The sequence below is a fragment of the Rosa rugosa genome, chromosome 3 (assembly GCF_958449725.1).
Source record: "Rosa rugosa chromosome 3, drRosRugo1.1, whole genome shotgun sequence".
NCBI classification, from domain to species: domain Eukaryota; kingdom Viridiplantae; phylum Streptophyta; class Magnoliopsida; order Rosales; family Rosaceae; genus Rosa; species Rosa rugosa.
The window spans coordinates 55,334,180-55,443,083 of record NC_084822.1 but is presented as its reverse complement, the minus strand read 5'-3'; the positions used below and the strand labels follow the sequence as shown (position 1 = coordinate 55,443,083).

The 108,904-nt window shown below is 38.9% G+C and overlaps 9 protein-coding genes, 2 long non-coding RNA genes and 3 pseudogenes across 24 annotated transcripts; 8 read left to right on the top strand and 6 right to left on the bottom strand.

The window, feature by feature from the left end:
* Window positions 1-5,801: 5,801 nt before the first annotated feature.
* On the bottom strand, window positions 5,802-8,585 carry LOC133736726 (serine carboxypeptidase 1-like). Its single transcript, XM_062164323.1, has 7 exons — window positions 7,588-8,585; window positions 7,321-7,428; window positions 6,961-7,235; window positions 6,597-6,854; window positions 6,381-6,487; window positions 6,181-6,267; window positions 5,802-6,070 (listed from the first exon to the last, which is right to left on the bottom strand). Exons 1-7 carry the CDS (start codon window positions 7,985-7,987, stop codon window positions 5,806-5,808), a joined length of 1,500 nt encoding a protein of 499 aa, XP_062020307.1. The 5' UTR covers window positions 7,988-8,585; the 3' UTR covers window positions 5,802-5,805.
* A 175-nt stretch (window positions 8,586-8,760) lies between these two features.
* On the bottom strand, window positions 8,761-12,221 carry LOC133736724 (serine carboxypeptidase 1-like). 6 transcript variants are annotated; one of them, XM_062164319.1, is made up of 8 exons: window positions 11,610-12,221; window positions 10,519-10,626; window positions 10,151-10,425; window positions 9,784-10,047; window positions 9,592-9,698; window positions 9,416-9,502; window positions 9,183-9,288; window positions 8,763-9,079 (listed from the first exon to the last, which is right to left on the bottom strand). In XM_062164319.1, exons 1-8 carry the CDS (start codon window positions 11,992-11,994, stop codon window positions 8,927-8,929), a joined length of 1,485 nt encoding a protein of 494 aa, XP_062020303.1. In that variant the 5' UTR covers window positions 11,995-12,221; the 3' UTR covers window positions 8,763-8,926. The 6 variants fall into 6 exon arrangements, 4 of the variants coding, with proteins under 4 accessions (XP_062020305.1, XP_062020303.1, XP_062020306.1 ...); XM_062164320.1 differs by having other exon boundaries at window positions 8,766-9,073; XR_009859680.1 differs by having other exon boundaries at window positions 9,041-9,073; window positions 9,416-9,485.
* Window positions 12,222-13,105: 884 nt separating this feature from the next.
* Window positions 13,106-15,746, bottom strand: LOC133736728 (uncharacterized). Its single transcript, XR_009859689.1, has 3 exons — window positions 15,660-15,746; window positions 15,466-15,577; window positions 13,106-14,972 (listed from the first exon to the last, which is right to left on the bottom strand). It is a non-coding gene; the product is annotated as an uncharacterized LOC133736728 (long non-coding RNA).
* Window positions 15,747-17,384: 1,638 nt separating this feature from the next.
* On the bottom strand, window positions 17,385-36,418 carry LOC133736725 (serine carboxypeptidase 1-like; annotated as a pseudogene).
* A 5,966-nt stretch (window positions 36,419-42,384) lies between these two features.
* Window positions 42,385-46,578, bottom strand: LOC133736727 (uncharacterized). Of its 6 annotated transcripts, none has more exons than XR_009859685.1 (10): window positions 46,490-46,571; window positions 45,671-45,904; window positions 45,436-45,585; window positions 45,148-45,350; window positions 44,058-44,277; window positions 43,737-43,812; window positions 43,569-43,637; window positions 43,137-43,447; window positions 42,965-43,032; window positions 42,385-42,890 (listed from the first exon to the last, which is right to left on the bottom strand). It is a non-coding gene; the product is annotated as an uncharacterized LOC133736727 (long non-coding RNA). The 6 variants fall into 6 exon arrangements; XR_009859686.1 differs by lacking the exon at window positions 46,490-46,571 and adding an exon at window positions 46,468-46,486; XR_009859687.1 differs by having other exon boundaries at window positions 44,058-44,292; window positions 45,671-46,578.
* A 6,487-nt stretch (window positions 46,579-53,065) lies between these two features.
* On the top strand, window positions 53,066-57,051 carry LOC133739585 (uncharacterized). 3 transcript variants are annotated; one of them, XM_062167371.1, is made up of 12 exons: window positions 53,066-53,476; window positions 53,594-53,665; window positions 54,175-54,282; window positions 54,371-54,487; window positions 54,658-54,892; window positions 55,014-55,171; window positions 55,260-55,612; window positions 55,695-55,794; window positions 55,992-56,051; window positions 56,185-56,268; window positions 56,362-56,478; window positions 56,589-57,051. In XM_062167371.1, exons 2-12 carry the CDS (start codon window positions 53,615-53,617, stop codon window positions 56,886-56,888), a joined length of 1,683 nt encoding a protein of 560 aa, XP_062023355.1. In that variant the 5' UTR covers window positions 53,066-53,476; window positions 53,594-53,614; the 3' UTR covers window positions 56,889-57,051. The 3 variants fall into 3 exon arrangements, with proteins under 3 accessions (XP_062023355.1, XP_062023354.1, XP_062023356.1); XM_062167370.1 differs by having other exon boundaries at window positions 53,594-53,677; XM_062167372.1 differs by lacking the exons at window positions 53,066-53,476; window positions 53,594-53,665 and adding an exon at window positions 53,744-54,065.
* Window positions 57,052-65,805: 8,754 nt separating this feature from the next.
* On the top strand, window positions 65,806-67,201 carry LOC133738226 (uncharacterized). Its single transcript, XM_062165690.1, has one exon. It carries the CDS (start codon window positions 65,952-65,954, stop codon window positions 66,999-67,001), a length of 1,050 nt encoding a protein of 349 aa, XP_062021674.1. The 5' UTR covers window positions 65,806-65,951; the 3' UTR covers window positions 67,002-67,201.
* An 8,927-nt stretch (window positions 67,202-76,128) lies between these two features.
* Window positions 76,129-82,319, bottom strand: LOC133739125 (uncharacterized). Of its 2 annotated transcripts, XM_062166850.1 has the most exons (19): window positions 81,714-82,319; window positions 81,062-81,539; window positions 80,788-80,975; window positions 80,592-80,696; window positions 80,410-80,481; window positions 80,139-80,286; window positions 79,961-80,043; window positions 79,453-79,508; window positions 79,118-79,254; window positions 78,929-79,019; window positions 78,765-78,830; window positions 78,431-78,653; window positions 77,989-78,090; window positions 77,719-77,804; window positions 77,488-77,610; window positions 77,083-77,152; window positions 76,903-76,994; window positions 76,637-76,741; window positions 76,129-76,558 (listed from the first exon to the last, which is right to left on the bottom strand). In XM_062166850.1, exons 2-19 carry the CDS (start codon window positions 81,385-81,387, stop codon window positions 76,445-76,447), a joined length of 2,187 nt encoding a protein of 728 aa, XP_062022834.1. In that variant the 5' UTR covers window positions 81,388-81,539; window positions 81,714-82,319; the 3' UTR covers window positions 76,129-76,444. The 2 variants fall into 2 exon arrangements, with proteins under 2 accessions (XP_062022834.1, XP_062022833.1); XM_062166849.1 differs by having other exon boundaries at window positions 81,062-82,319.
* Window positions 82,320-86,042: 3,723 nt separating this feature from the next.
* On the top strand, window positions 86,043-86,983 carry LOC133738304 (protein MIZU-KUSSEI 1). Its single transcript, XM_062165819.1, has one exon. It carries the CDS (start codon window positions 86,127-86,129, stop codon window positions 86,844-86,846), a length of 720 nt encoding a protein of 239 aa, XP_062021803.1. The 5' UTR covers window positions 86,043-86,126; the 3' UTR covers window positions 86,847-86,983.
* Window positions 86,984-87,305: 322 nt separating this feature from the next.
* Window positions 87,306-89,169, top strand: LOC133737971 (uncharacterized protein At5g39865-like; annotated as a pseudogene).
* Window positions 89,170-91,699: 2,530 nt separating this feature from the next.
* Window positions 91,700-92,777, top strand: LOC133737970 (F-box/LRR-repeat protein 3-like). The gene is made up of 2 exons (XM_062165422.1): window positions 91,700-92,378; window positions 92,461-92,777. The coding sequence occupies exons 1-2, from the start codon at window positions 91,700-91,702 to the stop codon at window positions 92,775-92,777; spliced, it is 996 nt and encodes a 331-aa protein (XP_062021406.1).
* Window positions 92,778-93,910: 1,133 nt separating this feature from the next.
* LOC133737969 (F-box/LRR-repeat protein 3-like) lies at window positions 93,911-95,014 on the top strand. Its single transcript, XM_062165420.1, has one exon. It carries the CDS (start codon window positions 93,911-93,913, stop codon window positions 95,012-95,014), a length of 1,104 nt encoding a protein of 367 aa, XP_062021404.1.
* A 1,239-nt stretch (window positions 95,015-96,253) lies between these two features.
* LOC133737968 (uncharacterized) lies at window positions 96,254-97,324 on the top strand. Its single transcript, XM_062165419.1, has one exon. The coding sequence runs from the start codon at window positions 96,254-96,256 to the stop codon at window positions 97,322-97,324; it is 1,071 nt and encodes a 356-aa protein (XP_062021403.1).
* A 1,116-nt stretch (window positions 97,325-98,440) lies between these two features.
* Window positions 98,441-105,877, top strand: LOC133737967 (uncharacterized; annotated as a pseudogene).
* The last annotated feature ends 3,027 nt before the right edge of the window (window positions 105,878-108,904 follow it).

The window sequence follows — 108,904 nt, the reverse complement described above, 5'->3', positions numbered from 1 at the left end:
TCCCCCTGATGTCAATATCTCCCCCTGATTGCTACAATCATGGGAGTTCGGATAACTTCCTTAATCCGATGCTCTTCACATGTTTCTCGAAGGTGGATTTTGGTAACGACTTAGTAAATAAGTCTGCTACATTATCCTCAGATCGGATTTGGTTCACTTCAATATTTAGAAGTGCCTGTTGTCATTTTGATGGAGGGGAGGAGGAGCACAGAAGGTGGCATTTTGCCTTGTGGGGTCCGATCCCACACTTCCGTTATCTCTTTTCTCTGTAGGGATAGAACAAGCCCATATCAATCGTACCTCTCAAATATCGAAAGATTGTCTTTATACCAATCTAAATGGTGTTGCGTTGGCACGGGGCTATATCTAGCCAACAAGTTCATAACAATTGAGGTGTCCGGTCTTGTATTGTGCTAAGTACAATAATGCGCCTATTGTACATAAGTAAGCACTTCTGTTATTAACACGTCTTCGTCATCATCCCTGGGACGAAACGGATCCCTTTTAGGGCCAAGACTACGGACGACCATGGGAGTGCATCTTTGACTTTATCAAAATACCTATTGACACGGTATACAAGTTCTGAATCTAGACAAAACCGTGTTCTCCCAAGGTCCTTCCTCTCAAACTTGGATTTCAGGTGTTCAGCGGTTTCCCTTAACTCTCAAGGGTTCCAATTATGTTTATCAACATAAACCGCGACAATTGCAAATCCGGAACTTGTCATGGAAACGCGTGGGCATAGTTCATCATATCCCTTCCCAATCAAGTAGTCACTTTAGTGAGCATTTCAACCTCGTTGCAAATGCGCTCCGTGGTCTAAAGCCACTTGACTTGGGTAAATGAAGTCCACAAGAACCTTCATTATATTCCGTATCTAGATCCTCATAAAGATACGTAGTGACCACATTCGTAAGCTGCATGTTCAGTTATTTGGAAGCTACCAAACTGACAAGGTAGTGGAGTGCAATGACATCCATTACGAGAGAATATGTCTTCTCGTAGTCGATTCCAGGGCGTTGTGAGAAACCTTGCGCCATAAGGTGAGATTGCCATCTCTTTTCCTCATCACGCTATCTAACGAAGACCTGTTAATGTCAATAGGTTTGATATTAGGAGGTGTTGGCATCTCAGGCCCGAAATCCTTCCTCTTCGTTAGTGAATCCAATTCAACCTGGATCGCATCTTTCCATTTAGGCCAAGTTTCTCTACGTTGGCATTCTTCAACGGAGTAAGGTTCAATGTCATTGGTCTCAATAATTCCACGTCCTCGATCATGTACACTAGTGTAGTTCGTAGAGATCTCTATATTATCAGGAATTGGTTCTAACATTGAGGCGTCCCCCAATGATGTCTCTTGGACATAACCACAATCCAAAATATTCTCATGAGACGGATTTTGAGTATCAATGATCAATGGATCAAGTTGTGCCAAACTCGCTCTCTTCTTAGGGCGAGAATCCATCGAACCTATGGGTCTCCTACGCTCTCTAGCGGAACCCATGGCCTATGACGCCATTATGCCACCTTGTGGCGTCACCATACCACCATCCATGGTGGTGGTGCCGTACCCATCTTCTCTGGGTGACACCATGTCCTCTTATGGGGACATCAATCCTTGCAGGCATGTTTGCAGCAGGTATATGTGATCTCGTCACTTTTAGGGGATCAAGATGAGACATAGTGGGGACAGACCACGACAATTCCTGTCTTTCCTGTTGAACATTGACGTTCTAATCTCCCCCTAACGACGGGAAGACTGTCTCATCAAAGTGACAATTCGCAAATCCAGCGAAATAGAGATCGCCTGTCAAGGGTTCTACGTAGCGGACTTATATATATATGCATTCGTTGCAATGACTCATGTTGATGCGCTGTGGCGGCGCAATTGGCACATGAACCGCACACTCAAATATGCATAAATACGAGATATTAGACTTGAACCCAGTCACTAGCTGTAACGCAAATAAAAGTTGAGTGGCTGCTATGAGTCGTAGACGAATTAGCATAGCTGCATGCGATATTGCATAACCCAAGCGGAAATATTGGTGCGCATTACCAATGTCCGGGCTACCATCGTAGTCGTTTAATGGTGGCTTTTCCGCGAGACCAATTGGGTGTGTACATGGGAATATGATACTTGATATCAATATCCAATGATATGCAATAGTCATCGAAAATTGTCGATGTAAACTCTCTAGCATTATCAAGTCAAATTGACTGAATGAGATGATCTGGGTAGTGAGCCCGTAGCCATATGTTATGTGCTAGGAGTGCAGTATAAGCAGCATTACGAGTGGATAATGGCACAACACGTGACCAGCGTGTTTGCGTATCAACCAACACCATAAAACATCTATATGGTCCGCAAGTTGGTTGATCAAATCCATAGAATTCCCTTAGATTCTTTGTGAGAATGGAATTATTTCCTCAATCTCCTTTGCATAGGATGGTCTCAATCCTAAATAACAGGCTTTACAGAACGAAACATGGGCTTTATAATCAACCAATAAAGGTTTTGGTGAAGCCATAGTGTCACAATAGACTTGAGAAGTAGATAGAAGAGTTTATGGCGTCAATGCCATGTATTTGCCGCAGGGGGTGGGCGGCACTGGCCATGTATGGCCTATCTTTGCACAATCATGGCGCTATGAGGCGCATGTGCAGCTCCTCGAACCAATTCTTGGTTCTTACTTTTCTTCGTTCTGAAAATGGATGTTCGTGTAAAGTCTTTAATACACGGATCATCATGTCAAAGCCTATATGTGTCAAAATCCCATAAGTCGTCTCTCATGACATAGATGGATTCAATAACTCAAATAGTGGTTGCATACAACCCACTAGAGCGACACATAAGTTTCTCTAATACTCGTTTATGTCCGTAGTCATTAGAGGTGATGCAAAGGAACTCTGTCCATTCTCATAATGTGTTTCCACATGAAAATCATTGGCTCTTATATAATAAAGTTCGAATTAAGGTATGTCCAAGACATTAAGTAAAAGAATTGACACTTTATTAATAGCCAATGATTACATCAAAGTTTCCAAAGTCTAATCCAAAATAAAATCAAAGTAAGACACATTGTAGTCACTCTATCCGTTTGGTAACTCCAATCAAATATGACCAGGAAAGTAGAGAGAGATGTTGGTGGAGCGAGGCTCTCTTAAGTACCAAGAATCTCAATGACTTTCCTAGACATCACATTTTATTGGGTCTGCCACATAAGAAAGAGTTAATACAATTGTCATTTATTGACTAAGGCAAATTGCCATTACAAAAGTTCTTGGAAAAATAAAAAGGACTAATCTAATCAAAGTCTGTTGCATCCATGTGCACTTCATCTTCAGCTTTGAAGTCCTCTATGGTGAGATTGACATCTCCACCATCTTCTTCTTCTTCTGCAAGGTACACTTCTTGCTCTCTCATGTCTCTATATGCCCTGTAGCTTACAGCTAGTTCCTCACTTGCCTTGCATTGCTTGAACCAATGCTCAATTGATCCACATCGATGACACTCATCATTGCGGTTGCCTCCCTTTAATTGAGGTGCACGTTGTGCACGTTGCGGGCGTTCCCTAGGAGGGTTGGTGCCACCACCACGACCCATTGAGCCATCATTACGACTAGGGATACCACGACCCCCTCTCCCACGTGTGGCATTACCACCACGTGTATCCGCACCAAACTTGCGGTTTCCTTCCTGGTTAGGGCGGTTATATGGGCCCATACGTCCCTCTTGTCCCCCATTCTTAGGGTACCGCTCCTTGCGCCCTCCTTTGGGTTCATTATAATTTGCCTCATGAACGCTCTTAGTTCAAATGGGCCTTGAATTATAATTCCTCACGAGTATGTTATCATGTTTCTCAGCTACAGATATAATATTGATAAGCTGATGAAACCTCGTGATCTGTCCAGCATTGACTTCAGTACGGTATTGCTTTGATACCATAATGGCTGAAACGGGGAAGGTGGAGAGAGTCTTCTCAATTAGCTCTTGCTCTGTGACAGGTTGCCCACAAAATCTCAACATGGATTGTAAGCGAAGAGCCTCTGAATTATATTCAGCAACAGACTTGAAGTCAGCAAAGCGCAGATTGTTCCATTGAACCTTCAAGTCAGGGAGGAGGGAATCTTGGACATTGCCAAAACGCTCTTCTAGCGCTACCCATAGCTCTCTTGCATCCTTGATCGACATATACTCCAATCTGAGTGCTTTGTCCATATGACGTCGCATCAAGATGACTGCTTGAGCATGTTTTGCAAGTGTTGGGATGAACACAAGATCCGGGTTAGGTGCCTGGATTATGGGCAATATTCCCTTTGAAGTGAGATGGTTCTCAACATCGGTTACCCAGCTATGGTACTCCGAGCTTGTTGAGTCAAGCATGGGAAAGTCGAGTCTAGGTTCATTCGACATCCTGAAAATAAGAAGAGAAGATATATTAGTTTCGGAGCTAAACTTCCACGAAAACTAAAATAATAAGATTTCCGAGCTATGCTACCAAGAAATCAATTTCCAAGAATCTCTTTTGGATTAGACCAAACCATGATGTTTTAATATGGTCACAATTTGATGCTTACGGACGCTCTTAGTCCAAGCATTGTGAACGCTCTTAGTTCACACGAACACTCTTAGTTCGTTTAATTATGAACACTCTTAGTTCATACGAACACTCTTAGTTCGTTAAGCGTGAATCCCCACAATTCCGCTTTGTTAAATACTCAAAACCATTTGGCAGCATATATTCTAATATTTGCAGAAAATAAAAGGAATTTAAATACAAGAAAGCAGCAACCTTAATTATAAAAACTTACGTGATTGTTCTTGGCTTAAGGACACGCGCGTGTTTTTTTTTTTTTTTCTTGGGCTTTCCTCCCCTTTTTTTTTTCTTTCTGGCCGGCCGGGTCCCCTCCTTTCCTTTTCCCCTTTTTTTTCTTTTCGGGTCGGGTCCCTTCTTTTTCTGTTTTTTTTTTTCGGTCTTCCTCCCTCCCCCTTTTTTTTTTCGCGACTTTTCTTCCTCTGGTTCTTCTCCCTGCAGTTCGCCGTTGTGCAGATCGGAGGAGGGCTGGGCTGTTGCAGATCACGGCCTGGGCTGCTGGGCAGGGCAGAGGGCTGCTGGGCTATGCGGAGGAGGGCTGCTGCAGTGGGCTTGCTGCTGCAGTTTCGCCGGTGGTATGGGTGCAGGGAAGCAGGCGGTGTGCTGATCGGAGGAGGGCTGGGGCAGCAGTGGTGCGCGGGTTGCAGGATGCGCGGGTTGCAGAATTGTCGTGCTGATAACATGTTGTAGGATGCAGGGAGGCTGCGCAGGAGGCTGGGCTGCTGGTGTAGTTCGACGTGGGCACGGGGGCGCTGCTGTTAGTCTGCCTCTCCTCCTTTTTTTTTTTGCTTTTTTTTTTTTTTTTTTTTTGGGTTGGCGGCAGTGAAGAAGTTCTAGGGTTTTTTCTTCTGAAGTTAGGGTTAGAACTCGTGCTGATAACGTGTTGTAGGAGAATAGAATTGTTTATTATTGATAATAGGAGCCCTTTATATAGGGAGTTTACAGAGTACACAAAAGGTAACAGAATCGAAATACAATTAGTATACCTAGGGTACTTTCCTATTACAACTCTAACCCTAGTTTGTAGAGGCACACATTATGTCGATATCCTTCAACAAAAGGCGATTTTATTAATTGTAGCTGAGCCCTCTTAAACATTTGGGTCTAAATGTTTTTCTTCTTGAGCTTCAATGTTCATTATTCAAATAGGTTTTACACATGAAGTGCTGCTGAACATGTGCGTAAACTAGTTGAATATTCAGTATTACTATTGGGATTTGGCTGGGAAGGCAGGAGGAAGCGTCCCTTGAAGAAATGATGAGATCAAGGTGAGTGCTCGCTGTGGTTGGTAGCTGGGAACCATATGGCCAGCTCCCCTTACCGTAGCAAATGTTAACCCCCTGTAGCCAATCACATATCCTCCAACCTCTCCATTAGCGTTCCATGGCCGCCATGGCTTCTCAATCGGTAGCTTGAGCCTGTTTATGGAGTATCTAGAGGACGTGCCTGGCACACTTGCATCGGTGTCTCCACTGCAGGGAGCATTCAACATAATTCCGAATCCCAGGGGCTAAATCAGTATCAGTAACATATATCATGTATATATTCTAGTCAATATGTCCAAGTCTAGTCTGGTTCTGACCTGTATATCCATAAACTCATCCCACTTGCTATAAGCTGCTTTATTCTGGGTAGAATGGTTGTTGGGCCGTCTGTCCATCCTATACCACTGGAAACAAAAACAATGCAGACATTTGGTACTTTGGCGAATCGTATTTAGCATGTGTGTGTGTGTGGTGATTGGTGAACCTTATATATGTTATTATGTTCCCAGGTGCGTACCTGCAAGCTGTCCAGTTTGTGGGTTTAACATGAAGAGCTGCTTTCACCTCGGCGAGGTTTAGATAGTCCTCCACATATTTATCAGAGCATGGATCAAAACTATTAACCTGATCAGAATGTAAGATGCATCAGATTAAGTTGCCATATTCGGCTTAATTACAAGATCAGTTGGTCTGTCATTACTGGTAAGCTAGCTTTGGTTAATCAGAGGCTTACAGAAGGAGCTTCTGAGACATATTTGGATCCAGATGATATGTTGCACTGTGGAGCGTAGATGTCGTAAATATCAATGTCTCCAAGCTCGTCGGCTGATTTGTTCATATAGATAATACACGTCTGCGATATATTACCCGAGGCAAAGTCACAATATTTTTGTATTCCGGCATGAGTTTCGTCCGAGTTCAAATCATGTGTCCACAAATAATCATAACCACCTAGTGTGCCATCCTTGTCATCGATCCAAGGATTCCCAATCTGGATATTGATAACAATTAAGCTCAAACCTAATTAGTCTTAATTGTAGACCTTAGGTCCCTAGTGTCATAGTGTGTGCGTAATGGGGGAAGACTCCAGAACTCACCGCAATGCCTTTGAGATTGATTTTTGTTTGCTTTGTGGCGTTGTTCTTTGAGAGAATGGTGTGAGCAAGTTGAGGTGCGTAATGACCAGCGTAGCTCTCTCCAATTATGAAGAAATCTCTACTCTTGTATTGAGGAAATCTCTCTAGCCAGTTTACAAGAAATGTGTACGAGTCTTTCGCCGTTCTCTTGTCACCAACGTTTTCGTAGTCCGATTTGTTGTTTGAATAAGAGAACCCAACCCCTGCCGGAGACTCCAAGAACAGTACATTCGCCACTGTGTAGTATCATTAATTTTTGCTGCTTAATGTTCTGGATAAAGAATAATCTTGTAAAGACTTAAGAATTTAGAGTTGCAATACCATTGTTCCAAGCATGATCGTTCCGGAATAATGTCTTTCCATCACTGTTAACTCTGAAAGCTCCCAATTCTTCCATGGCTCCATACCCAAAAGATGAACATCCTGGTCCTGTACCTCAACATCAGTATATGGATCGATCATTAATTATCTTATACACTCGAAGCAAATACAAATGAATCTATCCTGCTCTTACATCATTATCGTTTAGGGGTATACTACCATTTACGAAGCATGCAAGAAGTAATTAGTAATAATATGTCTAATTACCTCCATTTAACCATAACACTAGAGGTTTAGTTGAAGAATTTTGAGGTGACTCTACAAAGTAGTAGAACAGTGCTCTCCCAGCTATAGGATCCACTGTAACATAGCCTGCATATTGATTAAATTTTTCTCCGGGACTAAGATTAGGTTGTCCTGGCAAAGCATCAATCTTATCAGCTTCCTTCAACCCATCTTGGGGTCCAACATAAACTGGAGAAGAAAATTCGTGATCCTCGACATCCGAAACAACGAAGGATTGCGAATGAGGAGGACGATTAGTTCTAAATCTGCGAGATTTGATCAACCTGTTGAGGTTGTCAATTTGGTTGGCGTTGCATGGTAAAAGAAAGGTCAATTGGTAGCTACACAGGAGGAGCAAACATGTAAACTCTGATAGCTTCATGATCTTCTTGCCATGGCACTGAAAGTGCTTTCAGTATTTATTGACCTAATTAGGTGAGTACTACAACCTTGATTGAGACGAGAATACATAATACATCAATGCGTGCATTTAGACGATCTTTGGATTCATAGACTTGCCAAATATAAAAGGATTCTTCACAACGGTTGGTACAATTTTGTTCTTTTTTATGGAATATACAGCTATATCAGTAACGGTTGGTTCAATTTTGTTCTATTTTTATGGAATACATAAGTTCATTTGAATTACTCGATCTGGGTTGAAACTGCTATTCAAGCCAAATTTGGGTTGAATGGTATGTCAACTTTGAATTATTATTATTATTTTTTTCTAGTTTAATAAGGTTTACTAATGGTTCCTACTTTTCTAATTTGATCAGGTCTCGTAGCCTTCGTTTGATGTTTTGACCTAATTTGGTTACTGTTCATGACGTCTAGCTATAAAATACATGCGGTAGGTATTCGCAGATGGAGATCAGAATAAGATTAAGGATCGAGGTGCAGGGATAAACAAAGTACGAGAAGTGCCAGGAGGAGAAGGGATAGGCACTCTTACTAGCTACTCTTATATATGCTGAAACCGAAAATGAGAGGAGAGGCTGTGTCATAACAGAATAAAGAGCAGACACTACTATCCTAGCCCTCTGCTCTGCTGCAAAAGTGTAGATGATCGATGATGCACACGGTACGTACGTAATGTATTTCTTAATATGATGATGACTTGAATTTTGAAAATTACAATACTGAATTATAAATTATCAGAGTTTTAGTTGCTGAATGTTAAGTAATACTTGATACAGTAGTCCATATCTTGATGACATGGAATGGAACTCTGAATCAAAGATTGTTTTTATGCACCAATGAAAGTGATTACTATCGAATAAGATATTTAAAATATGAATGTGATTAGATTACTTAATAGTTATGAAGAAGGAGGAAGCTTTCCCTGAAGGAAAGATGAGATCAAGGTGAGTGCTCGCTTTGGTTGATAGCTAGGAACCATGTGACCAGCTCCTCTTATAGTAGCAAATGTCAACCCCCCTTTGTACCCAGTAACATATCCTCCAACCTGCACCTTACATCATCAGCATCATTAATTAGGAAAACCCAGAAACCCCTAGTTTTTGTTTTGAACTTTTGATACTTAGTCAACCAAGGATGTCATATATACGCTTTACCTCTTTATCTGAATACCACGGCCTCCATGCAGCCTCAATGGGTAAGCTTAGGTTGTGTAATGAATATCGAGATGATGTCACTGGTACTCTTCCATCATTGTCTCCACTGCAGAATGAAATTTAACATAAAATATCTAAGCCATATATGAATGCATTTTTATTATATATAACATCCGACAGAAAATACTGCTAGATCAAAAAATCTCATTCACTTGAAGGATAGTTCATCACACCTATATATCCATACTGTTATCCCACTTTCTAAGAGATGCTTTATTGTGGGTAGGATTGTTGGTGGGCTGTCTGTCCATCCAACACCACTATCAGAAAAAGAAAAAGCGAAGTAAAGTGAATATTATAAGAAAGTGAGGTGAGAAGAAATTGATTAAAATGTCTATTTATGTATTACCTGCAAGCTGACCAATTTGTCGGTTTTACATGAAGAGCAGCTTGGACCTCCTTAAGATTTAGGTAGGCATCTACATAATAGTCTGAGCATGGATCAAATCCATTAACCTACGTTCATGATGACATTCAATCATTTATACACAAAAGTTACAGGTTTGTTTACCAGAATTATACATGTTTTAGAGAGACTTACTGCAGAACCAACTGAGATGTATATGGTATCTGATGAGGATGACAGATTGCAAAGTGGAGCGTAGATGTTGTAAATATCAACGTCTCCAAGCTCATGGCTTGCTTGAATTTGATATTTTGTGCACTTGCTCGAGAAATTATCAGATCCAAAGTCACAATATCTGTGTATGCCTTCATAGGTTTCATCAGAGTTCAAAGCATGTGTCCACAAATATTCATAAATACCCATTTCACCATGATTATCATCGATCCAAGCATTTCCAATCTGCACATTGTTTCCAAAATAAGTAGCATATATATGTGTGTGTGTGCGCGCGCGCGCATATATTGCGTATGAAATAGTACTAGTACATCATTTATAAGCTCACCGCAATTCCTTTAAGATTGATTTTTGTTTGGTTTGTGACTTTGTTCTTTGTCACTATGGTGTAAGCAAGTTGAGGTACATAGTGACCGGCATAGCTTTCTCCGGCAATGAAGAAATCCCTGGTTTTGTATTGGGGAAATCTCTCTAGCCAATTCACAAGAAAAGTGTATGAGTCTAGAGCTGTTCTCTTGTCACCCACATTTTCGTAGTCGGACTTTGTGTTTGAGTATGAGAACCCCACTCCTGCCGGGGACTCCAAAAACAGTATATTTGCCACTGCATCCACAAATGCAAACAACAATTTTCCATGCATCATTATTAGTCTAAAGTACTACTCTATTATATTCATGCTAATCAAGTATTATCTACCGTTGTTCCATGCGTAGTCATTAGGAAACAGTGTCTTTCCATCATTAATGACTCTAAACGGTCCTAATTCTTCCATGGCTCCATATCCAAAAGATGAGCATCCTGGTCCTGTACAAATAATAAAAGTGGAAGTACTCTATGAGACAAATTAAAGTTAATTGGAACGTATTGAACTGAGAATAGGATCAAAATCCAGCTACTAAATAAATAAAGCGAATTCCACGGGAGCCAAATTCTAGGATGCTGCAGATGAAATAGAATTGCCCACTCACTAGAAAGTGGGTAATGATCATACACATTAACACATATAATGGCTGAAAACGAATGAACACTTATTTTCAACCCTGTGTTATAACTTTTATCTGGATATAACGTCTTTATCAGTGGTGGACCTTCAACTCTTTTTGAATCCTAGCTAATTTTACAGAACATCCCATGATTCAGCTAAAGAATTACGAGCACCCAATATAGACACCTGGGCTGCCCACATAATTGGCACTTGGCAGGGTTGTACTAGGACTAATTTTGTAGTAAACACTAAATTCGATCGGCCATTATCTGTTCTCTCCTAATCATTTTAATAAATGCATGTTAATTAAAAACAAGACAAGTAGAATACCTCATCGCATTCATCATAAACTTTGTTTTCTGGGCCCTTATCGTTCACGACAGCTAGCTAACCAACAGAGGTACAAATCGAATATCTTGATTATCTTCTAGGAAAGGTCTACTACTTAATACACATCTGGCTGTTTTCCAATGTTCTATTTTCCATGGTGTCATTGTAGAACAAAGAAAATGACTACTGCAACAAATTACTGAAATTGATGATGCTATGATTTATTTATTAATTTTCCTACATTTCCTTCTCAGATAATTTACATTTACACACATACATGTTCATGGCCTATTACATGCATCCTGTTCGTTTATGTGAGCACTTCTCGATCTATTGGATAGGTCTACATGCACGATAGAAGATTAATTACCACTGGTCTTAGCATTGTCGAATTTATAGAAGATATATATGGCTCTGGATGGATGCAATTAAAGAATGACCGTTGATATTGATTTGTATATATAAGATTTACCTCCATTTAACCAAAGCACTAGAGGTTTGGTTGAAGAATTGTGGGGTGACTCTACAAAGTAGTAGAATAATTCTCTCCCAGCTTTCCGGTCCACTGAAATATAGCCTGCATATTGATTAAAACCCACTCCTCCAGGTTGTCCCGGCAAAGCATCAATCTCATCAGCTTCCATCAAACCAGCTTGGGATCCAACATAAACAGGAGAAAAGTGGTCATCTGCTAAGATGTCGTTGTCCCAAGATAATTGAGCATGAGGAGAATTTCCAGATTTGCGAGACTTGATCAGCTTGTTGAGGTTGTCGATTTGGTTGGCGTTGCATGATCTTAGAAAGGCTAATCGGCAGATAGAGATGAGTAGAAAACATGTATACACTGAAAGCTTCATCTCTTGTTGTTTCAGAGCATGTGTGAAACGCTAGCTTTGTAATTGCTAGTATTTATAGACCTGAAGTACTCAAGTATTAATACAGTGAAAACTGAAAGAGTAAAAGGCTTTAGCTTTACTTTAAGTTGTGCACTTGAGCTCGTGCATAGAGGGTTTGCGCTCTAGAAGGCTAAAAGCAAAAACCTTGCCATCTACCTATGGGCTGGCCGTGCTTGCCTTTGGATAACAATTGTAAGAATGGGAGTGTGTGTTCATCTTAGAAAAAGGGAAATTTTATAATTGTGTTTATAAAGGTTAATTTAATTCTCTTCAGTCATTGTCAATAAATTTCAATCTAGCATGCATGGCATATAATGAAATATTCATTCCATCACCATAGGATATATGTGTGTGTGGGCCCTTCTAGTGAGGGATTTTTTTTTAACTATTTTAAGGGATCTTTTATTAGACCCACTTTTCAATCACATATTCACATCTCAACCGTTCAGTTTTTAGGTGTATATGAGTAGATCATCTCTGCAAATTTTCAGCAAAATTGATAATCGTTAAGACATTCATAACTGCGATTTACAGTTATAAACATGAATGGTTCAAGTTAGACAGATTCGATTCGTCTATTGATTTAGTCTAGCTCAATACCTTAATGATCATCTACTTAGCTGAAAATTTGCATAAGTGATCTATACATTAAGACAAAAAAAAACTGAACGGTCGAGAGGCTCAAATGTGATAAAAAAAGTGGGTCCCACAAAAAATATCTTAAAATGACCAAAAAATGGATCCCTTAATAGAAGGGTCCTCTATATATATGTGTGTGTGTGTGTATTAGGTCATTCATGAAAAATATGTATCATATGAAAAATTTGAACCAATCAAGAAAAGAAAAATCACAAAATATAATCACTTTGACCAATTATTTAGTTTTTTTTTTTAATTTATTTATTTTTATCACATCACAAGACAACAACTTAAAATTACAACTAGTCTTTTCTAACCTGTCACTTATGAATGAGAGGTTGATGCCACTAAACCAAATGGTATTGCGCACAAATTATTCATTGATCGATAGATATTTTACAACACTACTAGAATTTTGTTCATAGACATCGGTTCTGGACCGATGTTAAACTAATTTTCGACCGATGTCTTAGTGGGTGTAGAGAAAAGTATAGACATCAGTATAAGCGCGTTTTCAACCGATGTCCCAGACAACAACCAACATCGATTCTAAAAAACAAATCGATGTATAATCGTTATAATCATCATATTTTTGTATGTTAGGTATGTCTAATTCTTCATATTTTCACATTTTATGCTTAATAAAGTATATGTCGAACAATACCTACGTGAACATTTGCATCGATTTCTATTCCAGAAGCGATGTCCAGTACACTTGTAGACATCAGTTCCCATGAGTATTGTTTGTTCGTGGCCATTTTTACATGTAGGTTGCCACATTATTTTCTTAGGAACGATGTCTGTATCTTTATTCTACATCGTTTTTTTATTCAGAAATGATGTTCACCTTTTGACCACACATCAGTTTGCTCCATGGTAGGTGATTTGTATGTTCATAATAGATTACGGTTTGGTGATTAGAAATCGATGTGCAGTAGTTTTGATTACATCGGTTTTGAGTTACAATTCGATATATTGATAATCATAGCACATCGATTTCATTTTTGATATTGATTTCTAATCTCTCAACTGACTTCGTTTTCCTTGGCATTACTGTTTTATTATACTTTAATATACTTCACTTTATTTTGACAAGCATGATGTGAAAAGTTTGCATTTAGCTATTGCTGGGAAAAAAATTGCATTTCTCATCATCCAAAATAAGGGGCTTTCCCATTAATTTTCTTTCCAAATTTCATGATTCAACATAATTCACAAAATAAACCCCTAAACTTACAAAAGCTAGCTTGGAAACATATGAGCAACAATGTACAAAAGCTCCACACCAAGCTTTGCTTCAAAGCCAAAACTAGCTAGCCTTACTCAAAAAACATCTTGGCAGTCACATTTCTACATCAAACTCTGTATATAATCAGCCACTTCAATGCGCACCTCGTCAATTTGATCAGGGGATGTGACACCATTGATAGGGTCAGAAAACTCTGCTACAAGTTCATCTGCAACCTGGAATACAGTTTAGTCACTTTCCTGTTATATGGAAGATGCTACAGTTTAGCAAAACCCTCATTAACCAAGTGGGAATGCAATGGTGTGGTGCATATACCAGCTCTGCCTGGACCACTGTGACAATAACCAAAGGAGAAACAGACAAAAACATTACAAATTTCCCTTCTAGATATCTATTCCAACTTTACATGATAACACAGAAGCAATGCAAATTTTCTCTTAAAAAGATAAGAACAAAGGTTTTTGAGATTTGTTCAAGACAAGCTAGAGAAACAATTGGAGAAGTGAAGCAGGTTGAAAGATTCAGAATAAAGCAAATCCAAGGTAGGGAGGTTCAAAATGAATAACATTAACATATATATGGTACAATGGTAGTACAGCAACGCATTTCAAATCCTCCATGACAGGACCTACATTGATTCAAGAAAATGGATGCTTTACATTAATGTGATTCCGACTACATTGATTTCATCATCCGCCACCTACTTATGACCAGATAGATGAGTAGGTTTTCTTTTGAACATATAATTGATGGAAGTTGAGCTAGTTAGGAAAGGAACCAAAGTAAAGAATGAATACTGCCTCAGCTTGATCAACAAATGGGCATCAAAATTAGGAACTGGATGATAGGAATCAGTTTACCTAACTAACTACATGAATTGAATGTATGAGACTCTTGATTACCTATAGTTTTTTGTTGTAATCCTTCAAAACATTCCATATAGCTTTAGCAAAACTCTGCATAATCTGATGGTTTCTCTCTCCATCTGCAGTGTCAACATTACACGGTTTTGAACCACTACTTAATTCCACCTTGTAGATTCTTTGTGCCGCTATAACAAAACAAGCAAGTATTAGACATTGCCAAAAGATAATTAGGAAATAAGGCTATGCAGTAAAAAGAAGAAAACAATAAGGTAAACCAATATATGAAAATAAAATTTTCTTTAACTTAAAAGAACATATTCATGCCCTGGAATTCATGTAAAGATTTCAACAGAAGCTTGGGAAATGCGTGCACGTATATACACATACCAAGGAGTTAAATAACCAAGTCAATAAGGAAATATCAACCCTGAAGAAATCATTTTAGGTCATCATCAGGAGCCATATGTATCCTTCAGAGTTACATTAATGCAGTCAAAATAATTTAATAAGGATCCAGAGTTTACTTGCAGGGAAAAAAAAAGGGAGTGAAATAACCTTACGTCAATCATTTAAAGAAGCATAATGGAACAAAAAAAGTCTAAAGCTGCCAGTTAAATTATGACACAGAGATGTAATTACATGATATAAATAAGTGAACAACTCAAAAACAAGACATACCACGCAAGACTCAGAACCGGTTAATTTCATTCTTTTGCGCTGCTCAGTTCTAGACAAAGACTGGATTTGCCTTTTGTTCGGAATATTTGAAGGGTCTTCAGCATTATTAAACCTGCACATATAGTATAAAAACTCTTAACAACTCATGTGAAAAATAAATTGAAGGACAACATTAAGGTGTTGTAAAGTTGTACTTGATTTCCATATAAGGTGAGGCCTGTCTTAGCAGGTGAGATGTATCACGATAATCTTCTTCTCCTGATTTTACTGTTAAAATCTGTAATAGTAACGAATCAATCACATGAATAATTTCAAAGAAACTTGATACACAATAAAATGCAAACTGATTTTCAATAGTACTCATCAGAGGTTTCTGAAAAAATTTAACGAGTTAAACAATTTGGAAGGGAAAAAAAAAATTACCAGTGACATCTCCTTCTTGCCTTCCAAATAGTCTCTCAAGTACTTGGTCAACTGTCCAAAGATCATTGCATCAGTAACAATAGTCCTAAGCAATTGTAACAGATATTATAGGGACTCGAAAGACCATGTCTAGCCCTATTTCAGATTTTCAGTATCAATTGGTATATTAATCATTTAAGCATATATGGCTACAACTAAAAGCACACAATGAGTTAGGTACACATGTCATCCATATCTAATCTGAATGTGTGTGTGGTGTCACCAAGGATGAAAGAGAAGAAAAGTTAGAGCCAATGAAGACTACATATAAGTAATATAGAACCAGTAAGGTCAACAATACTCAGGACGACTTCATTTGCTTTATTGTTATCCTCTCCATCAAACTTGTCGGCAACACCTCGAATGTTAATAATACACTGTGACCGACTAGTAGAATGGAAAGAAAATAAGAAATAAACCAATATAATGTGATAATATGTAGTACACCGTGTTTGGACACTGCTGCAGGATTGTAGGCTCCTCCATAATCTGTTTGGCGCCGATACCGAACCCCAATCGTCGTTGACCACACATCACCCACCACCACAAACACAAAGCTCGCATGCCCAATTCCATGAAGAAGATCAACACCCGAGCCTATATTCCCACCGTCTCCATCCCCAAACCCAGAGGGTCAACAACCCTACTGCCGGATCCGAATCCCCGACCGTCGCCACACACCCAGTCACCACCATCTTCCGCTCACCCAGTCTCCGTGCAGCCACCGTCATCAAATAAAAACCAAACAGATCGAAATCCCAACGCCCCAGTCTCCGATCTCCATCCCAATCACCTCCGACAGCAACCTGTCCGGTCACACTAGACGCACACCTGCGAGGCCAGAGGCCTGCTCCAATCTACACAAAAACCAAGCAAAAAGAGGTTGAGAACTGACCCAAGACGCGAACTCTCCGTCAGCAGAGAAGAGAAAGCATCCGAGTTGAATCGAAATTGCGCTCGGACAGAACGAAACTCGCACGAATGACCTCGCCATTGAATTGAAAGCATCTGAGTTGAATGACCTCGCACGAGAGAGGAAGAGGAACGACTGGAAAGAGCCAAATTGAAATACCCAAAAAGAATAAGCCCATAAGTCCTGTATCTAGATCAACACAGTGGCCACCAAGCCCTGGATTTAATAGTGGTGATGTCTAATGACATAATTCTAGTAGTGCAAAGGTGACGTTTTCCTAGTTTATTCAACTACCATCTTCCAAAGTCCATGTTCCATGACCTCCTATGAAGGAGGAGCCGGAGGAAGTGTCCCCTGGAGGAACGATAAGATGAAGATGAGCGATTGCTACGGTTTGTACTCATTTACGAGGGGGAGACAAATGCCACTACTCTTTATGTCATTGGACACCAATTATTCATTTAAATAGATAGGTATTTTACATAGGTGACGTTTTGCTAATTTATTCAACCACCACCTTCCAAAATGCATGTTCCATGACCTCCTATGAAGGAGGAGCCGGAGGAAGTGTCCCCTGAAGGAACGATGAGATTAAGACGAGTGATCGCTGCGGTTGATAGCTCGGAACCATATGGCCAGCTCCTCTTTACTGTTACAAATGTCAACCCCTTGGAACCAACCACATATCCTCCAACCAGCAAATATTCCAACCAACATCATGAGAAAATGTACTGATGGGGCATCAAATATAAAAGAATCATATAGCACAGATGCATTTTTGTTCAATTTGCTCCAATAGGGACAGATAGATATCTGTGTCTATAGGTCTCAAAGGGCACAGATAGCCTCAGTCCCTACGAGCTGTTTTTGTACAGACAGTATAGTAGTGAATGTTGAGAATGTGTATAAATATAACTCCCACATTGGAAAAATATAACTTTGCTTATGGGTTTATAAGAATTTGGGCCGCTCCATCCATTGCCAATTGGTTTTGGATGTGAACCTCATATTACTTTATCATGGTATCATAGCGGGTTACCCACGTGTTTGGTTTCAGCGATGGCCACACGTGCTCACCGTCACCCAATATAACTTGTCCATGTGTATGGCTTGAGAAATCGCCACACGTGCGGGGGCGTGTTGAGAATGTGTATAACTATAACTCCCACATTGGAAAAATATAACTTTGCTTATGGGTTTATAAGAGTTTGGGCCACTCCATCCATTGCCAATTGATTTTGGATATGAACCCCAGATACTTTATCAGTGAACAGATACCAAGTTACGTACCTCCTCAGTGTTAGCAGTGAACAGATAACAGTGTTAAAGTTCCACGGCCTCCATGGAGTCTCAACTGGTAAGCTTAGTGTGTTTATGGAGTACGTATCTAGAAGCCGTGACTGGCCGGTACTCGAGCATCAGTGTCTCCACTGCAGGTTCGGGTTTTGCATTTAGCATTTAGCGTATATATATACAATTAACCTTGGTGGTCTGAACGAAAGTAACTGATTTGTTGATTTGCATTGGGGGCGTACCTGTATAACCATAAACTCATCCCACTTTCTATGAGCGATTGTATTGTGGGCAGAATGGTTTCTGGGCTGTCCGTCCACCGAACACCTCTAGAGACCAAAATAATTAATATAAATTAATTACTGTTAGTGAAGAGAATACACACAGACACACACAATCAAGATAACTGGCAAAAAATGTCATGATGCACTACAAAATATTCACACTACCGACGTTGTGTAGTGCATAAATACAAATACTAGCTCTCATCTTCTCCCTTTTGCGAAGATTGGATATTTGTATTTATATTTAATACTTCTTTATGCACTACAAATTACATGCATAAATCCTATGTTGGCCACCATAAAACAAACACATGCAAAAGTTTTCAATCAATCAGAAATAAACAACCAATTCACACCAAAGATCAAGAAACTAGATTTAAAACAAAACATATGTTCTATATAATTGGGGCTTCAAACCTCGCCCCTAACAAAAAGTAACTAGCCACACATCGTCTTAAATTCAACAAATAAAAACATAAGTATTGGATTATTGAATTTGTTGAATTTAAGACGATGTGTGGCTAGTTAAATTCAACAAATATAAATACAAATATCCAATACTTATGTTTTTATTTGTTGAATTTAAGACGATGTGTGGCTAGTTACTTTTTGTTAGGGGCGAGGTTTGAAGCCCCAATTATATAGAACATATGTTTTGTTTTAAATCTAGTTTCTTGATCTTTGGTGTGAATTGGTTGTTTATTTCTGATTGATTGAAAACTTTTGCATGTGTTTGTTTTATGGTGGCCAACATAGGATTTATGCATGTAATTGGAGCTAAGTTTAGAAAATAATTCACCTAATCGTCTTGTTTTCTAATCCACAAGTATGCAAGGCTTTGGACAAAAGCTGATGTTTTAAACAACTAAAAGAGCATGCTAGGTAGGCGTTCCACAGTAGACTGCAACTCTATAATCAATCGTTTCTATGAGATCTTAATGCTTCAAATATGTTGACACTATATGTGTTGTTGATAGGATAACGTTCTATACCTTGATTGCATGTTTAATAGGCTTAGCTATTGTGCGTTCACGTAGACTAAGTACTTAATTAAGGAAACAATAAAAAGGGACATGATCTGCTCCGACTTGTTTCTTGGTTGGTTTCTGTTCACACCTTAGTAATTGAAACTAGGTTAACTTAACATTGTTCGAAAGTAATTGGTGGTGGATTTCCGAGTCTCTAACGCTTTCTCCATCTTATTTTCTCAAAACCAAAAATCAAAATTGTTTTCCTTTTGTTTTCTTTTTTATTTTCGTTAAAAACCAAAAACCCCAAATCTGTTTCAACTTAGGATTGCAACACACTCTTCTATATATCCCCTTCTATTTCTCTCTTTTCTAATGTTTGACGTTTTTGTTTAGTGTAGTTTCAGATTTTGTTATTTGTTTTGTGTGTTAATTAGCTTAGTTTTATTTTGTGTGATTAATTTGTTACCCTCAATCTCTGGCATCGAACGATCCTTGCTTACTCTATATTGCTAACGACTACATTTTGCAGGGTTAAGTTGAACGCTTGATTTTAGCGTATCAAAGGTAGACTAGTTCGATAAAGAAGTAGAATAATCCAAGACTAATCTATCAATGCATGAAGTCGGTTTACCTCTGTATCAACTAAGTCTGTATGACATATTGATACATTGATGTATTGTAGAATTTCTCCAACCTTAAAAGTTAAAACTGGGAAAAAGAAAAACTTTCTTGCAATTGTTGCATCAGTCTCACTGGAACCTTAGAATGATTGCCCATTTCTAAATTAATTGTTGAGTTTAAAAGTTTAGCATTTTGAAAATTCAAGTGCTTTTTCAGCTATTGCAGGAACTCCAATCCTCAACTAATTGTAGTACTTTACATGTCAAAGAAGAGCTTTTCATGTATAACATGTATGGTAAAGCATCTGGAGAACATAGGTTAGATTCCAAGTACATACCAGTGAGTAGTAATTTTTGTTCGACTTTTATTGAAAAACGAGGTTCTTAATTAATACTATCTATAATTCTATAAAAGATGTCTCAATTAATGTCGAAAATTTACATTTTTTTTTCTCTGAAGTACTTATTTTAATAAGGTACAGCTCAAGAATTGAAATCAGTTTTCGTGAGTGCACAAGGGCATTGGCTGGATAATTGAAACAAAAACCTTGCTCAAGGGACCCCCTTTATAATCACTTTTTATGTTTCAAAACATGTATCATGGTGTCAAAAAAAAAACCATGTATCATGGTGTCAATAGGAAATTGATTTGGGAAAAATTCACCAACGGTGTCTGGATACTTAGGGGGCTTTTAGAATGATACATGAACTTATAAAGTTATCAATGTGATACTTGGACTCATTATTTCGTATCAACGTCATACCTACGACCAATTTCCGTTATGGAGCCGTTAAATTTTGCACGTACAATACACGTGAGTCACTTAATGAAGGCAAAAAGACCGATTTACCCTCAAAAGTTTTTTTTTTTTTTTTTTCCTTTCTTTCTTTCGTTCTATCTTTCTTTCTTTATTTCTTCTTCTTCTTCCTCTGATTTAAATCATCAAGATTCAAATCATCTCAGTAGCGGGCCATTCCGTCTTTGTCATGGCCTTAAAGAACACCGGCGCCGCCTTAAGCAATTACGGCCACGGAGAATCATAGCAGGCACAAGAAGAGCTACTCCTCCATCATGACCAGCGACCATTGGACTCCACCGCCACTGAGCAACCGCCTCTTCCTCGATTTGTAAGTGGTAACTCTAGGTCTAGAGGGTTCTAACTCTGCTGCGACTCTCATTTTTTCCCTTTTGTTTTTCTATTTTCTCTCCTTTCTCCATAATGTCTTTGATCTTTCTTCTCTCGACGGATCGATCTACCAGAAACCCATCACGCGAAGCTCATCGCTGACCACCGCTTCTCTCTCGCCTCGCCCATCTTCTATTCTCGGTTAGAACACCGTTGACGATTAGATTAATCTCTTCTTCTTTCCTCTCCGGTATCTTCTCAGTTCTCTTCTCTCATTTTCATTTTTCCAGTTTCTGTGTTTGAATCAAGTTGAAACGTTAAAATCCATTTGGGGATTTCTGATTTCATAGTTTAGGGCTTTCTGATCTCAAGGTTTAGGCTTTCTGATTTCATAGTTGCAACTGCCTCCTCCTCCTCCGTCGCTCGAACACCTGCCTCCGCCTCTGCCGACCTTCACTTCCAGCCCGCCGATCAAGCGCGCCACCAGCCTGCCGACGGAGGTCCAGAAAACGAGGATGCAGGGGGTTAGGTTTCCCATTGCTGAAGAGGACGAGGATGAAGAAGAAGAGGACCATGAGGAAGAAAAAGGGTTTCGTCGGAGATCGAGAAAGGAAATGGGCTCGATGGACGCGGGTGGGAGTTTATGGGTTTCTTGAACTGATCGATTGGTGTGGTCTGGTGTTGGTTGCGGTGGTGTTGGCGAGGAGAAAAGGAGAGAATAAAAGATAGGGTTAAGAGAAGAGAGAGAAGAAATAAGAAATTTCTTTAGTTTTTTTTTTCTTCACATGGGGGGGGGAGAGAGAGAGAGAGAGAGAGAGAGAGAGAGAGAGAGAGAGAGAGAGAGAGAGAGAGCAGAGAGCAGAGAGAGAAGCAAAAAAAAAAAAAAAAAAAAAGAGAAAAAGAAAAGAGAGAAAAAAAATATAAAAAAAGGATCTTGGGGGTATTATAGTCATTTTAGACCTTTTTTGGACCTGTTGTGTGAGAATTAGAGAGAATAAGGACTATCCAGTTTAATTTGAAAGGCGAGGGACTAAACTGTTTTTCAGGCAAAAGTTTGAGGAGTAACAAGTATTTAATCCTTTAATAAAAAAGTGTAATAAGACAATTTTATCCTTGAAAATCAAGTCACATGGGTGACATATGTTTCATTTTAACGGCTCCGTAACGGAAATTGGTCGTAGGTACGACGTTGATAGGAAATAATGAGTCCAGGTATCACATTGATAACTTTGTAAGTTCAGATATCATTCTGAAAGTCCCCTATGTGTCCAGACACTGTTGGTGAATTTTTTTCCAATTGATTTATATGGAAATAACCAACCAAAGAAATAAAAAATCCCAAAGGTGTAAACCTTTCAATAGGATTGTCTATAATTAATTATGAGTAGTATATTAAACAAGTATTACATATCAACCATTGGGGAAATTATAACATGGTTTCGGACCATAGTACATGTGGTGGTCTGAGGTAATATTATTGGCCCATATGACTTGTAATTATTTCTGATTAGTCTCTTAATAATTAAATTTTTTTTTCATCCCCTGCATGGTCCTCACCATATTCGAGTAATATTATTAGTTGGAACCACCACATGGCAGTGCCACGTGGTACTCTGGGACCACAGAATAATTTCGTGAGCTGGATTGCCATACTTATTTACCAACTGTTGAAGGAAATCGACTATTGTGTGCCTTATCAAACTAGGATTAGTTTTATGATTGTAATAGAAGAGAAGGTTCTAGAATTCCTAGTCCTATTTGAAATAGTTTTCCTTGTATCATTAGAACATGTACTTTGTAATCCCTACATGTAGGGATTCTATTCTCAATAATGGAACACACAATTCTTTTATCAATCTCTCTTAATTCTCTCATTTTTAAACACGTTATCAGCACGATCCCTAACCACAAAAACCAAACCTTCCACCGTGAACTTTGCTTGCACCTAGCCCGCGCTAGCCGCACCTCCTCCGCCTCACCTACCGTGAGTCCGCTGCCCCTGCAGCACATCTCGGCCGATACCAGCCGAGCAGCTAGCCAAATCGACCAACCGGCAACATCCTCTTGGCCAAACCCCACCGCCGCACGCATCCTCCAAGTCAAGCATCACCGAGCAACCTAAGGATCCCCGTCAACCCGACCTACATCGTCTCCAAACTTCAAGAATTCAAGAACTCAAGTTTTCAAGCTACAAAAATAACAAGTAAGGATTTAAATTAAAGTTCCTGCTTTGTGCAATTTAAATTTCTTCTTCTTTTTCTTGGGGACTTGCAACCTCCTTTCTTCTACATCCTATCTTTCTGTAACGTGGGTTCGATTATTTAAAAAGAGGAATCGTGGGAATTCACGATATACGAACTAAGAGCGTTCGTAAACCACGAACTAAGAGTGTTCGTGAGCATCGAAATATTACGGACTAAGAGTGTTCGTAAGCTTCGGACTAAGAGCGTCTGTAAGCATCGATTTATGACCATATAAACATCATTGTTTCGGTCTAATCCAAAAATTCTTGGAAATCGATTTCTTGGTAGCATAGCTTGAAAATCTTATTATTTATTAGTTATCGTGGAAGTTTTGATTCCGAAACTAATCTACTTCTTCTTCTTGCTTTCAGGATGTCGAAACCGAAGCTCGACTTTCCTATGCTTGATTCAACTGGCTCGGAATACCACATTTGGGTCACAGATGTTGAGAATCATCTCACTTCGAAAGGGATCCTACCCATAATTCAGGCACCAAACCCTGAGCTCATATTTGAACGTATGGCTACAAATAATGCCACTGCCCTTATCATGATGAGATGCCACATGGATAAATCACTCTGATTAGAATACATGGCGATCAAGGATGCTAGAGAATTATGGGTTGCGCTAGAAGAGCGTTTTTGTAATGTCAAAGATTCCCTCCTCCTCGACTTGAAGGTTCAATGGAGCAATCTATGATTCGCCGACTTCAAGTCTGTCTCTGAATACAATTCAGAAGCTCTACGCCTCAAAACTATGTTGGAGTTTTGTGGACAGCCTGTCATAGAGCAAGAGCTAATTGAGAAAACTCTCTCCACCTTCCCTGTCTCATCGATTTTGGTATCAAAGCAATACATAGGTGAGTACAATGCTGAACGGATCACGAGGTTTCATCAGCTAATTAATGTCATGTCTATAGCTGAGAAACATGATAATATCCTCTTGAAGAATTATAATTCAAGGCCTGTCGGAACTAAGAGCGTTCAAGAGGCAAATTATAATAATGCACCCAAAGGAGGGTGCAAAGAGCGGAACCCTAAAATTAAGGGATAAAACGGACATTTTGGTCCATATAACCGCCCTACAAAGGAAGGTAACCGCCAAAATGGAGCGGGAACACGTGGCAACAAAAGCCAACGTGGGAGAGGAGGACACAAATTAAGCTGCCGGCCATAGAGGTGGTGCCATCGTCCAACATGGACGCCAATCCCGTCCTCGTGCGCAAGAAGCACCTCAATTGAAGGGAGGAAATCACAATGATGCATGCCATAGATGTGGATCTATTGAACATTGGTTCAAACAATGCAATGCAAGCAACAAATTGGCAGCACATTATAAAGCATATAGAGAAGCAAGAGGCATACTTTGCCGAAGAAGAAGAAGATAATGGTGATGATGCCAACGTTAATCTCACCATAGTGGACTTCAAATCTGACAAAGTAGTTCACAAGGATGCCGTCGATTTTGATTAGTGTAGTCCTTTATTTTTCCAAGAATTATGTAATGGCAATTATGCCTTAATCAATAAAATGACTTTTTGTATTAACTATTTCTCAGTAGGCTCATCCAAGAGTAACTGTGATGTCTAGGAAAGGTTTGAACTGAGAGAACGGTTTTAAAAGTTTGATTGAATGACTACAATTTGTCTAAAGTTTGATTTTTATTTTGGATTAGATTTTGGTCAAGAAACTTTGATGTAATCATTGACTATTATTAATAAAGTCTCGATTTATTTCATTCAATGTCTTGGACATATTTTAATTTCGAACTTTATTATTTTTCAGTATGTTTCCCGGAGAGCTAGAATGCCTTGTGGATAGTGCAACTACACATACAATCCTTCCAAATAGGCAATTATTCCTATGGATGACGCCTACTCGATCTTCTGTGACTACAATGGCTGGATCATCTCAATTGATTCATGGTAGAGGACCAGCCCAATTTATGTTGCCAAATGGCACAAATATAAATGTCACCGAAGCTCTTTATGCTTCTAGGGCTAGAAGAACCCTATTGAGCTTCAAAGATATAAGAGCCAATGGTTTTCATGTGGAAACACATTGTGAGAATGGACAAGAGTTCCTTTGCATCACCTCTAATGGCTACGAACATAAACGAGTCTTAGGGAAACTTATGTGTCGATCTAGTGGGTTGTATGCAACCACTATTCGAATCATTGAATCCAATCATGTTATGAGAGATGATTTATGGGATTCTGACACATATAGGCTTTGACATGACCGTTTGGAACATCCAAGTCATGATATGATGATCCGTATATTAACGACTTCACACGGACATCCATTCTTTAGAACGAAAAGAAGTAAAACTCGAATTTTGGACCAAGGAGGGATACCTGCGCCTCATGGCGCCGTCCCTATGCAAGTCTAGCCACCAAAGGCCGGCGTCGCCTTCCCCCTGCGGCAACAAAGTGGCATTGACGCCACATGTACCCCCTTGACTCCAAATTCTACTTCTAAAGTCAATTGTGACTTCATGGCTCAACCAAAATCCTCATTGGTTGTTTCTAACGCCTATCATTCGTTCTGCAAAGCCTGCTCTTTAGCAAAATTAGGATCGAGACCATCCTATGCAAAGGACACTAAAGAAAACATACCATTCTTGCAAAGAATCCAAGGTGATATTTGTAGACCTATTCAATCACCTTGCGGACCATTTAGATATTTTATGGTGTTGGTTGATGCATCGACACGCTGGTCACATGTCATGCTTTTGTCCACCAGGAACGCTGCATTTGCTAAACTCCTAGCTCAAATTATTAAGTTAAGGGCTCACCACCCTGATCATCCTATTAAGTCTATAAGACTAGACAATGCTGGGGAGTTTACATCAAATTTTTTTGATGATTATTGCATGTCCATTGGGATTAACGTTGAACATCCAGTTCCTCATGTTCACACCCAAAATGGTCTCGCAGAATCTGCCATTAAACTACTACAAATGGTTGCTAGAGCATTGGTTATGCGCACCAATCTCCCTATTTCTGTTTGGGGCTATGCAATATTGCATGCAGCTGTGCTTATTCGTCTGAGGCCCACTACCACTCAACCCTTTTCTGTGTCCCAGATGGTGACTGGGTATGAGCCTAATATCTCACACTCACGCATATTTGGGTGTGCAATTTATTAGGCCTGGGACTTTAGACCCGAAAAACCGTGGAACCGTCCCGAACCGAACCGGAACCGACGGTTTGGTGCGGTTCTTAAAAAAAAAAAGAGTTGTTTTCTGTTAAAACGGAACCGAGCTATTTTTTACGGTTCGGTTTCGGTTCTTGTCATTCAAAACAAAAAAAACCCGAACCGGACACTTGTCCTATTACTATTGGCTTATGAGTTATGAGTCATCAGTTTAACGCGTTTAGCCTCAGTTCCCCTCATCAGTTCTTCTTCTTCCCCTCTTCAGTTCGTCCGACGTCGATCCAATTCATCAGTTGATTGACTGATTCACCCTAAAAATTCTTACCCAATTGATCAGTTCCTCATTTCATAAACCCTATCCTCAATTCTTACCCAATCAAATAAACTTGTGTTTGAAAACCCTAATTTCTCCGAAAACCCCAAATCCCCAATTGGAGAAATGGAATCCGATTCTACTCATTCTACTAATTCTAGTCATTCAACTCATTCTCCGGAAGCCAGCAATGAGATTGTGGCTGCTGAAGCATCTGAACAACCTGGAGTTGATGAACACACTGGTGAAGCACCATCTCCCAGTCTGACGGCGACGGCGGCAACTCGTTCTTCGAAACATAAAGGGAAGAAGAAGGTTGTGAGCATTGTGAAGAGAAAGAGGGAGAAAAAATGAAGGCAGAGAGATCATCTGTTTGGGAGCACTTCACCAAATTAATTCGACCAACCATTAGTGGAGATTGTTGACGGAAAGGAGACAGTAGTCGGCAATACGAAGCGAGCTCAATGTAAGTACTGCCCGACTCATTTGGCTTGTGATTCTAGGGAAAATGGTACTAGTTCGCTTAGGAAGAATATGGAGCTGGTTTGCAAAGGGTACCCTGGTAGGAATAACCTAGAAGAGAGTCAACAAATCTTAAGTAGTGATGTGTTCGATCAAAAATCTACTTTAGTTTCAAGGCAATGGTTAGAAGAAGCATGTCTAGATGCTGCTTGTGTGATGATTGTATTGGATGAGTTGCCTTTTAGTGCTATTGAAAGGCCAGGATTTAGGCATTTATGTAAAGTGGCAGTACCAAGATGGGATGTACCTTGTAGGAAGGTGGTGGCCGGTTAAGAACTTTTTGCAAATGTATGATGCAAAAAAGGAGACACTTAAGAGAGAGTTGAGAGGACATTCTGTCTGTTTGACAACAGACATATGGACCTCATGTCAGAACATAAATTATATGGTAGTCACTGCCCATTTCATAGATTCTGGGTGGAATATGCACAAAAGAGTGCTCAATTTTTGTGTTGTTCCAAACCACACAGGCATTACCATAGGAAAAATCCTTGAAAGTTGCTTGATTCAGTGGATGGAACTTAGATAGGGTTTTGACTATATCGATCGACAATGCTTCAGCGAACAAGGTTGCCATAGAGTACTTTCAGAAAAAAATGAGTGGATGGCCAAGGAAACCACTATTTGATGGGAAGTTTATGCATGTGAGATGCTTAGCTCACATTGTAAATATTATTGTGAGGTCTGGTCTACATATAATGGATAGGTCAGTGGCTAGCATTAGAAATGTTGTTCGATATGTGAGGAGTTCAGGGCAAAGACTTGATGTATTCAAACTATGTGCTGAAAAAGAGATATTAGATTGTAGCAAAGTCTGTGTTTTAGATGTGCCAACAAGGTGGAATTCCACCTTCATCATGTTGGACGCAGCTTTAGAATTGAAGAAGGCTTTTGACAGAATGGCAGATAAGGAGGATGCAAAATATAGGTCATATTTTGATGAAGAGGACGATTTAGATGAAGAACTTGATGAATCACCAAATATTAGGGCAGCAAGACACTCTAGGAAGAGGGTAGGGCCCCCCGTTGAATCTGATTGGGAGAAAGCTGCAGTTTTTGTAAAGTTTTTGAAGGTGTTCTATGATGTCACAGTTGAAGTGAGTGCACAACTCAAGCCTACAGCACACAAAGCCTTCCACGACATAGTTACAATCAGGGAAGAGTTGGATCAGCTGTTTCACAAGCCCATTGACAATCAATCAACTGAGTTTGACAAGATTTTGTTTGGAATGGCTAATAAAATGAGGAACAAGTTCAAAAAATACTTTGGCTCCATAGAAGACATCAATCAGCTTTTTTTGGTTGCACTTGTGTTGGATCCAAGGTACAAGTTGAAGAATGTTGAGAGAGTGTGTGAAATGTACCTTGCCATGGACTCGGTTGAGATTAAGAAGAAATCAGATGCATTGAAGCAGCTTGTGGTCAATATGTGTGACATTTATGCAGGTTCTAGTGGTGGTAACAGTGCAGTGGGAGCACAAAGCACTGCACAAAAGAAGAAACAGGGCAGCAGCAACGCAACTGCTACACCAAGACCAAAAGGTCACAAAGGAGGAGTGAGGGCTGCAATGCTAGCAGATTGGAACAAGCAGCTTGAAGGTGAAGCAGTGGTGGTTGGAGGAGAGGTTGATTGATACTTGCTAGATCCTATTGAGAAGCCTGGAGATGATGAAAATTGGAAGATTTTGGATTGGTGGAAATTGAATGGTGATAAATATCCTAACTTGCAAGCTGTGGCAAAGGATGTTTTAGCAATCCAAGTCTCCACAGTAGCTAGTGAGAGTAGTTTCAGCACAGGGAAGAGGGTGATTGATCCACATAGGAGTTCTTTAACTCCTAGAACAGTAGAAGCCCTCATCTGCCTCCAAAACTGGCTCAAGTCTGATGCAATTATGGGATTGGAATATATTCCAACCATTGAGGAAATGACTTTCTTTGAAGAGGTTGAAAAAGGTATACTTGCTGTTGTTATTGGCTTATTGGCTCTCTTCATTTTTTTTTTCCAGCTTTCATTATGTGTAAAACTTGTGTTTATCTATTTCTAATTTTCTATTTTCTGTGCAGAACAAGCAGATGAAGATAGAAAAGCAAAGGAGCAAGCAGCTGCATTGGCTGAACAGACTGCTACCACTCAACAAAGCAAGAAGGCTACAAAGGTTTCCAAAGTTTCAAAGGCTAGTGATGCTTCAAAAAGTTCAAAGACTGGAAACACTAACAAAAAGAAATGACCTTAGATTTGTTTTTGTCGTTTAAGTCTTTAACTTAAATTTGATTGATTTGTCATTTGTGTTGTTGGAATTTGGAAGTTGGAACAAGTTGTGGTCGTTTGTAGTTTTTGAGTTTTTGACTGTTTTTGTGTTTGATGAATTTGGGGAAATGAAAATTGGATTCTCGCATTTTGCACAAATGTGATTTTGTGCTTTTTTTGGTTTTTTATGCAGGTTTGATCTTTCATAAATATGCCATGTGATTATGGTCTGCAGCTATGGTGCTTTGAAGTTTGAAGTTTGAAGAATGCAGCTGGTTTATATATATATATATATATATATATATATATATATATATATATATATATATATATATATTTTTCTTGCCAGTTTGGACTTCGACAGTTTCAGTTTGGTAATTGGATGATGTGATTGAGTCTTTGACAGTTTCATAATTTGGTCATTGGTACTTTTTCAGTTTTTTTTTAGACAGTTTGAATGTTTGATCACTTGATGATTTTGATAATTTCATATTTTCATTCATTTGGCACTTTGAAAGTTTCAGACTTTCAGTTTGGTAATTGGAATATTGGATGATGTGATTGAGTCTTTGACAGTTTCATAATTTGGTCATTGGTACTTCTTCAGTTTTTTTTTAAGACAGTTTGATCACTTGATGAGTTGATGACTTTGAAAGTTTGAATCTTTGATCATTTGATAATTTCATATTTTCATTCATTTGATTCTCAGATTGATTGGATGCTTCTCAATTCTCATTTGATCTTTTGTAATTGTATCTCATTTGCTGTACTTGAAAGTTGAAATGGTCATAACACATTTCTAGGTTTCTCATTTCCTGTACCTGATTGGATGCTTCTCATAATTTTGTTTATGGAAATTTGATAACAGCTCAAAAGAATGTAGGTTGAGCTTTTGTTTCGGAACCGAGGAACCGGCATAACCGAACTGAAAGAATACGGTTCGGTTTCATGTCTGTTCTAGCTTACAGAAATGCAGAATCCAAACTGATAAGTATAGGTGCGGTTCGGTTTCGGTTCTTAAAGTTTTTTTTTTAAACCCGAACCGTCCCAGGCTACAATTTATGTGCCAATTACGCCGCCACAGCGCACCAAAATGGGTCCTTAAAGACGATTAGGCATTTATGTTTGATATAATTCTCACTGTTATTCGCTACTTAGAACCCTTGACATGCGATCTCTTCACCGCTAGATTTGCGGATTGTCACTTTGATGAGACAGTCTTCCCGTCGTTAGGGGGAGATAACAACATAAATGTTCAACAGGAACGACAGGAATTGTCGTGGTCTGTCCCCACTTTGTCTCATCTTGATCCCCGAACCGTACAGTCTGAAATTGAAGTGCGGAGAATTCTCGGTCTTCAAAACGTAGCAGAATTGATGCCTGATGCGTTTTCTGATATCGCTAAAGTGACGAGATCACACATACCTGCTTCAAATGTGCCTGCAAGGATTGATGTCCCTAAAATTAGAGGACATGATGTCGTACCCAAAGGAAGTGAGCACGGCGTCGTCGTCCCCTATATAGGTGACGCAGTGGCTCAGGCCGGGCTCCCTGCCAGGAAGTGCGGGAGGCCCAAAGGTTGGATGGATTCTCGCCCAAGAAAGAAAGCGAGTTTGGCACAAAATAATCCATTAGTCATCGATGTGAATAATCCATCTCATGAGAATATTCTGGATTATGGTTATGTCTAAGAGACATAATTGGGGGACGCTCCAATGTCAGAACCAATTCCAGAGAATAGGGAGATCTCCATGAATTACACTAGTGTACATGAGATGATGGATAGAAATTCTATTGTTATTGATGATGCATTTGCATATCATGTTGCAAAAGGAATCATAGAATATGATGATATCGAACCTCGCTTTGTCGAAGAATGTCAACGAAGAGCGGATTGGCCTAAATGGAAAGATGCGATCTAGGCTGAATTAGATTCACTAGCAAAGAGACAGGTATTTGGGTCTATAATGCAGACACCCCCGGATGTAAAGCCTGTTGGCCATAAATGGGTCTTGTTAGAAAGCGTAATGAGGTAGTTAGATATAAAGCCCGCCTTGTGGAGCAAGGTTTCTTACAATGCCCTGGAATCGACTACGAGGAGACATATTATCCCGTAATGGACGTCATAACGTTCCACTACCTTGTTAGTTTGGTAATTTTCAAAAAACTTGACATGCAGCTTATGGATGTGGTTACAGCATATCTCTATGGGGATCTAGATTCAGAGATATATATGAAGGTTCCAGATGGACTTCAATTACCCAAATCAAGTGGGTCTAAACCACGAAGCGCGTTTTCAATAAGATTAAAACGCTCATTATATGGATTGAAACAATCCGGACGGATGTGGTATAACTGTCTAAGTGACTACTTGATTGGGAAGGGATATATTAACAATGAAATATGCCCATGCGTGTTCATTAAAAGAACAAGTTCCGGATTTGCAATTGTAGCAGTTTATGTCGATGACATGAACCTAATTGGAACTCTAGATGAGTTAAAGGAAACTGCTAAGTACTTGAAATCCGAATTTGAGATGAAAGATCTTGGGAAAACACGGTTTTGTCTCGGTTTAGAACTCGAGCACCGTAGTGATGGGATTTTGATCCATCAATCTGCATATACTCAGAAAATTCTAAGGCGATTTAATGAAGATAAAGCAAAGCCTGTGAGTACTCCCATGATTGGCCGTAGTCTTGAGCCTAAAAAAGATCTGTTTCGTCCAAAGGATGAGGACGAAGAGTTATTAGAGGCCGAAGTGCCCTATTTAAGTGCAGTTGGCGCATTATTGTACTTAGCTCAATGCACGAGACCTGACATCTCATTCGCAGTGAACTTGTTAGCTCGACATAGCTCTGCGCCAACACGCCGCCATTAGATTGGTGTAAAGACAGTCTTTCGATACCTGAAAGGTACGATTGATATGGGCCTATTTTATCCCTATAGAGAGAAGAGGAATGACGTAAAATTGGGATCCGACCCCAAGAGGCAAGTCGCAGCCGTCATCCTCCTCCTCCTCTTCTCCATCAAAATGACAATGATGTTTTGATGGGTTTTTCTGATGTAAGGTACCTCTCTGACCCTCACAAAGGTCGCTCCCAAACGGGTTATGTCTTTACCATGGGAAGCGCTGCGATATCTTGGAGGTCTACAAAACAGACCCTTGTTGCTACTTCCTCAAATCATGCAGAGATTATTGCTCTACATGAAGCTGTGCGTGAATGTATATGGCTAAAGTCTATAATTAGACATATTCAAGGAACTTGTGGTTTGAAGTCTACCACAGATGAACCTACATGCATTTATGAGGATAGTGCAGCTTGTATTGAGCAAATGAAGTTAGGTTTCATCAAGGGCGACAACACCAAGCATATATCGCCTAAATTATTTTATAATCAGCAACAACAATCACTTCTAAAGATTGAAGTTAATCAAATCCGATCAGAGAATAATGTAGCGGACTTATTCACTAAGTCGTTACCTAAAGCCACCTTCGAGAAACATGTGAAGAGCATCAGATTGAGAAAATTATCCGAACTCCCATGATTGTAGTAATCAGGGGGAGATATCGACATCAGGGGGAGGAATGATGTCTACATGTTCGATCTTGAAGAGTGAAGGACGTGTTGTACTCTTTTCCTTCTCCTCGAGCTTGTTTTTTCCCACAGGGTTTTTCACTCGAGCAAGGTTTTTAACGAGGCAACGGATGAAGCGTCACCACCAAGTTTGAGCGGCACAAGGGGGAGTGTTGAAGGAAATCGCTATTGTGTGCCTTATCAAACTAGGATTAGTTCTATGATTGTAATAGGAGAGAAGGTTCTAGAATTTCTAGTCTTATTTGGAATAGTTTTCCTTGTATCATTAGAACATGTACTTTGTAATCCCTATATATAGGGATTCTATTCTCAATAATGGAACACACAATTCTCTTATCAATCTCTCTTAATTCTCTCCTTCTTAAACACCAACCACCAATATCCTTAATAGCTTAACTGTCAAAAGCTTTGGTTGCAAAGAATAACTATGGTGTTGGCATTATGGGGAAAGGATCGATTTTCTCTTTGAAGTGATTAGGAGGAAGCATTCCTTGAAGAAAAGATGAGAACTGATAAAGTAATCTGGGATTTGTTGAGAATATTTACATCCCACATGGGGAAAATGGGACCTTGCCTATGTTCACATCCAAAACCAATTGGCAATGGATGGACTGGCCCAAACCCTTATAAACTCATAAGCAAAGTTATATTTTTCCAATGTGGGAGTTATATTTATACACATTCTCAACACGGCCCCGCACGTGTAGCGATTTTTCAAGCCATACACGTGGACAAGTTATATTGGGTGACGGTGAGCACGTGTGGCCATCTCTGAAACCAAACACGTGGGTAACCCGCTCTGATACCATGATAAAGTAATCTGAGGTTCACATCCAAAACCAATTGGCAATGGATGGAGTGGCCCAAACCCTTATAAACCCATAAGCAAAGTTATATTTTTCCAATGTGGGAGTTATATTTATACACATTCTCAACAAGAACAAGGTGAGTGATCGCTGTGGTTGGTAGCTGGGAACCTCATGGCCAGCTCCTCTTACCGTCGCAAATTTCAGCCCTATGTATCCAACCACATATCCTCCAACCTCTTCATCATCAGAGTACCATGGCCTCCATGCAGTCTCAATTGATAAGTAGAGGGTGTTTATGGCGTACCCGGTAGCTGTCACTGATACTACCGAATCAATGTCTCCACTGTACATAGAATACCATTAATTGCAATGTTCAGCTTAACTTCAACATCAGCAGGCTAGGTTCAATATTTATTTGTGAATGAAATAGACGATCAATGGGATCATATAAACTTAAAATCAAATTAATACTCTCACGTACCTGTAGAGCCACAAGCTTATCCCACTTCCTATGAGCTCTTATATTGTAGGGAGGACAGTCATTGGGCTGTCCATCCATTCGGTTTTACCACTAGAGACCAAAACAAATTCAGGATTACAATTTGTAGTAATTAATTGAGTGATAAAGAAGATACATGATTAGCAAGTTTTTGTGCATGTATGTTTACCTGCAAGCTAACCATACTGTAGGGTTTACATGAAGAGCTGCTTGCACCTCCTTAAGATTTAGATAGGTCTGGACATAGTTGTTTGAGCATGGATCAAAATCATTAACCTGCATCATCATTAATAAATGTCGTGATATATTATTCTTCATTCTCGGATATACAACATAATTATTATTCACTAATTTTTTAAAAATTGATCTTACTAGCTACAGACTTACTGAACCAGTTGAGGCCGCGGCTGACGATTTGTTGCAAAAAGGAGCATAGATGTTATATCGATCAATGTAACCATACTCATTGTCTGACAGAACTCTATATTTACCACAATTATCGTCATCTACGGTAAAGTTACAGTATTGGTGTATTCCGGCATTTGTTTCGTACTTTCGTCAGAGTTCAGAGCATGTCTCCACAAATAATCAAACCAACCCAAGCTCCCAGTAATATAATCGATCCAAGCATTCCCAATCTGCATAGTCAACATCAATTAATTAACTTAGACATGAAGAGAAGAAACTTTGTCCTTAGCTAGCTAGTAGTGTAAATATTGCAATGAGATCGAGAAGAAACTTAATTTGAACTCACTGCAATTCCTTTGAGGTTGATTTTTGTTTCGTTTGTGACTTTGTTCTGAGAAAGAATGGTGGAAGCGAGTTGGGGTACGTAATTAATGACCGGCATAACTCTCTCCGGTGATGAAGAAATTGCTGAGCAATTTTATACTGGAAATCTCTCTAACCAGTTTACAAGAAATGTATAAGAGTCCCAAGCCGTTTTGTTGTCACCCACTTTATAGTCAGTTATGAGAAGCCAACTCCTGCCGGAGACTCCAAGAAGAGCACATTCGCCTCTGCATTATGTATTTTGCAAAATTACTATTCCCTCAAACAAATTAAGAACAAATATGTACTTGCTTAATTGTTGTTGTTCCAAGAACAAAAACAAAAAATTGTGTTTACCATTATTCCAAGCAAAGTCATTTTGGAAGAGTGTCTTTCCATCACTGTTGACCCTGGAAGGTCCTATCTCTTCCATGGCTCCATACCCAAGAGATGAGCATCCTGGTCCTGTAACATACACATATAATTAATGTTACAGTTAACGGACAAGGTGATAATACAAATATAATTAATGTTACAGTCAATAAATATGGTGACAATGTCACATTAATCAATCATATATAAAATGCATGTGTGCGGACATTTGGTCAACAAATTTGATAAATATAGCCTTATTTATTTAAAAAATTGAATGATCATATGTAAAAGAGCTAGGATTGTGATAGTAAGTTTGAAAGATTATTTACCTCCATTTAACCACAACACCAAAGGTTTGGTTGAAGAATTTTGGGGTGACTCCACAAAATAGTAGTAGAACAATGCTCTCCCAGCGCTAGGATCAACTGTAACATAGGCACATAGCTCCCATGCATACTGATTAAAATCAACACCTTCAGCTGGTTGTCCGGGCAATGCATCAATCTTATCAGCTTCCATTGACTCCTCTTGGGGTCCAATGTACACCGAAGAATTAAGTATCATCGATCAACAATGGCATCGATGCCAGTATCTAAGACTTCAGCATAATTAGGACGATCAACTCCAGATTTCTGTGACTTAATCAACTTTTTGAGGTTGCCGACTTGATTGGCATGGCAGGATGCGATTAGAAAGGCCAAATTGTAGCTGGAGAGTAGCAGCAAGCATGTGAGCAGTGAAAGCTTCATCTTCGTTCCTTATAGCTAATGTCCTTTACTTGTTGGATCGAGTATCAATTGTGCTTAGATCTGGTATTCATATGTTAGGAATTTGACCTAAAATTCCTCTTGCGGAAGCAGACAAGTGCAAAACAATATAGATAAACGATCGAGAAAACAAACACGAACTTGTTAACGAGGTTCAGCAAAGAACTTTGCCTACGTCCCCGGGCTGCTTGGGTTTCACTATAGAAGAAGAAGAATACACGAACAAGAATACAAGGATCTCTCACAAGAAGTTCTCACCAACTCTCAAGACCTCACTTGCTCTCTCTGTTTAATGCTTCAAAGACTTGATCTACTACTACAATCTATGCCCCTATTTATAGATATCTAACTAGACCCTATAAGACATTGGAAACCTATTCCCAATAGACATAGAAACCATTACCAAGTAGGATTATGTAAGCAGGTAGGAAACAATCAAAACTCCTCTTTGATCAAGGATTAACAAATCCTTATCCTATGTGGAATCGGATCCACACACCCAACAATCTTCCACTTGGAGCCGATTACGCTAGTAGCTAACATTCTTCAATACTCTTCAATCATAGCCAACACAAAACCCATTATCACAGCCAACATCTCCTTCTTCAAACTTGGAGACCAACTGAAGCTAAGCATAGCTTCAGTTTACTTATTGACACAAACTTAGTCAACATATCAGCAGGATTCTCACTTCCTTGAATCTTCAACAATTGCAGCACTTCATTCTCCACGAGTTCTCGTATGTAGTGATACTTCATAGGAATGTGTTTAGTCCTTGAATGAAAAGCAGGGTTCTTTGCCAAGTGAATTGCACTTTGACTATCACTGTACAATGCACAATTCTCTTGCTTTTTACCCAATTCCTCCAACAGACCCTTTAGCCACACCATCTCCTTACCAGCCTCTGAGACTGCTACATACTCGGACTCCGTTGTAGACAGGGCCACTTGCCCTTGCAAATTTGAGACCCAAGATACTGCAGCACCACCCACAGTGTACACATAACCAGTAGTACTCCGACAAGTATCATGATCTCCTGCCAAGTCTGCATCAACATATCCTTGTAGTTCAGCACTACCTCTCTTGAAACAAAGAGACATATCAGTAGTACCCCGAAGATACCTTATGATCCACTTCACAGCCTCCTAATGTTGCTTTCCTGGATTACTCGTGTACCTACTCACAACTCCAACTGCATGAGCAATATTGGGTCTAGTACACACCATAGCATACATTAAGCATCCAACTGCCGATGCATAAGGTACATTCTTCATATATTCTTTTCTCTTTTTCGCTCTTGGGTGATTGTTCATTGGACAATTTAAAGTGAGCCGCCAACGGTGTTCCTACAGCCTTTGATTCATCCATATTGAATCGCTTAAGCACCTTCTCAACATACTCCGCTTGTGAAAGCTTCAGAGTACCAGCCACTTTATCACGGATAATCTTTATACCTAAGATTTTCTTCGTCTCACCCAAATCCTTCATCGCGAACTGGTTTGACATCTCTTTCTTCAACTTCTCAATATCATTGAAGTCTTCCCCAGCTATCAACATATCATCCACATACAGTAAAAGAATGATATAAGATTTGTCAAACCTCTTGAAGTAACAACAGTGATCGGATTGACATCTTGTGTAGCCACTCCCACACATGAAAGCATCAAACTTCTTATACCACTGTCTTGGGGCTTGTTTCAAGCCATAAAGGCTCTTTTGCAGTTTGCATACCAAGTCCTCCTTACCAGGTGCTAGCTATAAAACCTTGTGGTTGCTTCATGTATATGACCTCCTTCAAATCACCATGAAAAAAAGCAGTCTTGACGTCTAGCTGCTCCAAATACAGACCTTCAGCTTCCACTAAACCAAGCACCACCCGGATTGTGGTATGTTTCACAACCGGCGAAAAGATCTCATCAAAATCAATTCCCTCCCTTTACTGAAAACCTTTCACAACCAACCTTGCCTTGTAACGTTTGCTCCCATCAACTTCTTGCTTAATTTTGTAAATCCACTTATTATGCAATGCTTTCTTACCTGTTGGTAACTTAGCTAACTCCCAAGTATTGTTGGACATGAGAAAGTCCATCTCATCTTGCATGGTACCCTTCCACTTAGCAGAATCTTTATGTTGCATTGCCTCATCATAACTCACGGGTTCACCACAGTCAGTTAACAGCAAATAGTTAGCATAAGGCGAGTATTTATCAGCTAGTATTCCTTTAGTACTTCTTGACGATACTCTTGGCACAAAAGGAGGTGTCACTGGCTCATCACTAGGAACTTGTTCTTCAGGTTGTGCAACCTCAGGAGCTTCTTGTTGTTGTCGTTCCTCCCCATGATTTTCCTTAGACACATCTTCATTGGACAATTCTTCCAACCTTGCAAACTGCCGATCTTTTCTTACAGGACTTTTAGGCTCTGCTGCTTGCCTATTCCTGTACATCACTTCTTCATTAAAGATGACATTCCTGCTCCTTACAACTTTCTTATTCTGCATATCCCAAAACCTATAGCCAAGCTCGTCACCGCCATAGCCTATGAATATGCACTTTTGAGACTTGGGATCCAACTTGCTTCTCGCACCGGACTCAATGTGAACATATGCCACGCAACCAAACACTCTTAAATGCGATAGGCCTATCTCTTTTCCACTCCATTTTTCCTCAGGTAGGAGATGATTCAATGGTACTGATGGTCCACGGTTAATTAATTAAGCAGCAGTACGTATTAACCGCATCAGCCCAAAACATGTCTGGCAATCCTGCGTGTATCCTCATACTCCTTGCGCGCTCATTCAGAGTCCTATTCATGCGTTCAGCCACTCCATTCTGCTGTGGAGTTCCGAGAATTGTCTTCTCCATCCTAATCCCATTCTCTGCACAATACTCTTTGAAATCATTACCACAGTATTCACCTCCATTATCCGACCTCAGACATTTGATCTTCGACCTGGTCTCATTCTCTACGATCGCCTTCCACTTCTTGAAAGTACCAAATACTTCCCATTTATTTTTCAAGAAATAAATCCATACTTTCCTTGTGGAGTCATCAATATAAGTCACATAGTACTTTGAGCCACCTAACGAAAGCTCCGGTGCAGGTCCCCACACGTCAGTATGAACCAACTCTAGTTTTGTATCTTTTGGTGCCTTGCCACCCTTTGAGAAATTAACAACCTTTTGCTTCCCAAATATGCAGTCTTCACAAAGCCCAATCTTCACTGAGTCCACACCATGTAGTTTACCCTTCGACTGAAGTACACCCATACCTTTCTCACTGATGTGCCCAAGTCTACGATGCCATAAGTATGCATCTTCATTTTTCTCAACGATCGCAGTGCCTTCATTGTTCTCAACAATAGCAACAATATTCAAGGTCGTATAAAGTGTTCCTGTCTTGATTCCACGAGCTAACACCATAGCTCCTTTACACACCTTCCACGTACCTTTCTCAAAGGTAGTGCGACATCCTTCATCATCCAACTGACCCACAGAGATCAAATTCCTCTTTAACCGCAGTATGTGTCTAACATTGGTCAAGGTCCATGTTCCACCATTTGTCAGCAAAATCTTCACATCACCCCTTCCCACAATCTCCAAGGCTCCACCATCAGCAAGAAACACTTTGCCAAAATTACCACGTCAGTAATTCACCATGAGCTCTTGTTGTGAAGTTGAGTGAAATGACGCTCCAGAGTCTACGATCCATGACTCCAATGGTGCTTCAGTAACGCTTAGTACAAGTGCATCCGAATCACACTCAGTTGTGTTTGCCATCTTCATTGTCTCCTTCCACTGGTTACAGTCTCTCTTGACATGTCCAGATTTCCCACAATGCCAACACCCATCGGACCACTTTCCTGACTTGGACACGCTTCGGCCTTTTCCAGGTACCCTAGACTTGGACCTTCCACGATTGTTGTTTGAGTTCTTGTTGAACGTTCTACCTCTATTTTCTATAGAGAGCGCAGAACTTGAAGGATCTTCAAGGTTATTTTGTCTTCGCGTCTCTTCATTCAGAAGAATGTCACGCACATCATTAAACTTCAGCTTCTTCATAGTCCCAGCTCCACTACAAATCGAGTTCACAGTCACATCCCAATCCGAAGGCATGGAAGTCAACAACACCAAAGCTTTGATGTGTTCGTCGAATTTAACATCCACCGATGCTAGTTGCTCGATAATATCACCAACTATCCCAACTTGCTGGCGAACAGATATACCCTTACCCATCTTCAAAGTGAACAGCCGCCTCATCAAGTACAACTGTTGAACGACATTTGGCTTCTCATACATGTTGGACAAACTATCCATCACAGCCTCCTCATCAAGTACAATTGTTGAACGGCATTTGGCTTCTCATACATGTTGGACAAACTATCCATCATCCCCTTCAACGTAGTCTCCTTGATAACAAATCGCCGTACATCATTTGAAAGCGATAGTCGAACGGCTCCAAGGGCCATCCTATCCATCTCGACAAATTCTTCCTCTTTCATATCTTTTGGGAGCTTGCCCTCTAAAGTCTTAGCAAGTTTCTTTATATTCAAGTAGTCCTCGATTTCTGACCTCCATAGGCTAAAGTCATTACCGTCGAACTTATCAACCCTCTTCTCAACGTCTTCTATGCTCATTGTTTCCACTCTAGAGCCTAAACTCTGATACCACTCTGTTAGGAATTTGACCTAAAATTCCTCTTGCGGAAGCAGACAAGTGCAAAACAATATAGATAAACGATCGAGAAAACAAACACGAACTTGTTAACGAAGTTCAGCAAAGAACTTTGCCTACGTCCCCGGGCTGCTTGGGTTTCACTATAGAAGAAGAAGAATACACGAACAAGAATACAAGGATCTCTCACAAGAAGTTCTCACCAACTCTCAAGACCTCACTTGCTCTCTCTGTTTAATGCTTCAAAGACTTGATCTACTACTACAATCTATGCCCCTATTTATAGATATCTAACTAGACCCTATAAGACATTGGAAACCTATTCCCAATAGACATAGAAACTATTACCAAGTAGGATTATGTAAGCAGGTTGGAAACAATCAAAACTCCTCTTTGATCAAGGATTAACAAATCCTTATCCTATGTGGAATCGGATCCACACACCCAACATCATAGACCTAAAGGCAAGGTACTGATCGAAATGGATCTAATTGAGACGAGAATCCTGAGGCGTTGTCGAGTTAGCTTGTCATTAAGGGCCAGTGAAAACAGCATATGTATAATTCGTACAGCATGCTTTCCTATCACAAGGTTGAGATTTTTTTGACTCTTCGGATTGGGTATGTGCAGAAACCAGCTAGCTGACCGAGATTAGAGATGCATAGTTAATTACGGGTAACAATCTTCGGCCTTTATTTCTGGACTGGAGTAATTTGTTTTCGCAGATTCCATTATTAATTCCAACGACTATACATTAATATAAGTATGTAACCTAACCTTCTTGTGAACTTCTCGAGAAAATATGTTGCATAGGAGGCCAAAAAATCTCATAGATGATGCAGTCCAAAAGCAACTAAGAAGTGAAAAGTGAAAAGCAAAAAACTGAAAATCAAATGTTTTATACAACTATACTCTAATATCATATTAAATAATCACTAAACTTACAAAATTAAAAGTAAATTTTATTTTATTTATTTTATCATCAAAATGAATTTATTTGGAATTTCATTTGCACTTGGAATTCAAGATTCGATTAAACCAGTATAGTAAATTTATACTTCTATGAAGCTAAACGAGGAGGGAGCTTTTGATAAAAGTAGGTTTCAATTTATGTCTCCATGCCATCACTAGCGTTTCAACCGCTCTAGAAAAGAAAGGAAAACAACTTCGGACTCAAAAAGGTCGACTGAAGAAGTGGCCGACCCATACATTGTAGCCCAATTAGCCTGCTCCGAAGTTTAACCAGGCCGGACCTTGTTTTAGACTTTCACTAGCAACAGCACCCGCGCCTTGCCGCGGAATTTGTTGTTGTTAACAAATCACAATCATGAAAAACATAATTGAAAATCTGAAAGTGACTTCATTCTTGATAGAAGTGAGATAAAGAAAGACAAAGCGCTTTGCCGCGGAATTTGTTGCTAACAAATCACAACCATGAAAAACGTAATTGAAAATCTGAAAGTGACCTCATTTTGTATGGAAGTGAGAAATAAAGAAAGACAAAGCTCGCTATTCTAAAAAAATCACTGAAGGTTACTAATATATAATGCAGGCTTGGTTCAAAGCACTGTTGAAATTGAACTGAAAACAAAAGGAAAGAATGGTATTGAGGCTGTTGAAAACTAATTACAACCTCTTAGATGAGTTTATAATTCTGTTCTTTTTGTTAGCATTCACCTTGGCTGCTGCAGCTTCTTTATCTTTAGCTACGGCTTTTCTCTTTATTTTCATAGACTCCGCTCCATGGCTCTCATCAATGGATCAACTTTTTTCATCAGCATCTGGAAAAGTCATAATATGTATAAGTACATTTAGAGAGACAGACAAATACTGTATTAAGAGAGTAGCAACATACCTTTGTTTCTGCATGACTGAAAGATGCTTCAACACCAAATCACAGCATTGCTCAATCCAGCTTAGGAACTGATAGTATTAAGCCAACTATAGTTAATATTAACACAATCTATAGATATTCCGTACTTCCAATTTCCAAGTACTAATTAAAATGCTAATTGAACATTGCTCACCATTTGTAAGGTGCCAAATTGATTCAAAATTAGTAAAACCCCAAAATCAGCATCATTTCTTAAACACCAGTTGGTGACTTCAGGTATTAATTATTAAGTTTGTAAAATACATAATCAAAGGAAATACAAAGATCTGTCGACGTCAACTCAAAATAATCACAGCTTAGTTCCCAATTAATTGCACAAACAAATAGAGGTAATTTAAACTCACACATTTCCTCTAAAATGCTAGAAAACTTGAAATTAAAGTAAACAATTTGAGAACACATCAGCAACTTCAGCTCCACTTCATAGTTATCATCTTCTTCCTCCTACCACAATATCCATTCATGAACGTAAATTACAAACAGTGTACAGTAGTACAAATTACAGTAAACAAAACTTTGAAAAAAGAAAGAGAAGAGAAAAAAAAACAAAACAAAAAAATATTACCTCTTTAAGAGCTTCTTGATTCCAGAACATCTCATCCTCTTCAATTTCTTCATCTAGTACTTTGTCCTCCTGAAATTATCAAAAAAGTTACATTCTTGAACTTACTCTTGACATTTCGATGCTTGAACCAAAGAGAACTCATAATCTCAGAGAATAATTATCAATTACCTCTTCCCGCTGGTGGTGCGATTTTATCTCTGCTGAAATACCCCTAATCTCTCCGTTACGCCTATAAACTTAATATCTGCTGAAATAGAAATTTCTTGAAAAAGTAAGAATTTCAATTTCTTAGTTATTTCTTTTGCTGCATACGAAAAAAATTGTGTCTAAAAACTGTTATGTACTTAAGTTCAAGGTTTTATCCCTAACTCATGGTAGCACATATCAAAATGGCCTAAGATTTCAGTATATGGGACAACCAAAAGACATCAAGCATAACAGAAAAGTACCGCCTGAAGACACTATCACTTATGATAACCAACATCTAACCTTGAAAAGTAAAGCACGATGTCGAGAACGTTGGCAGATGGGTCTGAAGTAGCTTTCAAAAGTTCAAGAACTTGTCTGCTGCCAGGGATCTAATGTATCAATTAAATATGATCAACTTGTTGATGCTTCTTATTGAGCTCTTCAGCCTTCAATATAGTGGTTTCCTTTTCCATAATGCATGTGTTTCTTCTGCTGTCGTTGCTCTTTTTCCTTATATTTCCTGCAAATACTGGTTCTGTAAGTATGTTAAAAACTTCAATATGTTCTGTTCTTGCAGCGGTCACATGCTCTTCTGTTGTGCTTTATGCTAGTTGATTCAACATTTTGTAGCGAAAGGATGCCATTGATCTAAAATCCGAAATCATCAATTGAATGTCATAATTGAAGCATGCAGATACAGAAAATTAGAAGTGGCTGAGTGAGTGAAGAAGACCCGAGTACTTTTTAATGGCTCATCGGAATATGACACTATGACAGGGAGGGTGAGGCCGCGCTGGGACCGCATGCAGAGTTTAGACTACCCTTTTCCATTTGAAACCTAAAAAACCTAGAAAGCAGAAGGTAACCCCAAAGTTCTAAACTTTCCTACCCATTCCGGCCATTTCAATTCAAAATCTAAAAACCCCATAAAACCCAGAAACCATACACTTAAAAGATCCAAACTTTAATATCGAGACTACCTTTTGAATGCTATAGAACTTCATTGGTTTATAGGCTACATTGCTATCTAAACCAAAAAGTGTATTTGCTTGATCTAACTTTTAGAATCTATTGAACTTCATTCTGAGCTTTTTTTTTTTTTTTTTCTTTTCACCTTTTGACATATATATAGGCTTAATATTCCTTCACCATAAGTTGTTCATCAGCAGTGTTCTGATTTGGAAATGCCTTTCAGTAATAATGCTAAACAACCCACAGGTTCTTATTCCATGTAATAAACTAACAATTATGAAACAGAAATAACATGCACTATACAATCTGAAACATCAGAAAGCAATTGTACTACAGGACTGTTTAAGATATTAGAAAGATCAAGTGTGCTTATTATGGCATGCGGAACTGAATAGGAGCATGCTTTCTGAGGACTTACCATCACATAACAAATTCATGACAGCAACATGTGTAGCTACGTTAGCATTGATTTATATGGATTTCTTCTGGGATTTGAGTCACCCATGAGAGATAATCATGGACACTCACCAGTCCAACCATGCCTGGCATTGGAGCTGCTCGATCTCCAATGCCTGTTCCAACAGTAATGTTAGATAATCCAAATGTTCCTACTGCTGAGACCTGCATATTAATGAAGCAGACACACATTGTGAATATCACCAAAGAAAGCTAACGAATCTGAAGATATGCCAAAATGAAACTTTACCTTCACAACAGCCACATAAGCAGCTCTAGAAGCATCCACTGTTCTCAGTAACCTAATTCCATCTGAATTTGCTAGAATTTTAATACCATTGTCATTTGTTGAGACAGCTAACAATATTTCTTCTTTGTTAAATCTAATAGGAGGAGAAGCCTGCAGAATTTTAAGACCATGATGATTAGTTGGAAAGAATGATTTCATTAAAAAAATAAATAAATAAACATGATGTAATGCCTACCAGCAGTCCACCATCTGCATCTGTACTTGTCAAAAGGTTAACATTGTCCATGTCCCAGAATTTAACCATGAACTCGTTGCCAGTAGCCAAGAATCAATTCTTGGCGGTATCAAACTGCACAACCCCAACAGTCCACTTCCCAAGACCATGATAGGTACGCTTTACAGCTCCTTCGCTTTCATTCCATTCTACCAAGTATGAATCCCCTTCTTTATTTGTCCCACATGAAATAGCCTGTGATGTACAGAGATTAGACGTCCATCAGAATTTTATACATAAGAAAACCAAACATGGCATCACTAATGGAAGAAAAAACTTTGTAAAGCAATCAGATACTATGCCTACCTTTTAGCTTAGATATTACCCGAGTATCTACCTTTTAGCTTAGTTTCAACAGAACTAAGTATGGTATGGTAAAAGGATGAGTTAATGATAGAGATCTTAGTTGATAACAATCAAAATGTAGTTCACACAATATAACACCTATATTCATGTATTGACTTTACTGAAAAGTTTTTCATTGACACAATATAACAATCAAAATACTGTAATTTTCGTTTGGCTTGTGGAATCTGAAGCAGATTTGATTCCCATCAGGACAAACCAGGGTACAACAGCACATCAAATCCACTCCAACCAAATCCTACATAATATGCACAGAAAATCCTAATATTCTAATATCCAGCCACATCACAGATACTCACAATCAAAATAAATAAGATAGATACTCTAAATTTCTAATATTTGAACTTAAAATTCACTGACAGCAAATCACAACTGTGAATATAAACTCTAACTCTAAAAAGGTCTGTCAAGAACCCTTTTGTCACTGTTCTTGTTCTTGATCTTGATCACCAACTTTGAGGTCAGTTAACAGTGAACCTTGATTTGGATGGAGGCTTCCCGAAGAGTACAGATCAGCTTTGTTGTTAATATATATATTTTGTCTTTCTAAGCCCCACAACGTCTTCAACTCCGCAAAGACACATATGCCCAGCCGACGTCGTGCCAAACACCAAGAACAACCTGAAATTGCAGAAGAAAAGGCAGGACAAAAAGGTCCTTTCGTCCCCTTCCATTGCCGAAAGACAGATATGCCCACCCAACATAGTATGAGACACGAAGACAAACTTCCAATTAGAAGAGAAAATCAAGGGCAGAAGCGCCATTTCTCCTTCCGAGTGAACAATTGAAAACAGTTAACTCAGCTTTAGATATATGTAGATATATGTATAATATCTCTCAAATGGTGAAATGTGAATGCAAATCATTGCACTCCTTGCTCTTGTTGGACAATGATAATAACTTGATTACTAAGCGTTGAAACCAATTGATGTGAACCGACGCAAGTTAGATCGACGCAAGTTAAATGCCAAGAGAAAAAATGTTGCTATCCAGTAGAAGCAAGGCAAGAAGCCAAGAACCATTTCCTGAAGAGCTGTACGCCAAAACCAAAAAAGAAAAACATACAAGAGTTGGCTGATGAAACTGACTGGTCCATGACCTAGCCTATCAATCTTTCTCACTGTTTTACATGCAGCTTTGTCTCATTACTTCTCTCTCTCTCTCTCTCGCTCTGAAATTTTGGACCCTTCCTCATCTGTAATCCACCACTACTAGTAGTATATACCATGCTCTGTTCAGTCATTGGAAGACATGCAAAGTCCAACCAGTACGTCAATGCAAAAACAAGGAGTGCCAATATGGTGGGTGAATATAGCTAGCTGGCAAAGCTTTTGTGCCGCGAGACATATAGATCTATGAACAGTAGCGGACATGGGGATATGTTTTCCCCAGTAGTGAATCTCTCACTTTATTTAATTGTACTACGAGTTTCCTTTTGGTACACAGAAACTAAAAGCACAAGCTGCTGTTAAAATGTTAAATCCTGAAGCTTTGCAAATCAATAATGGAGATTTGTTGGTGTCATTTCGGCTCTTTTTGAGCTATAGACAGTGGACCCTTAGAGCAAGTTCACCCGTTGGGTCAACAGGTCACCTACTATTTACTGTTTTTTAGTGTTAATTTCTACCCTCTAGGTCACGGGCACAGTTTTCATGGTGACCTGGGTCACCAGGTCACTTTGTAGGTCACGATGGTGACCCAAAAAGTGACTCCGAGTGACCCAGAGCACGAAATACACTGTGGCCGTGACCCAGATGGTAAAATTAACACTAAAAAATAGTGAATAGTGAGTGACCTGGTGACCCAACGGGTGAAGTTGCTCTTAAAGGGATGACAGCCAAACATCAATTGACCTTAAATGAAAAACAAGGATGGAGATGTACGTAGCCCCAGCCGGCCAGCCCCAAGCCAAAGTATAGCTAGCTAGCTAGCTTCGCTATGGTGGACCAAAAAGAGAGACTTTTAAGCATCGACGTACGTAGTAGCTTCTTTTTCATCTCTTTCATCAAAAGTACTGCAACAAAGAATAGCTTCAACATCTCCCGTTCTATTTGGCCAGACCTGCACCATATTATTAATTATAATTAAGGACATGCATCCTGAAACCCATGCATAGAGTAGTCATCGATTATCTTAAATTTAAGATGGTAGGACTGTAGGACCCTAAGTATATCACTCAAGCCTACACCACCTTTGGACCAACATTCCATAACTAAATGCATGCCATGTATTCACTAGATTTCCTCAACCATCATTTCCTCAATAATGGTTTGCTGCTCTTCCCTTAAATTCCCGTTCGCTGGGTATCCTCCCCCTAGAACAATAGTTTATATATAGATAGATCAATTGATTTCATAAATTTGATAAAAATAAAAAATAAAAAAATTAAAGAATATATCTCACAAGCGAATATCGCAATTTAAAGATATATATTATTTTAAGATGAAACTAAGCGCCGTCTCTTATTTTGCGACGCCGTAAAGCTCTAATTTGTAGCAATCATTCTCTAGCCATGTTACAGGGTACCATCTTAGTGTAAAATTGTCGAGAGATAGTAAATTTCGAAACACAAAATGCTCTGATAGACATCGTTAGTTTCAATAATGAAAGGTTAACCATAAATAGTAGAACTAATATATATAATTGCATGGTAAATACAGGGATTAATCTTTATTCCGACCTAAAAGAAAAGGAACAGTAATTGAACTAGTAAACAAGATGAAAAGGAAGATTGCAGAGATCTGGATCCACAAGCCTAAAATGAAATGATTCTAGTGGTATGATGACCCTCAACTTCAGATCATCATGATCAAAGTCCCCACACTGAAAAGCTTAATTTCAAAGTCCTTCTATAAAATGAGCACTTTATAGATTAGACATGGCTGAGTAGATCAGCTTTTTACTTTGCATTTTGCAAGAACTGACTCTCTTTTTTTTTTTTTTTTTGAGAATTGCAAGAACTGACTCGTGGGTTATATAATAAGGGGTCTCATTTCATAGGGCCACCACCACCACCACCACCATCAATATCAATATATATGAGGTTATGAACTATTTTGGCATATGTTTGCTGAAAATGACTTTGCCCTTTTCACTCACTCTAACAAATTAGGCTAATGCATCATGTCCATTATAAAATAGCAATAATCATTTTTTACTTGGTGAATTAGATCTTCAAGATTGAAACTTCTTTTTTTTTTTTTTTTGAATTGCAAGATTGAAACTTCTTATGCCAGAGAGAACGGTCGGTTGAGACATAAACTTAGGGTATATATTAAGCAACTGTTTGATATGTTTCCGTGTGTCTGATCCACCCTACGATTCTAAATTTTGGCCACTTACTAGCGGGCAAGAATCTAATGCCCCAGCAATTAATTAGTTGTCATATTTCCCTCCATGCGCAATTTCTCATTTTGTTTATGGTTGGTCAAACCCAAAAATTAATATATAAAATTGGATTAACGTGCATGTAATTAATTAGAATATGATCGAGGAGCAAAACTATTTCTACACATCCTAGCTAATAATTGTACGTAATCAATCAATTTGATCATTTTCAGCTATTTACAATGTATGGCTCAACATCATCAACCAAAAATGCAAGTTTTTGACTTTAGCACATATAGTTGCATCACACTGCAAACATGTTGATCAAGATATATGGTTCAATTATTGAGACATCTTGACAATATTCGATGGCATGATAAAGACTGTTTAACGCAAATTAATGAAATGCATTTTTATTAGACATAATTTATACATTATTTTTCTAATAATTATTATGAGATATTCAATATACAGTATATAATTGATGTGATGTATCATCTCACTCATATATGATTAAATTTAGTATAAATAAACAATAGGATGTTTTGATATGTGGTTAGTGTTGTTGAAATTCATGTCACAATTTATATTGCAGTAAATTAATGTCTGATTTCATTTCTATTTTCATGCACACAAAGAGCATATGGTATATATGTATTCTAGTTTCTACGACTGTAGAAGTGTAGATTATGATTGGTTGTCATGAAAGGTACAAAATATTTTGAAGAGAAGAAAATGGAAGAACTTTTCTTGGATGTGTTTGGTTTACAAGAAAAGAATCTTGAAATATCTCAAGTACTTGATAATTTTGGTAGCAGGAAGGTTGGTTAGTATCAAATCTACATTCCAATCCATACCAACTTTCAGCTAAAAAGGAAAGGTTTCCCCTAAACAAAATATTTGCAGTCAGAAATTTCAGATAGTAACTAAAGTAGTCACAATCTAGTAATAAACCCTAATAATTTCAATGTGCAGGAACAGCTACCTGATGTCTCATAATAAAAGAACGAAACTGCCCTCAATACTTGATTACTTCCAGCTCTGGCAAAGCACATTAGTTGCCTTCATAAGGGGCAAAGTAGTAAGGTCACTTCACAAGTTCCCAATCAACAACTACATAATTAGTTGATAATTAACAACTAATCTAATTAATTAAGCATGAAAATAGGTCTCATCCTCATGCCATGTTGTGCTTGGAAGTCATTCTCACGTGGTTGTGGGTGCCGTGTCCATATCTCCTTGTCTTATTTTTCTCTTTAATTTGTGTTGGATGGACCATTTATTTTAATTTTCATGTTGACCATTTTGACATTTTCTGTGAATTAGTTATGCTATTTTGAGTGAGAATATGTCATTTTCCCTAATGTGCATATTATCATGTGTGTTTGTAAGTTTGTAACTTCTATCCAACCCATCATATCATTATGAATTTATGACAGCTAGCTAGCTTTCCCACAGCACCCATTGATCCAATATTCATGTTAACATGTTAAAATCAACTTCTATCACAATCTAAATTCTTCATTTAACCTTCAACATTTATGTGTAAAAAATAGATTAAAATTGTCCTATTATTGCACAAGGATGCTACCTTTTTTTTTTTTTTTTGACAAATAATCATATAGATTTCATTAATACGGTAAGGCCAGAATGACCATTACATATCCTTCCGCTACCATGTAAAGATAGACAAGAAGTTGTGATGCAGTAGACACCACGTTGATACATAGGGTAAGACCATTCATTCGACATTTCATACTCACTTATTCAAAGCGAGCCTATTAACTATGAAATAGTACGCATAGTAATAGGCCAGTTTAAAAGAAAACTAACTAGAGGGTGGGTATAAAAACCCACCATTCATTCTAGACCCAAAAAGGTCAGGCCCAGAATCTATCTTCCAGGCTCCAGGCTGAAACAGCAACCCCTCATGGCTAAAAGCCCCACTAGAGAGTCTGGACCCCAACAAAAGTCCAACACTGACTAGGGCACCCAACCCAGATGGAGGCCCAACAGGCTTAAGGCCCAAAAGTAACTTCTCTGCTGGAGACCACCATGACGACAGCGCCGCCATCAACTTTGGCCGATCAGACATCCACCACGAGGAGAGAACTTCTGCCATCGACACCACCCAGAACCGGGTTCGATCTCGGGTCCAAAGACAACCCACCTGCACAGCCACCCAGACTAATCTGGACATCCAGAGCCACCGCGGGTCCTTGGTGTCACTGCCTCGAATCACCGCCCATATGTTCCACCATAGCCAGCGGACTATAGTCACTCGCTTCTCCGTCGTCAACAGAAGCCAGCCCAAGCTTAGATGACCGCGAGTCGTCTTCCTCTAAAAATCTATATTGTTCTCTGTGCTTCGCCACCAGCTTTGAATGGAATCCAAGTCCAAGCGACAGCCCAGCGCCGCTTCGATCACCAAAGTGAGCCCCAACCAAATCGGCGCCAACCAGCCAGTCTGACGGCCTTGCTGTACTAAATCTTCGATCCAATTAAATTGATTAGGATCCCATTCACCGCCATCACAGTTGACATCCCCAGATGGGGGGATGAACTCGACTCCCCGTGCTGTGTACCAAGACACCAACATTAGACCATACCCAACCCGCCAGCCTTGACAACGCAAATGCCTGCCAGGATCGAAGGAGTCTGTGAAGGGATGTTGCTTACGGTTTCAAGAGAGAGAGCTCCACCGACACCAATTCGATTAAAAGATTGGGAGGAGTAAGGAGGTTCATCCTTGAGGTAGAGGGGGCCATTCACCTCTGGAAGGACTAGAGAGAGACTTCTTGGTGGTTCGATGCAGCCGGAGCCGCTGTATTTGTCGCCGCCGCAAACAAGTTGCGTTAGGGTGAGCGCAAAGAGGAGCGCCGCTTGGGAGAGAGTAGGGTTTCTCATAGTTTTTTCTTCCCTATAATTACAAGGATGCTACTTTGCGGTACTACAGAAAGGATAAAAGTTGTTTGAGATATACTCTAAATTTTTACCGACATTTTGTAATTTTATTGCGTAAAGAAGGAAAAAAAGGTACTATTTGACTTTAAAATAAAACAGATCATTTCATATCTGTAATTTTTTTTTTTTTTTTTTTTAAGGAATTTGAAACCCAACCATGGAAGACATCTGTAATTTATTTATAACTAAACAAAACATTGAGCTATTAACTAAGCATGAAGGTTGAATCGATAACATACATGTAATAAAAATGAACCAATGGATTTATAAATTTCAGAGTCTACAAATGTCCAAATTTAATATCCTTTTTCATATCCAAAACCCATTTAACTTAGTTGGCAAACATGTGATTTAGGCAGCCTTTGCCTTCTAAAATCGAAATAAACAAACACCCCCCACAACCATATTTAATGCATCCACCTCATACTTGTCACTTGGACATCCATGCAAGTAGTTTTTTCTGAACCAGCTAGCTAGAAATAAATCTCAAATCTTTCCTCAGTCAACATCATCACCATCTTTGTTAGAATATGGACATAAATACAAAGTTAGAAACCCTTCAATATTTCTTCGGTAATGCAATTTATGTCTCCTCCCCAATTCTTTTTTCATTCAATTCTGATATTCCATGAAACCAGGGGCATTCTCGGAAAAGCAGCTAAGTCGGTGGTGCTATATGAGCATATGTACTGATGTAGAGAGTAGAGGGCTTAAAAGACAGAGGTGCACGTTGGTTGATGATGACGCAGAGAAGCAAATTACACCACAGTGCGTGTGCTCCCTGCTTTTAGCTTTTAACCTTTCACTGATATTATAAGCCATATGCCACCTCTCTGCCTCTTCTAAACGATGGTGTGGTGAAGCTTCGAACATATTTTTGCAGACACCATTAAATCTATTTGAATGTTTATGCTATTGTAAATTTAGGTAGGACATGCATTTCTCAAAGGTTTTATTGTTCCAAGGCAATCCAGCTCAAATCCCGAGCTGGGTTTGATGCTTTAATACATTTAACTTCACCATGAACGAGGAAGCCATGGATTGGAGAGTGATTACTGTTTGGTGGCATTGAAGTTTTCTCTCAAGGAATGAGCTTTTCCTCTGTAAAGGGTCTGATTCTGAGTTTCTGATCTCTATTTATGGCAATTCCACGCTGCGTCTCAATTGAATTTGCTGACTACTTGACAGTGATGAAGTTATTGAATTTGTTTGATCACTGCCTTGCAGAGATTAATAGAAGCCTGGAAAATGGATACAAGAGTCAGGACAAAGCTGCAGTCCATGAAAGCTCCAACCAAGGTGAATGAAAAAGTAATCTGCTTTCCAAGTTTTTAATACTTAGTTTTTGGAAAACGGTTCTACACTTTTGGAGGAGCCTGAATTGTTTTGATTTGAACTTTGCTTTAACTGTTTTTTTCACCACAAATTATGGCTTTGAACTTCGATGAGGAGCCTCCAGGTGGTGTTCAAGTCTCCTAGAATTCTTATAAAGTTGACATCTTTGGATAGAATTCCGTTATGGGTCTTCTACTTCACACTCAGTGATTCCTTTATCTTCATCATTTTTTCTCAATTTTAATTACCTCTATCTATCCCCTGTCTCACAAAGTTTTCTGAGGAAAGCTGATTGCTGTCTTTCCCAATTCTTCTCTGACCCTCCTGATTGTGAGACTGGTTTTCTACGCAAGACTATAGAGAAGTTAGCTTCTTTGATTAAGTTTCATTATGGATTGTTCATTTATTTGAGTTTTTCCTATTACTTCTTTCTGTTTCTTATTGCTAGTTCTGTTCCTCTGCTTTTATTGAAGGATATCAAGGTAGAAGAAATGCTAGGGAGTAAAGAAAGGAATACCTCAAAGGCAATAAGCCTTGGAAGAGCTTCAAGAAGAGAGAGAAAATTGGCTTTACAACAAGATGTATGGAATTCTTCTCGTTTTCAAGTTTTGTAATCGCAGATACTTTTTCTATGTGATTATTGAGTTCTTCAACATTGTAATTTTTTAGGTTGATAAGCTGAAGAAGAAGCTTAGACATGAAGAGAATGTGCACAGAGCTTTGCAGAGGGCATTTAATAGACCCCTGGGAGCTCTACCTCGTCTACCGCCTTATCTGCCTCCTTATGTAAGTATTTCACTGCTCTTCTAGATTCCTCTTTCATTGTATCCTTGCTACATTTTTTTTTTTTTTCATTTTGCACCAATGTTGAAAATCATAGTGAAAAAGTAATTAAAACTAATGAACTTCAAGGAGTATTTGAGTCGATCCATTAAATAACAATTTCGAATTTGTAGACATTAGAGCTTCTTGCTGAGGTTGCTGTTTTGGAAGAGGAAGTTGTTCGGCTTGAAGAGCAAGTAGTGCATGTTAGGAAGAACCTATATCAGGAAGCTGTCAACATATCAACTTCCAAGAGGAGCTTAGAAACCTCAGCTGAATTATGTGATTCACACCCTAAAAAGAATCCTAAATTTCAAGGTCGAAGAGTGGTCACTGATACAGCGGTGAAGCATTTGCCACCCTCTTCTGGTAAGCTACAGGAGTTTGATCCTTCTGGTTAGCTGTAAATCAGTCCACTTTTCTAGTGTTCATCTTTTTTAAAAGTGAAAGCAGGACTTGAAAATTTTGATGTTATTTATTGCCAATGCAGATGATAAGCAGGGGAAAGAGAATCAATCATGTGATCCCTCAATGAAGAACAACAAGAAATCCTTGATCCATAGCAATGCTCAGGTTAAGACTCCAGTGAAGAGACCTCCAATTGATATCAAAATAGCACAAAAGCGTTTAGATTCTCCAAAACTACAGGTACATAACATACTTCAAATACCAATTTTTATGAAGTTACTCGAATTCGTGTGCAAGTGCGATGAACATAGTTTCCTTTATGCTCCAGTTAGAAGTTAGAGTGACAGAACAAGACAGCGCGGAAGTAAGACTTCCTAGTATTCCAGAAAAAAATATATCTGGAGATGACAACCCAAACAGAATATCTGAAAATATTCTGAAGTGCTTATCAAGCATTCTCCTGAGAATGAGTTCAGCAAAGGGCACTACAGAAAACCAGCCTTCCTTTTCAACATTAGGAATTCAAGAAAGCAATGGACCAGAATTTTGGGATCCTTATGGTATCTGTTCAGAATTTGGAAAGAGAGATATTGGTCCGTATAAGCAATTATACTCAGTTGAAGCCCGTTCTATTAATCCTAATCGAACAGCTAGCTCTTTGTTCCTGTTCCGAAGATTGAAGTAAGTTCTCTATTCAGATTTGCATGATCTGATGATTATTCTAGGAGTTATAGTAATTTTCCCTTCTTGGCTCAATTCTCAGATTACTGCTTGGGAAACTTGCCTCTGTAAATTTGAAAAGCCTCAGTCATCAAGAGAAGCTTGCATTCTGGATCAATATCTACAATTCCTGTATGATGAATGTATGTATGGAATCTCTGCAAACATAATTCTTTTTTATGTGGAAACTGTTGTAGCCATCAAAAGAGATTCTTATCTAACAAATTCAAATTTATTTTGTGGCATGAGCAATCTAGTCTGCAGTTCTTTTTTGTTTCTGCTTGTATTTTCTTTGCTTTTGTTAAGAAATTGTTTAATGTGCTATACTCCAATGCTACAGGCTTTCCTAGAACACGGAATACCAGAGAGGCCTGAAATAATTGTCACACTAATGCAGAAGGTATGGAATATCGAAGATCCTAATGTCCTACATGTTCTATTATTCATAATTATAATTGAATTTCTACATACCCACATTGCAAACAATTGATAGCTGGTCAGCAATTTATATACTTGTTTTTCTTATCATTTAGGCAACTATAAATGTTGGGGGACACTTGCTCGATGCAATAACTATAGAACATTTTATTTTGAGACTGCCGTATCACTCAAAATATGTAAGTAGTACTGGTGTCCACCTTCAGAACTTCTACTGATATACACATATTTTTTTCTATTTTTTTAATCTTCTCATCATTATTTCTGACCAGACCTTCTCCAAGGGTGCAAAGAATGATGAGAAGACAGCAAGAAGCATTTTCGCATTGGAATTATCTGAACCGTTGGTAACATTTGCTCTATCATGTGGAAGCTGGTCCTCCCCTGCTGTAAGTTTTACATGCATGTGATTGCATGGACCTTTTCAATCATTTTTGAGACTGCACTGAGTCATCGACCACTGACATTAATAACATTATGTGATCTCTGCAAAATGTAGGTGAGAGTTTACACTGCATCCCAAGTTGAGAATGAACTAGAAGTCGCAAAAAGAGAGTACTTAGAGGCTGCAGTGGGGATTTCATCGAATAAGTTTGCAATTCCAAAGCTTTTGGATTGGTACCTACCTGATTTTGCAAAGGATCTAGAATCGTTGCTAGACTGGATCTGCCTTCAGCTACCTAGTGAACTAGGAAAAGAAGCAATCAAGTTTCTTGAAGGAGCCAAAACTGATCCTCATTCACAGTTTGTCCAAATCATGCCCTATGAATTCAGCTTTAGGTATCTACTACACACATGAATCTGATTGCTTGATGTTAAGGGTGTTGGGGTTGCCATTTTGTACAGAGCTATAGATATATAAATATATCAATATTACATGTATAATACGTGGTTGTATCTGCTCCTTCTTTTGACCTGTAAGTAATGATGAGATGAATGCATTTTTGGGATTTCACATGCTATACACATTACTCTGGTTTCTTGAGTCCGAAGTTTTCAGTTTTCTGACTAATGTATAATGAGAAGTGAACTTGTTAAGCAAACAAATTGCAGACCAATACCAGATGAATGCAGAATGCCAGAATGTGTGTAAAATAAAACAAACCAGGATCCTGCCAACAATCCAAAGTGTAGAATTGAGGCTCGGATCAGACGATTCAAACCCGAATTCAACTGCAACCAAGGCTCGAGTACAAAACTAGACAATCATTGATTCCAAAAATTGAACTGTGAAAATAAATGGATTAAGTAACAATGCAGCTAGTTAATTAAGAATGCAGAAACCTAAATGCCAAAGGGGTTGCATCAATTAGAAGCTAGGAACAGTTCCCATTTTGTCTTGGGTTATTAAAGTGGAGGCTGTGGAGCAGTGGCTATGATCTGTAGCAGGCTAGGCCGCTGAGGGAATCTAAATATTGGCCCATGCTCAAGAAAATTTGGTTAGAAACAAGTTGAGTGGTCCTAAGCATGGTCCATTCTATGAGCCACATCGAAACAAAGAACAAACCACTTTTCTGCCTTTTCAAGCAGGGGTCACTCTAGTGCCTAGAAGCTACGAGGCCTGAGAAGGACGTTTCCTGAGGCCAAGTTCAAGAGGGAAAAATGAAGAACCCTACAGTTTTGCAAGGACTAATTAAAGAAGCACTGACACATAGTTTGATTTTGTGATGGGGTTTATTTCAGGGCTCAGAGACATGTTATGTGTTTCTGAAAAGGACTTGGGTTTTGCAAAACCCGTGATAAATCTCTGGACCACCCCCACCCCACTTCATTGAAGCATTTTTGTTGGTGTCGAAATGAAAGATCAAAATCTAGCACGGAGGGAGGACTTGAGGCCCAAAACTACAAAAATTTGGACCCAGTATCTGAACAATTGGTGTCCTTGGTGTTTTTTTTTTTTAATTTTTAATATTTACTGTTTTAGTTAAAGAGTGATTCTAGTTGGACCTCCAAATTTGATATTTGGACCTCCAACTTTTTTCAATTATTAATATATTTTGTTAAGTCATATGAAAAGACAAATAAGGACAAAGAGAGAAAACTGAAAAAAAAAATACTCTTCTTAAATTACCTCCCTAAATATAACATTCAATGAAAATAATTTTTTATTTTTCCGGAATTTCCTTATATTGACATATAGTTTTAAAATTTACCTAAAAAAAACAATAATTTCATACATGGCCCATCATTTAATACAAAAATAAATTCAAAACAATCTAATTTGGAATTTCCTTAAACTAAATTCATTGAGTATTGTGATATAGTTATTACTCGATCTTCCAATCCAAAACCTTTGAAATTCCTTCTTTTAGCAAAATCAAAAGGATTCCAGCAACATATCAAGATCGAGAACCTCTTATTAATTTTGATGGAGGAGAGACCTACTCATAAGATAACAATATCATGTGATTTTGATTCATTCTTCTTCTCATGTTGCAGATAGAGATAAAGAGTAGAGTAACATATTGTTGTATCTTATGTTCAAGGGTGTTTTGGTAAAAATAAGGAGGTCTACTTAGCCTTTTAAGTATTCTAAAAAGTAAATTTGAGGTGTACTAAGTATGGGAGGTCCAAATAGCAAATTTGGAGGTCCAACTAGAATCACCCTTAGTTAAATCAGATAACTAGAGGAAAACATAAATCCCCAAGCTGCTGATCTGGGCAACTGCATAGTGCATACTATCTTTCTGTGAGGATACTAAAGCATCAATTTACTAGAAGATGAAAAATAAAATTTACGTGAAAGACAGTACATCTTCAACCCTTATGAAGACAAATATCAAAAGTCGAAGATCTGAAGACGGACGCGAGCACACGTAGGAGACAAGTCACTAGTTTGATTCTTGGGTAAGTGAGCAGTGATTGTGTTAAGAACGAGAATGTTTATTAAGCATACACTGTTCTAGTGATCCCGGCATCTGATTGCGACGATGATTAAGTGAATTTGGGTGATTCTTTGTAAGAGTAATATTAATCATTCAAACCTAGCTAGTTCTATGCGTTGTGAATTCACCAACCATGTAATTAGATTATGAGATCAATGGTGTTCTGGGCTTTGGGCCTGCATGGGCTGACATTACGTAGGCACTAGCTTGTACACGCCCCCGGTCAGTTTTGGTCAGACTTTTTCTAGAATGCATAGCTTAGGTAGCTCAGTTCATCTCTGACTCGATCTATATTATCTACTTCTAATATGGTCAAATAATCCGAACTTAAAACCGTTGAACAGAAGTAATAAAAAACAAAACCGATCTACAAAACAAACAAGGAAAAATAACATGGGTAATCGATCCAATTTGAGCACGTTTCACATGAATTGAAAAAACAAACAAATTGCCATGTATGGGAATGGGAGTCGGCGAGGTGCGTGTCTTGTCTGTAGGATGCCTTATATAGCTACTTAATCATTATATATTTACTAATAGTCTTTTTTTTTTTTTGACAAGATATATTTACTAATAGTCTAATACTATGATTTTGTGGATAATACTCGCTTAAATTAGTAGTATACTAAACCCTAAAAGAAAGAGTGAACCGAATCAAAGCAGAACAAGGTGATCATCACCGTCCAGTAATTCATATACATGACGTTGATGTCTAGCCTAATCCAAAACCAACTACCCATCCTTTCAAGAGTTGTAAAATATATATATGTACGTGAAAAAAGTGTATTTTATAAATTGTATGTATTCGTCATGAGTCACGTATGAATACAATTACGTGTATATGTGCTTATCTCGTCTTGCAAATTATTGTTTTCTATTACTTGTCAACCAAATTGAAATGAGCTAGCTGTCTTTCTTTCTAGATGGTCTTTTCTAAATAATTTTCTTACATATAAGTTGTATGTGCTTGCAACTATTTGTATGCACATGAAATAAAAACAGATGCAAGGAATTTTTCAAATAACAGAAAATTGAAATATATATAATATAATTATATTTCTTCCTCAGTAGTCAAATGAAACTGTTCTGAATTCGATTGAAATAGTCTTGATGTTAATTAACTGATACATGCATATTAGCATATATATGGAAGTCTCTCTCTTTTTGATTAGAAAAGTTGCACCGCATGCAGCTATAAAATGTTCATACAAAAAAGACAAATACACGAGCTACCTAGAAAAATCCCATTTGGATTACATTTTACACGTACACGACCTTTCATTTTCGAGTTAACCAAAACCAGAACCAGAACCACATATGTAGCTAGATAGGAACTGCAGGTACTTATACATATCCTAATCCCTAATTATCTGCCTGCTTATACTAACAATATATATGATTCGATCCGGATCAAATACTTATAATAGTAAATACTGAATATATAGTATAGATCTTTCTATACCAACTCCAAAAATGAACACAAGAGTCCAGCCAAATTAATTTTAAGAAATAGAACAAGATGCATGCGACTAGACGGCAATGCTTATCATATAGAGATATATCAAATCAACAAATTATAATGAGCACAAAAACGTGGATTCACAATTGAATCAATATGTAGAAACCTTAGAATTGAATCAGCACATATGCATATGCGTTCACCCTTACGACCAGGCCGGCTAACATTGTCCCTTCCGGCCTCTAGCTCTAGGGTTAGTTCAAATCAGTTAATTTTCTAGTAATTTGCAATTTTAAGATTTCGTCCATCACACTCACCGTTATGGTAATTAAATTAATAAAAATACTTTTGAGAAATTGAAATAACATCATATGCATGCATTTATAAAAATAATTAAGAAATGTATAAGAAACCTAAATTGTCCTTAAAATGCAATATCAAGTTTTTTTTTTTTTTTTTGATCGAAATGCAATATCAAGTTATTATTTTAATTTGTTAAATTGAAAACAAAATATTAATTTGTCAAGATTAAGCAAAGAGCTCCGGTCTTTGCGGAGCAATATTCCGAAACCTAGGTTTCATGAAGCAAGGGGCGGCGAACCCTATGGATCTCCGTCTGCTGCAGGACGCCGCAGCGTCGTTCCTTTCGGTCAAAGAATTAAGCAAGAAAGTGGGGCTGCCCTCTCCCTGCAGTGTTGCGGGTGTGACTTGGCAAATCTAGCGTTCCGGTTGCAGTCAGATCCAAATCTATTTTTGTGTAGCGCGGCGGCTCTGAGAGTGATCCAAGGCGCTTTCTAAACCAGCGGTGGTAGCAGTGACGTTGGGGTTGGAGGCGGTTAGCTCTGCTTGATCGACAACGTAGCTGGTTCGGTCGAAGTCAACCCAAGTCGGCATGGTGCTGCTAGTGCGGTTGCTAGCACAGGTTTGGTGGGCGGCGGGATGGTCGCCATGGTCTCCTGCCAAGGGAGGCCGCCGGATTGATTAGGAGTTGGCAAGCGGCTTCTCGGAAGAGCCAGATTCGATTGTTGGGTGTTGGGGACGTAGGGTTTGGGCAGTGAGCCTTTGGGCCTGTGCCTTTATGGGCTGCAGTGATGCAGTATAGTGAATTGGGCTTAGGTTTGCCCAATTCCCCTATTCTCTCACACTTGGGTCAGGTTTGAGTTTTTTGGGGGTAGTCTGTCCTGCTCTTTGTCCTGCACCTATTCCTAGAATGTTGTTGTGGGTGTGTTGAATGTTGCAACGTACACTAAAAGGGTCTTAGGCGTCAAGATGTTCAGGACATTGGTTCCATTTTAGGGCAGTGTAGGGTTAGAGAGTTTTTCAAATTCTGCATTTTATTTTCTGCAATTCCTTTAAGATTTTAGTATTTTTGAAGTTTCCGTTCTGGATGGTAGTCGTGTTATCTGAGCATAGATTTGTAATATGAGGGCTCCTCGGACCACTCAAGCTTGACCGAGTGAGGTCGTATGATTTTATATAAATGAATCATTATTGCGTTGCCCTAAAAAAAAAAAAATTAATTTGCCAAAGGTAAAACTTAATCAAACTATACATCCAAATTCCTCCAATCAAGATTCAGATTATAAGAAAATGAAATGAAAATGATAGAGAGGCGAGGCAGCTGTAAAGTGTAAAAGATGCTTACAATAAACAATGTGCCCTACCAAATATTGTAGTTTTCATCAAAAATCAATAAAAGGGGCGCAGGTTCGTGTCACAACTTGACATTTTGTTAAGCTAATTTGTCAATGTCTAGATATCTCGGGGTCCCAAAAGGCCAGATATAGCTGCACCAAACGATCGATCTTACACATCTTGAATTTATAAGCCTCCAAAAATTAATTATCAGTTTAATTTCTAGAAGTCATGAACCAATCCAACAGCGACTTTAGGCCCTATTCTGTTCCATAAGTCTTAATTTCAAAAGAAAAATGCGTACAAAAACATAATTTAATACATGAATCATGACTATTGTAAATCTTTGGTTGTTAATAAAGATACCAAATACCTCCCACTAGATTTGTCCAAGTTGTAACTTGTAACCCAATTTTTGGCATAACAACATGATTTACTCTTAAACTTTACTACTCCATCATCTACAATTGGCCACCATCCAATAGAAGTAAAACTTCCAAAAGAATTGGTAATGTTGAACATGCTATCATTAATTCTTCTTGTTTTGGTTGGGCTTTATGAGTGCATGCCAAACTCGTAAGCTATTATAGGGACACTTCTCAAGTGAGGCAATCGACTACGTTGACTGCATGCCTCGTATTCAAACCAAAGCTTGGAGCAAACGGCACAGGTGAATTAGTGATGGCATTCATTACGCCCTGAGTTTTAGTTTTATAGATCTGTTTGCATTGACATATAATTCAGGTACTTCAATTCGTATTCGTCTAACGCTTCCAAGTATCTAGAAGGAAAGTTTCACAATACGACTTTTTACCAGCAATTAACAAATAAGAGTACGACGACATCAAATATTTTTTTGGACTAAATACTTGTTACTCCTCATACTTTTGCATGAAAAACAGTTTAGTTCAAAATTTTAAAATTAAATAGTTTAGTCCTTATTCTTTCTAATTCTCACACAACAGGTCCTAAAATGACTATTATACCCCTCACTTTTTTTTTTTTTTTATTTTTTCTGCCTCTCTCTCTCTCTCTATATATATATATATATACACACATATATCTACACACACACACACACACACACACACACACACACACACACATATATATATATATATATATATAGAGAGAGAGAGAGAGAGAGAAAAAAAAAAAAAAGTGTGGGGTATAATAGTCATTTTAGGACTTGTTGTGTGAGAATTAGAAAGAATAAGGACTAAACTGTTTAATTTAAAAAATTTGGACTAAACTGTTTTTCATGCAAAAGTATGAGGAGTAACGAGTATTTAATCTTATTTTTTAATATAATGATATTTCTCTTTTCAATATTATTTTTGAGGATAATTCTACCAAGTTACATAAAAAAAAGTATGATATTAAGGACGATAATACTAGAAAACTTCTAGCTTCCAACAGTGAAGGTGATACGAAAAAGAACACATAAAGAAGGTTTAAAAGGTGCTTAGTTGAGTATGATTCCACGTAGAGAAAAATTCAGTCACCGTTCTCAAACTATGCTGCCAAAGCCAATTTGATACTCGAACTCTCAAAAGTATCAATGTGATACCCAAACACGTATTTTGACATCAACGTGATACTTCCGTCAAAAATCTCTAACGACTCCGTTTGTTTGCTGACGTGACAAGTACGTGGGTCTAAAAAAAAGGTTAAATGACCAATTTACACTTTTCTTTTGTTATTTTTTTTTTCAATATTACTTTCATTATTACTGCCGGAGCCGGCGAAGCCGATCGATCCAGTTTTCTTCAAGGATCTGATCCAGTTTTCTATTTTCCAGACTTTCAATCTCTCTCCCCATCCCAAGCGAAAGTAGACTGTGGTCATATAAAATCATCATACATTCATGTCCATAACATTTGCTCGGCCTCATTCATATAGGTACCACGCTCCTCCTCTTCTTGTCCACGAATCCTTACCGACTCCAGCTCTGCAGCAATAGAACATCTCACCAGAACTTGACTACTCTCCGCAACTACAAGTGGCTTCAGAAACTTAATCGGAGACTCATTGGAAATCCTAAAGCTATAGCACATGTTCCACGAGTCATTGTCTCCATACCTTTCCATGACCCAAAAATCAACAGAACCAGAGGCAGCAAGACTTCCATAACGCCATAGACACAAACACCCTTCACTACAAAAAACCGCAACACTGAAATTCACACTGTCATCTCCTTCAAACTTAGGAAATAGAAGCCGCAGTCTCCGAAACTCCTCCATCTCCAAATCAAAGACAACAATAGGATCCTCCTCGTCATCAAACTCGAGATTGTAGTCCTCAATTACCCAATGCAGCTTCTCGTTTACAATAACGCCTTGACACCTCAATCACCCAATCCGGACGTCAACGCACTCCAATCCGGCGAGCACCAATCTCATATTGCAAAAAAAAAAAAAAAGAGGAAAAAATAACAACAACGACAACACCAACTCCTCAAATCCCCCGACGTAGCATCAGCGCATAACAACACCTCTTGCCCACCGTTCGTCAGCATCATTGTCGACGGGGATCTTGGGACTTTATCCGGATTCACTTCTTTCTAGCGACCCAACATTCTGTTTCTCCCCTTGCTTAATTACCTTTCACATCGAACAATACATAATTGTGGCTGTCTCGGCAAATCTATGCTCGAACTTGAACACGTTCTTTCGCCAGTCTTCTTTTTGGGAGAAATGTCGTTCACCGGAAGTTGGAGCCCATTGCAGGAGCCCAATAGCAAGACGTCGCAGTCGGGTCGGGTTAAAGGGGAGGCGAGCTTTACAGCGGAAGTATGGTCTCCGAAGGGAAGCCGGTCTAGTTCTAGGGATGCGAGCTGCAAGGAAACAGGAAGACCATAAGCCGCCAGCCAAGCCTGGCCCATCCCCGCCACAGCCACCGTCGCCGGACAGCCAAGTGTTCTGCTCCGCCGGTATCTCCAAACAGCCGCCGGACCGCCATCGCCGCGCCATGGGTAAGCGTTACATCTGCCAAACAACACCCTCCCTAGATCGAATTCAAGGAACTGCACCTGGATTGGTTTCGGTGGAGATTGAAATGAGGAGTGAGCGGGTTAGGGTTTGGTTCATATGAGCCGATTCGAAGTGGGATTAAGCGAATTTGGAGGATCATCTCGTCGGGGGATGAAGTCCGACATTGAATTGCCTCTCTCTCTTAGGTGATTTGAGGAAAATAAGAGTCGAGAGGAGTGTGTAGTGGCTACGATGCAAATCCTTTTTTTTTTTTTAATTAGTTAGTAGTGAAAGACCATTCTACCCTTGATAAAAATATTACATGGGACCCACGTGCTTGCCACGTCAGCAAACAAACGGAGCCGTTAGAGATTTTTGACGGAAGTATCACGTTGAGTGGTGTTAGCTCAGTGGTTAGAGCACCCACTACCTATGTACAAAGTCATGGGTTCAAGTCACCATGGGGGCAGGAGTGAAACCCTTTGATCCTTTTTTTTTTTAAATAAAGAAAAAAAATACGTGTTTGGGTATCACATTGATACTTTTAAGAGTTCGGATATCAAATTGGTCTTAGCAGCGTGACTGAATTTTTCTCTTCCACGTATACCTTGTGACTCTACTTAATGCAGGTACCGTAAAAAACCAAAAAACAAAGGAATGATGAACATTTGTCATGTGAGGTTTCATTGTTTTATAGCGCAAGTAATAATAGAAAAGCGCCCATCATTAGCTTAAAAGTATTAAAAGGCGGCTCCTAAATCCTTCTCATGGTCAACAATCTTTACCATTCTCATTTCTCTGTTCCTTCCTCTCCCCCCTCTGTTATATAACTATTCTCGTTGCATCTTTCAGTTCCATCTGTCTCTGTTTATCCCGAAACCAAAACTCTCCAAAACAAGCAAGACTCAATCATGGAGGTAGCTATACCAAGCAGACCCACCTTGGATTTCGACTTCAACAGCGCTCGATCTTCGCCTTGCATTACTACTCCTTCAACTCCGAGACGCTTCGGCGACTACAGCTTCTTGAGTGCACCAACCAGTCCATCTCGAATGTCCGAGTTTTACAGAGAATTTGATGAGTTCTCCACAGTCAGTAGTAACTGGGAAGAAGAAGATGAGCCTGAACTTGCAGCACCACCCAAATCACCAAAACCAGACGACTTTGCGTTTGATGTTAGCGAGGAGGTAGACAGAGTTTCTCTCTCAGCTGAAGAGCTTTTCGATGGCGGCGTTATAAGACCTTTAAAGGCTCCTCCACCTCCTCAATTCTCAACAAAGAAGATCAATATTCGTCAAGCTCTTTCGCCCAGAAGGAGAAAAGATAGAGATTCATATCCATTCGCGGCGAACAATTCGACCGGAATGGAAACTCCCCAGAAGAGATCAGCTGTTTCTTCACAGCAACAAAGAGGAAGAGAAAGAGCTCCTCCAACCGTGTCTTCTTCAAGCCGCAGATCTTCAAGATCACTATCTCCTTTGAGGGTTTCAGAGTTTAACTGGGCACAAGAAGAAGAAGAGCTAAAACGACAAGAAGCAGCAGCAGCACAGAACAAGCAATTAGCTACAAAGGGTTCATTAATTTCATCTGCTACTGCTGCTTTGAATAGTTGCAAGGCTTCAAGAAAATGGAGGCTGAAAGATTTTCTGTTGTTTCGGAGCGCATCAGAGGGCAGAGCAACAGATAAAGATCCATTCAGAAAGTTCTGGAATCAGAAAAACGAGCATGCGAAGACCGCTAGCTCCAGCTTCAGATCCATAGACAGCCCGGCCTCTGTTTCTAGTTCAAGAAGAAGAGGACCTTCAGCACATGAGTTGCATTACACTGTGAACAAGGCAGTGTCCGATGATATGAAGAAGAAGACCTTCTTGCCTTACAAACAGGGCATTCTGGGAAGATTGGCTTTCAATCCTGCTGTTCATTCTCTGGCCAATGGATTTGGGTCTCTTTCGAGGTCCTGAATCTTAAGGGTCTTCTATTTTATTTGTTAATTGTTAAAACAGATTTTGGGTTTTTCTTCTTTTTGTTGTAAAGTCTGTATTCTTTTAGTAGGTGTAGAGTTCATACTTGAGAGGAGTGGTGTGCAATGAAAGACATAAAAATCAAAGCTTGGTTGCCCCCATTACTGCTTATACACAAATATATTCTTTCTTTGTTTTCATCTCAAAGTCTGAAATTGTAAGATTATACTGAGAGCATAGACAATTCTCAAATCACAAATCCAATTTTTTGTTCAAATTCTTGTATTGCAGCACATATTAGTTGAAGCTCAACTAAGAAATATCAATTTTGATACATTAATAAATAAAAAAGTAAGACTTGCTAGCTATGGAAGCATAAACCTCCATTATATCCATTAGAATGATTCCATGAGAAGTTCATATGAAGACAACCTCCACCTAATTAGTGAAAGGGTCATGCTACAAAGATATAAGCTAGAAGGTAAAAACCAAATATTCTAGCGTCATTATCCCATTAAATTAACATAACATCTTATGGCCTGTCATATTCATATTCAGAGGCTTCCTTCCCAGGAACCCCAGGAATTTGTGCGCAAAGTTAGCTTCATCAGCATCTACATGAAGACCAGGACAGTGCAGCTAATTTCTTGTCTCTACTTTTAGATCTTCATATTCATAGGGAAGGCAATTCAGTGGCAGATTGCTTGGCGATTTTGGGATTGACTTTTCCTTCTCTTTGCTGGCTCCCTACGCCTCCAATGGAGACTTTTTCTAAGCTTCGTAATGATGCCTTAGGAGTCCTCCATTATCATTGATTTGGTTGGATTTTTCTCTTTTGTTTTCTTTTTATGGGAAAGGTTTTGGTCTAGTCCCCCTTTCCCTTTTGTAATTTTTCTCTTTTTCGTTAATTTAATCCGGGCGTGGGGCTGAGCCTCCCAGTTAGGCTGGGTTCCAAACCCCTTCAAAAAAAAAAAAAAAAAAAAAAAAAATGAGATGAAATAGACACATTCAGATTAAATGATTCATTGGGTTATCCTAATTCATAAACCTAGAGAGTCAACACGTCATGGAAGGACAACTGCGTTCGTTATAATCTGGGAGTAATTTAAACGGTTCTAATGGATGGATGTCTATGTAACATGGACGCAACTACTTCTAAATTCCAGATAGAAATGGAGCAGAAGAATTGTATTTTAATCGATCTACTTTTAATATCATTTCCTTTCGGGTATACTAACAAAATTTTAAGCGTGTACTAGTAGAATACAAGGGGAGGTAGATGAAAATATTTGTCAACTTCTAGAAGTACTGAGAAAGGTGCATTGCATTGCATAGACGTCCATTTCTATAAGTCTGGTTTTATTTAAAGCTTATGTAACTAAGCTAGTTTGTTAACTAAACCAGCCAATATATCATATACACATTACATATCTCTGTCTGTGTGCATCAGTGCATGTATAATAGTGTACACAAAAGACTTACATAATGAGGGACATCTAGGCTTAATCAAAGTTATCGATTTTGATTGGAGTAATTTCATCTGCAGTGAAGTCTCCAACTAATCGTGCAAAGAAAACCATTTGTTGTTCCAGAGTGAAGTTATTGTTCTCACTTCTCAGCCTCTGTTGTATTATGCTAGATTAATTTACGGTTTCCAATCATTTTATTTTGTGAATACAGAAAGTAGAAAGTACCTTGCGGAAACCACCTCCTTCTCCTTCATACTCCACAAGAGCAACAGGCAAACTCTTCTCCTTTAAAGCATGGTAAATTGTTTTAGCTTGCTTTGGGGGTACAGACTACAAAGTAAAATTGGATTTACTTTCAAAGCCCAATCATGAAGTTCATGAAGCCACTATATACCACAAAGAAGGGGGAATGCTTACTATACATGTCGTCCAATCCTTGGAATAGGATTATAGGGCAACAAAATTTGTCAACAAAGTTGATTGGAACCTATCAAGTAATCCTTTTCACTGCCTGCAACCAATTAAAATTGCCTCGGTTTCCAATCACTCCTATAAAGTAAAGCATCAAATGTCACCTTCCAACTTACCAACAAGATTATCGATATAGCGAGATTCAACTTTGTGAGTTTCTTCTGCCTTCAGCATTCTTAAGTCAGCTATCTGTTCATGGCCAATATGACATAAAACTATTACTTAAATGAAGTCAGTTTTCCCGTTCCTAGAGATCACTGCTGGTGGAGAGTTCAGCTGTCTTAATCCCTTGCATATTAAATAGTGTCCAAGTTTGCAGAAACAACGTACCAAATGTTCCTTCTGATATCGCTGTCCACAGAGTGAGTAGAAACCCAAGTATAGAGCAAGGCACAAACGCCATACAAGGAAGCTTCTACCTTGAAGGTGTTTCTAAAAGCAAGAGCAGCTAAGGTAGTGTATCCACCAGCAGATTCCCCTGTAGCACACAGTCGATCCCCATCTACTATTCCTGAATTCACTTAGATAACAAAATCTATATTTACTATGATCGCTTTCTAGGAATTCACAGCCGCAACAGTCATTTACATCAACAATTTCTCATGGATTCGGAGGATTTCTTTCGCCATGGTTGATGAAGAAACTACAATAGTGGTTAGTTGGCCTAGTTTCAAAGACATTATGGGGCCATAGTGTTGTGAAAGCTTTGTCAAAGAGAGATTAGGTTTGTCTCCAAGCTCAAAACAGATTTCCAACCAATGGAAATGGCTTTGGCCCCGGTGGTAGCCTAACTCTGGTTAACCAGGACGCAGCAAAGCACAAAGACAAGAGTGTGCAACTCAAGAAAAAATCCATCTCTCACTATCTTGAAGATTTCAACTTTCTTTCTCACTATCATGAATCAATCTTTTTAGATGTGGTCCAGGGCAGGAATAGTAAGATCTATTCTAGCTTGCTCTGTTCTACACAAATTTGAGCTTGAATACATGTGGATGGGGGCTTTTCTTAATTGCCTCTTGTAGTTGTGTGATATGGTTAAAGCTGAACTGAAAGAAAAGAGAGGGTAGGGAAGAATCTGGAAGTTTTACAGATAAAAACAATGCAAGACTTACAGCGCAGCAATTGACAGCTCTTGCTTGCTAACAGAATCAGAAGCAGAACTGCAAATAGTCAAGTAGTGTTTAAGGAAAATATGATCTGCAGAGAGATTGATGAGAGAATTGTGTGTGTTCTATTATTGATAATAGGAGCCCTTTATATAGGGATTTACAAAGTACATAATTTTGTTATACAAGGAAATAGAATCCGAATATAATTAGGAAATCTAGAACTTCTTTCCTATTACAACTCTAGAACTAAACCCTAGTTTGAAGAGGCACACTCAATGTCGATATCCTTCAACACTCCCCCTTGTGCCGCTCAAACTTGGTGATGACGCTTTGATCGTTGCCTCGTTAAAAAACCTTGTCAGGTAACAAAAACCCTGTGGGACAAAAATAACCCTGGTCGAAATACAAAAAGAGCACAACACGTCCTTCACTCTTCGAGATCGATCATGTAGACATCATTCCTCCCCCTGATGTTGACATCTCCCCCTGAATGCTACAATCATGGGAGTTCGGATAATTTTCTCAATCTGAGGCTCTTCACATGTTTCTCAAAGGTGGATTTAGGTAACGACTTAGTGAATAAGTCCGCTACATTATCCTCTGATCGGATTTGATTCACTTCAATCTTTAGAAGTGATTGTTGCTGCTGATTGTAAAAGAACTTAGGCGATATATGCTTGGTGTTGTCGCCCTTGATGAAACCTAACTTCATTTGCTTAATACAAGCTGCATTATCCTCATAAATGCATGTAGGTTCATCTGTGGTAGACTTCAAACCACAAGTTCCTCGAATATGTCTAATTACAAACCTTAGCCATATGCATTCACGCACAGCTTCATGTAGAGCAATAGTCTCTGCATGATTCGAGGAAGTAGCAACATTGTAGACCTCCAAGATATCACAGTGCTTCCCATGATAAAGACATAACCCATTTGGGAGCGACCTTTGTGAGGGTCAGAGAAATACCCTGCATCAACAAATATCACCATCGTTTTGGTGTAAGGGAGGAGGATGACACCGGCCACCCTTGGCGGTGGCAGCTTTGCCGGTCATGGCGTCTTGGACGGCGCCTCTTGGGCTAATGAGATCCGTTCTCATTCTTCTGTCATTCTTTTCTCTCTGTAGGGATAGAACAAGCCCATATCTATTGTACATTTTAAGTAACGAAAGATTGTCTTTATACCAGTCTAATGACGTTGCGTTAGTGCGGGGCTATATCTAGCCAACAAGTTCGTAACAATTGAGGTGTCCGGTCTTGATCCTAAAAAAAAAACAGGCTTTACATAATGAAAGATTGGCCTTATAATCAACCAATGAAGGTTTTGGTTGAGCCACAATGTCACAATTTACTTTGAGAAGTAGAGAGAGGAGCCAAGTCTCCATACATGGCGTCAAAGCCATGATTTTTCCGCAGGGGGATCACGGCGCCGGCGTTGGCCGGTCGGTGGTGCATGGTGGCGGCGCCCAAGGCACGGCGGCGGTTCAATGCTCTCTTTGAATCGACTTTTGATTCTCACTTTTCTTCATTCTGAAGAAGAGATGTCCGTGTGAAGTCTTTAGTATCACGGATCATCATATCATGACCTGGGTGTCCCAAACGATCGTGCCAAAGCCTATATGTGTCAGAATTCCATAAGTCATCTCTCATGACATGGTTGGATTCAATGACTCGAATAGTGGTTGCATACAACCCACTAGAGTGACACATAAGTTTCTCTAGTACTCGTTTATGTCCGTAGTCATTAGAGGTGACGCAAAGGAACTCTTGTCCATTCTCACAATGTGTTTCCACATGAAAACCATTGGCTTTTATATCTTTCAAATAAAGTTCGAATTAAGGTATGTCCAAGACATTAAGTAAAAGAATCGACACTTTATTAATAGCCAATGATTACATCAAAGTTTCTTAACCAAAGTATAATCCAAAATAAAAATCAAACTTAGACAAATCGTAGTCACTCAATCCGTTTGGTAACTCCAATCAAATATGACCAGGAAAGTAGAGAGAGATGTCGGTGGAGCGAGGCTCTCTTAAGTACCACTAATCTCAATCACTTTCCTAGACATCATACTTCATTGGATGCGCCACTTGAGAAAGAGTTAATACAGAATTGTCATTTATTGATTAAGGCATAATTGCCATTACATAATTCTTGGAAAAATAAAATACAATTTGAAATAAAAATATGCCGCATTTTGTCTTCATAGCCAGATTTAAAATCTTTTTGAACTCGATGTCTTGACCACCATTGATCAAGTACTCCATAAAACATATGTTGTGAAATTTTAATTAAAACTGGCAAGCGCACGAATCGTCGTTAGTATAGTGTGCAAGTACGAGGTCGTTCCAACTGAGGATTGATAATCAATTTAAATCCTAACCTAATTAATCCAAACACAAAAACACAGAAGCAATCAAACTAAAGAAGATATGGTTTTGGATTTTTGAATAAAGAAATAATATGAAAATTAAAGAAAGAAACAAACAAACAAATAATGATAAAACCTAGGGTTTCAGAATCAATCGCTAACAATCCTATTTATGTTTCAATGCAATTAACAGATTCTTTTGTTTCTCTAGATGATAATTCCCGTATCTAAGTCCTTCTCAGGTACTCTAGACCATAGTTTTCCTTAAGTGTATGATGCTCTCCCTCTCGGGTAAAGATCTTATATCCTAACTATGCAGTTTATCCTTCTCAGGTATAAATTTAACATGCAAGACTCATTACGCTTTAGAAAACAAGGGAATCAAGCAAACCATTAGTCTTTCTCAAGTAATAATGTAATTTACCACACTTAATCACAAGAAGCTAATCAAATTATATTGCATCTCTGCTTCAAATTTGTCTTCCAATTACTATATGCAAAGCCCTAAGGTGATCAATCAAAGAACTTAAACATAAAGCATCAATTCAAATAGTGATTAAGCATTCATCATAAAGAAACTATAAATCCATCAATAAAATATCAAAGTACATAAACAATCATGATAGGGCATCATCCTAACCCTAGAAAAGGTTTAACAAAATATAACTACGTAAAACATAGGAAAAACATAAAAAGAATGGAAGGGGAAAAGAAGGGAAAGATGGATGAGTCGTCTCCGCTCCTTAGGCGTCTACATTGTGCTCCGAGACTCTCTTCTCATGTAAATTCGTGCTCCCTTATATAGGGAAGATTTCTGCTCATCTTTGGCTTCATGTTTCCTTGTAAAACTTGGATTTAGATTCCTTTCTTCATTTGGAATGGGAAAAGCTTGAAATATCTCTTGTAAAAGTAGGAATAAGTTCCTCATTGAATCCTCATCTGAATTAACTTCCTTGAAACATTAGGATTGACCATCTTGTGTCACGGAACTTGAGTTCTCCACGAATGTTTGTAAATTCCCGAGCAGATTTCCTGTCCGACCTATCTTCACTCAAATAATCATAACTTTCTCCAAAAGTATCGAAATCGAGATCCGTAAAATTCTACAGAAAGTAGACATCCGTAGCTTTCTAATGATATAAGGCTCATTGGCTGATTCAATCTGAGTAACTCCCAGTAATTCGGAGAAGTTGGATGTTCTGCACAGACAGATTCTGGGACCTGGGCGTCTTTTAATCCTAGTTAGCTCATTTTAACTTCTTTTCTTCTCTTTATGAGACAAACCTACAAAAACACTATAACAACATAAATGACTCGAAATAAGGAGGACTAAGCATAAATACTAAGATTAAGAGGCAAAGAAATATAGGAAAATATGAGCACATCAACATAATGTAGAGGATGCTCTCTTGATTGAGGCGTATTGACGCAATATAGATGGTCCCTAGGACCATTGGTGTTGGAATAGTGTTACCATGGCCAAAAGTGGCGCCATGGTGTCCAACCCCCAACCCTCAACGTCATGACTCCTTTGGTCATGTATTTGCCAACTTTGGCGATTACCTTCATGAGCATGTTGATCATATCATCCATGGCGACTTCTTCTAGCCATTGAACGGTGCTCATGGTAGCCATCTTGAGGCCTACCATATTTTCCAATCACAAAGTTCGTGGCTGTGCCTTTCAACACATGCCATAGCTCCAATTAGCTTATGGAAATTTGTGATCCGTCTTGCGTTTACATGAGTCCGGAATAAATCAGAGGACCTCATAGCATAGACAGAGAAGGTATTGAGGGTTTTCTCAATCAATTGTTCTTCTGTGATAGTTTTTCACAGGCATGCATCAATGTCTGATGCGGAGAGCTTCCGAACAATATTCCATAACTTTGTCAAAGTTAGAGAAGCAGAGATAATTCCATCATGCTTCTAAGTTCGAAAAATTGTGAATGTTGTTAAAACATTCACGAAGCGCTACCCAAAAGTTTCTAGCGCTATCCTCATTCATGTACTCAAACTGGAGTGCCATCTCCATGTGGCGCTTCATCAGGGTAAGTGCCCTGAAATTATCTATCTCAGTTTGTGAGTCTTGAGCGGTTCCTTTAGAACAGGGCTCTTGGATTGTAGGCAATAAATATCCCGTGCCCGTAGAATCCAATGAAGTAAAATCGAGCTCGTTCAAGTTTGATATCTAAAAAGGAGAAACAAGAACGGATTAGTTTCGGAGTCAATGCTTCCACGAAAACTAATATTAAGATTTCTGAGCCTTAATGCTACCAAGAAATCGATTTCCAAGAAATTTGGATTAGACCGAAACAATGACGTTTAATATGGTCAAAAATAGATGCTTGCGGACGCTCTTAGTCCGAAGATTATGAACACTCTTAGTTCATTGATTACGAACGCTCTTAGTTTGAATATTATGAACACTCTTAGTTCATTGATTACGAACGCTCTTAGTTCGTTTAGCGTGAATCCCCACAATTCCGCTTATTAAATAATCAAATCCATGTTCGTATATGGAAAATCCTGCAGCAAATAAAGAAATTTAAAAGACAAGAAAGCAGGAACTTTAATCTTTAAAACTTGTTGAAATTCGGAGCAGATTCGCTTCTGAACAGCTCCCACTTCGAATGATGTACAGGTCTCAAAACGACTCCAATGAGGCTGAAAGCGGTCAGATAGAAGAGACAGAGACGAACAACTTTGATGAAGGAAGAATTTTGATCTGAGGTCCCGATCAAGACGTTTCGGGGCATTCAAACAGTCTGATCTGCACAGGAACGAGCGTGCTGCTATGCTGCAGGGGCAGTAGGCGGCAGTTTTTGGTGAGGGAGTTTTCGGGTTTTGGTTTTAGGGTTTTTTTTTCTTTTAGGCTAGGGTTAGGGCTCGTGCTGATAACGTGTTTAAGGAAAATATGATTTGCAGAGAGATTGATGAGAGAATTGTGTGTGTTCTATTATTGATAATAGGAGCCCTTTATATAGAGATTTACAAAGTACATAATCTTGTTATACAAGGAAATAGAATCCGAATATAATTAGGAAATCTAGTACCTTCTCTCCTATTACAACTCTAGAACTAAACCATAGTTTGAAGAGGCACACTCAATGTCGATATCCTTCAACAAGTAGGATATTCACCCTTTATTAAATTGTATTCATTAAATAATGAGCTTGAAGTAGAAGTTTGTCTTTGTCAATTGTCATCAACTCTGTTTTCGAAACCTCCGTATATTAAAGAAAATAAATAAATAAAAAGATAAAGATAAACATAAGCGGCTGACCACCTTCTAGCGCCTTGGCGAGGCCTAAACGGCTGACTAGAGGAATTTTTAGAACACTGTATGTAAGAGTGGGGAGGGTGCCTTGCTAGGTTGGAATTAATGTCGATCTCAAACTACTATTCAATAATCAACCTGAAAGGAAACCTTCTCCAAGACTCCACGGTAAATTTGTTAGCTGCAGTTGCTGATGCATCGGAATGTAAACTTTTAAGGGTGTATTCTTTAACTACAGTCCTGTCCTTTTAACCAGACGATTGCTGTTGCATGGAAACCTCATATCCAGTGATATCATCGTTAATATATTAATATTAATGCGATGATCGGGATTGTAACAGCAGGATCTGTGTTATTATTAAATATATGTGATCCTTACTCACAGCTTCTCTACATGATTACAGGAGAAACGGATTGAACGCCGAAAGTTCATTGAAGAAATGGATTGGAAGTAAAATTTTAGTAAAGATGGCGAAGTTGACATCAGATGTACATGTTGCTTTCACTCTACCACATTTCCAGAACAAGGTATCAATCAACGTAAACATCGCTCACAGGGATGCAGCCATTCACAACAGACAATAAGTTCGAGCTTGTCTTAAATGTTACCCCTACAAACTAGCAAATTGTTTGTACTTCTCAGAGGGCAGCAGAATCTCTTTAAGAACCTAAGCCTGCAAATCTAGTCCATCACATAAAAACAGAGTAAAAGATTCCAGAATGAGGCACCTCTTTCTTAAATGCTTAATCCAAGTTATCAATTTTGATCGGAGTAATCTCATCTGCAACCTTGAAGTGTCCAACTAAACGTGCAAAGAAAACCATTTGCTGTTCCAGAGTGAATATAATGTTCTCAGCCTGTGTAGAATACAGCATCAGTATAGATCTTTCCAATCATCTAAATTTGCAAATATAAAAAACAAAAGTAGAAAATACCTTGCGGAAACCATGTTGTTCTCCTTCATACTCCACGAGAGCAACTGGCAAGCCCTTTTCCTTCAGAGCACGGTAAATTGTACGAGCTTGATCTGGGGGTACAACCTACAAAATATATTGTACTTTCCAATATTAACCTAAAAATCACAGATTATGATCAAATTCATCGTTTCTTTTGTATTGAACTGTCAATCTCTGGCTATTACATGGTTAACTGAGGAGAGAGAGACTATGAAACAGACAAACAAATAGCTAGATCTGCTTACCTTGTCTTCCAATCCTTGGAATAAGATTATTGGGCAAGAAAATTTATCAACAAAGTTGATTGGTGATCTATCAAAGAAATCCTGATCACTACCTGCAACCAGTTAAAATTGCCTCAACATCAAATTATATTAATATAATGAATGACTAAGGAACAAATCAAATGTTATCTTTTCACTTACCAACAAGATTATCCATATAATGAGATTCAAATTTGTGAGTTTCGGCCCTCAACATGTTTAAGTCAGCTACCTGTTCACGATCAGAAATTTTCAGTTTTCTAGTTCATACAGAATACAGAATATAGTATACATACAAGGATATTTTAAATAACAGAGGAAAATATTAAAAGAAAATAAGAAAGAACAATTAAACTTTTATCAAGTTCCAGGGAGGAAAGCTACTAAATATAAAGACATCAAAGAAACAAATCTGATTTTTTTTTTTTATATATATACAAGATATATTCATGCTGCAACACTACACTTTATTTAACCCATCCCTTATTTCTATTAACTACAAAACATAGCATTGGTTAAGCCAGGCAAGAAATGAATAATAAACGAAGTACAAAGTCAGGCACTCACACCATACAAGGAAGCTCCAGCCTTGAAGGTGTCTCGAAATGCAAGTGCAGCTAAGGTTGTGTATCCACCTGCAGAGCCTCCAGTAATACAAAGTCGTTTCCCATCTACCTTTCCAGATTCCACCTAGATAGCAAAATATATATTACCATGGCTAGCTGAGTGCTCGAGTCTTCTATCAAATTCATCATCACCATTTTGGATAAGGGAGAGTAAAATGAGTAAAATGCATACCAGATAACTAGCACAGCTGCAACAATCATTTACATCCACAATTCCCCATTTCTTCAACAGCCTTTCACGATATTCTCTGCCATAACCTTAAAACAAATGTCTAATAAGATAGAAAGAAATAAAAGATTGGAAAGAACGTTGCTGGCAAAACCATTTCCATTAAGAACCATAAATATGAGAAGAATAAGTAAGCACCAGAATGATCGCAATCACTTTCACAAGAAAAAGAAAACCATAACATTAAATATAAATAGAAAGTCAAGAACAAACCAGTGCTTCCACCATAGTTAACATCAACGAATGCCCAACCACGACTAGTCCAGTACTGAACACTTAGATTTAAAATTCCACGTGCTTCAGCTGTGGGTCCTCCTGCATGAATCAAAAGAAAAACAATGCTAAGTTGAACTATACATTCAAGAAAAGGTATCAAATTGACTACAAAGGAGAGCACCCAACTACAGACAATTATTCTTATATTACTTTAATATACTGGTGTAGGTAAGTTTCTGATGAAATGATGTCATAGTCATTACTTATCCCATGATCCCTGTTCTTAGTTACTATTAATAGAAACCTATAAATAACATAATCCTTTAGTTAAAAAGGAAAGGCTCACTTGCCATCTTTGAAGAACATAACTAAATTAGTGAGACAAAAAGTGGCCCCCAGTTTAGGAAGCATAACTATGAAAATTCCAAACTATACATACCATGGCTTTTCAGTAATAGTGGAGGCTTTTCGTCCTTAGTTGCTTGGTAGCTAGGATTTGATGGTGGATAAAAGTATGCAAAGGCAGTTTGACCAGGAACTTCTGTTGGGAACTCAATTAATTCAGGTAGGCTGAAGTAGGACTCATATTTTAAGCAATCGGGTGAAGAAGACCAAGTAATCTTGAATTCAACTGCTTTTGATTTTTGATCATCTAATGTCACCTGCAAGGAAAAACTATTTCAAGATACATGTTGTTCACTTGGTAAAACGATAGTCTTTGTGGGGCAGCATAAAGAGGTATTTGGTGATGGAGCATAAAAGATGGCAAACACCTTAGCAACAGACAACGGATGAACTTCTGATGCTCCTTCCACATATAGGCAATTAATCCCCAAAGTCTGCATGGATAGATGTGGAAATTTAGAATTTACAAATAGTTCGAATACTTACGAACTTTTAACAGGGCAACCAGTGAACATAAGAATTTTGGAAGTACAATATTATCAATATCCGTGAAAGGAATATTAAGCAGGGATAATGAGCCCTGAACATCATCCACAATTCCAAGATATGATCTCCCGTTTTTCCTACAAGCAAACAATCAAAATTAAATCATTTGCAAATAATTATTACAAATTACAAGTCAAAAAAAGATAAATGCAAAATGACCAAGACTAATTATTACCTATAGCTGCAAGCAATAAGGTTCTTTTGTTCATGGCTCTCAATAAATTCATAAGAATTCAAGCCAAAAACCCATAATGGTTTGGAAAATTCAGCATCCAAAGAATAAACTGATATGACCTCATTAGTAGACTCAACCTGTTGCCAAAGTGTAAGAGAATCAGGAAAATGTATATGATAATGATGTATGTTGATGCTAAATTGTTGTCCTACTAGAAAGTATGTTCAAAAGAAAAAACTGTTCTTTGATGCCTACATAATGTTATTAAGCAAGAAGTATAGTTCAGCTGTCCAACTAGACAACAATTTCAACCTATGTTATAGTACGGAACTTACCCATTTATAGAGATTCCAAAACCCACTTTTTCTGTCAGTAATGAAAAATAGTTCCCCTGCACAATTGAAGCATAACTGGTGAAGCATACAATGGCAGGAAGCAACCGCAATTTCATCAGCTTTTGACTACAGTAATAGCAATAACTGACAGTTGTAATACTTGAATAACACTAAGAAATAAATTAAAGGAGTATTAGAAACAGTATTAGAAACGTAAGTGAGCAAATAAAATTCCTTCGTGAAGGGTGGGTTAAAGCCAAGAATTAGTCATGGAAATCTGACCTTGAATTAGTATTGTATGGATATTCAAGATTATTAGCAGTACTTTACAAAGATAGAAGTAGTTCCTTTTTTCCAAATGGGATGCATATATAAGTTTTCTCAGACAGTAGATTTACTGGATGCTTGAGGTTAATCAAGTTCAATTATATATTATTGACATGACAATCTGATAATAACATATCAAACTTAATTACTTCCTCAACCAAGTAAACAGAAGAAAAAATACCTTTTGCGGACCACTTGGGTTCAATTGGAGATTCCTTAATTGCAGGATCAGAGCCAGAAACACAGACTCGTTTTGAGACTTCCCTGCATGAAAGAAGCACAAAGGTAACCTTACTAAAAAAAATATCAGCACAGAACACTAATACACATATTGCCCTTGTCAAACATCAATTGCTTACCCTTTCTCAGATATATACCCAACCCAAAGTTGAGACATATCCCATGGCATGTTAGGATGGCACCATTCAACCCATGCAAGTCGTTCTCCTTTGGCATCCAGACGCGGGAAGGCATAGAAGTCACATCCACCTACGAGTGTTTCTGATTCTGGATGTCACACGGTGCTCACATTAGTTAAACAATGTCAAAGGTATCCAGACACTTTTTTTTTTACACACTTAATGTTTGACATATACTGTGCACTGAAAAATGAAGTAATAGACTCTTTACCCTGAATGTCCTTTCCATCAAGCCTTACTGTTACAACTGTTGTGATTGAATTCATGCTGCTTTCGCGACAATCTACACCAAAGTGAGAAATTGATTTCAAACACAAACGCCTTGTATATAGCACCGAAAAGCGCAGAAGTACATGCTGTACTAATCACTAAAGATATGTACAATTAATATACCTTCCCTCACAGTGATAAAACGGTTAAAACGTGCATCAAACACCCCATCAGCATAACTAACAACTGGTCCACCATAATCTGGAGTGAGTGGTACTGGTGAAGAATCTGATTGGCACACATGGTTCATCAGCTTTCAATTCTACAAGTTTGACTTCAAATATGAACAACAAGAAGCAAAAGCCTATATAGCCCTTACCTTTGGAGCTTAAAGACTGCTTGTAAAGGCGTTGATCCTTATAATTTGAGAAGACAAGTGTATCTCCTGAAACGCTGAAGGCGCCTCCGCCGTACTCCTGAGCCAGAGTTCGAACCGCGTAGTCCTTCGGCGTGATATCAACCGGTTCGTCTTCCGGTCTCTCCGGTTCTCTCACCAGAACCGCTCGCCTACACACAACTCTTTCATTCATCAAAATCAAACACGTCGAATTGAAAAAGTACGGACAGATTAAGATGGATAGAGAAATCGGTACCCGGATTCCGACGGACGAGACTCGAGCCAGATGAGGCGGCCGTGGGAATCTACGGCGGTGCCGCCGAGCCGCTTGGAGGCGCCGGAGACGACATCGGCGGTGATTGGGGACTTCCACGAGCCGAAAGGAGCTGCGATTTTCTCTTGCTTGGCTTCCGGAGAAGATGACGTCATTTTCTGGCGGTGCTGACTTTTGGTTGGTGCTCTGGCGATGAGTCTGAGCCGTTTACTGATGCAGTGGAAGTGAGAAGAAGAAGAAGAAGTGGTAGTAGTTGAGAAGCGAGTGAGAGTAGCGATGGCCGAGAGAGCCATTTGACTATTTTTCATTTTATTTTTGGTTTTAATTTAACATTAACATAAATGAACAATTGGGCCGGGTCTGATCCAAATCAAACACAAATAGTCAGTTTGTCTCGATCCTCACTGAATTTCGCACCCAGATGTATTCAACTGTCGTTTGGATTCGTTCGATCTCCTCACTGAAGCAATGACATTGAGATCTCTTAAAAGTTTGGGAAAATAATTGCTTTCATATTCTAGTTGAAGGAGACTCTCAACTGGTTATTAATCGTGTAACTGAAAAATGCAAAGCTCCTTAGCGACTTAACTCTATCATTCGAGACATTAGACATATTGCATCTACCTTAATTTACCTCTATTGTCTTTAGCCACATCCTCCCTCAGAGTAGCAAACTTTGTGGCAAATTAATGTGCTTGCAGCTTTGAGTTATGTTTTAGACGAGCTTCAATCTTAGGATGGTCAGCTGGCCCCTAGCGTCAGATCGAATTACCATGAACTTCGGCATTTTTGGTGTGGGATGCTCTAGAGAGAATAATAAAATAATTACATTTGCTAAATGAATAAGACTCAACACGGAATTAGGTTTAGGTCATTCTATATATCACTACCGCGAAAACCCTAAACCTGCTCCATATAAACTCAGAAGAAAAACCCTAATCTCGTCCATAGCTGTAGCAGAAATGGTAAGGGTTCTTCATCGCGACTCATACGACGAACCGATAAACCCTCACGGCGTGGGCTGTTGTATGCTCATATTGGTCAGCCTGATGACCACGCTTCGATCTGCTGATCGACACAATTGTACATCAGTCGCTAGCTCAATCCAGAGGAACCCCAGTTCTGGGTCGACTCAGCTGCCGTGACCGGACTCGAGCTCACCGGCTCCTCCGCATTGACTGCCACGTGGAACATGACGCTCGTGGCACACAATCCCAACCGCAAGCTCGTGATCGACATCGCCGGTGTCCAAGTGTTCATATATTTCGGAAAAATTAATGGAGATCGAATCAAGTACTACTGGTACAACCATGGGCATCTGGTTGAGAGCCAACACATTCTGGCGACGAAGCTGTTGCCTTCTTTCTTCTTGTACACAGGAAACCAGACGAGTCTGGATTTCAAGGTCGGAGTAGTGGGGCATTGCGTCGACGGCGAGACAGCTAAGGAAGTCTCACAAGGGAAGACGGTGAAGTTCGGGGTGTTTCTGCACGTTGAGTATAAATATAGGACCAAGGTCTGGTTGATGGGAGACACTCCCCCTATTAAGCTCTTGTGCGACCAGGTCGAGTTCCTGTTGCTCCCAAATACGAATCACCACACCGGAGTTTCCACCGGTCAGTTTCCTTGCCGCATATTTGGATAATAAAGCTTTTATTTTCGAAACTTGAAACGCTGATGCTGATGATTAGGTTTCCGTTTTAGAGGTCAGTTCAATTGTAGGAAATCGGGACTTTTGCACCATTTTATAGATTCTTGGTAAATAATGTAGGCCAAGTTCTTCAATTTTCAGACTTTCAGGGTTATAGTGTGATGCCATATGATGCATTTTGGAATGGGTGGGAAATTGTGGGCTTATAATTATAACTGGAGCCGAGAACAGCCCTGATATCTTAAGCTGTGGGATTTCAATCCTGCTGTGGGGTTTTATGGGCTTGACGATGGGTTACATTTTGTTATTGCAATAGATAAGAGTAGGCCAGGCCTGCTGCAATTATATCTTCGGTTTTCTCATGAACCCTTTTTGAGTCTATTTTAGGAGAATAAGAAACTCTTTTTTTTTTTTTTTTTTTTTTTTTTTTTTTTAGAGGATCAAAGGATTTCACTCCTACCCCCATGGTGACTTGAACCCATGACCTCAGAAAAGAAACTCAGGAAACTGCATAATGCCATTAGAAAAGAAGCTTTCGTAATCAAATCGTACATTTTTGTAAATATTTTGTCACGAAATGCTATCTTACATATTTGTGCACCTTAATCACGAGTCATTTTGATGATAAATTTTTAGTTTATGTTATTTTTGTTCATAATTTTGACTTTTGAGTCATTTGATGATCTTTTGCCTTCTTTTGCTAAATTATAGAGCAAGTTGACCAAAAAAGAAAGCTAATAGTCCTACCCCGGCCTGATTTGTTAGAACTTTATATCAATTATTGAGTATGGAAGAGATAGATTTAACTTCAAAGAGTAGTAGGTCGTACACGGTTTGTTCTCCACGTTGTCCAATCTCTAAAGATAACCCCAATAATTCCAAGGATGTAATTAATGACCATGCATTCAATTCCCTTCCTAGCTTAGTTACAAATATCATTTCCAATTTCTATTATCTTTCCCATTTTCTCAACCTTAATCATTCAACCAAATCTATCTGTTGGTTATATAATTTGAAACCTCACATACTTTGAAGTACAAGAGAAGTTTTAATGTTCATTTAAGAAGTTTTAACTCAGAATATCACACTAAATTCATAACTTTTGAATCAATCAATCAAACAATCAATATAATTTTGCCACTGTTGAAAGTGGTGGAGATCATGCATTGTTTGTATTATCCATTTAGCTTTATGTTGCATCAATGTAGACTACAACCTCATTAAGTAAATTCATATAGATCTGGAACCCATGCACCTTCGCTGCAGGCAACCTATATATAGTTTTGCATCCAAAGTATGCTAAAAAGGACCATCACTTTCTCAGTTTTTCTCTGTTCCCAGGCTTTCTCACTCAGTGAATCATTTTCCAAAAGTGAAATTAATGGCTCCACCTCAATTTTTTCCATTCATATTTTTCTCAAAACAATAATCAGATGTCGGTGGGAATGTCTCAATAAAACTCATGAAGAAAAATTCTTGTTGACGCCACAGAATTGAAATTTCATTATTAAGCTTATCTCACACAGAAAGCAGGAGCTGGCAGATGTGAAATTAGTAGTTGTGTTCATGCATTTATGCGTGAAACTTCTATTTCACTTGTAGCTATAGAAGAAAGAAGTAGACGTAACATGGTCAAAGGAGTAGAAGCCTTGTTCCTATCTCTTTAATGCTTTGTTTCTAATTATAAAAATCCAACCCACACACTTCAAAAAAACTCCAACTTGAATTCGTGATTGTGGGCACCGTAGAAAGGTGCCTATATAATGCAACAGATGCTGTTTAATATTGTCAAAAGATTATGGTTCGTCTTATGGTGATGCCGACACTACTACTTTTATATTGATCATCGCAAACGAGCCCCAGCATGGACACTGACCCTAGCTCCTTCTGTTTCAGTTTGGAATTTGTTATTAACCATTCAGTGAATCCCTAATTAAAGGGTTTAAACCTTGATTATTTGCTACTGAAATTGAAGGATTAGTTTTCGGTATCTTTACTCGCACCTTTCTGAACAAATTTGCACTCAAAATGATCAAAATGTGTATCAAGAGCGGTGTAGTAGGTCATATTTGTGTTGAGCGAAGAAAATACTTGATAGGTTCTATTTACACATTTACTTAAAAGTCTCAAGGTAAAACATTTGTTCAAAAGCTTGAAAGAGGACTATACACAAGGGCAAATATGTTACGAGGGTGAGCGAATGCAATGTGTTCGATGAGTTGTCTACAGGGTGTTAATTTGAAGAATTGCTACAAACAGATACAGTAATAACTAGGGCAAGCATTGTAGACTGTTTCGTCTCAGCCATAGATCGAAAATAAATTTTGGATCCGTGACTGCGATGATGGACACAAATCAGACCTGTGAAGCTGTGAGTAATGTGACCAAGTATTTCGATCAATCATTACCTTTGGCTGCCTAACATGGGTTTTCTGATAAGAGAATGACCATGGTCTGACATATAGAAGAGGGAGGAACTCAAAAGGAGCCAAGGAAAGTGATAGTCACCAACAATAGCAAAAAGCAGAGTTGAGTTGCCATGGATTGAATGAACAGAAGCAGAACGGTAAGGGCGAGGGAGAAAAAGATGAGCTGCACCTAAATAATTATTGAGCATTTAGGATGGGATGGGGTTTGGAAAAGCAATAAAGCAAGTGACATTGATGCTCAATGTGATGATCAGAGAGGCACATGCTAAACCAACATTGCCGCAGTCCTTTTTCTAGCTCTTGATGCTTTTTCAGTTTGTTTTTCTTCCTTCCTTCCCCACAACCTGTGTGGTCCGACCTCTCCTTATCTTATCACATTCAAGCCCCTTCTCCTTTTCTTCACTAACTTTGTCACATCAATCTTTTAGTCCCATTAAGTTTCCTTTCACTCTTAACCAACTTGAAGTGTCTCTATTCCGAATTCCCACCTTCATAGATTTTAAGGACATAAACATACCCCCACCCTAACTGTACAATTAGTTTCAAGCGCCTATTTTCCTCCCAACAAGGCCTGAGAACTCTCTCTACCTTAATATGTGTGACATGACAAGTGGTGATGACGGAATTCGGAAGTTGTCCCCATAATATTGTGATAAGGAAACTCCATGAGAAATTTCATCAAACACTTTAATCTTCTATTGAAATAGACTTTAAATTACACGCGTTTAAAGTGATTAATGAAATGTCTCATAACTAAGGTCCTATCCACAATGACTTTAGAAAGCAAATTCATTGTATTATTGGTTTTCAGTGGTACATCAGCATGATGACGTGCCACGCAAGTTTTTCTCCAACCTTCCCTTGTCTATATATATATTTCCAATCAGCGTACACAACCAGACAGTCATCTCTAACATATACCCTTCTACTCTTCCTTGAAACTGATATCATATCCAGAACCCCAACAATGCCATCTGTGCGCTCTAGCCCATTCTATAACATGGAAAACTCAGCCCTCTTTTCTTTGATCCGGCATACTACTACCACCAATTCCACAACCGAAAAGCGTTCATCAAAGTCTTCATCATCATCATCCGGAGGCCTCCTCAAGATGTTCAAACTCTTTCCCATGTTGACATCAGGTTGCAAAATGGTGGCTCTGTTGGGCAGACCCCGAAAGCCTCTACTCAAAGACCATGCCACAACAGGTACAATTTTTGGTTATCGCAAAGGCAGAGTGAGCCTGGCAATACAAGAAGACCCTCATTGCATGCCAATCTTTGTAATAGAGCTGCCAATGCACAGCAATGTTTTCCACAAGGAAATGGCATCGGATATAGTCCGAATCGCGCTGGAGAGCGAGACCAAGACGCACAAGAAGAAGTTGTTAGAGGAGTTTGTTTGGGCTGTGTATTGTAATGGGAGAAAAGTTGGGTATTCGATTAGGAGGAAGCAAATGTCAGAGGATGAGCTTCATGTTATGCAAACTTTGAGAGGGGTTTCAATGGGTGCGGGAGTACTTCCAAGTCCATCGGAGAAGGAATATGCAGCAGATGGGGAACTGACATATATAAGGGCAAGGTTTGATAGGGTGGTTGGATCAAAGGATTCTGAGTCTCTGTACATGATAAATCCAGATGGTGCAGTTGGCCCAGAATTGAGTATTTTCTTTGTAAGAGCTCACTAATTAATATGTTATTATTCACCATATTTATTGATCTAGTTTTTGCTGATGTACGTAATATAAGGTTTTTAGATGAGTGATTTGAGAGCTCCTCAAAGTTCAATGATTGGAATACAGATTTGATTGAGGCTACAAAAGTATCATTGATCTACTCAAAACTATCTTGTCAAAAGAGTGAAAAGATATCTGTTTGGGTAAAGAGGAGCTCTAAAACTTGCTTACAATGTATAATTTTGAGAATATGATTAATATGATACAGAAGATAAACACATGAATAATCATTGATGGCCTAACCTCAGGCCGGTTTAAGTTCACACGCACCACTAAAACTAATGATTCAAAAGATCCAAGTGATTGAGTTATGGTAATAGTACGTGGTACTATTTCCATCGCCGGTCTGTGCAGATTTTAATGAAATTAACTCATGATTGGTAAATCGTAAATGAAATCATTTTTTCGATAATGAAGAAAAAAGGTTAGGCTTCTGTTGGGGCCTTCATGGGTTATGTAATTTACAGGGATGGGTGCCTTTGTTCGTTACTAGTGCACGGCTTTTTCGGATTGTTTTATTTTTTAGGGAAAATTTCACAAACAGTACACCAAGTAAATGTCACTAATAATTCTTATACATAAAGTTTCAAATCAATCATTTCGGTACACGAAATCTGAAACTCGACCCACTATCAGTACACGACGTCAATGACGCCGTTAATTTGACACCAAAATGTCTATTATGCCCTCAATTCTTTTTTTTTTTAAATAATTTTTTTTTTTGTTTTTTTTTTCCTTCGTTTTTATAATTTATCTCTTTCTTCTTCCTTCTTCCTTCTTTCGGCTCCACGATGTGAACTTTGCCCATCAAATTATTAAATTAAAGTCCTCCTCGCTGTATACTATATCCCAACCTCTTGTCTCTTCCTCCTTTCTTCTTCTTCTTCTGCTTCACTCTCCCTGTCGGAGCCCAGATCGCTCTGGTCCGACCCGAAGCCCCTCCGGTCCGACCCGGAAGTCATCAACTCATGGGAGCTCATGGCCGGCCTCGACGCCGACAGCTTCCGGTTCTCGCCGCTCCCGCCGCCGAAACCCTTCTCGATTCGGACCCCGAAAACCGCGGATAAAGAGAACTCCAACCCGAACCGGTCTGTTTTAGTCAAAGGCCCGCTCGATAGGTTCGAGAGTATATGCCCTCCGGGGGGAGAGAACAAACTGGTGCTGTATACGACGTCATTGCAGGGAGTGCGGAAGACTTTCGAGGCGTGCAATGCGGTCCGAGAGGCGATGGAGAATCTCAGCGTGATGGTCTGCGAGCGTGACGTGTCGATGGATCACGGATTCTGAGAAGAGCTGAATGACTTGATGGAGGGGAAAAGCAGAGACGCGGCGGTGCCGCCGAGGTTGTTTGTGAAGGGAAGATATGTGGGTGGATCCGAGGAGGTGTTGAAGATTGTGGAGGAGGGGTTGTTGGGGGAGATTCTAGAAGGTCTGCCCAAGAAGCGGGCCGGGTCGGTTTGCGAAGGGTGCGGAGAAGCGAAATTCTTGCCGTGTTTTCAGTGCAATGGGAGTTCAAAGATGGTGCTGGTGGTGAAAGAAGACGAGGTGGTGGTGGGGCAGAGGCAGGGAGGTGGCGGCACGGTGGTCGTGAGGTGTCCCGAGTGTAATGAGAATGGGTTGGTGCTCTGCCCAATTTGTAGCTGACTTTTCTGATGAAGCAGAAAGCTCAAAGCTTGGGTTTTGTAAGATGTTTCTGAATTCTGTCTATTACAGTAAGATATTTAGTTTCTTATTTGGGGACTCTTCTTGAGTTTCTGGGAAATATGACTCTCTCTCTCTCTTTTTTGTCTGTTTATATATGTATGTTGTGGTTTGAGAAGATCTTCTATTTGCTTCAACAATGCATAGGTTTAAAATACATGAACAAACAATTAGAGAGATAAAGGAGCAGGCTTTTCCATTATAGAACTATTGATTCATAATGCCAGGTTAAATTACATGGAAAGAACGGAGTGACTGAAACTGAAGAACAGAAGGCGGGTTTTCATCGTGGGTGAGCTCGGAGTGATGGGCAAAGTTCACATCGTGGAGCCGGAAGAAGGAAGAAGAAAGAGATAAAAACGAAGGAAAAAAAAAAGAACAGAAAAAAAAAATTATTTTAAAAAAAAAGAATTGAGGGCATAATAGACATTTTGGTGTCAAGTTAACGGCGTCAATGACGCCGTGTACTGATAGTGGGTCGAGTTTCAGATTTCGTGTACCGAAATGATTGGTTTGAAACTTTATGTATAAGAATTATTAGTGGCCTTTACTTGGTGTACTGTTTGTGAAATTTTCCCTATTTTTTACACCAATTGGAGGTAGAATTCGAATAGTTAGAGTTTGATAAAATTTGTTAGGTTAATTGAGCTAGTTATCTACCATCTAGGTTGTAGGTTGCAGATACTATCCTTATGTCCAAAAGTTAATTACCTCAATTTTTTGCACATATTGACATTTAATCCGTCAATTTCATACAAGTCTAATTAGAAGTACGTTACAGTATTATTTTGCCTTGTGAAAGGTACAACTACCTTACTCTGATAAAGAGAATTGTACTCTTTTTTTTTTTTTTCTCTTACCAAAGTTACATCAAAAGTCATCTTAATGTATAATGTATAATAAGGCAACGTACTATAAGATCAAAGTGAGTTATTGAGCATAATACTTTGGAGGAAAGTCAATTATATGTGATTGATTTGAAAAAGGACTAAATTCTGCTTAATACTCTGTACTTTCAAGGGTTCATCAGTTCAGTCTCTGCACTTCTAATTTAATCAGAAAAGTCATTGCACTCTCCAATTTCATCAAATCAATCCAATCCGTTACTATTCCGTCAATTTTCGGGGAAAATTTTCAAACTACCTATCTGCATTCACAATACTAACGCCTCGGCGGACTGCCTAGCGATGGGTAGTTTGGGAATTTTCCCTGTGAGAAGGTCCTACGTCAGCATTTTAACAGCGAAAATTGACTGAATAGTGACGAATTGGATTGATTTGATGAAATTGGAGAGTGCAATGACTTTTTTGATTAAATTAGAAGTGCAGGGACTGAACTGATGAACCCTTGAAAGTACAAGGTAGTTAGCAGAATTTAATCCTTTGAAAAAATGGCCGAGAAGTTTGTGGAACAATTGGACTGTTAACAGAGTTGGCAAACCAAAACAGTAAATATGCATGGCAAAAGAAGAACTATATATGGAAAATTGTTTGCCGAGTGACGATGAAGTAGGCCTAATCTTAGAAAGGTTAAGCGACCCAGATGATAGAAAATCCTTCTCCAAAGTCTGCAAGCAATGGCTGAGAGTGGAGGGTCTAACCCGACCATCAATTCTTCTCCTCGGACCTGAATTTCTCAGTCAATTCCCCAATTTAGTCACATTCGAAACGTCCAAGGATATCAGCGAAACCTGTCCCAATATCGAGGTGATCAACCTTAATTCCAAAGGCCGTCTTGACATTGCAGACAAAGGTTTATGCGCTTTGGCAAGAGGGTGTCCCAAATTGTCTCGGGTTTCGCCTAGAGGGAGAGTTTTTTTAACATGTTTCGTTTATAAACTTTAGCACATAATTTACGTACTTAGATTTGAATAATTGTTTCTTCTCCATCAATGACAGATCCCTTGAAGCAATTGGGTCATCCTGCTCTATTAGCTATTTGAATTTGGAATGGTGTTTTGGCATTACGGATAGAGGATTGGGTTTTCTGGCAAATGGGACTGTCTCAAAAACCACATCGGTCCTTGCTTGGTGCTCTAAAATTACTGGTGTTGGGGTCTTGCGGTTGCAGAAGATGCATTAATTGCTTGGAGGACCTGAATTTGGCTCACTTGTCATCAGATGTCACCGTCATCGGAGGTGTGGCAATCTCGGGTTGCCAAACACTCAAGAGATTGAACTTGTACGCGCGGGTCGAGAGTGTCACACCGCACCATTGTTGCTCTTGCTGAAAATTGCCTCAGCTTGGAGAGGCTTGATTTAAGTTGGTGTTCGGTACGTGACTGGAGCTGGTATTCGTAAGTTTTCAAGTCATATGTGCTTAGAATCTCTTGTGTTGCGCTTATATGGTGAGTATCTCAATGCATGTGATGTGAGATACTTGGATGCCCTTCACTAAAGTCTATTGTGGTCGACACAGTGACTAGTTAGTGGCTGCTGCCTCTATTAATGCAACAGAGTACTAGAAGATTCTTGACGGTGGAAGACGTACTAATTAATGTCCGGGTATGGATGAATCGATCCAGCACCTTAATTGCTTGCTATTGCATATTTTGATCTCTTTAACGATCTCTCTTGCATATTTTGATCTTTTTGACGCTAGATTAGCAGATCAATGCAAGTTTATATATGAGTACTATCTATATATTTTCGTGCTGATAATTGCTGAAGCTTTCATAGACACCTTGAGGTGTAGTGTTTTTTGTAGCCATGACAATGCAATTGGTTATCATTCATCAAATTTATTCTGAACTTCATTATTCCTTTCTTCTCGTGAAAATAAATCTGAGCCTTTACTTTGTAATTCAGTTGCATTTTCTCAAGAGTCTCTTTATTTGTGTGTGTTTATTATGAATGTCTGAAGTTGGAATTCCGTTTACTCATCTTTGACAATAACAAAATAAGGATAGCAAATCCTAGATTGGGAAAAGCCCAAGATTGGACTAAGCATGTTTAGGGCCGTCTGGCTTTATCAAATCCCTAGCCCAACCCATTTGACATGTCCTCGCGGGTAGTGCATAGTAGACTACACCATGGGGATGACTCTGTTGGTTGTTTCAGCGAGATGAGTGGAAATGGGAAAACGGTTTATGCAAAATTTCTGTAATGGATGATGAGGATCTGCTTGCTCTAATCGTCAATAAGATTAGCAACCCAGATGATAGAAGATCGTTTTCGGAGGTCTGCAAGCAATGGCTGAGAGTGGAAGGTCTAAACCGATCATCCCTTCGTCTTCTCCGATCCGAATATCTCCATCAGGTACTCCCTAGATTCCCAAATTTACTCACATTTGAAACTTCCAAGCCTATCACTCAAACCAACCTCAAGTTCATAGCTCAAACTTGTCGCGATCTCGAGGCCATCAACCTCAGTACCAAAGATCACCCTCCATTTAAGAAAAGTCCTGACTATTGGGTTGATGGTATGAGCGTTTTGGCAAAGGGGTGTCCCAAACTATCCCGGGTTATGCTTAGACGGAGATCGGTGAATGTTCATCTTACGTTTTTAAACTCAGCACACAATTTGACACATTTGGATTTGGGACATTGCTTGGTCTTGGACGAAGACCTCGAAGCAATTGGGTCTTGTAGTTCGATTAGCTACTTGAATTTGAAATGGGGTCTAATCACGGATGAAGGATTGGGTTTTCTGGCAAATGGTTCTTGCTCGAAAACCCTCAAGACATTGATCCTTGCTCAGTGTGACGAGATTACAGATGTTGGGGGTCTCGCTTTTGCACAAAATGAGCTGCTTGGAGTAGCTGAATTTGGCTTGGTTGTCAAAAGTCACTGACATTGGAGGTGTCGCAGTCTCGGAAATTGGAACACTCAAGAAATTGAACTTGAGTTCGCTGTATAAAATCTCAGACTGCACCATTGCTGCTCTTGCTGAGAACTGCCGCAACTTGGAGGTGCTTAATATAAGTCGTTGTTCTTTGGTAACTGGAGCTGGTATTCGTGCATTTTCAACTCATCCGTACTTAGAATCTCTTGTGTATGATGTGGAACACGTAGTACTTGGGTGCCCTTCATTGAAGTCTGTTGTGTTGAAATCAGGGAGAATTACGTGCATATATGCTGCCTCTAATGCAACTGAACACTCAGAAATTCCTGAGGTTCGAAGATTAATGGGTATGGTTGGATGCAGCAACTCAGTTGCTGTATTTCTTGGGGTGAGCAACTAGCATTCTTTGGTCTTTTTCACCTTAGTTTAGAAAAACAAGTTCAGCATTTGCCATGTTGAAGCTGTTTATAGATACCTTGAGATTTAATGTCTTTTTAGCCTTGCATGGACTATATATGCAGTTTGTTATCTAATTGTAGTAAGCATTTGAACTCTGAATTGCACTTTTTCTCATCTACTAGTAGAAGTGAAGCTGAAGCATTGTTAACCAGGGAATTGCATTCTCTACTGTTTACTCACCACTCATCACCTGTTTGATGAAAAGCCCCTTAATTTGTTTTCGGAGTTTTGTAACCTGTATAGTGCGGTCATACAGATCAAGAGTCTCTTTATTCAGTGGGTTTAAGGAAATCGTGCAAAGTTGAGAGCTCATAATTCCCACATACCTGCCTGCTAACTGAAAATTGCAGTTGTAGTGTAGTGTAGGCTAAATTGCCCGCAATCTTGGTTCAATTTGTTTCAGCCTTACTGTTTGGTTAGAAAGGCCCCTACTCAAGCCAAAAACCAATCTTTCCTGCATAATCAGGCTGAGCCTTACTTAACTCGGCTCCAAACTAACAACAACAACAATGGTGATCTGGAATGGGGTTTGGAATGAGGCTTCTACGTTAAATCTTTCATTGACCTCATCTTAGACACCCGAATTAGTCTTGTATGCGAACTGTCTCAAACAAAGGGATGTTAATCACGCGCCTATTGCCACAGCTGTAGATATATCGGTATTTTGAGAATACACCTTAACGACCAATGTTTAACGATGGCTCCCTGGATGGGATGAGCTCTAACTCTTTGTAAAAATGCCTAAATGAAATCCTGCTTGCAAACATCATCCATGAATGCCATTTCTTTTGGTTTTGGTGCCCTTGATATGCATGTTTCTAATCATGGCCATCTTAATTTGAAGTTTGAACGTATGCTCTCCCTAAACCTCAAAGTTTCAAACCAATCCTGTTTATTTATTATCGGGCTAGGCATATTTATCAAATTCCTAGCCCAACCCATCTGACCAAAAATAGATAACTACATGTCGCAGAGAACGAAACTTCACCCATCATCTCAATTCTCAAGCTTTCAATCTTTCACTACAACGCAAGTCGTCGTCAGTTTCGCTGTTTCAGCCAAACAGAGAAAAAAATGGGAAAAGAATTGGGGAGAATTCCCTTGCTGTGTCACGAAGAACTTGGCCTAATCCTCACCAAGCTCAGCGACGCAGGTGACAGAAAAACCTTCTCCCAGGTCTGCAAGGAATGGTTTCAAGTCGAGGCTCTACACCGATCATCACTCCGTCTTCTCCGACACCAATTTCTCCGTCAGGTACTCCCTAGATTCCCAAATTTACTCACATTCGAAACCTCCGAGCCTGTCACCGACGCTGACGTCGAATTCTTAGCCCAAACATGCCCCCAACTCGAGACCATTGACCTTACTACGTCAGGTCATAAACCCTTCAGTCTCTTGGGGTTTGGTCTAGTGGTGGTAGCAAATAGATGTCCAAAACTATCCAAGGTCTTGCTTAAAAGGAGAAGGTCTATTACTGATCCCGTAATTGTTTCGCTCATAAAGTTAGCACCCAATTTGGCACATTTGGATTTGGGAGGTTGTTATAACATCTCGGATAGAGCCCTCAAAGCAATTGGGTGTTGTGGTTCACTTAGCTATTTAGATTTGGAATCGTGTGGTTTCACGGATCGTGGATTGGGTTTTCTTGCAAATGGGTCTTGCTCGAAAACGTTAAAGACATTGATACTAGCTTGGTGTAAGGGAATTACTGATGTTGGGGTCTCAAGTTTGCAGAAAATGCAATGCTTGGAGCACCTGAATTTGTCCAACAGTTCGAGGCATAAGATCACTGACATTGGGGGTGTCGCAATCTCGGCCATTAAGACCCTTAAGAAATTGAACTTGGCTGCGCTGGCCAAACTGTCCAACCGCACAGTTGCTGCTCTGGCTCAGAATTGCCCCAACTTGGAGGTGCTTGATATAAGTGAATGTAGGTTGTTAACTGGAGCTGGTATTCGTGCATTTTCGGGTCATTTGTGCTTGGAAACGATTGTTTTGCATCGTCTTCATCAAGTTAGCGCATCTGATTTGGAACACTTGGTGCTGGGATGCCCGTCATTGAAGTCTATACTTCTGCATGGTGAGGAGAGTTTGAGCAAGATATTGCCCCTGATGCGAGAGAGCACTAGAAGACTCGTGAGGATGGGTAGCGCTTTTCCAACCTATTCCTCAAAATAGAGGTGGTGGTGATGGCTTGAACTTGGCAAAGGTGCGCTACAGTTTGGTGCTGCTTTGTTGCTTCTGTTCTCAACAACTAGTAAGTTTTTCATCAGCTGAAGAAGTTCATCATGTTAAATATTTCACAAAGACCTTTACATGTACTACTATTTTTGGCCTCGAAATTTCAAAGACCATTATTATCTGCATTTACAGGTTTTTCCATGTAAATGTTCAATTAGCTTATGTTCTTATATGTTTTGCCTCCAAGCAGTTCCATACGTGGGAGTTGCCTAGGATTATTATACACCGCAATTAGGCTTGTATGCCTAAATGTTTTGTAAAAATGGCTGAATGAAATCTTGCTTGCAAACTTAAGTGCTACAGTTCCACATGCCTGATAATAACTGGTCATTACCAGATATGATTTGAGGACCCTTGAGTTTTAGTATAAGAGAAATCCAGATGAACATAAGGCTGATACATATTCCCATTCTGGAATTGCACTTGAACCGTATTAGGCATTTGAATTCAGGATTTGTTGTTTCACCTTAGGTTCATTTTACTTGGCCAGTGTTCCATGAAACACAATGCTTTTAGAAAATTACCTCTTGAAGCATCAGATATTAGTGTCAACTCTAAACATTCAAATGGATCAAGAGAGTTTTGACAAAATTTACGAGGGGTGTGAACATGGGACAGCTACTTGGCCTAATCCTGAACAAGCTTAGCGACCTAGATGATAGAAAATCGTTCTCTGAGGTCTGCAAGCAAGGGCTGAGAGTGTAGGACATAAACCGATCATTGATTCTTCTTCTCCAAGCCAAATATCTCCGCCAGCTACGAAGATTTTTAAATTTAATCACATTGAAACTTCCATATGTAACATAACGAATATCAAATTCGTAACCCGAACTTGTCAGTCTTTTATTCGAAAGACTTTCAAACTATGTTTCAACTTTTTTATTTTTTGTCTGAATGCTATGTTTCAAATTGAAAAAGCTTTTTTTGTTTGTTTTAAATATAAAAAAAAAAAAGAGTACTAGGTTTTTTCGGAACAAAAGAAAAACATAAAACCAATATTCATAGTTTTAGAAAAATAAAAATGGTGAAAAACAGATGTTTCTACACGTGTCGCAAAGCATTAGAAGGAAACTACGTGTCGGTATAATATGTAACCACACCGAAGGATGAAATACCGGTGACTTGACCAGTTTGGTGTTCAAGCAAACAGAGTAGGAAACCAAATCAGAGAGAAAAATGGCGAAAAAATTAGGGAAAGTTTCTTTGCTTTGCGATGAAGAACTTGCCCTAATCCTCACCAAGCTTCTCGACCCAGCTGATAGAAAATCCTTCTCCCAGGTCTGCAAACAATGGCTTAGAGTCGAGGGTCTAAACCGATCATCAATTCGTCTTCTCCGACCCGATTTTCTCCGTCAGGCACTGCCTAGGTTCCCAAACATAGTCACCTTCGAAACACCCAACTCTATCTCCGACACCGATCTCGAGTTCATATCCCAGACATGTCCCAAAATCGAGGTCCTCAACCTTAATTTGGTGACCACGTCGTGGGATCTTGGTCTCAAATGTTTAGGTCTACCGGCTCTGGCAAATGGGTGTCCGAAATTGTCCAAGGTTATACTTACAGGCAGAAGCTCTATTACGGATCAGATATCTGTTTCGCTAATAAACTTGGCGAAAAATTTGACGTATTTGGACTTGGGGTGTTGTTTGGAGGTCTCGGACAAATCACTTGAAGCTATTGGGTTTTGTAGTTGGATTAGTTATTTGAGTTTGGAATGGTGTTGTCAGATCACGGATAAAGGATTGGGTTTTCTTGCAAATGGGTCTTGCTCGAAAACCCTCAAGACATTGATCCTTGCTTGGTGTGAAGGGATTACAGATGTTGGGGTATCGCATTTGCAGAGAATGCATTGCTTGGAACACCTTAATTTGGCCAATTGCGGCCGAAGGATCACGGACACTGGAGGTGTGGCAATCTCGGCCATTTCAACCCTCAAGAAATTAAGCTTGATTGCGCTGGTAAAAGTGTCGGACCGCACCATTGTTGCTCTCGCTGAGAACTGCCTCAACTTGGAAGTTATTGATTTAAGTGATTGTAGACTGACTGGAGTTAGTATACGTGCATTTTCGAGTCACAAGTTGTTGCAATCTATTGTTCTGCGGTTCTGTAATGTTAGTGGGCATAATTTGGAACACTTGGTGCGTGGATGCCCGTCACTGAAATCTGTTGTGCTGGATTCTGAGACTTTAATTCAGATGAAGCCTCAGCTGGGAAAAAGAACTAGAAAAGTTGTGACAATGTGTTAGTGATGATGCCATGATGGCTTGAACTTGTGCAAGGTTGGTGAGAGTTTGGCTGTGCTCTGCTGCTGCTTCTTTTTCCAACAACTTGTAGTTTTTATCTTTTTCCTTGTCTATGTTAAATCGTTGAAGGACCTTTAGAGGTACTACTATTATAGCCTGGAAATTTCAGTTCAATATCTTGTTTACAGGTTTTAATGTAGAGGTTGCAATTTATATACTCCTTATATGTTCGCTTCATTTAGTTCCACATGGGGACTTTGGTTACATTGTTGCTTAGTGAGAACAATATTTCTGCTGGTCTTGTATGAAACTGAATGAAGACACAACAATTAAGAAGAATATAAATTACATAACCTATGGGTAAAAGGGTTTAGTATTATTTTAAGCTAAGACATATTTTGCCATAGTTGGGCACACCGTTGTTGATCTTAAAAGGAATCTTCAATCACCAATCTGGAACATAAGAAAAGCTAAGAACTGTTCCATTTGCTCCTGTGCCTTTCCAGAAGTCCAGCCAAGGAGTTTGTTTCACCAATTAAGAAGAACACTTGCCCCACTTCCTCTATTGTTAGCTCAATATTTCTCCTTTGCAAGAATCAAATCACCTTCCCGACAAACCTGGTTAAAGGTGCTAAGCTTTTGGACTAAAAACCGCATTTTGTGAAGTAATCTTCAAATTTATAAAGAAGTATATATTAATCATGCCTCCAAGTTACTCGAGAGCTTTATCTTGCCCGTTTCTTCCCATAAATTAACCTGCTCAAGGCTGGTCTTAAGATTCTATGGACCTAAAGCGAGCGATCAAATGTGTTTTCTATGAAATTATAGCAAACAGACGACTTTTTTTTTTTTTTTTCATTGGAACGTTTACCCGGTTATCTATTGTTTTCAGAAAATTACTTCTTGATGGATATGATTATATGAATAAGAACTAAGAAGAGCATACAAAATGTAACAAGGGAGTTGGGAATGGGACAGCATCTGGGCTGAGTTCATAGTGCGAGATTAAATTTGGGCCAGGAAGATCTGGGCTGAGCATGTTTAGCCCAACCCACTTGACAGAGAGCATCCAGTTGGTTTGGTTCAGGCATTCAGCAAAGAGAGTACCAAGCCAAAGCAGAGAGAAAATGGCCAGAAATTTAGGGAGAATTTGTTTGCTGGGTGAGGATGAACTAGCCCTAATCGTCAACAAGGTTAGCCACCCGGCTGATCTGAAATCGTTCTCGGAGGTCTGCAAGCTATGGTATTGATAGCTAAATTAAAAGCTATTGATTTTCCTTATTCTCCTGCAAATATGTCAATCGTAGTATAGAGAAATAAGGGTCTCCCGCAGAGGATTAAGTTAAACTAAGTGCTTCAACAAAAGTCACAAAAACGTGACTGCAGTTCCTACTGAACAGCAGTCAAAAGACAAACTACGAATCTAACCAAAACAACCCAGAAAAATATGAAAATTTACAGAGACGTACTAGACACACAAGGCGTCCAGCACACAAAATTTGGTGAATTTCGGAGTTGATTTGCTATGGAAATAAAATACAGAAAAACAGAGAACAGAAAGAAAAACGAAATTGAAGCAGATTTGAAGTTGGTTGATATCAAGATAATGAAACTAGCTAGGAAGGAAGTATCCACCCCCAACAATCACACACAACACACTTTGTCCAATTTGCTACCAATTAACTTAGTTGAAGACGCTCAGATTGGCTCGGTACGCTTGAACACAACCTATTACCCTTTCTTACTTTGTATGCTAGGCAGGAAGTGCTCTACACCTAGACTATTCCCAAGTAATGCAACCTAAAGGTACGTTTATTAGATTAAACATGCAGAGATCATTAAGTTTGAAAAGAGTTTGAGCAATCACTAGGCATCGCAAATAACTTAGAGCCTTGCTAAACCTAGGGTTTTGTTTACTTGCTAGTGAAAACTACCAATTACTTCTCTAGATAATTTGAGGAATCCAACTATTGATCCAGGCATCAAACAATCAAAGTATTAGAACCCTAGCATGCATACTAAGTAGGCCTCCAAAGCACACAAACATAGAATTCATCAATGAGAAATCGGTAAACAAAACCTCAACTTTATTAATTGGAAAACAAATTGAATGTCAAAGCATGTTATGGATCATGTCTAGGGGCTTCAACTGCCCCCTAACTACTGGAAATTTAGTTACACATAATGGAAATCAAAAACACAAAGGAGTTCATGGAGGAAGAAGACAACAAAAATCAGAAAATTGGAAAATACGGATCAGTGATCGATCTCTGGCGTGCAGCGATCGATCGTTTCTGGCAAGGTTGTAGTTATTCTTTTTCTCAAGCTCTTGTGCGTCTCTCCTTTTTCGTTTGTGAGATCCCCCTTTTCTTAAACGTCCAATGAGAGATTTTATTCAGTTTGTAACTCTTTCCTTCTTTCCTTTTGGGACTCTAACTCCATGATTAATGTTCTGATTGATTTAGAATTCATTGACATCCTTCTATCCAATAGGTGCAGCCAAGAGGATTAATTGCTGAATATCTTTTCCTTCATATTGCCTTAAGCTTCCTTGATTCATCAAGAGTCCACAATTCTCCATCAATTGCACATATCTCCTTCCTTTTGCTCTTATTTCTTTCCTTACTTCGGAAAACCTAATAAACATAAAAACAACTAAATTAACCAGAAAATTAATAAGATAAACTAACAAAGTAAATATGGGAATTAACAACATTATTATCGCATAATTATGCTCCTATCAGGTATAAAGTGGAGAGTCTAAACCGATCATCACTTCGTCTTCTCAGTCCCGATTTTCCCCGTCAGGTACTCCCAAGATTCCCAAATTTAGTCAAATTCAAAACATCCCACTCCATCACGGACGATGATCTGGAATTTTTGGGCCAAACTTAAGGTCCTCAACCTTAATTGAACTGGTCATATATGTTTCCGTCTATTAGAGCAAGTTCACCCGTTGGGTCACCAGGTCACCCACTATTCACTATTTTTTAGTGTTAATTTCACCCTCTGGGTCACGGGCACAGTGTATTTCGTATCCTAAGTCACCCGGAGTCACTTTCTGCACCATTGTGACTTGCAAAGTGACCTGGTGACCCAGGCCACTATGAAAACTGTGTCTGTGACCCAGAGGGTGGAAATTAATACTAAAAAACAGTGAATAGTGGGTGACCAGGTGACCCAACGAGTGAACTTGCTCTTAGGCGTAGGTCTACTCACATTAGCAAATGAGTGTCAAAAGTTGTCCAAGGTTATGTTAAATTGGAGAAGGAGTATTAATGATTCCGTACTGATTTCCCTTACAAGTATAGCAGACAACTTGACACATTTGGATTTGGGAGGTTGTATTAAGGTCTCGGACGAAGCTCTCGAAGCAATTGGGTCTTCCAGTTCGATTAGCCATTTGAATTTGGAATGTTGTCTTCTGGTTACGAATCGCGGATTGGGTTTTCTAGGAAATGGGTCTATCTCAAAAACTCTCCACTACAGCAAAATTGGTATTTTACGGCACATATTTTATGGCGCACATTTGACGTGTGCCGTAAAAGACTGTCATTTACGGCGCACATCTCATGTGTGCCGTTGGAATGTCTTTATTCAGGTCATTCACGGCATGCATATTATGTGTGTCGTAAATTTAGTTATCTATTAACGGCGTGCGCAATATGTGTGTCGTAAATGAGTTATTTTATTAATTTTTTACGACTTACTTTTCAAGCATGCCGTAAATGAGTTATAAAGTTTTTTTTTTTTTTTTTTGGATCGAAGTATGTTAGTTTTAGTTTTTTTTTTTCTTTTTCTTTTGTTGTGATTGAAACAAGAAAAACACAAAAGAGGGATCTGATTTCAATCTTCCTTCTTCCGAGATCTAATTGATTTCATCTCATAGTCCATGGACTCCGACTCACCGACTCAATGGTGGTTCACCGTTCACTCCCTCACCGCCTCTCTCTTTTTCCGGCGACCTCTGTTCTCTCTAAAACCTCTCTCCGTCCGTGAAAGATCGGCGTCCGATTCAAGCTCCATATAACCCCTACAACAATCCTTCGCCCTTCTCTCACTACCAAAACCATTCCTTCACTCTCTTTCTCTCTCTGCTCCACCGCCATTGCTTCTATTTCTCCCGCCAAGAAGGTAATAGCACTACTGCTCCTCTGGTTTTGTGTTTTGTGAGAGTGAGAGTGATTTTGAATTTTTGCAAGTTCTGGTTTCGATTGCAAATGGCACGGAGCCGATGGAGGCGGTGATCGTCGTCGATGTTCTGCGCCGAGCCGGAGCTGATGTCATTGTGGCTTCTGTGGAGAAGCAGCTGAAGGTTGAGGCTTGTCATGGGGTTAAGATCATCGCTGATGCTTTGGTTCAGAGCCGTCCCTTGACCAAGGCAGCCAAGGCAGTGGCCTTGGGCCTCAGTTTGGGGAAGGCCTCCATCTCAAAAAAAAAATATATATATATATATATATATATATATATATGTGTGTGTGTGTGTGTGTGTGTGTGTGTGTGTGAGTGTGTGTGTGTTAAAAAAAAAAAGATAGTAAAAGAAAAAAGATGTAGAACTATAGTCTGTAGAAGACGACATTGAGGTCAATGAAATCAAACCCGTGACTCCATGAGGCCTCAAAATTTCCTCTTTTTATTTTGTATTTGTAAGTTAAACACCCCAAGCTTTTCCCTTTCTCCATAACTTTGGGATTAGAAAAGAAGATAACCAATTAAAAGTTTTGCTCTCACCCTCACTAATTTGGGCAAAAATGAAACATTGGCTGCTGAAACATGAATTTTTGATTCCCCTCTGATTATTTCAAAGACAAACGGTAACATTTCTTCCTTTTATGTCTATTTAAGCCATTGACAGACTCTCATAGACGCAATAGAAGCAATCTTTCTCTTCCTCTTACTCAATTTTGAATTTCACTCTCTATTCTAATTTCATAATCATAATTCAGATGGTTGATACAATTTTAACAAACGTCAAGGCCTAAAGTCCAAAATTTTGTGGTTAGAAAATCAGGTTCTAATGTTCTTTATCGGCATTGTTACTTTTTATTTTGTTTATATAATCTACTATGTATTAGTTTGAACTTTGCTTTGCTGACATTTTTTTTTTCAATGGACAAAATTATTAGGAAGGTCTCTCTAAATTTTGCCTTAGGCCTAGCTCACTTTGTCACCGGACGGCCCTGCTTTGGTTTCGCACTATGGCCAGAGCTCCTTCGATCTCATTACTCTACCTGTGAGTACTCAGTCCCTCTATAGATGTGTCCTGAATCAATGAATGTATGTGTTCTTATGTGTGTATTACAACTTTTAATTTGGCAGCTTTTGTTTGATTGCTTAAACACCTGATAGAAAAGAAAGACGAAAGCGAAAACTAACAACTAAACCAAAAGAATAGTAGGAATTGTTGAAGTGGTTACTGGAGAAGTTTGCTTATTTGAAGCAGATGTATTTAGCTTTGTGGTTGTTCATGTCATCCAAATGAGTAACAAGGGTCATTTGGTTCATAGCCGGCTTGTGGTTAAAAGTTAATAATCAACTAAATGGAAAGCTGCCATTGGGGAAATTCAAGGCATCGATTGGATACCTTGTATGGAACTGTCTGAGGAAATTGATTCGTATCATTCTTAAGCAACCAACTGTTTCTTTATCGTTATTTTCCTCAGATGAGCCCATGTCTTTTGATAGAACTATGCATATAGTTTGATATAATCCATAACGTATAAGAATGGAGGAAGCCTTTTTTATCTATCTGTACTTGCATTATTCTATCTTAGGAGTTTCTCAAGTGTGCGTTATTGGTTGCTTATTGTAATTGAACTTGACTTTTGGCTTTTCATGCTATAGGGAGGGATGTCAGGTGCTACCAATCTTAAGAATATTGAAAGCTATGAACATATACTCGAGACTCTTTTTCATCTGTGCCATGGTTGTGTGTATATGGTACATTGGTACGTAATCCAGCCATCGCAAATGAGAAGATAACATATTATCTTCTCATCCTTATCCTCATAAAACTCACATTTACTAGTAGTATAACTGCAAGGATCGATAGTCTTTGTTCTTTTTCTGCGAACTAGTTGTGTAATTTTGCAACATGATCTCATCATAACCATGAGCCTCTGATTATGGGCAAAGTTTGACTAATATTTAAAATTTCTCGTAACCATACCACTGGCAATAATTTTGTCAATGTTTGTAGTAATAGTTATATATCTTTTTCTTGATTGCCACCTTCTGATCTTTTGAAATTATACTGCTTTATCCATGTGAATGATGGTGGGCTGCTGTTTCACGATATATACGATTCCTTTCTGTCAATGTTTGTAGTAATAGTTTTGTCCTTTCTGTTTTTTTACAGTTGTACGTTCTATGATGTTTGAGATTCTTTGTAGTCATATTGGACTGATGCTTGATCTGGTAAGGTAGTAACTAATAGTATAGATGGTAACAAATGTTATCTCAGAAGAAATTGTTCATTGTTTGACGGCTATGATTATGGAAAATAAGTGCACTTATGTAGAATGGGAAACAAGGGAAGTAGTTATAATTGGAATGCTGTCAATTGATTGAAATTAGAAGTGTTTCAGAATAGAGACATTGCATGTCTTCTACGATGTAGGAGACACTTGAACCAAATGATTGAATATCTCTGTTGACTCAATAGTTAAGCTATTTAATATAATATTTTTGGATAAGAATTACAGTGTACACGCATAACTTATATATTGTTCTGGTTCTCAGGTTTCTAGATGCCAATTAATGGAGCTTTTCTTTATCCTATGTATGGTCATGAGGAGTTAGAACAAGCCTTTTGCCGCCGTGCTGCTGTTAAAGGTTGTCTTCAAGTTAGTTCCAGGGTCAACTGGAAGTCTCTGTTGCTTGATTTTTTTTTACAAAAAGAGTATCTAAATCAATAAATCATAAGGCTGTTTATATATGTCTCCTTTGTTTATGTAATCATTTTTGCCTCTGTGTATCTCCTAGATTTTTTGAATCACTTCACTCTTTTGAGCATTACTTCATACTAAAATTAGTTTTACTAGGACTAATAAATAAACAAGTATATAGAGGTACTGTAACTACATATGTACAGCTGTGATGCTTTACCTATGCCCGAAATCTCGATCATACAGGTTCTGCGAAGACCAGTGATTTCTCTGCTTATGTACAAGGTACAGGAGTGTAGTTATGTTTGTTTTCTCTCTAAAATCTTTATTGAGATAGAGTAATTTTGGTAGCTGAAAGTTGCCATTACTGATTCTTTAATGGCTTGAGACTTTGCAGGATAGTGGGCAATATAAGGGTGTTAGATTGGTTTCAGGTCAGGATTTGTTCAGTCATCCCTTCACGGTGCCACTGCCATCAGCTTCATCTCCACCAGTCCTTCCAAAAGAAAGTCTGAAAGGTGATAAAAGAAAAGTGGCCAGGGGAATATGTATTACAACAAGATCCTTGAAGCCAGATATATGAAACTTATTGCTTGTGTATCCTCCTAGATGTAAGACTTCACTCATGAATTCTTTTGTAATATGAAGTTATTTAATTGATATAATTTACTACATGAATGCTTTTGTTTACTATGCTTGAATGAAATGGTTTAATTGAAAGCATTGTCTATTAGAAGAATGAATGAAGACATCTTTTACGACACACAAAAAGGTCTTTTACGGCACACAATTAAAGTTGTAAAACATATTTCACGGCGTGCAAAAAAGTGTTTTACGACATGCAAAAAATATTTTTTACGGCACACATTTTGTGTGCCACAAGAAAAATTTATCTTTTACGATATGGTCTTTTACGACACGCTTTTTTGTGCAGTAAAGTTGTCTTTTACGGCGCACATTGTGTATCGTAAAAAATCAGTTTTACTGTAGTGCTCAAGACATTGATCCTTAATGGGATCACCAGCATTACTGATGTTGGGGTCTCGCATTTGCAGAAAATGCATTGCTTGGAGCACCTGAGTTTGGCTGACTGTTCGCAACCTGAGATCACCGATGTTGGAGGTGTCGCAATCTCGGCCATTTTAACCCTAAAAAATTTGAGCTTGTGCAGGCTGGGCTGAGTGTCAGACCGCACCATTGTTGCTCTAGCTCAGAATTGCCCCAACTTGGAGATGGTTGATTTAAGTGACTGTGGAATAACTGGATCTGGTATTCGTGCATTTTCAGGTCACGCTTGCTTTTACAAACTATTGTATTGCGCTTATGTGAAGTTGGCGCATCTGATTTGGAACACTTGGTGCTTAGCTGCCGGTCATTGAAGTCTATTCTGGTGCACCATAAAACGCTAAAGCAGATATTGCCTCTGATGCGAAAGCGGACTAGAAGATTTGTGAAAAGTGGGTTACTGGAGAATATGGTGGAGGTTTCAGATTTAGCTTGGTGAGAGCTTAGGTTGATCTCCGCCTTATTTTTCCACATCTAGTAATTTCATCTTTTGGAACCTCAGCCGGAGAAGTTTATCCATGTTAAATCTTTCAAAGACATTAGTGTTTAGCTGCAATTTCTGTTCAGTATCTAGTTTTATCTATAATTTCAATATCTGTATTTTCAGGTTTTCCATGTAGAGTTGGAATGTATGTTCTTTTTTGGTTTAGCTTCATGCCTTCATCCAGCCCATATGAGCCTGTAACTAGACTCATGCGAGATGATCAGCTCTAACTGTTTGTACCTAAATGAAATCGTGATTGCCAACGTTGCCTGAAATTTTAGTAACCGGGCATTTTAGCTAGTGTTTTAGTAAAATGAGTACGTTGCAGCCGTATTTTTGGGAACCGAATTGGTAAACATATTCACTGGTATTTAAGCTAAGCATATGTGTGTTTTGCATCGATCCAATTCTTTTTCTTCAACTTTTAGACCCAATTTCCCCTCCCTGAAAGTGGCTGGTTGGGTTGGCAAGGACCTACTTGAACCAAATACCCATCTTACATACAGTCATACATAGTTCTAGTTGACAAAGGCAACTGATATGAGCTGCATATTTTAGTCCTCTCTTTTTTTCCCGGGCAGAAGAAGTTCATCCAGGTTGGACGTTTCTAAGACTTAAACGTAGTGACTTGAGTTAATATCTGGGTAATACCCAATCACAACAGAGAGAGCGTGGCAAAAATACTAGGGCATATTTATTTTCTTTGTGACAAAGAACTTGGCCTAATCCTCACAAGCTTAGCGACCCAATTGATAGAAGATCGTTTTCGGTGGTCTGCAGGCAATGTTTGAGAGTTGAGGGTCTAAATCGATCATCCATTCGTCTTCTCCGGCCCTATTGTGTTCCTCAGGTGCTGCCTACATTCCCAAATTTAGTCACATTCGAAACATCAGTCTGTCACCGACACCGATCTCATATTCATTGCCCAAACATGTCCCAAAATCGAGGTCCTCAACCTTAATTTAAAACGACGTCTTTCGATCTTTGTCTCTTACGCTTAGGCCTACCAGGTCTTGCAAATCGGTGTCCAAAACTGTCCCAGGTTATGCTTGGAGGGAGAATGTCCGTTACGGATCTTGTACCTATTTCGCTAATAAAGTTGGCACATATTTTGACATATATATTTGGACTTGGGAGGTTGTTTAAATATCTCTGACGAGGCCCTTGAAGCAATTGGGTGTTTGAGTTCAATTAGGAATTTGTATTTGGACAAGTGTTACCGGATTAAGGTTCGTGGATTGGGTTCTCTGGCACATGGTTCAATAGTTCATGCTCAAAAGCCATTAGTCCTTGCTTTCAACCGCGACATCACTGATGATGGGGTCTTGCTTTTTCGGCAAATGCATTCTTGGAGCATCTTAATTTGGCAAACTGTTCGCAATTTAGGATCACCGACATTGGGGGTGTGGCGCTCTCGGCTATTTCAACCCTCAAGAACTTGAGCTTGGAAGAGCTGTCCAGAATGTCGGACCGCACCATTGTTGCTCTTGCTAAGAATTGCCCCGCTTGGAGGTCCTCGACTTAACTCGATGTGGAATAACTCCAGCTGGTATTCGTGCATTTTCTAGTCATAAGTGTTTCTATTGTTCTGCGCTTTTGTAGAATTGGTGTCTTTGATTTGGAACAGTTTGTGTTTGTATGCCGGTCAGTGAAGTCTTTCGTGCTGCATCATGAAAGGATATTGCCTCTGTTGCAAGAGAGCACTAGCTAGAAGATTGGTGAGGATATATTAAGTGGCAGTGATGGATTGAACTTGACAAGGGTTTAAGGGTTTGATACTTTGATCTTTTTCCTTAGCCGGACAAGTTCATCTACTAGTTTAATCTACCATTCAATATCTATGTACAGAATTTCCATGTATATTCTTCTTTTTTTTTGCAGTGACTTCATTAAGTTCCCATATGAGGGAGCAGAAGAACTTTTCTTTCGTGGAAAGTTTCAAAGACCTAGATGTAGTCCTATTTTAGCTTCAACAATTCAAGTTGGTACCTGCTTATCTACCATCAAGGTTGCAGATACTATTTTTGTGTCCAAGAAGTTGCAAAACTTTTTTGTACACATAAACTCTGAACACAGATTACTTCATTGACCATGAAAAATATGAATAAGAGCAAATGCCTGGCTCTAACTAATTGAGTTAAGTAGGTCTTACCTGAGCTGAAACTCCTTCCATCATACCTTAACTCTCGTAGTTTTGATCCCGTAGATTCTGGCCGATTTTCTCATTAAGCGAAACATACGAATCAGATTGATTTCTTACCTTGTGTCCTAAGGCAACAAAAAGCCATGCCATGGACAAAGTGACAAGCAGCTAACACATGCAACTGTATGCCCAAATTGATCTTTAGTGAACTCGTCCTCTGTTCCAATCTACCAAGGACAGCCATGGGAAGCTAAAATGGGCTTCTAGAACTTAGGGTTCCAATCTAACTATATAAGCCTACAAAACCCAGTCTAAATCTATCCTATTCAACTTTAGGATTACAGCTAGCTTAGTTCTGTCTGAGAGGCAAAAATAGAGATAGGGTTTACATTTCAATATGGAAAGACCCTAAATTAAACATAGTCAAACAGTGTTTTTTTATCATCAAAACCGACCTCTCAAGAAATTTCATAGATTGCAACCAAATCCTTTTGGATAGAATTCAGAAGGTAGGTATTAGTGAAAGGACTAAATCTAGATCTTCTCTGGTCTAAAGGACTGAGGGGTCTCTTTATTTTAATTCAAGTCCATCTGTCAACAGCTTGCAAATTACAACAGTTTTGTGCACTTGTATAAATTAAGCAACTTGTAGACTTGTAGATTACTAGCTAGCTACGTAGGTAGGTAGATTTGAACCTTGGAGATTTGGAGGACTTGGTTTGAAACTACTTGACAAGCAAGCATTGTTTGATTGTTATTTAGTCATAGTCACAGATGGTAGGACTTTATTTTCTTTTTCTGAGTGGCGCTGGGAGAGAAATATATATACCTTTGCCTCTTTGGACTCCCCACAGCACAAAAGAGACGGTTTAAAGAGAAATTAAAACAAGGGAAATGGTTGAAAATAAAATGTTGAGAGCATCAGAATATTATAGAAAGGAAAATAGAAAAGTAGGTACCAACTTGAATTGTTGAGGCTAGATGGAGTGTGCAGACACTCCAGG

Coding starts and splice junctions, on each gene's coding strand:
- LOC133738304 (XM_062165819.1), top strand. CDS start 86,127: ATGCCATCTGTGCGCTCTAGCCCATTCTATAACATGGAAAACTCAGCC.
- LOC133739585 (XM_062167370.1), top strand. CDS start 53,615: ATGGATACAAGAGTCAGGACAAAGCTGCAGTCCATGAAAGCTCCAACC. Junction 55,172..55,259: donor TAGATTCTCCAAAACTACAG/GTACATAACATA, acceptor TTTATGCTCCAG/TTAGAAGTTAGAGTGACAGA. Junction 55,613..55,694: donor TTCCTGTTCCGAAGATTGAA/GTAAGTTCTCTA, acceptor CTCAATTCTCAG/ATTACTGCTTGGGAAACTTG.
- LOC133737968 (XM_062165419.1), top strand. CDS start 96,254: ATGGCGAAAAAATTAGGGAAAGTTTCTTTGCTTTGCGATGAAGAACTT.
- LOC133736724 (XM_062164319.1), bottom strand. CDS start 11,994: ATGAAGCTTTCAGTGTATACATGTTTTCTACTCATCTCTATCTGCCGA. Junction 10,048..10,150: donor TCAATCTTAAAGGAATTGCG/GTGAGCTTATAA, acceptor AACAATGTGCAG/ATTGGAAATGCTTGGATCGA. Junction 9,503..9,591: donor ACAAATTGGTCAGCTTGCAG/GTAATACATAAA, acceptor TTTTTCTGATAG/TGGTGTTGGATGGACAGACA.
- LOC133736726 (XM_062164323.1), bottom strand. CDS start 7,987: ATGAAGCTATCAGAGTTTACATGTTTGCTCCTCCTGTGTAGCTACCAA. Junction 6,268..6,380: donor ACAAACTGGACAGCTTGCAG/GTACGCACCTGG, acceptor TTTTGTTTCCAG/TGGTATAGGATGGACAGACG. Junction 6,071..6,180: donor ATGAGTTTATGGATATACAG/GTCAGAACCAGA, acceptor TGCTCCCTGCAG/TGGAGACACCGATGCAAGTG.
- LOC133739125 (XM_062166849.1), bottom strand. CDS start 81,387: ATGAAAAATAGTCAAATGGCTCTCTCGGCCATCGCTACTCTCACTCGC. Junction 80,482..80,591: donor TTTTATCACTGTGAGGGAAG/GTATATTAATTG, acceptor ACTTTGGTGTAG/ATTGTCGCGAAAGCAGCATG. Junction 78,091..78,430: donor ACTATTACTGAAAAGCCATG/GTATGTATAGTT, acceptor TGATTCATGCAG/GAGGACCCACAGCTGAAGCA.
- LOC133738226 (XM_062165690.1), top strand. CDS start 65,952: ATGGAGGTAGCTATACCAAGCAGACCCACCTTGGATTTCGACTTCAAC.
- LOC133737970 (XM_062165422.1), top strand. CDS start 91,700: ATGGATGATGAGGATCTGCTTGCTCTAATCGTCAATAAGATTAGCAAC. Junction 92,379..92,460: donor ATTTGGCTTGGTTGTCAAAA/GTCACTGACATT, acceptor ATAAAATCTCAG/ACTGCACCATTGCTGCTCTT.
- LOC133737969 (XM_062165420.1), top strand. CDS start 93,911: ATGGGAAAAGAATTGGGGAGAATTCCCTTGCTGTGTCACGAAGAACTT.